This window comes from Sciurus vulgaris, assembly GCF_902686455.1.
Source record: "Sciurus vulgaris genome assembly, chromosome: 11".
Classification (NCBI taxonomy): domain Eukaryota; kingdom Metazoa; phylum Chordata; class Mammalia; order Rodentia; family Sciuridae; genus Sciurus; species Sciurus vulgaris.
In genome coordinates, this window is record NC_136472.1 from 15,056,654 (window position 1) to 15,178,549 (window position 121,896).

General features: G+C 38.8%; 3 protein-coding genes and 1 pseudogene across 14 annotated transcripts; 2 read left to right on the forward strand and 2 right to left on the reverse strand.

Moving 5' to 3' along the window:
- Positions 1–32,638: 32,638 nt before the first annotated feature.
- CNTF (ciliary neurotrophic factor) lies at positions 32,639–36,455 on the reverse strand. Its single transcript, XM_079102607.1, has 2 exons — positions 36,232–36,455; positions 32,639–35,058 (listed from the first exon to the last, which is right to left on the reverse strand). Exons 1-2 carry the CDS (start codon positions 36,343–36,345, stop codon positions 34,573–34,575), a joined length of 600 nt encoding a protein of 199 aa, XP_078958733.1. The 5' UTR covers positions 36,346–36,455; the 3' UTR covers positions 32,639–34,572.
- A 1,690-nt stretch (positions 36,456–38,145) lies between these two features.
- Positions 38,146–77,236, reverse strand: ZFP91 (ZFP91 zinc finger protein, atypical E3 ubiquitin ligase). Of its 2 annotated transcripts, none has more exons than XM_079102297.1 (11): positions 76,767–77,236; positions 70,806–70,834; positions 49,545–49,757; positions 49,290–49,326; positions 48,638–48,739; positions 47,882–48,016; positions 47,092–47,142; positions 46,766–46,844; positions 45,104–45,218; positions 42,163–42,262; positions 38,146–41,835 (listed from the first exon to the last, which is right to left on the reverse strand). In XM_079102297.1, exons 1-11 carry the CDS (start codon positions 77,111–77,113, stop codon positions 41,325–41,327), a joined length of 1,719 nt encoding a protein of 572 aa, XP_078958423.1. In that variant the 5' UTR covers positions 77,114–77,236; the 3' UTR covers positions 38,146–41,324. The 2 variants fall into 2 exon arrangements, with proteins under 2 accessions (XP_078958423.1, XP_078958422.1); XM_079102296.1 differs by having other exon boundaries at positions 48,638–48,742; positions 76,767–77,235.
- A 735-nt stretch (positions 77,237–77,971) lies between these two features.
- LPXN (leupaxin) lies at positions 77,972–121,529 on the forward strand. 10 transcript variants are annotated; one of them, XM_079102324.1, is made up of 10 exons: positions 77,972–78,063; positions 79,615–79,709; positions 84,813–84,958; positions 88,249–88,295; positions 97,114–97,213; positions 99,743–99,910; positions 100,801–100,974; positions 101,092–101,173; positions 120,292–120,440; positions 120,757–121,529. In XM_079102324.1, exons 1-10 carry the CDS (start codon positions 77,987–77,989, stop codon positions 121,024–121,026), a joined length of 1,308 nt encoding a protein of 435 aa, XP_078958450.1. In that variant the 5' UTR covers positions 77,972–77,986; the 3' UTR covers positions 121,027–121,529. The 10 variants fall into 10 exon arrangements, with proteins under 10 accessions (XP_078958450.1, XP_078958452.1, XP_078958456.1 ...); XM_079102326.1 differs by lacking the exons at positions 77,972–78,063; positions 79,615–79,709 and adding an exon at positions 78,239–78,344; XM_079102329.1 differs by lacking the exons at positions 77,972–78,063; positions 79,615–79,709; positions 88,249–88,295 and adding exons at positions 79,806–80,235; positions 81,356–81,507.
- On the forward strand, positions 92,382–93,561 carry LOC306639206 (CCR4-NOT transcription complex subunit 7-like; annotated as a pseudogene). The gene has a single exon. The product of its transcript is annotated as a CCR4-NOT transcription complex subunit 7-like (transcript).
- Positions 121,530–121,896: the final 367 nt, after the last annotated feature.

Consider the following 121,896-nt stretch of genomic DNA (forward strand, 5'->3'; position numbering starts at 1 on the left):
CTTTTCTCTGACATTAATTATCCTAGACATGGAACGTGAAGGTGTAGAGTGTTAAGGTGTGAAGCCGCACAGACCCAGAAGCGACCACGGTCCCATACTTTACTAACCGGTTCCTTGCTTCCTCTAAACCTCAGTGTCATTGACTCTAAAATGGGAACACCAGGACCTTTCTCACCAAAGATTAAATTAGATAATATCTTAAATGTCTAACAGTAGTTTATATATAGTAGGGACTGGTTAAATTATTATTATTATTAATAAGAGATTGATTATTCTTCAACCACTGGAAGCTTGGTGAGATGAAAATTAGAGGTAGAATTTTTCTGTGGTGCCAAATTCGATATGGAAACATGAAGTCAGCATGGAGACTGATTTCTACCAGCAGAATTGGGTTGTGTTCAAAGACGGTGATTTCCCTGCAACTCAAGCTATTCAAGCAGACACCACCTGGTGAATATGCTCTACATAGAATCCAATCCTGGCAGCCTCCGGAGCCTATGCACTTATTTCCAGAATGTTCTACTGCCCTGTCCCCATGTTCCGATGCTTCCCATCCTTTGGACTTCTACAAGGAGTGCCTTTTTTCATGTCAAAGGAACCCACTGAAGTGCTAGGTGCTGGTGAACAGGTGGCCTCGTTTTAATTGTCCTCATCTGGACCCAAAAGCAAGCAGGAGTGACCGTTCTCCAACTGGAACCTGAGATACTGGTGCCAAAGCTGAGTTGATAAGCTTTCTGCTGGCCTAGATTCTCCAGTGTTCAAAACCTATCTTTTCTTTTTCTCTTTATCAACCCATCCAGGGGATGACAGATGACCTTGTTCATTATAGTGACTCTTACCAAGCTTATTCTCAGAATCCAGGGGATTTACAAGAGGTGTTCAACATTTGCATATTCAGCCTGTAGGAACCTTTGGAGGCTATTCGTGGGAAAGATGGATCCCGTGGAATAATAACCCTGGGTAATTAAGCGAACTCTGCATCCAGGCTGGCTGGTGACGGGCACTGCTGTTGGAACTCTTTGACCTGTGCACTCATGTTTGAGCGAGTCCCCTTCATCCTCCAAGTTTATCTGAGAGCTCGCTCTTTCTTTTTTCCTAGTTGTAGGTGGACACAGCACCCTTATTTTTTAATCTTTATGTGGTGCTAGGATGGATCCAGGGTCGCATGCATGCTAAGTGAGTGCTCTACCACTGAGCCACAACCCCAGGGCCTAGAGCTCCTTCTAAGCAAGGTTTCTTCCAGTGTTCTAGAAGCAGCTTGGGGAGCAAATCCTGTGCAGGCAGATGCCAAAGGGACACAGTGATTCCTCCACTTGCAGATGCATCGGGAAAGCTCTGATCAAGAAAGAAGAGACTTGTTCCATGTGCATATTATGTTACAGCCAAAAAGAGTCATTCCGTCTCCAAAACGGCTGGCAAAGCCAGGTCCCTGTCTGTTTAAAACTTCCTGGAGGAAGAAGCATCTCAGGGAGGCAACTCTTGTGTCTACCCTGCCCTCTGCTGGTCATTGAGGAGAATGCAGTGTGGAGCTCCCAGTCTCCAGAATAAAATCAACTGCTCACTACCGGGGGAGCCTTTAACCTGATGGTCACTATTGTTTTTTTCAAAATAGGCAGAAGGAATGATGTTGGGTAACAATTTAGTCAAAAAGCTGCACCATAAACCAAGAAGGTTAGGTGGAGTCTCCTTCGCTTTTTTACCTTGCGGTCAGACCTCTACATTTTCTCAATCCATATGTGTTTCCACTAGGTAAACCATAACTCAAGCAGCCGTAATGATTAAAAGCTGTGATTCCCTTCCTGGGTGGTCAGGGTTTGTCTCTGCAGGCAACCCATTTGATATACTTTAGGTAACTCTACATCACAAATTCTTCTGATTCTTTATGGAAAGGAATTTATAAACTTCCAGTCCCTCTGACCATGAAACATTGAGTTGAAGGGATGCTGTTGAGGGGGAGGCCAGGATATGAAGGAAGGTTCCAAGAAGGAAGTCAAGTGTCTCTGTTTGACTTCAGCAGGGAACTAAGTGGTTCCCACCTCCAGCTGTGGAAGAGAAGATAAAGGGATAGTGTCACGAGCTTCCTAAGTAGCTTTTGAGGGAGGCTTTGAAAGTGGACATTTGGTAATCTATTGCTGTGTCGCAAACAATCCAAAAGTTTGGTGGTCTAGGGCTGGGCATGTAACTCACCAGTAGAGCACATGCTTAGCATGTGCAAGACCCTGAGTTCAATCCTTAGTACCAAAAAAAAAACAAACCAGCAAATTTTGACTGTCTTAAACAACAGTCTTTTATACCTCAATATTCTATGGTTTGAATGGACTCAGTGGGCTGCCATTTATAATCCATGGCATGTCCAGGAGCTCATCTGGTTCTGAATGTCCAAAATGCCTTCCTTACATTGTAGTCTTGACTTAGATGAGGTAAACGTGAGGGCTGAGGCAAGGCAAGATGAGGGCAGAGCAGGGCTCTTCTTATTCTCCTGTCCTTTGACCTCTCCTTCTCCAGCAGGGTGACTGAATAGCTCGGGTCCCCAGAAGGGTGAGCTTCCAGGTCTTCTTAGGAACAGAGACAGCTTTGAGCCTGCCTTATTAAATTGACGAAAGTGATTGACTGTGGTCCAGGCCTTCTCCCAGGATGGGTGGTTCTCTAAGGGCTATCTTGGACAGCAGACACAACACAGGTAACAAAAGGATGCTGAGATGTAGAAGAAAGAGCAGAGCCAAAGACATGAACAAAAGCCCAAAGCTGATAAGATACAAGCGAACAGGGTGGTGGATATGGTTGGTTACAGAGTAGATGAACAGTTGGCTTGGCGTTAAGAGTCAGATAGCTGGAGACCTTGAGAGTTAAGCTCAGCAATTTGAACCTAGTTTTATCCAAACCTAGCTGTGCCAGAAAATTTCCTAGGGACTATCAGATGCCATTTCCTGAACTATCACCAAGGCAAACTGTTGACAAGACAAAGAGAACATCATCTCAGCAGACACATGGCAGTGTCTTGGAGAGTCGGGTCAGAATTTATGGAAATGGAAATTTGGTCTAGGGCAGTTTCCTCTGTGGAGAGAGGGAAGGTCTTGATGTAGTTTGTGTAAAGACTGCAACATGACAGTCTAAGGCTGGTGAAAGAAGCAAGGTGAAGCAAGGTAAGGCAAGGAATTCACATAATCTTGGGGCAAAAACTGTCTTTGGGGGCTTTTCATTGAAGTGTTGATGGATATTCTGGAAATTTCTATGATGAAAATCAAGCCATTTGTCTACAAAGAGTCTCTTGGAATAGTAAAGTTCTGCTTTATTAAAAAAAAAAATTCTAAGATGTTCTCCATTGAATTACAAAAACCAGAACATGGAGGGGAGAAGAGATATGAGAAGTTAACCAGTGGCCACAGGAGGAAACTAACAAAACCTGTTCATGTTCCTAGATAGGTGTTGAAGCCACGACTCAATCTCCCAGCTGCAATCCCAGGCACCACTGTTTTCTTGATTGTTAACCCCAATGAAAACAGAAGCATCAGGCCTTCTTCCTGTGCATTATCCTCCTTTCCTGAAGCTTTCTCCATTATTCCTTAGCCTGCCCCTCTTTGGAATAACCAGTGCAGGTTCAATATAAATAATTTCTATTTTCATTCCCCAGATTTTTGTAATAAAAATGCTTTGGCTTCTTAGGTATAGGACTTATTTCCAACTGCCATCCAGCCTTGCCACTCCATGTACAGAGCTCATGCCTGGACCTGGTGTGTGGTGTGTGTGTGTGTGTGTGTGTGTGTGTGTGTTTGCTCGCACACATTCCTGGGGATTGAACTCAGGGGCACTGTACCACTGAGCCACATTCCCAGTCCTTTATATTTTGAGACAGCATCTTGCTAAGTTGCTTAGGGCCTCACTGAGTTGCCCAGGCTGGTCCTGAACTTGCAATCCTCCTGCTTCAGCCTCCTGAGTCGCTGGGATTTTGACTTTTTCTTGCTAGCATCTGTAATGGTTCACTAAATTCTTTAATGTCAGAGGTTCCTTCAATCTGGAGAGTTTTGTTTCACATGAAGACAATAGAGTACTAATGTCATGTGGATGTGACATAAGTTCTGTGGGTTGTAGGTGGTTGGGTTCTTAGAACTCATTTTCTAAAGCTCTGGTTCAATGAAACTCAAGAAACTCTATTTTTAACAGGCTTAACTGGAAATCCATGCCATAAGCAAAATGAGCCACTGTAATTTTTTTCCCCCCCCGGGGCTGCCAAGATCCCAGTTGTCTTTCAGGAGGTACAGTCACTTGCTGGAAGGTTACAGCAATCTTCCAGGGAAGATGAGATGGTATCAATTATGCATTTTGAGGACACAGACTAATTCAGTGATGAATATCAGGGCTGTTTTAGTCAATTATTTTGCCACTAGATTAATGCATTGGTTAGGTTTTAAGACTCTCATAACCCAATTATTTCACCTCTAAATTTCTTGCACAATAGCTTTCAAGGGCACCTCCCTCGTATCCACACCATAACAAGAGTTTTGTTTCTGTCTTTCCTTCCAAGCTTTCCTCAGTTTGGTTCTGGATCTTCTCAAAACCAAGGTATAGAGAATATATATGTCCATTATCAAGTGAGACAGACCCCTGATGAATTCTTAAGGAAAAGTATCGTAAAAAAGGCAGGGAGACTGCAGGAAGCAGGGACTCCCACGTGACTTTAGGTGGAAGAGCGAGGGACCTGGTAAGTTTTTAATTCTCCCTTAATATGTTTTTATTTTTAATTGACACATAGTAATTGTAACTATTTATGGGGTTGTAGTGTGACATTTCTATACACATATACAATGCGTAATAATCAGATAAGGGTATTTGGCATATCCATCACCTCAGACATATGTCATTTCTTTGTGTTGGGAACAGAGCTGTTTTTAAATAATCACTTAATTGTTTCAACCATAGTAGTTTCTTTAAGCTTGGTCAGGTGATGCATCCGGGTGGAGTGCACACAGAGGGAATAGGAGTTATTTAGCAGTTAACTGACAAACTCGTCAAGATATCCTCTTGGATTCAGGATGGGGGGGGGGGTACCTTTTTTTCTTCTCCAGCATTGGAGGGTGAACTTGAGCCTCAAGCATGCTAGGCAAGTGCTCTACCCCTGAGCTATATTCCTAGACCACCCTTCCTACTCCTCTGTTTTTTGTTTTTGTTTTTTTTTAATTATAATTTTGTGACAGGCTCTCACTAAATTACTAAGACTGACCTCTAACTTGCAGATCCTCCTTCCTCAATCTCCTGAGACGCTGGGAGGGGTTGCCTTTGACACTGACACTATTAGTTTACTAGACTAAAAATCCCTCAAAGTCCTCCGCCTACCTGAGTTTTAATGGGTATAATCCTGATTAAATTAATTCCAGTTAAATGGCTCTTCTCCTTCTCATATTCACAGGTACCTACAAATGAAAAGGTCAAGAAGATGAAAACTCTTGTCCAAGGTCACAGAGCCACTGAATGCAGAACTATATCCCAAACCCAGTTCTGCTGAACTCTCCCAAACTCCAGCTCTCTACTTCTTCCCTTTTCATTATTATTGCCTCTTCCCCTTTTATGGGATCCTGATTTTTAAAACATGTAAACAGATAATGTTGCAATTAGTAGCATTGTGCTCCTACCGAAAGAGGCCCTTCCTCTAAGTATGATTTAAGATCCCTTTTATTGTTACATTGTGTGCAGCTAGGAATGCATACCAACAAATTCCACAACGATGTACAACTATAATACACCAATAAAAATTACAGAAAAAAATAAAGGCTGAATTATTTTTTAAAAAGACCACTTTGAATCCTCATCTCGTCAATCACCTCTTCCTTCCCAAGCAGGCATAGAGAGACCTACAGAGTATGAAGGGAGGCCTCTCCGTGCAGGGCAAATATCTAGCCAGCAACCTCAGGAAGACCCCTGGCATACTTTGTTAGTTGTGATTGCTGACCCCACAACTCTTTCCCAGATCTGTCTGCCAGGATAATTGAATTTGTGTCCCCCAGGGTGCTCAGTTCCAATGAGCACAGCCCCTAGTGAGCGAGGCAGTGTACAAGAGACAGGACTCAGGTCCTTGCTACAGTCTATCCTGTGATTTTGTGCACATTATTTCCTTTCTCTGGGAATCAGTTTCTGTGTGGGTAAAAGTATGCAGGCCTGGTGTCATTGTGTGTACTAGTGCCTGGGTACATGCCTGCAACCCATGGAAGCATCTGGAAGAACATATACCCACCTGTTCCCAGAGGTTATCTCCGAGGAGCATAGCTGGCCGAAGGAGGTCTTTTCCACTTTATATAAACTCTTTACTCCTTTTAAAATGTTTTTGTGAGTGTGTTATAGCTAAAAGCAATAGTGGGGTTCGTTCTGACATAATCGCACATGCATAGAATATAATTTGCTCTACTTTCTGTCCCCAGTTCCACCCCCACTTCGCCTATCCCTGTTCCCTCTCCTCCACTCTGCTGGCTTTCCCCCATCTATTTATTATTGTTACAAATTGGAATTTCATAGGTACACTCAGAGGTGGAATTCACCGTGGTACCTTCACAAAAGCACACAAGCACACAGCACGATCTAGTTTTCCACAGCAAGCACTGGCTGTAATTTTTTAAAGGTAATAGCTAAAAGGTCCTGTGTGCCTTCTTGAGAGGAAGCCACCCTTCTCCGAGGTCGCCGGGGGCCGCAGCCTCTGATTCTGCAGGCTGTCCTGCCTGGTATTCGTTATGCTGCCTCAGAACAATTGGGGGATGTGAGTGCTGGGCACCGATTGACCCCTCCTAACCTCTCGGCCTCAGCAAGTGCCGCCCAGGGCTGGTAACAAAACATCCACACAGCTTCCTCGCCCTCCTCCTGCTAGCATCTGATCCAAGTCAGCAAATGTTTAGCCACCATTCAGCCAAAACATGTTTATTTGCTCTTTTATCTACAGCTAAGAAATGCCCACAAACCCACCCTGGGTGCTAGGAAAGAGATATAACCAAATATGATGAAATTCCAGACTCCTTTGGGTTTATAATGCTATGAGGTGCTTTTTCCTAGGGGCCTGGGCAAAATGTCAGGAAGCAGCATGACTACCTGTCCCTGCCATAGGAAGGAGCAGGAGAAGGAGAAAACCTTTGTTTTCCCAGATAACATTCTCTTCGGCAAATAACCATCCCAAGTTACCTTAGGATAGTTCAATAAAACTATTGAATAAAGGAATTAAAATATCTACTTTTGAATAAAAATAGAGATCAAAAGGAGCCTTTGGACTCAAAGAGCACCAGACTTGGGGTTCAGACAAACCTGAGTGCAAACCAAGTCTTTGAACAAGTCGCAGCCCACTTTACTGAAAGAACATCCGATCGTGTGCCGGGCACACCTCGGGGCATTTGACATCCAACAGGTTTGTATTATTCTCATCCTGTACCCCAGCGGGAGGAGGCACTTTGGTAAAAATTCATGAGAGTAGGAAGCTTTGCCGTTAAATGATAGAGCCCAGACTCTAATCCAGGCCTCCAAAAGACAAGGGCAGCACCCACAATTGGACAGATTGCCTCTCCCCAAACACGGTGGGGAGTGAAGACCTCTGCTCCCACACAGGCTGCAACTAGACCTAGCCAGGAGTTAACCCAGATGCCCTTTCCATGAGCCATTATCTGCCAAAGCCCTGGGAGGGATAAAAAGCAAGATCCTGATAAGGAAATGGGAAAGAGAAATACCAAGTACAGATCAGTGAATGGAAACTGCCCTTTGGCTTGATAACAGATGCTGGCTCTGTGGTGTCCAGTGACCTTGGGCACTTTATCTGTCTTCTCTGGGTCTTCATTTCTGAATGTGTAAAATGAGATGGTAAGGGGGTTAAAATGGCATGAAGGGCTGACACCAGGGGCTCGCTTAAGCAGTTGTTAGTCTCAGGGAAAGGAGTAGTTCCCAGAGAGCTCCAGGTGGAAGGAATAGGAGGGAAATCCTCAGACCCCACCCTGTAGGTTTTGTGAAGACCCCACTGAGATGCATACACTGTGGTGCCCCAGGACTCTGGAGCATTAGCTCTGCTGTCCTCACTTCCTAGAGCAGCCCTGAACTCCCTTCTGAAATATCTGCGGCAGGTCCACAAGGAAACCAAGAGTGAGGGTGACCTCCCAACCCCCATGCCTCCTAGTTTGTCCTATCAGGGAGGAGTGGAGCCCAGACTTCCAGGCCTGGGAGGTGAGCTTGTTCTCGGCCATTTCATGGCCTCGTCTTGAGCCTTACATTTGCTTGCAGGCAGTGGCAAGGGGCAAATGAGAGACTAAAATATTAAATGCTTCATAAATGCAAATGTTAGGTTGATTTTCTTCACAGAGCTGAGTTCAGAGGGCCTGTGGGCTGTATGCCTGTCAGCATCCCTCCTTGGTACAACCCAAAGACTAGACTCTGTCCCAGTTTCAATTCCCTGTGTGCTTCTGATAAGAGATGCCCTTGTTATTCTTTGCTCAGGAGAGCAGCCTGGGAGGGGGCTGCTCGCTGAGGAGGGCTGAGCCACCATCCTATGGCCAGGCATATTTCAGCTTCCAGGTCACAGATTTCAGCACCCCTGGCCATAGAGAAGCTGAGGGCAGCTGCCAAAGCAAACCTCTCCTCCAGCCATGTCCTTGTGCCTTACTCATTTATAGGTCCTGCTCTTCACTGGGAGCGACAAGATGAGGGATCTGGGCTCACCGGGCATCCAAGACTGAAAGCAGGCGTTGAACTTGAAGGTGCTGAGGGCCGTGCTAGGAGGCAGCAGGAACAACCTGCCCAATGTGAAGCTGGGCCATAGGATGGTGGGTACCTCATCACAAACCACAAACACGTGGCATTGCGGATGGAAGCCACAAATCATGGACACTGGTGCGGAGCTCACTGACCACTGACCGTTACACCGACACCTGGGCAGTCTCCACACATGCAGAATTCTTCCTCCCCAGCTTCAGTGATGAGTTCTCTGCTGGCTTCTGGAATGTTAAGGCAGACAAGCTGGAGGAGTAGGTGGTCACAGTCAGGGTGCAGATCCACCTCAGCATATGTTCTGTGACAGTCATGAGAACCCTGACTTCCAGTCTGCCTTCCAGCAGCGTGTGCTGATGCTTAGTGACCTCTGGAAGCCAGCCTGGCCCGCAAGGCTCTGTACCTGGCAGAGATGCTGTGCTCAGGCCTGGAACACACATCCACAGCCAGGTGGAGGCAGGACTACTGTGACATAGGAGGACCATGTGAGGTGGGAGCTGGTGGAGAGTCAGGCCAGAGAGAGGAGCAACCTCACAGTGGCCTCCTTGGCCATGGAAAAGAGGCTTCCTGGCAGGCAAAGAGCCAGTTCTTCCGGGACTACACACAGAACACAGGAAACTCCAAGACGCTCATCCAGAGAATCACTTTACAGAAGTAGCAAGATGGCGTCAGCAAACAGACTAGTGGCCACGGGCAGGCCAGAGCTGCTGGAGCCTGAGACTCTGCAGAGTGGGCAGTACTGACGACTTCCTGCATCTTCCAGGAGTATGAGACCATGTTCGGGCAGACACTAAGCATCCTATATCACCTGGAACCTGCTCTCAGGCAACACCTCTTGCCCCGACAGCTACACAGCCAGTGTTCTGCACAGCACGTTGAAGACTGTGAGCAAGCTCAGGCCTGAGTGCCAGGGCGGTGCTCAGTGCTGCCTCTCCCTGCACACCCCGTGTGCCACCCAGGAGCCGTACAGCAGGCGCATGGGACAGCAGGGCCCCCTAGGCCTCCCTGACTGCCACTTTGGCCTTCCTCCTTGAAGGATTCTCTTGCCCCTGTACCCTGAACCTGCTCACCGGGGCCTAGGATTGAATATCCCTCCTCCTTGTACCTACTAATGTTCTCTGGTGACCTCAAGGGTGTGACAGTGGTGGCCTAGAGCTAGGTGCAGTCCAGGGATCTCCCTTTGGGGATTTCTTCAACTGTTGGGTAGCCAATCTCTTGGTGGGTTTCACGAAGAACTGGAGCCCTAGGCTCCTGAAGAAGATATTCCATGAAGAAAGTCCCATGACACCCTATGATGTGCCCAGCCGGGTACAGCCAGTGTATCAGGCCTACCTCAGTAGTGGCTGTCAGTCTCTCTACGGCCTCAGGCGGGGTGCTCTTGAGCAGCCATGGTGGGAGTGTTCCTATCCTCCATCTTTTTCCTGGCCCACTCTGGCTCAGCAGCTTCTCTCACAGACTCTCTGTACTGGTGGACTACAGTGGCCAGTGAGTCTGGGTGAGGATGAACGGCTCTGACCATCAATATCAGGCTGACATCAATGGCCCAACCTCGCTGGCCATGTTCTTGAGCCAAGTTGGTTCAGGACTCAACAGTAGAGTCATTACTGACCTGGGTGGGCACCCGAGCAGCTGTGAGGGCTGATGCTCTGGGGATAAGCTATGGCTTCAGGTCCTTCTAGAAGGGCAACTTCAGAGGACAGGGGAACTACGAAGCCACCAAAATGGCCACTGAGCCCAGGTTGATCTGAGTGCATAATGACAAGAATTGTCCAAACCTTTAAAGTAACCAAACGTGACTAGTACATCATTACTGCACTAATTAAAGGTTTAGCCCACTCTCTTCCTCCTGCCATCTAGATAACAAGATACGCAACCACAGAATTAGCTCCACTTATTATGCTTCCTCAATCCCTCCTCCAAATCAGCCAATACGAGCTCGAGTCCTTAACAGTCCCCTTGCTAACACCTTCTGCTGAGAAGCCCCACAGTTCACAGGGTGCGTTCCCACACTGGCCTGCCACCTTTTGCCACAAAGATACCAATAAACACAACTTTGTTCAAATACAGATGTATCACCAGTGGTCTTGGCACGGGAGGATGGATCAGCAGAGAAAATTGAAGTGTCACTGACCCTGGGACATCTGATTTAACTTTGAACTTAGAAATATATATATATATTTGCAATTGTTCTATAACTCATGATATCATGGCCTTATACCCAAGGACCCAAAAGTTCTCTCATGCACAGTCTAGATCTGAGTTGTTTTTTAAACAAGTCTTGATCTATTTGTGGATCATGAAATACATTGGGTTGTGATCAACATTCTTTTAAAATGCTTCAGAAAAGAAAACAGTGCTTTGCATAAAATAAACTTAAGAATTATTTTGTGAAACTTTCAGTTAAATGTAAAGTTGATCATATAATATTGCCAATATCCAATCATTATTGATCCATGGCATTTTGCGTTGTTTAAATATATATATTTATATACATGTATATATGTATATATATATATGTGTGTGTCTATAATGTGTGTATATATGCATGCCAACATATTCACATATAATATATATGTGTGTATGTATATATGTATCTATATATACATGTATATCTCAGTGTTAAATATATTAAAGTGTATTTTTAAAAGATATATAAATATATATAAATATACTTAAAAGTGTGGTCATAGTTATTCATAAGCCACTGTTTTCAACGGATGCTTCATAATACTTAGCTTTGGAAAGCTTGGTTACTTATCCCCACTCCTGTCTCACCCCTTCCCATATACTCAGAAGATATTTCCCTCAGAAGTTCTGTTTAGCGGAAGTAAGCCAGAGTAAGTCACCTTCTCTGACCCCAGGCAGGAATCCTGGGGAGGCAGTTAGGTTTTGGAATGTTCTGGGAACATAGACCTCATCACAATTGGACTCCAGAGCAGAGGAACTTCGCCACAAGAATAAACTAAGGGTGTTCCATTTCACCCTAATCTTGGAACCACAAGGCCAGCAGTTACAATGGGGCCCTGGAAGGTGTGACGCTTAAGAGGCGATTCCAGGAGCACATGGAGATAGCCAGCAGGCTAGTGGTTGAGAAGAGTGGCTCCATAGGGTTGATGGGGCTTCCCTGACTCTCTGAGTGACCCCAAGCATAGCCAATGTTTCAACTACCTAGCAGCAAACTGGTGCTTCCTCAGGATACTGGTAATATCGTACTGGTACAAATTCTGAATTCTGAGAGGAAAAGGCAATTGAAATCCAAATAATTCTGGGACATCTAGGGCAATTTTATCTACTGGTCTGAATGATATAAGCAGGAGTTCTCCTGACTCTGGTCTTGGGGTTTAGAGGTTCCAGACCCTTACTGGTTGTCCCTGTCGTTTTGGGTGAGGAAGCATATCATGGTGAGTTCATGTGGTGATCATCACTTATAAATACTTTAATAAATTTTCACTTAACCTTCACCCATCCTAAGGTAGATTAGTACAGTAATTCTTATTTTAAGAATGGAAAAAAACAGGCTCAGAACATTTAATTGACCTGCCCAACATCATACAATAAACTGAAATTTGTCTAACTCAACTATTAAGAATAATAATGCCTAGTACTTACTAAGTATTTAGCATTTACCTTTGCAAAGATTATTTCATTTAACTCTTCGAAAAATCACTTTACCTGGGCACTGACAGTGTCGTTATTTTACCAAGGAGGAGGAAACTGAGGTTCAGAGAAGTTAAGGAGTTTTTACAGGATACTGTTGCTTAGCCTGGCGGTGAAATTGTGCGGAGTCTGGATGGCGTGCTGATAATTGATAATTGCTTGTACTTAGTTTGGGCCTCTAGGACATGGAGCTAAAATGTCAAGTTCCTAGGTTACATGAGAACATTAAAGAAGCTAATGAATGAAAAGTGCTTTGGTACAGTGCCAAGATTTTCTACATGTGAGCCTCCCAATCTACAATGCTCTGATCACTGAGCTAATTCAAGAATGGGACCACAGAGCCAAATCAGACAGATTTGGGCTCAAGGGTCAACACAGTGGCTTACTAGCTAGCTCTGTGACCATGAGCAAATTATCTCACCTCTCTAAGAGTTCATCTCATCTGTAAAGTGGACACCATAGTTTAGATCTGCATTGTCCTCTACTGGCCTGTGTGTTAAAGGCTTGATCCCCAGGGTGGTGTTATTGGGGTTGGAGGTGGAAACTTTCAGAGGTGGCGCCTAGTGAGAGTTATATAGGTCATGGGATATCTTGGCAAGGGATTGTGGGATCTTGTCCTTCTCTCTTTTGCTTCCTGGCCATGAGTGTGCAGTTTTGTTTCACCACATGAACTCACCATGATGTGCTTCCTCACCCAAAACAACAGGGACAACCAGTGAGGGTCTGGAACCTCTAAACCTGAGCCCAAAATAAATCTTTTCTCTTTACAAGTTGATACTCTCCAGTATTTGTTATAGTAACAGAAAGCTGACTAACACAGTGGAGCTAGTCATGAGACTGATGTCAGAAGGTCATTGCACCTCTTGGACAGGATACTGCAGGGAAATCCCTTTTGTAATGCCCGGCCTATCACTTAGAGCTGTCAGATCATTCTGAGGATGGTGTGTGGTATGTGGAGGTGAACAACGGAGCTCTAGGTACCTCCAAAGACACAAAGGTGTCTAATCCGGGCTTACAGTTGAGGAGAGCAGATACACACAAACTCTGCATGGCTCATGGTGAAGGTGTGATATAGCTTCCAACACCGCTTTATGGAAAAACAAATTCTGGGAGAGATCTTAGAAGGGATGGGAGGACCAAGGAGTGGGAAAAGAAGAAAGGGCAACAGGTTGTCATGAGGATTAAAGGAGCTGCTGTGTGCAAAGCAAGAAGTCCAGTGTCAGAGCTCAACAGTATCACTGTCAGCAGCCCAGGTGGTACCGCGGTCAGTGGCTGGAGCAGTTGTGATAACAGATGGTGGTGAGAAGCAGTTGCGGCCAAGAGGAGAGAGGAGTGAGATGGGGAAGTGATGAGGGATGGTGATGTGTGATCTGGATCTTGAGGTGTGAACAGAAGTTAGGCATTGGTAGAGTTTGGATCTCCGGCGTCCCCTGAAGGCCCATGTGTTAACAGCTTGGTTTCCTGAATGGCACTCTTGGAAGGAGGCGGTAGAACCTGGGGAGGTGGGGCCTGTTGGGATATCCTTAAGCCCCTGGGGGTGTGGCTTTGAAGGGGATAGTGGGGTCCTGCTGCTTCTTCTCTTTTGCTCCCTGGCCACGAGGCAAGGGGTTTTGCTTTGCCATGAGTACCTGTCACAATGCCACCAGAGTCCCAAAACAAAGGGTCCAGCTGATCATGAACTGAAACCTCTAAAACTGTGAGCCAGAACAGACCTCGTCTCTTTACAAGTTGATTTCCTAGGATATTTTATATTAATGGAAAGATAACTAAACAGATTCAGATGGAGGAGATGGGGACACCAAGAGTATAAAATGAATAAAATATCCCTCTCAGGAGATGCCAGTTTGTCCAAGATGGGAGATGAAAAGCGGGTGTTTTCCTGATACACTTTTGATGAACTGAAGCTCTGGTGTACCTCACAATCAGAGGCCTCTGCATTGGGTGTGGACAAGGGACCCTGTTAGGCTCCCTTAGGGCTAAGGCAGGAGAACTAACCTCACCCCCAGAGATTCTTCCATATTTTTCCTTTCTTCCCGTCTTATTCTCCTGAATGTTGACTCATAGTGGATCTATACCCACAGAATGGGTCTAAGTGTCTTAGCACGATGCTCAAGGCCCTTGAAAAAAGGATTAAGCTCCAATTTTCCAACCAGCCTCATCCTAGTAATTCATTCTCCACTCCTTTCCCTGCTTCCTGTTCTCCATATTCAACTCAGTCATTTTAAAAACCAGACTTATAGTCTTCCATGCTACACCCCAAATTTACTCCCTTTTCTTGCTTTGTGCCCAACGTACTCTCTGTCCTATTTGGAGGTGGGCCATCTTTGGTTCCTCCCTCTTTAAAACTCGCTATTCTTCTCCTTAATATTCCTTGCCAAATCCCCTGTCATATTTTCCAGGGCGATTCTCATTTCTCCTTGCCTACCTTCACTGTTTTATTTCATCATCTGGATTTCCTGCTTCCACACTTGCCCAAAGCAACTTGAGTGCTCATTTTAAAAATACAGTATGGACTCCATTAAGTTACTTTCCTGCTTAAAACTTTCCCGTGGTTTCTCTTGGCAGTGCCTTTTAGCCAGCGATCCACCAGGACAATGCCTGTTCTCAGACACAGTTAGGTTTATGGGCTTGTTGCAATGGGAGAGGCAGCAGATCATGGGGGGACTTTGGGGCATCTCCATAAAGAAATGTCAGGAGGAATTTATGATAGGGTCTGGGCTTGGGTTAGCTAATTTGGGGAAGGATTCAATGAAGCATGCTCGCTCTGCATTGGGTGCTACCAGAATGAATAGGCAATGTGGTAGCTAGATAGCTGTTGTTGTGATTGTTGTTGAGGTTGTTTTTATCTAGGAGGAATTGCTCTTGGTAATCCAATAACTTACTACACGTTAACTTCTGTCAAGAGTTGGCTGTGCATCTGTTGTTTGTGCTCCACAGTTAGGATAAAATCCAGATCTCTTTTTACTCATCATCATGCCACGAGTGGGGAAGAAAAGCGTAGCCCCTGACATCCAGAACGGATCTGATGTTGACAGCTGGACAGTGGTGTTATTACGAGCGGAGCTGAGGCTCACAGCTCAGTGAGCCGACACAATCCGAACATTCTCAGAGTGAGAACTTCAGACAGAGTTACTCTAAGGCCTTGATAGAATGGAACAAAACAGCCTGCTTTGTAATTCTGTCTAAACCCAGACACAAACAAAGTCACTTACCACCCACCAAATACCCAGTCATAGAACTGCTCCCACCTTTTCTTTTCTTTCTTTTTTTTTTTTTTTTTTTTTTTTGAACATGAGCCACATTTCTTTTGTTCTTATACGGCCTGGGGAGTCTCTGCCACACTATATGGAACTCTCCTCTTGGTCACGTTTTTTTTTTTTTTTTTCAGACTGCATTTTGATTCATTGTACGCAAATGGGGCACAACTTTCCATTTCTCTGGTTGTGCACCATGTAGATTCACACCATTCATGTAATCATACATGTCGCTGGCTCTTTGCGGTTCCAAAATCCGTGGATATTTGTCACCGCCTGCAGCAACAACTTGCACGGGTCTTATGGGTGGTGGAGTGGAAACTGAGGCACTTCTATCTTTCTCTTTGGTGCACTGCTTTCTTGCTTGTTTATAGAGGATAGAGGAAATGAGGTTTACTTGCTTTGAGAGGAGAGAGAGACCCCGCTTATCAGAGAGAGAGAGACTTTGCTTAAGAGAGAAACTTGCTACGCCTTAAAGTCCTGCATACGTCCACCTAAGGTGCCCTAGTGATGCGTCTCAGTTCTCCGTTCCGCGATCTGCCTTCCGCTGCTGCCCCTACTCACTGCTGTGTTCTTTCTTCTGGCTTTTTTGCTAATGGCTGCTGTGGCGTGTCTTCTCTGGCTACTGCCGAGCCGCGTGTCTTCTGCTACTGCTTTTCTGCTAATGGCTGCTGTAGCGTGTTTTTCCCTCTGGCTGCTTCTAATGGCTGCTGTGGCGTGTCTTCTTCTCTGGCTACTGCTGTACCACGTGTCTTCTGCTACTGCTTTTCTGCTGCTAATGGCTGCTGTCCATGTTTTTCCCTTTGGCTGCTTCTGTCTCGCTCCGCCTACGCTTGTATCACCTCCAGGACACAGAGAGCAGGACCACGCCTCTTACGCAAAGATTAGGCGAGACGCTCGGAGCAGGCAATTAGTGCTCGAGAACACATGTGCATACATTGTGTGCGTGGTCGAGAAAATCACCTGAGTGCGCTTATGTCAATTAACCTCCTCGCTGCCAATGTGATCAGGCGCCATCCCGGTGCTGCCAACATGGCACAGCCCCCAACACATACATGCACATAGGGTGATGATGTCTGTCTCATTCCACCATCTTTCATACCCCGCCCCCTCCTCCCTCTCGTTTCCCTCTACGTAATCTAAAGTTCCTCCATTCTTCTCTCACCCCCATTTACAGAGGCATGGCTGTGCCCCAAGTGTTTGTGTTGGCATCAACCTTAACGGGGTCGAACTGGTGTTCTTCACAAAGGGTCTCCAGGTGGACATACAGTTGCATGCAAGCACACAAAGATGGGTTTGTTGCCTGCTAGACATTTGGGCAGCTTTGTGAGCTCCGTGTGCTTGGCCATTCTGGACCAGGGCAGGCTTCAGCGCCTCTTGTGAAGCAGTGTTGATGTCCCTTCCACCGCCAACAGCAATGCCTGTCACAGTGTTGGGCTGCAGGTGAAGCCCAAACTTGAGGCAACTGAGCTTTTGCCTTCATGTGACTCAGTAGCAGCAGGCAAAGAGCTGCACCCACTTTCTCGCAGCATCTGATCTAGAGTAAAGCTCTGCTCCTATGACATTCCCCACATCACCCTGCCAAAGCCTAAACCCTATAAAAGGGTCTGAGCTGTCTCCCTGGGACACCCCACAGCTCCCCATGACTCGCAGTCTTACCCTCTAAAACAAGTAAGAACTCAGCTGCTTAAAAGCGGGTGTGTTTCTCCTGGTCTCTGGTTGAAGGGCATGGGCATTGGCCTTGCTACTCTGCTGGCCTGACTTCAGCCACTTCGAGCTTCCTTCATTTCCTTGAAGACCGGAAGCTTCTTCCTGCCCCTGGCCTCTGCACTTAATGGTTCCTTTCCTCTACCCAGGTCTACTTACGGCTGACTCAGCATCGTGCACATCTTAGGCGAAATGTAACCACCTGAGTTACATTAATTCACGAGTTTTCAATTCTGCAAATATTTCAGTGAAACTGGTGTGGGTGCATTAAAATAGGTTGGGAATAATAATCTAGAGCTTATGACTATATTAATTGCAACTAATATAGTATAATTATAATAATATATACTACCTTTAAGATTTTTTAGTTTTTCCCTTTTTATTGGTTCTTCTCAGTTATACATGACAATAGGATTCATTTTGACATGATTATAAAGGTATGGAATATAATTTACTCTAATTCAGTCTCCAGGACTTCCCCTTTCCCTTTTCTCCTCCCTCCCCTTGTCCCAAGGCATGGGGTGAACTTTGAAGCCAGTATTAGAACTTCACTCTGTCAAATGCTGGAGGAAAGCATTTGGGCAAATGGATGCTCATTGTCATTTCCCTCATCTGGGGGAGGTAGTATCTCAACTGATTACAAAGTCCCTCTATTCTGCTGGTCTTTCCACTGTTTCCTTTTTTTTAAAGTTACTGTCTTGTGAATGTCCATGATGGTGAGATTTACTGCAGGACTGAGATTCCCACATCTGGGATGATGGGATAAAAGTGGTGAAGGAGTTAAAATTTAAGTGCCCATAATTAAAGCACAGAATCTGTAGTCTAGCAAATGAACTTAGGAAAAGAAACAAAGAGGGACAGGCTTGAGGCCTGAACATACCTTAACAAGCCTAAAATAAGACTGCCAAAACATCAAAATCTAACTGGCCATGGAGGATAAACAATCTCCACAAGGCCGTGGACCATCTGGTGTCACCCACTTTCCCCCTTCTTCCCTTTTCTTTAAGGTTAACTTGACCGCCTGCTAACCAAAATAAACTGCCCTACCACATTGCTGGAATGTCAATTTGCACGTACTACTTGCTGATGTAATCAATGTAGTCATGTGCCCGCTTATGTTTGAATCAGCCAATTATGTGTACCCATGCTAAACTCCCTAAATTTTCCTATATAAACCCCTGATTTCTGAGCCTCGTGGTCAACTCCTCTATCTCCTGCGTGAGATACGTGTTGGCCCGGAGCTCCGTTATTAAAGTGCCTCGTGCTTTTGCATCAAGCCGGTCTCTCGTGCTTCCTGGAGCGCGCCATCCTGAGACTCGAGTAAGGGTCTTCCTTTTGGGGGGTCCTACATTTGGGGGCTCGTCCGGGATAAGATGGCCCCCCCTCATCCGCGGAGTCGACCTTGGAGGTAAGAAGGGGTACCCCGAAGTTGTCTGTCTTTGTCTTGTGTTTTGTTAGTTGGTCTGGTTCTGTGAGCGCGCTTTCGGTTTCGGTGGCAGCCGTTCGGTGACTCGTGAGAGTGGCCGAACAGTGGCCGGCAGACGTGCCTGGGGGGCCACAGGTTGCAGCCCTGGGGGACGCCCTAAGGGTGGAAGGAGAGCCAGGGACGCCTGGTAGTCTCCGTCGGTAAGGGCGCTGATGGGGTTCAATTGGTGGATCAGAGATTGGCGCCCGTCTGTATCTGGTTCTGTTGTGTGTTTGTGGCAGACAAGGTGGAGGAAGGGTTGGAACAACTGGGGGGTTCTCGGACCGGGCTACTCTCGGGTGGACCCCAAAGGTTCCTTCTCTGGACTCCCCCTCCCGACAGCCCTGAAGGGTAACTTAGCAAAGTAGCTTCAGTCTCAAAAGTAATGAAAAATAAGGTCTCATAATTTTAACATCCAACCTGTCTGGATGAGATGGCTAAAATGCCTTAGACACAGAGTTTCTGTTAAAACCTGTTAGATCCTTCCAGATCTCAGTCCAGGCTTACACTGAAATATAAATAAAAGAAGCCTAAAGGCTCAGTAGGAGACCGGTCTCAAACCCAGGGAAAGAAAGGTAAAAGAGTCTTTAAAACTCCAGCAAAGTAAATGCTATATTTTTAATTATATGTTTTTTTGAGCTCATGATTTTTTGATCAGTTCTATTTTTTATTCAACTAGAGTTTTTGAACATCTGTTACACTGCAATGGAGATTCACCTATAAAGTTACAAGGGCTTAATTTTGTGTTATTTGTATGTTGTGCTGTCTGATGTCATGTTTTGTCTGTATCAAAACTGAGCGCTCCTAAAATTAAGATTTAAAAATGGATCCAGATACTTTTAATTCACGTGATTTAAAAAAGGTTCAAATTGGGTAAACTAATAAAAGTAAAATGTCTTTGAAAATAACTTGCAAGTCTCTAGGTGGTCAAGCTAATAAAATATTGATGTTAATAAAATGTCTAATATCAATTGTTTCTAGGACTTTTCTTCAACAGGGAAGAGACAGCAAATACTGTTCAGGACACTTGTCTGATATCTTGGTTTTTTACAGAATAAGTGAATTAAAGTTAACATGTATGGGATTACTCTAATGTGTTTGCAGAGACATCTGATTAATTTACAAAGTTAAAATGCTAATTGTTAAATAACATCGAGTACTTTTAACTCCTTAAATTCCATGGGGTATCATACTTAAACATTATTGGTGTTTTCATAGGTTGGTAAATAAAAGGGTTTAAACTTGCTTTGTGTCATCACTAAACTAAAAACAAGGTTACTAAGAGTTATGTCCTAACAAGTGCACTTCTATATACAAAGGGTCCCAAAAGTTTCAACTGTGTTTCAATTAGAGTACTATAAATAACAGAATATTTAATCTTATTAAAATAGAGTAATTTATCTAAATTCAGAAATTTCATAAGAGTTGTTTCAGAATGTGAACAAAAAGGGGACAACGAATAGGAAAGAGAAAATAAAAGGTTCTGGGTATGGAAATATATTTAGTAAAAGGAAAAAGGAAATGTTTCTGGGTAAGAAAGTGCTTATGTGATGAAATACATGAGGGTCTAAGTAAGTGCTAAGAAAGTCTGTGTAAGTAAAGGGCAAATTTCAACAAGTTTGTGTGTAACTAAGTTGGTTATATGTATGTGAGACAGCTAAAACTATTGAAGGTTTTTCCTAAGGTGAAATACTAACGTTCTGATATAAACCAAAGTTTAATCTATATGGTAGAATGACATGGTAAAATGACAAGGATTTGAAACACTAATTTACTCTTAACTTTGTGTCTATTAAGTTTATTCTTTAGAACAATTAGTCTTAAAAATTGGGGTGTATACAATTATGGTTAAACAACTATTACAGAGTATTGTACTTTGTTACAGAGCCTACATTTCTCTTTAAAAACTCAATTTGGTAAGATAAAAGTGTCAAGGTATTTGTGAAATGGTCACTAGTTGTATATTAAATGTGTTCATATTTTTCAGGACCACAAGTTTTTAAAGCAAGGAATTTATTAAGCTCTGCTATCCTCCAGATTAAACTTGTCTGTAATGGTAATCTTAAACTTATAAAGAGTAAATTTTATTGGGGATTTATTTCTATCATTTAATGTTCTATTATAGGACCTGCTATCAATAGGGTATGTGTAAAATTTGTTACTTTTTACACTGAGATAAAGAATTTCAAGTGTAAATGTATTTCTAAACATTAGAGTCTGATTTGTTTAAAGGTTAATATTGTGAAATATGAAAGAAACATGAAAACATTTTGCCACTTAATCACACAAAAGGAAAGTTAAAAGCTCTCTCAGCCTTTCTTTGATTCATGTTTTAGATACTATGTTAAATTGTGTTAATTATAAAGTTTATATAAACTCAGGAAACAGTATATGTAAACTACTTAATGGTATTTAAGGAAAAGAAGCAAAGATCAACATCAGAATTAGAACACTTAAGATCTGTAAAGAGCCCTGCCTTACCTGAGATAAGGCTCTGCCTCCCATCTCACTGCATGTTAGAGTGACTCCAAAATAAGCCAGACTTCAGCTTATTTAAAGTTATAGTCAAAAGATTGGTTTTTGTTGTAAAAGTACTGTGATCTCAAATAGGGGATATGATGTGGTTCTCAGTCAAAATTCAAGATAGCTATTATACAAGCTGAATATATTTTTACTCTTGCTAATTTCATTTTGTAAAACTGTTACCTGTTAATGTTTTGCAGAAGTAGCTGCTCCAAGAACAAACAACCTAGGTAACTTGTGATAATAAGCCATCACCTATAGAACAGATAGTGGTAACTTCCAGTACTAATGCAGACTCCAGTTAGATAAAAGGGTAAATAACTGTAAAGTTATGGACATTAAAGTTAAAGCCCATTACTCTTAATTTATGACTGGTGAGACTGGCTTGCTGGATAATTAAGATCAAACTTAGAAATTGGAGTTAAATACAGAGGTCAAGAAAAGTCCATATTTGGGTCTTGCCCTCAATGTTAGCCTGAACCCAGGGAGTAAGAGAACTTCTCTAAGGAGCGTTGCAACTCTGGGTCACACAACCTCCTGATCAAGGAGATTGTTGAGACTAGAGGATGAAAAATTATCCAGTGCATCTGCTGCAGAGGAGGGTCATGGAAAAGGGGAAACATCCCTTGATGTTTCTAAAGGAAGTCACCTCATCAAGAGACCCTGCCTAATCAAAGTCACTGGTGGAGCTAAGGAGCCGCTCTTAAGTTCTGTACGAGTGACCCCTGTGGGAACTCAGCTGACTCTTTAACAAGACAGGAACCAGGTCAATTTGACCAACTTGATCTTAGATACCCAGCAAAACAGTTAAAACCAAAATATAGCCATTCTTGGGCATTTAAAGGAAATAATAATTAAATGTAACTTAAGATGTACACTTGTATTAGCCCACTAGAATAAAGGCTGGAAGCTACAAATGAAAGAAAGATTCTTCAGCAAATGTGCCTGATAACTATCAAGAGAAACTGCCAGAGTCAGAAGTTTTTAGTCAGTTTAAGACCTTCCTAAGCTACACAGGTAGACTTAATCTATGTTTGTTAGTATGATTATCTATTCCTAAGTAACAGAAGTATAGAGATCTCTACTAAACACAGGTTATACCAATAAAGGGATATTTTACAAAATCAGATGACATTAAGTAGCTTAACTATATTTTCTGGGGACATCTATGACAATGTTAAAGTCCCCAAATAAAGGCCTTGTTCTCTCCAGCCTTTGCTAGGCCTAGTTATGGGAACAATTTCTCAGTTCTTCCACATTCTGGTGAGAGATTAACTTCTGTCATTTTCATGATACTCAGTGGCATGTTTCAGATGCTGCAACATTTACTTTGTGCTAATCTCATTTCAGTACTCATGTCTTTTTGTTCTTCTATCATAGAAGCAGCCGCCCCCAGATGACTTTACAAACTGCTCTTCCCCAACCAGGCTTCTTCCTGGGACCCCTTGATTGACCCGATTTTTAAAAAGGAACTCCAAGCTGCTTGCCCCACGCCACCCACTTCCAGCTCGAAGAAGCTAGAGCGGTCATCGACCTCCTTCCCCAGCAGCATGGAGTTCCTGAGATTAGAGGGGAAAATAAAGCCAGAATTGGAAACAGGTAGTTAGTGTAGAAATAGGGGATCGGGTCAAATCAAGGAAATGGCCATAAAATCATCTGCCTCTGGAAGTTGGAGACTGCCCCTGGAAGAATGGAATGTCAAGGATCTCCGGAGCCCATTGATTACCAAATTTACCTGCCTTTATCAAGGACTGTTTACCAAGGACTGCAAACAAGGGGCTGCTAATTGGTGGCCCGCCCCCTCGGCTCTTGCCTGCCTGAAATCGCCTAGTTACCTTCATCAGGGAAAGAGTAAATGCTGTACAGGTGCTAATGCTCAGGCAACAATATCAGTCCCTCCGCCAAGGAAACAATTTGGGGGAAGAATATGTAGAGACAGAAGTTCCATGATTAGAACTTTCCGAAAAGAAAATGGGGAAATGAAAGAATGAACATTTTTTAAGCTGTTTTAAAGAGTGAACATTTTTAAGCTGTAAGCTGTTCTAAAGAATGAACATTTTTTTATCTCAACTCCCTAAGGTCTCCTGCCCATTGTCTTAACTCTCTGATGTCACCCTCCTGGTTATCTTAACTCCCTGAGGTCACCCTCCCAGTGATGGGAGCAAAAGCCCCTAAAAGCTGTTCCAGGAAATAGCCCCAAACAGAGGGTAAAAGAGTAAATTGGGCTAGATGACTAAATAGTGCTCAAACAGTAGGATTACCAGAAACTATTGACCAGAATCTACAGCCTGTTGTAAAACATTGTGAAACATGTTGTCAGCAAACCCAGACCCCCTTTGAAACTTCCTGGCAGCTTTGTCCCCCTTTTCCCTTTCATGTGTGACCCCTCCCGATGTGTGGTTTCTGCCTTTATAAACCTACAAGATTTTCTGCTAGGGACTCGACTCCTGGAGTTGGGTCCCAGCGCGCTGGAATAAACACCTCTTGCGGTTTGCATCAAGTGACGCCTCCTGCGGTTGATTGGGGTTGCCGTCCATCCATGGGACAGAGTTGGGGTTTCCTTTTTGGGGGCCTTACATTTGGGGGCTCGTCCGGGATAAGATGGCCCCCCCTCATCCGCGGAGTCGACCTTGGAGGTAAGAAGGGGTACCCCGAAGTTGTCTGTCTTTGTCTTGTGTTTTGTTAGTTGGTCTGGTTCTGTGAGCGCGCTTTCGGTTTCGGTGGCAGCCGTTCGGTGACTCGTGAGAGTGGCCGAACAGTGGCCGGCAGACGTGCCTGGGGGGCCACAGGTTGCAGCCCTGGGGGACGCCCTAAGGGTGGAAGGAGAGCCAGGGACGCCTGGTAGTCTCCGTCGGTAAGGGCGCTGATGGGGTTCAATTGGTGGATCAGAGATTGGCGCCCGTCTGTATCTGGTTCTGTTGTGTGTTTGTGGCAGACAAGGTGGAGGAAGGGTTGGAACACTGGGGGGTTCTCGGACCGGGCTACTCTCGGGTGGACCCCAAAGGTTCCTTCTCTGGACTCCCCCTCCCGACAGCCCTGAAGGGTAACTTAGCAAAGTAGCTTCAGTCTCAAAAGTAATGAAAAATAAGGTCTCATAATTTTAACATCCAACCTGTCTGGATGAGATGGCTAAAATGCCTTAGACACAGAGTTTCTGTTAAAACCTGTTAGATCCTTCCAGATCTCAGTCCAGGCTTACACTGAAATATAAATAAAAGAAGCCTAAAGGCTCAGTAGGAGACCGGTCTCAAACCCAGGGAAAGAAAAGGTAAAAAGAGTCTTTAAAACTCCAGCAAAGTAAATGCTATATTTTTAATTATATGTTTTTTTGAGCTCATGATTTTTTGATCAGTTCTATTTTTTATTCAACTAGAGTTTTTGAACATCTGTTACACTGCAATGGAGATTCACCTATAAAGTTACAAGGGCTTAATTTTGTGTTATTTGTATGTTGTGCTGTCTGATGTCATGTTTTGTCTGTATCAAAACTGAGCGCTCCTAAAATTAAGATTTAAAAATGGATCCAGATACTTTTAATTCACGTGATTTAAAAAAGGTTCAAATTGGGTAAACTAATAAAAGTAAAATGTCTTTGAAAATAACTTGCAAGTCTCTAGGTGGTCAAGCTAATAAAATATTGATGTTAATAAAATGTCTAATATCAATTGTTTCTAGGACTTTTCTTCAACAGGGAAGAGACAGCAAATACTGTTCAGGACACTTGTCTGATATCTTGGTTTTTTACAGAATAAGTGAATTAAAGTTAACATGTATGGGATTACTCTAATGTGTTTGCAGAGACATCTGATTAATTTACAAAGTTAAAATGCTAATTGTTAAATAACATCGAGTACTTTTAACTCCTTAAATTCCATGGGGTATCATACTTAAACATTATTGGTGTTTTCATAGGTTGGTAAATAAAAGGGTTTAAACTTGCTTTGTGTCATCACTAAACTAAAAACAAGGTTACTAAGAGTTATGTCCTAACAAGTGCACTTCTATATACAAAGGGTCCCAAAAGTTTCAACTGTGTTTCAATTAGAGTACTATAAATAACAGAATATTTAATCTTATTAAAATAGAGTAATTTATCTAAATTCAGAAATTTCATAAGAGTTGTTTCAGAATGTGAACAAAAAGGGGACAACGAATAGGAAAGAGAAAATAAAAGGTTCTGGGTATGGAAATATATTTAGTAAAAGGAAAAAGGAAATGTTTCTGGGTAAGAAAGTGCTTATGTGATGAAATACATGAGGGTCTAAGTAAGTGCTAAGAAAGTCTGTGTAAGTAAAGGGCAAATTTCAACAAGTTTGTGTGTAACTAAGTTGGTTATATGTATGTGAGACAGCTAAAACTATTGAAGGTTTTTCCTAAGGTGAAATACTAACGTTCTGATATAAACCAAAGTTTAATCTATATGGTAGAATGACATGGTAAAATGACAAGGATTTGAAACACTAATTTACTCTTAACTTTGTGTCTATTAAGTTTATTCTTTAGAACAATTAGTCTTAAAAATTGGGGTGTATACAATTATGGTTAAACAACTATTACAGAGTATTGTACTTTGTTACAGAGCCTACATTTCTCTTTAAAAACTCAATTTGGTAAGATAAAAGTGTCAAGGTATTTGTGAAATGGTCACTAGTTGTATATTAAATGTGTTCATATTTTTCAGGACCACAAGTTTTTAAAGCAAGGAATTTATTAAGCTCTGCTATCCTCCAGATTAAACTTGTCTGTAATGGTAATCTTAAACTTATAAAGAGTAAATTTTATTGGGGATTTATTTCTATCATTTAATGTTCTATTATAGGACCTGCTATCAATAGGGTATGTGTAAAATTTGTTACTTTTTACACTGAGATAAAGAATTTCAAGTGTAAATGTATTTCTAAACATTAGAGTCTGATTTGTTTAAAGGTTAATATTGTGAAATATGAAAGAAACATGAAAACATTTTGCCACTTAATCACACAAAAGGAAAGTTAAAAGCTCTCTCAGCCTTTCTTTGATTCATGTTTTAGATACTATGTTAAATTGTGTTAATTATAAAGTTTATATAAACTCAGGAAACAGTATATGTAAACTACTTAATGGTATTTAAGGAAAAGAAGCAAAGATCAACATCAGAATTAGAACACTTAAGATCTGTAAAGAGCCCTGCCTTACCTGAGATAAGGCTCTGCCTCCCATCTCACTGCATGTTAGAGTGACTCCAAAATAAGCCAGACTTCAGCTTATTTAAAGTTATAGTCAAAAGATTGGTTTTTGTTGTAAAAGTACTGTGATCTCAAATAGGGGATATGATGTGGTTCTCAGTCAAAATTCAAGATAGCTATTATACAAGCTGAATATATTTTTACTCTTGCTAATTTCATTTTGTAAAACTGTTGCTTGTTACTGTTTTGCAGAAGTAACTGCTTCCAGAACATACAACCTAGGTAACTTGTGATAATAAGCCATCACCTATAGAACAGATAGTGGTAACTTCCAGTACTAATACAGACTCCAGTTAGATAAAAGGGTAAATAACTGTAAAGTTATGGATATTAAAGTTAAAGCCCAGTACTGTTACTTTATGACTGGTGAGACTGGCTTGCTGGATGATTAAGATCAAACTTAGAAATTGGAATTAAATACAGAGGTCAAGAAAATTCCATATTTGGGTCTTGCCCTCAACGTCAGCCTGAACCCAGGGAATAAGAGGACTTCTCTAAGGAGCGTTGCAACTCTGGGTCACACAACCTCCTGATCAAGGAGATTGTTGAGACTAGAGGATGAAAAATCACTCAGTGCATCTGCTGCAGAGGAAAGTCATGGAAAAAGGGAGACATCCCTGACGCTTTCAAGGAAAGCCATGTCATCAGGAGACCCTGCCTAATCAAAGTCACTGGTGGAGCTAAGGAGCCGCTCTTAAGTTCTCTATGAGTAACCCCTGTGGGAACTCAGCTGACTCTTTAACAAGACAGGAACCAGGTCAATTTGACCAGCTTGATCTTAGACACCCAGCAAAACAGTTAAAACCAAAAACAGCCATTCTTGGGCATTTAAAAGAAATAATAGTTAAATGTAACTTAAGATGTACACTTGTATTAGCCCACTAGAATAAAGACTGGAAGCTACAAATGAAAAAGAGATTCTTCAGCAAGTGTGCCTGACAACTATTAAGAGAAACTGCCAGAGTCAGAAGTTTCTAGTCAGTTTAAGACCTTCTTAAGCTACACAGGTAGACTTAATCTATGTTTGCTAGTATGATTACCTAGCCCTAAGTAACAGAAGTATAGAGATCTCTACTAAACACAGGTTATATCAATAAAGGGATATTTTACAAAAATCAGATGACATTAAGTAGCTTAACTATATTTTCTGGGAACATCTATGACATTAAGAGTTAAATGTTGTGTTTAGATTCCTGGTAACCTGGACAATGTTAAAGTCCCCAAATGAAGGCCTTGTCCTCTCCAGCCTTTGTTAGGCCTAGTTATGGGAACAATTTCTCAGTTCTTCCACCTCCTGGTGAAAGATTGACTTCTGTCATTTTCATGATACTCAGTGGCATGTTTCAGATGCTGCAACATTTACTTTGTACTAATCTCCTTTCAGTACTCATGTCTTTTTGTTCTTCTCTCATAGAAGCACCCACCCCCAGATGACTTTACAACATGCTCTTCCCCAACCAGACTTCTACCTTGGACCCCTCAATTGACCCGATTTTTAAAAAGGAACTCCAAGCTGCTTGCCCCACGCCACCCACTTCCAGCTTGAAGAAGTCAGAGCGGTCATCGACCTTCTTCCCCAGCAGCATGGAGTTCCTAAGATTAGAGGGGGGAATAAAGCCAGAATTAAGAACAGGTAGTTAGTGTAGAAATAGGGGATCGGGTCAAATCGAGGAAATGAAGGCCATGAAATCGCCTAGTTACCTTCATCAGGGAAAGAGTAAGTGCTGTACAGGTATTAATGCTCAGGCAACAATATCAGTCCCTCCGCCAAGAAAATAACTTGGGAGAAGAGTTTATAGAAACAGAAGTTCCATAAGATACTGATTTATAAAATTCTAAGATTAGAATTAGTTAAAAGAAGAAGAGGGGAATGAAGGAGTTAAAATTTAAGTGCCCATAATTAAAGCACAGAATCTGTAGTCTAGCAAATGAACTTAGGAAAAGAAACAAAGAGGGACAGGCTTGAGGCCTGAACATACCTTAACAAGCCTAAAATAAGACTGCCAAAACATCAAAATCTAACTGGCCATGGAGGATAAACAATCTCCACAAGGCCGTGGACCATCTGGTGTCACCCACTTTCCCCCTTCTTCCCTTTTCTTTAAGGTTAACTTGACCGCCTGCTAACCAAAATAAACTGCCCTACCACATTGCTGGAATGTCAATTTCAATGTACTACTTGCTGATGTAATCAATGTAGTCATGTGCCCGCTTATGTTTGAATCAGCCAATTATGTGTACCCATGCTAAACTCCCTAAATTTTCCTATATAAACCCCTGATTTCTGAGCCTCGTGGTCAACTCCTCTATCTCCTGCGTGAGATACGTGTTGGCCCGGAGCTCCGTTATTAAAGTGCCTCGTGCTTTTGCATCAAGCCGGTCTCTCGTGCTTCCTGGAGCGCGCCATCCTGAGACTCGAGTAAGGGTCTTCCTTTTGGGGGGTCCTACAGTGGTTAGAGAAGGTAAAGGTGAAGTATTCTTGGAATCGGGGAGGAGTAATGAGTGCACGATGCTGAGTCAGCCGTAAGTAGACCCATGAACATGGCCATGAATCAGGGCCTAGTTGTGTCCAGTCTCCACTGGCTGCTCTGAGGCTCCATCAACCAGAACACTATGGGAAATGAGAGCTCCGAAGTTGGATTTCCCTTTCCTCTGGATCTTCATTGACCAGGATATTGCTGGAAAGTTCCTGAGCGGTTTGTGACTGCTGTGTGGAGAGACCAGGTCCCAGAAGGCTGTCCCTCTGGGCTTCCCACTCTGCCTTCCTGGCCACTACTCCCAGTCATTCTCCATCACACTCTTGACTTTCTATATCATTCTTTTCACTTTCCAAATGACACGATTGTGTGTGGCTTGTCTTTCTCCACCTGGATGCAAATTTCAAAAGGCCAAGGACCATGTTATGTCCATCTTCTGAATCCTGGTGCCTTCAACATTTCTACAAAAAACTAAACCATAGCATTACACAGCATCTTCTTAATGTTTTTTATCTTTTCTAGAAAGAGGGTTGATCCCAACACACACACACAGGCATTGGACACCAGACAACAAGGACACAAACAGAGATACAAGATGATTCCTGGTGCAGGCCGTTTAAAGAACAGGGACATGCGATGGGGGGACCACAGACTTAAGTCACAATTTTTCATTCTTCCACTTTCTAGCTGGAATACCTGGGCAGATTTCCAGCCTCTTTGGATTCCTCATGAGTTATTTATGAAGAAATTGAACTAAATGAAGTTTGTGTTCCTTCCTGTATTAAGTGGAGGGTGTGAGTACATGGCGGGATAATTCTAGGTCTAAACATATACTTTGTCTGAGTGGCACCTTGGTTTGCTTGTTTCCTTGGTCCCCTCTAGATCCTGCCAGGCTTCCCCAGGACTTGTCTGACCCCACCTCCTGTGAAAGCCATCTTCTGGGTGCAGTGAACAGCCTGGGTTTCAACTTTCCAAGGAGGGAGATATTCCTGGACACTGTGAGAGTGTGTCAGCCTTCCATGGCCGAAGGCCAAAAGGCCAAGTCTAGGCTATAGCCAGATCCATCCCGGGAAGCAAATGGCATTCTCTGAGAAATTTACAGAGCTCACTCCTCAATCCAGTCTAACGTGAATCCAAGTTACTTGAGGCATAAAATATACTTGATGTTTGTATGTCATTTACAAGTGGTTTCAGATACTCAATTTGAACTATTTAACAACTTGAGAAGCTAGTTGTCATTATTTCTATTTCATGAAGGAGGAAGCTCAGAAAGAGTGACCTGTCCCACTTTGGAAACCTACATAGGCTTTCTTACCGAGCGAGGTTTAACGCAAGTCTGTACTGTCTTTATCCAAGGAACAGTGAATTACTGAGATGGAGAATGGATTTTAGAATAAGATGATCTTGTTTACTAGGTGTCCCAAGGCATGGGGTGAACTTTGAAGCCAGTATTAGAACTTCACTCTGTCAAATGCTGGAGGAAAGCATTTGGGCAAATGGATGCTCAGTCATTTCCCTCATCTGGGGGAGGTAGTATCTCAAATGATTAAATGGCATATGTACCACCTGATATGGTAAATAAATGCAGAATCTCTCAGCAATTTTCCAAATTTTCCTCTATGTGGTTTTCCACAACTTACTTTCTATTTCTGAATTAAGAAGACATGGGCTATGCAGGGGCCTCCTTTTTCAGTCAAAGTTTGACTAGGGGTAAAATACTTGAAATTAAACTATGTACAAGGAAATCATCCTCATTTGCAGGCTAGCTGATAGGGCTACATACCCAGAAGGAAAAGCAGCATTGGCCTGGTGGCATAGGGGCAACAACCTTTTCTAGGTTGACTGGGCCTGGGAGTTTTGCCCAGTGGCCTGGCATCGTGGAGATTTACCCAGCACGCTTCACTGAGCCTGGCCCTGCCTGGGAGGATTACATTTCATCCAATGTTGAAATCACTTGAAATTCCCCTTGTTCATCCAAAGACACAGAAATAAAAGAAGCTACTCACGGTCTTGCTGAGAAGAGAACTTTATTGTTAGCCGTTCTTGTATCTTTTGTTTCCCATGTGCCAAAAATAGATTGACTCAAGATATATATTTTATGCTAAGAATTACAAGCCCGCAGGCTTTATCTCACACTTCACACACATTTCATCAAAAGGTCAAATTATCTTTTTGCTCTGTTTTTATCTGTAGTCCTCACAGTTCTGTTGAAGTTTTTGTGCTGAGAGCAATTTTTACCACTTTTCACTTTTTTAAGGCTCCAACATTCAGGGGTTCATTTTGGGGTCTGAGGCTTGAGGTGGAGGGTAGGATGAGGCAGGAGGCCAAATTGTTCCTTTAAAAAAATGCCCTGGACTAACCACCACAGTGGTATCATACAAACACAATAAACCAACTGAAGTCAAGTCCAAATTCTATTCCTGCCCCTTCCTCTTCACCAATCCCTTCCTACATCTTTGTGTTATCCCTTTATAGAGACAGACAATACTTAGGTACCCAACGAAGAGCTGGGGATTCACAAACAGAAGTCAGTCAGTCTAAGTCACTTTTCAGATATGCCTCCCTGAAATACGTGCTCCCTCCCTAGATGACCAGTGGCCACAATGAGTCATCCATTGGGCTTTCATCCATAGAAGCCCAAAATAACAGCAACACCAGGGCTGTGGTTTTCCACTTTCATTAAAACTCTCACTTCCCTTGAAACTTATTATCTTAAAACTAATGTTATTCAATGCTTGGCCTTCAAGTTTGTGCTCATTTTGCAAGCCTGTCTCAAATGACCCTTTGAAAGTAAGAAAAATTTATCAACTCTGATCCATGCAATTCCTCAATGGACTCAAAAGTATCATCTCTCCCTACAGAGATGACTTTTCTGGAAGTTGTGGGATTAGGGGCTTGGAGCTAAATTTAATGTATCTCAGAACTGTAACTCTATACAGTTATATGATTTTCCCAGATATTTTATCCACATATAATATCTAAAGAACAAAAATCTCTTTTGGGTTATGGATCCTTAAACCCATGTATTTCTGCAGTGTGGTCAAGATCTCTTACCAGCATCATGAAACACATGCTGAGAACCACCACCAATGGCCCATTGCCAGTGCCTTAATTCAATTTGACTTATCCATTTCAGGTAAACATGATGCAATGCTTACACGTTCAGATCTCATACATGTTTGTTTTTGTTACATGGCTAAGTACTCATTTTTCCTTTGTCTTTTTCTAAGGGGTTTTCTTTTTCTTTTCTTTTTTTTTTTTTTTTGTTGCTGACATTTTTTTTTATTGTAAACATATGGGATACATGTTTTCTCTATTCTGATGCTTCTCTTCAGGCATATAGACGTTTCTTGAAGGAGAAACTAACACCCAACTCTTAAGCACAGTGCTGGGAATGCACTTGGTAAAGATTTGCTGCTCCTGCGAGCTGAAGTATAGGCAGCCCACTGTGTTCTCAGATAGTTAGTTCGTATCTTCCCTGGACCCTCGGCCATTTCAAATCTGCCTCTTATACATAAATATTCCTCCACAGGCCACTGGGCAGAGCTTACGCTAACTCTGTTGATTTCTGACACTTCTGCAGATGTTCCACATCTGCTGAATATAAAAACACTTGGAGAAGGGTCACTCATTTTATATCCAGAAAGTTCACAATCAGTTATTCCCCCATAAAGAAAATTTGTCCGCACCTTTATTAAACAAATGGATCATCCAAATAAATCTAAGAGCTGTACATTAGTAAGCAGATATATTGCTAGTTGAAAATGCCATTTAAATAAGGAAAAGCTTGAATGAAATGAGTAGTGATTGGGAAACACTGTGTCTGTACCTAAATCACAAATTAAATAAAACCGAACACGCCTGCGCTGGCCGCCCGGCCCAGATGTAGACCGTTGCCCAGCCTTTTCTTCTAGCAGCCAACTCTTCTGTTTCCTTCTTCGTGATCCCCCTATTTTGTACTCTGCCAACCTCTGTGACACAACTCCTGTTTCCTCCTGGGAACAATTTCTGGCCTCCTTCACTGATTTCCCCAATATTTAAACCCAGGCCTTATAATTCCAACCTACCACTGATCTCTTACATATATACACACACCATATTTCCCTAAGTGCATTCAAGAAGGCAGAGCCTTACTTCCCTTGAACCTTCGCGACATTTACTTCGTGGAATTTGGACATGAACCCATGTGGGGAAGGATACAAGTTAAGTCACCCATCCTCATCTCAAGCGACCTATGGGAGTTGGACCCTTGAACTCATGGTTCACTTGAGAGTAAAGACACCTTAATTAAATTGAGGTCCCCAATCTAAGATCTCGGATTTTAATGACAGGGTAAGTATAAGGTAACACATGTGCACCACAGAATGTGGCCCTTTTCCGTCGGTGTCCATACGTCCTGGCTCTTCATACCCTGGAGGCTTTGTTGTATATTGTTGTAGACTGGCATTACTGGGGGGAAAGTGGGCCTCACCCTCTCCTCATGACTAAGTCCAGAGAATGTGAAGTGATGGTCCTGTGACTTTTTAACTTGGGTAGAATTCCACCCATCACCTACAAATGCTTGGGTCTCTGTCACTGGATTGTTGATTACAGTAAATGTAAGGCGACCTGGTGTAAGCTGTGCCCGACCCAATACCCAAGAATATTAGTAAACACTTTCAACCATGCTGTATTCTGCACATATCCAACTTTCAAGGTTCAGAAGTTTTGTGGGCCTCATCTTCTCTCAAATGGAATCCTAAGATCTTTAGCTGTTCCCTTCTTTGCCAAGTATGGGCAACAAATATTACCATTAACACTAAATTTTGATGCTGACTTATGATAATGTGTAAAGGCTTTCTGAGTGCAGAGGATAGACCATATAGATGATACGTCTTCCAACTCTCTGAGACTGAGGTGCAGTGCTAAGAGTTTCATACTCAGGACTCTAATGTGAAGAGTACGTGGGCTTTACAGTGAGGATCTGGGTTTGAGCTTAGCATGTCACTTGGCACTGCATGACCTTAACTGTCTCTGAGTTTGTTTTCTCATCTGCCAGAGAGGAATAACACCATCTTCCTCACAAGTTGCTGTACAGGTTATACATCACATAGATAAAACCTCTGGCACACTGCCTCAATACAGCTATTATTACTTTTATTATCTAAGAGTATCAATGACTATAGAGTCCATAATCCTCAATTCACTGGTTCAGTCTTCTCAGAAGTCATCCATAACTAGAGCTTAAGACACTTCTCTCTTCTGTCTGTAATGCTGTTAAATGATGGCAAAGGTTATTTAGTGGTAGAACGGTTAGAGCGCTAAGGTGGAAGGATGTTACCCCTGCTTCCACTGTCTCACACCCCCACCCACACAGAACACATGTGCACACCTCCACACCCTAAGCTAAATAAACCTCTATGCCCATCTGTCCGTGTCTCTGACTCTACCTCATGGAAATGCTTGTGGTCTTAAAGGTTTTCAAAAACTTAAGGTGGGAAAACGAGGCCCCAGAAAACTATGTACATTCCATCCAGACAGCAAGAGAGAGAGAAAGCTAATTGCTACATTTTCTTGTCCTTAGCAACATTTTGGCTCTCATGTGCTGGGATCCCCATCTGATGAGAAGAAATGACACGAAGGTCGTGGATGGACCTCACGGTCCATTGTGAAAGCTCCTGCAGCACCTTTAGGCCCCATAGCTTCTTCTCAAAGAGGCCACCATCTCCAACGACAGGCATCCTGTCAGACTCATTTGGGGGGATCTTGTGCTCCAGGAGCACCATCAACTCCTCCAGCTGGTAGGCGAAGGCAGAAACTTGAAGCAGAATGGTGTGTATGGCTTGATGGAAGTCACCTTGGGTTGGGGTAAAATGCACCTGCTGGTCTTCTAAAAGCCTGGCCAACATAACATGGAAGGTACGGTAAGCTTGGAGGTTCTCTTGGAGTCTCTCTGCCTCCGTCAGCTCGCTCCACTGATCAGTGCTTGCCACTGGCACACCATCCACAGAGTCCAGGTTGACATTCTTGCTCAGGCCCTGATGCTTCACCTGCCCAAGCACATAGGAAACATAACACTGTTCTGTGATCACCTCAACGTCATTACTTAAATCACATGTAAAATCTCATTCACCTTACTGGTCAAGGAACCAGGTTGTAAAGAAAATATAATGTCAAGAACAGAAACTCTACTTGGGATCTATGACTGGACTTTAGAAGATTCTATATGGAAAACCTGGAAAAGTTTTGTTTTCATTAAGTTCTAATGGGTGAAATACGCTAGAAAATTTTTTCTTTCCATTTCAGATTCTTTCCTGGAAACTGAAATATTTAATCATAGTGGAGTTTAATTATTCTAAACTTACATGAAGACACTGGCCAAATCTAAGAAATTCTAAAGTAGCTATTGTAGAATTTCTCTAACCTTTTTATCCTGTCCACTCTCAATGGCGAGATCAATTCTTCAAAAAAATCTAACAGGAATTAATTTTTCAAGACAAAAGGTAATCAGAGTATAATTTCTAACAGACAAGGTTGTTCAAAGATATACCAATTCTCAAAGAACAAAAATCCAGAACTTTTCACAGGGTTTGGGGTATTTCTATGGTATGCCTTAGGTGGAGACTGGTAATGATCCCCTCTATCAGAAAACCAGCCCAGAAGAAGTTAGCTCCTTTAGAATCCGACGATTCCACAAGTCTCCAAAGAGTCTTCCAGGGGTCTATTTTGATAGTTTAGGCTATTATTTTACTCAGATACAAAGACACTTTGGATGTGTAATACTAAAAAGCGGGTGGCTATTATGCTTGGATTTAAAAATTTCCCCCATATTCATAATGCTTTTTCACCAAATCATATGAACCTCTTTGACTTACACAGCTCAAAAATTTAGAACAATGCCTGTGAAGTACCCAAACTTAGATGGCCCATGGTTAATCTACTCTGGTAGAATTCAGAATACAGGAAAATCAGAAATAGCTTCCAAGATAGAGAGACAATCCTACCTACGTATTTTCTCATCCCAGGACCATGTTTCCTAAGCATCATGATGGGAGGAAGGCAGTAAGCTCACATGAGTTTCCTCCAGAGAAAGGGCCATGTCAAGTGACAAGCATGCGATACACGAGTATCGCTGTGACTCGGGCTCTCATACTTGGTTGTGGGCTGCAACGTGATGGTAAGAAGCCGGGTCAGAAGAGATGACAGGAAAATAGATGACTTACATAAGATTCCGTGAGAGCAGTCAGGTCTGAACGAATCTTCCTTGCTAGCCAGATGGAGCGGCTACAGAGGTCCCGGCGGCGAGGGGTCCGTGGTGAATGCTCTGCGAAAGCCATCCCCTAACTGTCCCAGTAAACAAGTGAACTGGGTTTGTTTCTGTCTACACTGGTCCAAATAAGAAATGTGACTCTCACAGACTAAATCCACTGGGCATTCTCTAATGGGATTGTACACCCCCACCCCCACCCCCACCCCCTGCCTGACTCAGAGGTGGCAGCAAATTCCTGGCTGTGGATTTTTGTGCCTGTGGAATCAAAGGGCCCTTTTAATCAGCTTTTTTTTTTTTTTTTCCTCCTGCAGCGTCTGCCTCCATCTCTCCTCCACTCAGTACTTAGCACACTTGTTTTTATGTCATTGTTTTGCTTATGTACTTAGCAACAAGGTCACTATCCCACTAATTCTCATGACATCCCTGCCTAATGTAATCTGTTTTATACATATAAAATCAGTTCACTATATCATCCTCCTCCCTTATGTTCCCCATGTCTTTTCTTGGACTGAAGAAGTGGTCAAAAATATTAGTATTGATGTAGATGCCATTTATTAAAAACCTACCATGGGTTAGACACTCTGCTAAAGGCTTTAACAACTTCATTGATCCTTAGAATAATTCTAGGGTAAATATTAGCTGTCCTATGAAACTTAAGCTTTAAAATAATGTGCACAAAATCCAATAAACTAGATTGAAATTTATGTAGAGGTCTTTGGTTCCACCAACTTTCCAATTCTTATATAGGCAGTCCACATTTTGTGCAAGGAAAGGTAATGTGAAACAGGTACTTAAAAAATACAGCATCTTTTCACTCTGATCTTTTTGGTTAATTTTTTTTAAAGTTAATTTAATTTATACTTGATTAAAAAATCAACCAAGGAAGTCTATCTAATCTCAAACATGGTTACTTCTTGATAGCTACAGATGTAGAAAGTACTGTTTAGGCCTGTTCTCTCTCAAAGGAAATACCCAACCCCAACTTGGTAACATTTCTTAGGCAGCCTCACTTAAGTGACAACACGCTCTTTCTATTTCTTCCCTGTCCCAGTCATACCACATGCTTAACAAAAAAAGAGAATGTGCTGGGCTTTGAAATGAGGACAAAAGATTCAAAAGGTGCTTCAAGAGTGGACATTCTATTGCATTTAAACTCGGGATGACGCCAACTGGACAGTCTGCAAGTTTCATTCCCAAGTGGATTGATTAGTTTCCACTATTTCATACCATAGACATTGCCAGTCAGTTAAAATGCACTCCATTTCAGGAGCAAATTTACATAGATTAACAATAAACAGGGATGTAAGGGGAAAAATATGAGGCCAAGCAAGCTGTTCTAGAGGCACTTTTAAGAAGGTAGAGATTATAATTTTGTGTCTGGTTAGTTAGGGCTCCATATGGATGTTTGGTTTTGTCAAGAAGCACTGATACAAAATGCTGTAAGGTTTTATCATTATCAGAGTGAAATCATCTCACAGCGCCCTTAATGTCCCCTCTATTAGATCAACAGGGCTACTTTTTCTAGTGGATAGTTATTCAAATATCAAAGAGGTTTCTAAATCTGCTGATCACAGAATCGCATGGCATTCCAGCATTAAAAATCAAGAGCTAAACTGAGTCAAATATTAAGTACCCGATTCTCAACAAGAGCAATCAGTTGGTACTAGCAAACAATGGCACGCTGCATATGAAATGTGCCGAGAGCACCCAGTTTTCTCATTTAACAGCAGTTGTTTCACCCATAGGATGACTGTTAACTCAGTACAACCAAGGAAGACAAGTTGCTTCCGGGAGGAGGACTTTTATTTTTCTTCTTTACATACTTGTTGTGGGTATGCCTTTCCGAGGTGAAGAGAAAACAAGAATCTGAAAAGCAAAGTATCCCTTTTATTATAATTTCTTTTTACACAACCTTTTCAACCTAGAGTCAGGTAACTTAACTACCCATCTCTCTCATCAAAGGAGAAGGGTCCTGCACATTACAATAGGCAAAAAAGGCTTTCAGGAAATAAAATATTTTCAATCGATCCATTACAATTTTTCAATTTTCTTGAGTACATTGGAAAGTGGGAAAGACAGGAGGAAAAAATGGTACTGCAAACAATGAGACTGTAATAACCTTATTTAGGATGGTAGTATATTTTACGATTTTTTTCCCTCCAAACAGGTACAAAGGAGGTTCAAGTGCTCTATGTGGACGCTTTCTATAACTAAACAATTTTCTTTATTCCCAGTATTCCCAGCCAGTGTCGCTCTACTGTCTGAAACATACTAAGAGTCTAATTTTTCAAAATAACCCTGGGCAATCACAAACAAGGGGGAAGTACATCTTCCAGAAATACTGAATAGTAACATCTCATTATCAGAATTTAGAAATGCCAGTTGAAACTGGAGAATATGATGTGGCAAATTATTAAAGAGGGAACAATCAGACTAATAAGAGTATGAAGTACAGATTTTCAAGATTAAAAGAGCTCCTTGGAAAGACAAAGAAACAAACAAAGGCAGGGGGAGCAGAACGTAAATGGGGCTTAGATAGTTTACTTATATAGACTCTCTACTATGCTAGCATTCCTTTCTCCAAAGGAAAAAATATAAACTTCATGAAAAATATTTTAAAATTTATTGCAAACTGCTACAATAATTTATGGTCAGCAAATAGTAGCTGTGAAAGAGGACCCCCACCCCCAACAAAGGGAAAGGACAGGAGTTTCTAATTCGAACTAGTTACTTTTTATGGGGAGGGGAGTGTGATACAAAGGAGAATGTATTCCCCATCCCAGAGAGGGGACTTTGCCCCCCTTGATGCAGTTTGCTTCTGTGTAGGTGCTAAAATATCTGATGACTAACCAGTGCAAGTGAAGTTTATGAAGACAAAGCCTAGGTGTGACCAAGACAAAAGGTAAGTGTAGGGCACAGATGCTAGTTAATAAGAGTACAAGACAGAACTTTGTTGTAGACCCATTCAATCCATCTCAGTATTTTCAAATCTACTCAACATACCAATTAAACTGCAAACCCCTCACTGTGGGCAGGGAAGCATATTCTGCATCCCTTATATCCTTATTCCATGTTCTATCCTCACATTGGCGAGATGGCAGATCTGCAACACTTTGAAAAGAAACAATAGTGCATTTAAGATTATTTACTGTAGGTGTCTCACTCCCTACTCCCTGGCATCCCAACCACTGACACTAGTGGGTGTACAGTAAGCCTCTTTCAGAGATGACATTGTTACCCCCTTTCTGAAAAAAAACAAATCAAAGAGAAAATCGAAAAACTTGGTAGTTTTAGTGTTTGTGAAAAACAAGCTGTTCCTTATTTTGTTCTCAGCAAAACTTCATTCTTTCCAACAGCCATCACACATTTCTGACAATAAACAAATAGGGTCAAGTCTTCAGTTCTGGCTTCTGAGGTACGCAGGATAGGAACTGCCCTTCTAATTGTCTAAAAATGAGTCAAAATAAGTTTTTAGTCTTATGAGAGTTACTGTTCAGTAACAAGCAATCCACACCCCATGAAAATCTACTCTCAAAGGGAAGAGGTGATTCCCAGACTTTCAGGTGAAAGCCAAAGCCATTATTACATAGCCTAACTTTGTCTACTGAAGTCTTTTCTGAGGTGTTACTAAAAGAGAAACAAATCAGCAGCTTTCTTTGACTTACTTAGGACTCTTAGACGTGGTTCTTTCACTAACAGTGTCCTTTGCTAATAGGGAGCTGCCATGAACCAATAATAAAAAGCAAAAAACAAAAAAGAAACCAAAACAACCAATAGGTAAGAAGGGTGATATATGTAAGGAAATGATGGGGACAAAAAGCAATTCACAAGAAAAAAAAAAAATCTCGTATCTCTAATTCAGACCTGAAGAACCCTCCTCATCCTCTCAAAATTTCTAAATCTCTATGCTCTTAAAAACTCAAAGAGCACACTGGTTACCACAAACCTATATCCTTCCCTAAGAAGGCTTTCAAAAAAAGCACTAGGCTATTGTAGTGATTTTGTTAGTGCTGAGGACCAGCTTTCTTTAAAGGCCACTGGAGAGCTATGATTTTAGAGGCTGGCTGTGCTTCTTCAACCCTATGCCTTGCCTTCAAAGTACCTCTTGTGGAAAGGATCCCATGTCAGAATAATCTAATCTCTCCCAGCCCCACAAAATATAGCAACGAAGACCCTCCCCCCCCACAAAAAAAATCAGACTTTCCATTAATAAATAAGGAATCTCAGGTTCCACAACACAAAAACACACATGTTCAAAGTGCAAATTTCTGCCATTAGCCTGGGACTTTTCTCACTGTCTCACTAATACACAGCCCTGTCTTACAGTCAAGAAGACTGTAAAGGGCAGCCCCCTCCCTCTTGGGAGCCTGCTTCCAAGCAAGTAAGCACCATTAAGAGCCATATGAAGGTTTGGGAGGAGGAATGAGGTGCTGGGATCAAAGAGGAGGGAGGTGGTCCACATGTATCCTTCCTTTCCAAAACCCAGTGGGGAATGGAGGAAGAGGGTGAGAAGCGTGCTGTTTTAACAGCACAGCCTGTTAAGGGGCCCTAAAGTGCCAAGTCAAGCTGCCAGCCTCCAGAGATTAGAATCATATAGTACTTGAGAATAAGTGTGCTGCAGTGGGCAGAAGCCAGAACCATAGAGCAGCAGTGGAGAAGAAAGGATTTAAAGACAGTAGTATACTATTGAGTCAAAAGCTGATCCAGAGCACATCAGAGTTACGGGTTGGAAGGGGGATCTGCCAATGAGCAGAAGCCTGCTGCTGGCTGGAACCGAGTATGAGGATAACCCTCACTTTAAGAACCGCTGCTGCTGCTTTTTTGTCTACCTTTCTGTTAAAGGCAACATCAATTTTATAAGAGGGAGATCAGAGGGAGTTCCTGGGATGGGGATGGGGTGTGTGTGCTGTGATCCACAATGGAAAGAGCAGGCCCTTCAGTTATTTTACTAGATTTTAAATGCTTTAAATTTTTTTTTTTTTTTGTTCTTTTTATCTTTTAAATACAAAGTCTGAACTGTCCCAGTGTCCAAAGTCTTCCTTTCCACTAAGGTCCAGTAGAGTCTGAATCTTCAATCAGAACCTCTGTGGTAGCACCGAGTATATCCGAGTTCATGACCAGCCCTTCAGTGCCCCCACTGCTGCCACTTCCCACAAAGATCTTCCCATCAGCCATCAGGCTCACCCGTTCTGTCCCACTGCAGTATGACTTTGACATCCCTTCAGCTTCTAGCAGCAGGCACTCTCCAGAAGTTGAATTTCCCAAGGGCTCAGGAAGAAGAGGAAGACCCTGACCATCTGCAGGTTGCGTCAGGGACTCTGGGTTAGTGCCCAAGATATCTGTGCTGGTGATGAGGGCGCCTGCATTGGCAGCCAGAGCTTCTGCAATCAGCACCTCAGGGTGGCTTTTTGCTTTGTGTGCCACTACGCTGTCCTTCTTCTCAAATTTTTTGCCACAGATATTGCAAGAAAACTGGTAGAAGGAGTCTGCATCATGCTTCTTCATGTGCCAATTAAGGGATGCCTTTTGTCGACAAGTAAATCCACAGATCTCACATCTAAGAGAGTGGAACAGGAAATGTGTGATTAAACAGAAACAAAGCTCTTATTCAAGGGTCAGGTGAGAATTCAGAGCATATATAAGATAATCAGTAATACATACTGCTAGTGAAGGATTTGGAAACTAGGTGAAAATTGAATATGATTTTTTTCTTCTGCTTACTTGAGAAATAAAGAAAAAGGTCATTAAGTAGCTGCACTAATCAATACCCATTCTTTAGTTTGATAAAAACTAATAAAAGCGGCAGGTGAGGTGTTTGTAAGAGGTAAACATTCATGTGGGGTGCACACACTTCTCATCCAGATGTTCACCAGTGTATACTCACTGTAATGGCTTCTCGCCAGTGTGAATCATCCGGTGCACTGCCAGATTGTGGGAACTCTTGAAGGCTCGAGCACAATACTCACAGATATAATCCCTTTGATCTAAGAAGAAAAAAATAAAATGTGGTTAGCTTTCCTTTAGACACGCGATTAGTATTTTCTGTAGTTCACAACAAATGCACAGGTGATTAAGTAGGTCAATTTAGAGTGAATTCAATGCTATTTTCAATATATAATACTTTGAGTAAATAAAGATTTAAAAAGAAATATACTATTTTGATCTTTTAGTCCATATATTCAGGGGTCTAAGGATCAAAAATAAATCACAGAAATATGAGAACTGAAATTCTAATCTCAACTTTATCAATACTTCAGATCTTAAACTGGTTAGAAAGTAAACAACTATATTTTCCATGTAAACTCTTTAAAAACATTTTTTAAAAAAATTGTGAAAGACAAAAAATTTTACTCCATGTATCTAAGACTCTGTCATTTGAAAACTAAAAATAGAAGCAAAAAAAGAATTTGCCACTCCACCTGCCCCACAAAAAAAGAAAAAATGATCCATATCTAAAATAATAATTATATCTGTTTCAGGTTAAAAAAAATGTTACCACAATTTAAATTTCTCTCAAACATATGTAAACAGTACTTGTATTTCTAGACCTTATTCTCCTACATCTTCTGCACCATTTAACTACCTCTGTTACTGCATAACTCCCCTTCCCCAACATTTTTGATGAATTTGGTAATATGGTGTGAAATTGATGTGGCAAAAGAACAATGCACTTATTTCACTACTACTTGATTAGGCACCCAATGGACAAACAGGTGCTAAAAATATATTTGTTGACTTAATGTTCACTACATTTTCTGCTCCACTTAAAATTACTGAATTCAGTCACCATAAAAATATGAATGTAAGTTAAATGGTGAATTATAGCCATTTAAATCCAATACTACTTCCCAAATAACTTTAAAACCAAGTATAGGAAAGGAGCCATATTCTTTTCTTAGGTTTGAACATTCATATGGAACACCAAGCAATCTTATTAAATGCACATGCTGATTCCCCATGTATGGAATATCCGAGTTCATGACCAGCCCTTCAGTGCCCCCACTGCTGCCACTTCCCACAAAGATCTTCCCATCAGCCATCAGGCTCACCCGTTCTGTCCCACTGCAGTATGACTTTGACATCCCTTTTGAATGAGTTTGAATCTCAGGTTCTGAGATTCTGTGTGGCTAACAAAAACCCAAGTAATGCCAATGTTGGTTGGTTTATGTTCCACCACTATACACAAGGTTTAAAAATGCAGAGTTCTAACACAGTGACAGGGCTGGGGTACAGGGCTGGGGTACAGCACAGTGGCAGAGAGCTTTCCTAGCAAATGCAAGGCTATGCAATACCCAGCACTGAAGGCAAAAACCAAAATAACAAAAAAACCCAAAACCCTAACACAGTGACAACTCTTAGCCTCAGTAAGGTCTCATCCAATCGTCCTGCTCCATAATGGCATGGCAAATCTGGGTAGGGCATCCATTTACTAATTTATATTTACAAAGGGAGTTCATATATACTAATTTGCAAAGGGAAAAGTGACACATTAAAATTAAACAATGTTTAAATATAAACATATGGAACAGAATGAATTAATAGGTTTTTTTCAGAATACACTTATGATAGCTAAAATATTCTAAACTGGCTGTCAGAAATGGGTTTCCTATTGGATATAACAATATTACCAGGGACAGCAGGAGCAGAAAAATCATATTTAAGATACAGAGTGAAGATATTTTCTCTCAAGAAATGTGGTATAAAGTCGTGCATGGTGGCACATGCCTGTAATTCCAGCAACTCACTGAAACACATCTTGAAATAAAATACAAAATAGGGCTGGGGATGTGGTTCATTGGTTGAGTGCCTCTGAGTTCAATCCCAGGTAAACTCTGCTACCTCCCAAAAAAGAAACAAGGTATAAAGTGAAGACTGTAGATTTTAGTGTAAGACCCAAATTCGATTTTAGTGTTTTGAAAAAGTCTATCATATGCTAGGTCTGTGCACTGAGCTCAACTTTATATGTGATCTCATGTCATCCTTGCAATAATTCTGTAATACTGGTATCTTAATTTAAAGTTAAGAGAAATTAAGGAGTAGTAGTATGTCTAAGTCATGTTTTATAGAAAACAGAAGAAAAAAATATGCAAATCGGTATAATCTTGGGGAGGGGACTTATTTCTACAATTCCTAGTCTTACCCTCCAAAACCATAATAAAGTATCTGAGAATACCTCATTAGTATTATAGGCCACTAATATCTGACCCAATTTGTCATTATAAGCTTCACTTCTTTGAGACTGTCAGTCTCAATAATAATATATATTAATATATTATTGTCTCAATAATAATATATAATATATATTACAGTCAGCTTCTGTTTTTGAGTTGACAGTTCCAATAAGAACTTGCATGCAAATCCAACAATCTAGCTTTTATGATTTCAGTAGCACAAGTCCCAGGAGCTAATTATGATTAATCATAAATTACAAGCCATCCTCTTACTGTTTAGGCTTCACTCCAATATTCTCCATTTTTACCCCCTGTAACAGTTACTACAAATATCTTTGAAAAATTTAAAAGTCCTAGTTCTGCTAAAAATAAGGTAGGTGGTCATAGGCAAATTCCTTAATGCTGTGAAACCTGTTTTCTTAGCTCTAAAAGTTCAAATTTAGTGGTGTTACATATATTAGCAATAATACACGTAAAGTGTTCAGTCGACAGTTGAAATAGAATACAAAAAAAATCATTATTCTAGTTCTGAAAAGAAGTCAAAGGGCTGCAGACTTTTTTAAGACTTGCTAGAGAAATTTTATCACTATGCATCTGTACACCTAAAGTACAATTCACCTAAATACTTGATAAAAATCTTTTTCTAAAAATTACCAGTATGATGTTTGGCATGTCGTAGAAGTTGTTTCTGGAGCCTGAAGAGTCGTCCACAGGAGGGATGGGGACATACATATTTCTTCTTCAGCAAATGCTGGTATTTAATGTGATGCTAAAACATTAAAAAAAAGTTAAAAGGTAATAAAAAAATTATTATTTCTTAAATATTCTTTTTTCCGTTAGAAATAAAGTGCTAAAGGAAAACCAAATATTTTATATATGGATGAGGAAATAGTACAGTAAGATGGTTAAAAACAGAGGCTATGAAATATACAGAACTGGGTTCCAATTTGGATCTGTCATTCACAAACAGTGTAATCTTAGGAGACATACTTATATATTTAAATTCCAGTTTTCATTTGTACAATGGAGACGATAATTATAGTTTTGTTGAGGATAATATGATAACATATTTTACACAATATAGTGTAGCAAATGATGTATAGTAGAAGAAACAATAGCTATCATTATTACAGAATAATACAAAATAGGGACTAGTCTCATGTTATACTTGCTGCTAAACATCAAATATGTATTCCCTAAGCAGTTTTTCACTTTCATGTTTTCTCTAGACCTAAATATAAGCTATACTACAACTCAATTTTAAAACAACTATTCAATGAAGAAAAACAAAAACTAAAATCTTATATTCATTCTCCACAGTCTCTAAGAAATCACTGGTTTGACATGCAATATTCACTTTTTTTCTGAAACACATTAAAATAAAATATGTTACTGTGTGTCTCGGTGTGCTGTTACAATCAACTTTTCTATCACAACTATTTATAACACTTTGGGAAATCTTGTAATATTTGAAGATTTCAAGAAAATCCCTCACTTGGGCTCAGGTTCTATGTTGCCTTTTTAAAAATAACACACACACACACACACACACACAATGGGTTGAAGGTTATTACATTTGCCTTATGTAGTTTAATTCTGAGGACCCATATTTGTCCTCTGCATCTATTCCCTTTATTGCCACTGTCTTGGCTTCTTGTTTGGATTTAAATTAGTGCTCTGAATTGAAGACTTTTCAAGATTAAAAAAAAAAAACAAAAAAACCAAAAAAACTTTATTTTATCTATTTATTATTTTGATGTGGTGTTGAGGATTCAACCCAGTGCCTCCCATGTGCTAGGCAAGCATTCTACCTCTGAGCTACAACCCCAGTCCCCTTTTCAAGATTTTGAGAGGGATCTCTCCAATCAAACTATCAACTGCATAAGGTCAACTGATGTGTCAGGAACATAATCATCAATGTATCAATGTATCAACGTTGGGAGGCAGGGCCCAATGGGAAGTGTTCAAGGGCCCTGCCTTCATAAATGGATTCAAGTTGTAAATGTGAAAAAAGGAATGTTTGCCTTTCTACCTTTTGCTATGGAATGATGCGAAAAGAAGGCCATACTCTTAAGACTTCTCAGCCTCTAGAACTGTGAGCCAATAGTTTTTGTTCATTATAAATGACCCAGTCTCAGGGTATTCCACTAAGTACTAATGGACTAAGAATAATTAAATAATTTTATACTTATGGAAAAAATTTTTCCACATTATATGTCAATGATAAAGTCTGCAATTCCAAAAAATTTTATGAGGTATGAAGACAAGTAATACAACATTACCCAAAAGGCTGTCTTTTATAACAACTTCACTGACCTGCAAATAGCGAGGGTGAGCAAGAACGGTTCCACATCCTTCCATCTCACAACGGACATACTGGATTGGGGGTTTTTTCCTATTATCACAGTACAAGAGAAAGATCAACCATAGAAGTCATAATGTACTATAAGAAATAGCTATTTTACAGAATGAAGGATCACAATCTCTTTAGGTATCTACGTCATGGATGTTAATGAAACTACTTCAGTGAAAATTTTAAGCAACTCATCCCTGCAGGATTATTATGAGAGCTAAGTAAGTGATTAGTAAAGTGCCTAGCACTAGAAACAAGGTGCACAGGAACAGGTATAGAAATTCCTCACCTTCTTTTGGGTAAACGTGGACTTTTGTCGTCTTTTCGCCTTCTTCCTCTCCTATAATTAAAGAAAGAGTAACTGACTACATATTCTAGATTGAAGTTCCGAGGCTGAAGGCATACGCCTCAGTCTATGACCTGAGGCCAAAGAACAAGTGGCCAACACAAAGGATAAGCCAGAATACTTAAAATCAAAGATGTATCTGATAAATCAAGCAAAATTTTACTCTGAAGTGATTTCATTTTCAAATCAATCTTCATCACAGATATATATCTTCCATAAACTATGCATTACTATAGAAGATATGGATGAATCTCAATGTTATGTTAGAATAAAATTTTATCACTTAATCAAATTTAAAAATAGATTTACAAAGTCTATTATGTTAAAGTCCTAAAAATGGAAACTATATTCTCCTTGCAATAGAAAAAAAAAAAAGTGGGTGTTACAAAGGAAGTTTTCATACCATCAAGCTTATTACACTTGGCTTATTTGCTCTACTTCTGAGGACCCACGTTTTCCCTGTTTTCTTCCGTTTCTACTCCCTCTGCATTAATAAAGTCGGTGTCTCGGTTTCTTATATTTAGACTTAAATTATTGCTTTGAATTTAAGTGAAGATTTTTCAAATTTTTGGGAGGGGTCTCTCCAATAAAACTATCACCTGAGGCCAGATATTCTTAAATTAAAAAATATATATATTTTGAGGTATATACATGTCAACATCCCTCATGTGCCCATGCTTTATTCTATCAGTGGCTTAAAAATCTCCATTTTTAATAAAAATTACCAACTCACTTCCTAGGAGGTTCCTCATCTTCCCTAATTTCATTCTCCTCTTCTTTCACCTCTACTTCTACTTCCACTTTAATTTCCTTCTTTTCTTTCTCTTCTTTCACCTTCCCTGATTTTCTCCGTGGCTTTGGGGTTTCCCTGAAAATACAAATGCATTTCAACACTGGTATTTTGCAAAAGACCTTTTCAAAGACTATCACAATAGGTTAAGGTTTAGAATCACTGTTGATTTAAGGACCTCAGCTAATAACTGTGATTTCCTATGAAATCCAATGGTTCCTCACATGCACAGTAATGATGTACATGTTTGAAGCCCATGGGATAAATCCCCAGGCTAAAGAAGCCTAAAATCTAATCTCCTTTTAGTTGTATAGACAGATAAAACAAGAGACAAAAAAAAGAACCCAAGTATCCATGCAAACCATCATATCTTGGTAAGATAAAACATACATACACACAATAATTTGGATATGATCAAATTAAAATTCTGTAAATGAAAGTCAGAACTGTATGAATGAAAAAAAAAAACCATGAGAGACTTACAAAACAAGTTCATAACCAATTACTCAGTTAAAATTATGTCTATCCTATTTAGTTAGGCGACAAGACAAAATAAAAAATTGTAACAGTATTTTCTCATTCATTCAATTGAACCTAGGGCCTCACACTTACAAGGCAAGAACTCTACCACTGCACTATATCCCCCTCCTGACCCTCCTGTTTTTCACTGACATATCTAGAATAAAATGTGAGACATGCCTTTCTAAGTGAGGTTTGTAGGTCTCATCTCTTGGGTCATCTTTGAATGGTATTTCCTCTTCACTGATTAGCATCTCTTCTTCCTCCTCCTCTTCCTCATCACTACTAAAAATAAGCAAACAAATAATTCTGGTTATAATGATTATGGCTAACTAGACTGTATTTGGTTATTTTAGAGGTAAACAAAAATTCACACTAAGTTATCTAAAATTTTGTTCCTTAAAATTTAGTTGGACTGTAATCTAGCACTGTATCCTAAATAATTAGAACTCAAACCATACAAATCCTAGATATACTATCACTTTATTAAATAAAGACAGGGTGATAATTGTTCAATGGCACTAAGAATTTTTTTAAAAACTGACTATGTACTAGTATATTTTCAAGAGTGGTCAAAACACCCACATTTCACATTAGGGTCTAGCATGGATTAAGCCTAATCAAAGAAGGAACGTAAGACACTGGTTCTGAACTGCACAACTAAAAATTACAAGGTTTAAGCTCTAATTAAGATCAACATGAAATCTAAACATGATATCAAAACAAGTTAATTTCTTACAGCTCAATATCCTTTCAAGGAAAAAAGTTCCACATCATTTACTGTGCTCTATGTATCCACACGTTTAAATAAGAAATATAATTTTTTTTTTACCTAATTCCACCAGGAGACTGATGTTCTTCTGCAACTTCTAGAAAAATTAAAAAATAAAACTTAGTGTATTAATAAAATATTTTCTCTATGCAGACAAGAGATTCAAGTCAAATTACTGTTAAAGGTAATTAGACTATCTGCTGATTATCTAGAAGAAACCCTCCTTATACTTTATGATTTTTAGATAAATGTTCAACATTACATTTAAAATTTTAAAAACTTGGGTATTAAGTATCTATACTATTTGCACTGTACCATAATCAAGCTGATCTGTAATTGGTTCTGACTTGCAGATGAGCTGCAATGACCCAGTCTTGGAGCGAGAGCTTCGTGTGTTTTCTGTATCTCGAAGGCGAGAGATAGATGTCCGGCTACTACTGCGCCAGCCCCGGCTAGGTCTAGATGCAGCAATGGAAACTTCCTGAGGAAGGGCAGACTCGTCTTCCTCCTCTTTCTCTTCCTTGGGATCTAGAACCAAAGGTGAGCCATTCTTTTTAAGTTTACGGTTAACCAACAATCATCCCTAATGTATCTACTAATTGTAAATACAGTAATTAAAATGAGGATAAATTAAATGTTTTCTAAAGGAAAAAACCAAAATACCCAGGGTATTACTGAAATATCAGAAACAAGATGAGGACACTAGATAATACCTATCCTCAAAGCCATTACCATGTTGCAAAGTAGCAATTTTATATGTTAAGATGTAAGTAAAATACTCTGAAGTAATTTGATTCATGGAATTCTAACCATTTGTTCTAAGTTAAGAGAAATTAAGATAGTGGTCCCAGAAAGAGAAACAGAACTAGAGACACCAAAAAGAAAGAACCATAGTTCTAGATGTTTTAATAACCAAACAATGTTGTAAGGAATTTCATAATCAAGAGTTTTACTTAGAATTGCACCATGAATCTGAATTGACGTATAGAGCAATACCATAGCAAAGTCCAGCTTCAGTGTCGTTTTATTTCAGATGTCTTGTGAGATACTGCACACAGGCACACACAATGTTATTGTTTGTCTACATTTCATCACATTTTAAGGGTAAATGAAGTGATACTCTCCTGAACAACAAATAATAAGTTAACATTAGAAATTGATTTTCGTATTTGGGAGTGCCTAGACTTAGATAAAGGCATACATATTGAGGTCACAGGATGATACATGTCAACTAGAAGCAAAATCTAATAGCCCAATAGAAAAATGACACCTCAAAAAAGCTCAAACCACTCTCAATAAGAAGACACAAATGAAGACAATAAGGTGATACCCATTTTTCAAACATCATGTTCATTATGATCAAAACGTCTGACAACACAATGTCCTGGTAAGGCTGTGAAAACACTCTAATACATAGATATTAGTGTGAGTATTAGCAAGGCAAATTCCATTTGATTTTAAAGTCTAAGAATCATCCTTTGTACATTAGTACTTTGTACCCTGGCCCACGGAGGCAACTTCATTTCACCCTGTTTTTGTCCCTTTCAGTCTATTCTGTTTCTGCTAGTAAAAAATTCTCAAAATTCTTTTCAGTCTATCATGCGTAATTCATGGGGTTCCAGACATCAAACCAGAGGGTTCTCCACAGATCTGTTCTTGATTACATCTCTTATTCTGGGAACTGCTGAGATGGCAGGTTGGATTCATAAGTAATCTACATGGATAGACTAAAACCCAAAGTATCGAGTGGCTGGTTTTTTGGTTTTTTTGTTTTGTTTTTTTTTTTTGGTGCTGGTTCCCTTTTTCCTAAACAATTCATTCTTCTACTTCCCTTTTCATATTTTGGTATAAGCAGCAAGAAATCAGGTTGCACGTACACTTTGCTTGGAAAACTCAAGGTAAACACCCAAGCTCATTCCTTACAAGTTCTACTTGCATCAATGAAAGAACACAATTCAGCCAAGTTCTCTGCAACTTTATAACAAAGATCACCTCTTCTCCACTGCCCAAGATGTTCATCATTTCCTTCTAAGGCTAGATTGCCTGCAATGCTCCTATTTTTGTCAACTACCTCTTCAAGGCAATCAAACACCTCAGAACACTACCAGTTGCTATACATTACCTAATTTCTATGCTACATTATATTTTTGGGTATTTTGTTACACCATATTTGCAGTATGTTAATATCCCTACTGTTGCCTTAACAAGTTACCACAAAGATCCCATTTCCAAATAACCTGACATTGACAATTACCTGAATTAGGACTTTAGGGGGAGGTAATTTAATCCATAAATGTGTTCTACTACTATTAGACAAAATAAACTTTAATTTAAAAACTGCTATACGAAACAAAGATACTATGTATTGATAAGAGGTTTAATCATCCAAGAAGATAAGAACAAAGGGAAAAACATGATACTGAGAGTTCTCAAATTAAGATGCTACAATTTCCAATTTTTTTTACTTATTATGGTACAAAAGTGATAAGACATTCAGTTTTAAATTTTGATCTTTCCTGGGCTAACAGTACAGTATTTTCTTTCAATGATGGGAAGCAACGGTAAGCCCAAGCAGCAGTAAGCTTTGGGAGGGCAAATAACCACTATTCTATAGAGTTTTCTAGGTTGCTACCTATGATGTTTGGTATGTTGGACAGTATTAAACACATTTTTAAATTACACTATTTTCAACTTGCAATGGGTTTCCTGAGGTGGAAGCCAATTCCAAGTCCAGGTGTTTATGTACTGAAGTATGAAGTAGGTGAAGACCTCAATACTCCATTTTAAGTAAGTAGACTAAACAACAGCAACAACAAACCAGAGTACTATAATGAATTACAGGACTTAGGCAACATCATATATTAAAATAAATAAATAAGAAGAAATTAAACACAAGCTTAAACGATCAATGGATCAATGAAATAAAATCACAAGGAAAATTGCAAAATACCAATGAATGAGAATGAACACAAAACACATCAAAATTAAGGGTTGCAGAGAAAGCAGTGCTAAGGGGTAAATTTACAGATGTACATTAAAACAAAAAAAGCACATGCTTAATCAATAAGCTAACATTACGCCTTAGGGAACTAGGGCAAAAAAGAGCCAAGTAAAGTAAATTATAAGAAAACACAATGAACAGCTACCTGTATGCAAACATATTAGAAAACTAGGATAAAATAACAAATTTCCTAGACATGTATAAAACTATCAAAACTAATTCAAAAACAGAAATTCCGAACACACTTTTAGAAAGATAATCAGTAAACAAAAAACTTCCAGTGTAAAAGCCCATATAATTTCACTGAATTCTAACTAAATGCTTAAAGCATTAAGTCCAGTCTTTCCCCAACTTTTTGCAGAAATGTTAAATAGAACACTTCCCAATCCATCCTATGCCAGCCTTACTCTCAGACCATACATAGCCAAAGAAATCACATTGAAATCTATAAACCAATATCCCTTGCCTACCAAAGGTAGCAGTACATTAAGATCAAATAGTCTGATCAAGTGGCACATATTCCAGGATTGAGTACGGTTCAAACAACAACAAAAACAATATAATGCATTAACAGAATGAAGATCCCCCATCACCTCAACTGAAAAAGCATTTAATAAAATCCAATGTTCATAATATGAACATACTATAAACTAGGAATAAAGTGTAACTTCTGCAACCTAATAAAGGGCATTTATGAAAATTCCAGAGCTTACATCATACCTAGTGAAGAGATTCAAGTGCCCCAAATTAAAAACAAGACAAGGATTACCTGTTCTTCACAGCTATTTTATGCTGTACTGTGTTCTAGCTAGAACATTAGGCATGGGGGTAAAAGAGACACTAACTGGAAGGGAGGAGGTCAAACTGTGTATCAATTTGCAGATGGAAATGACTGTACATACAGATAATTCTAAAGAATCTGCACTAACACAAAAATTAAAGGTAGTACACAAATTCAAAGTGGCAAAATAAAAGATCAACACATACAATACTGTCTTCAATATAAGAAAATTATACCTTTTAAAATAGAATCAGAAAGAATAAAAAACTGAAATATTGCTAGGAGGCCAGTACTCCCAAACAGATCTAAACACTAAATGTAATTCCTAACAAAATCTAGCTTCATTTTTTGTAAAAACAATCTGATCCTAAAACTCACACGAAAACTAGTCAAAGTATCATGGGAAAAAAAGAGGACTCTGTTCTTCCCAATGTCAAAACCTACTACACAAAGCTACTGAAACAATACAGTTTGGTATTGGCAAAATTTAGATAAACATAATAAGACCAATAAACTGAACTGAGAGTCCAGAAATAAATTCACAGATGTATTGTTAACAGCTCTGCAATAAGATTACCAGATCATTCAATGGGGGAAAGACTAGTCTCCTCAACAACTGGTGGGGGTTAGGGGGACTAGATATCCTGTTACGAAGAATGAAGTTGGACTCTGATTTTATACCATATATAAAAATTAACTGAAAACCAAATACCTAAATGTAAGAGCTAATGCAAAAAAACTGAAGACAACCTACAGAATGGGAGAAAATACATGCAAATCGTATGTCTGATAAAAGACTGAACATGCAAAGAAATCTTTTAATTTAACAACAAAACACAATTCAATTAAAACATGGACAAAGGACTTGAATAGACATTTCTCTAAATAATACACAGTCGCCAAAAAGCACACAAAAAGATGATCGAGGGGCTGGGGAGATAGCTCAATTGGTAGAATGCTTGCCTGGCAAGCACAGGGCCCTGGGTTTAATTCCCGGTACTGCAAAAAAAAAAAAAAAAAAGATAGACATCAGTGAATAGTGAAAGACAAAGCTAAATGATGGATGGGACTGCTGCTTCACACCAACTAGGATGGGTATTAAAAAAAAGAATAAGAAAAAGGAAGACAAGTTTTGGGCCGTGTTTGTGGAAAAGCTGAAACCCCTGAACAATGCTAGTGGGTATGTAAAATGAGGCAAGAAAAGAATCCTCAAAAACTTAAAACAGAATTATATGATTCAACAATTCTTAGGCTCACATGCCAGAAATTGAAGAGGTACTCAAACAAATATATGTATATAAATGGAACGTAGCAGCACAATTCATAATAACCAAAATGTGGAAACAAACCAAATGACCATCAATCAATAAATGGATCAATGAGATATGTCTATATAATGAAACATTTTTTTGCTCGTTTCTTATTTCTATGCACTGGTGCTTGAACCCAGGGTCTAGCACATGATAGGTAAGCACCATTGAACTACATCTCCAGCACTATTTTTAATTTTAGTTTGAGACAGGGTCTCATAGATTGCCCAGACCTGGACTCAAACTTGGGACCCTCTTGCCTCAGCCTTCAGAGTAGCGAGGATTACAGGTAAGTGTCACTATGCCTGGCTACAATGTACTTTTTCACTAATACATGCTACAACATGGATGAATCTTAAAACCAAAAGTCACATATTTTATGATATAATTTATATGAAATATAATCTACAGAGACAGAAAAGAGGAACTACTGCTTCTCAAAGGGTTATCAGTCTTCTTTGTTGGTAATAAAAATGCTTAGAACAGGATAGATGGTTGTACACTATAAATGTGTTAAGTGTCACTAAATTGCATGCTTTAAAATTATTAATTTTTAAGTTTTTGTTAAGTGATTTCCTTCTCAATACATATACAAAGAGTTAGCTTTGACAATATATTAGCATAAACAATCATGACCAAACAGGAAAAGAGCTAAGAACAAATCTATTATTATTCAAAGATGATTTCTAGCAGTTTCTCAAAATAAGCAGTTAACCTTGAGGAGGTTCCATGATATATAAATAGTAAGAAAGAAGAGAAAAAAGTCATAGTAGTTGAGGTGAAGAAAGACATCAGTCCAGTCAATCCATAAGCAATATGTAGTAACACTGAATACTATTTACATTCTTAAAAAAGACCAAGTAAGAGTAGGTAATACTATGAACTGAGACAATGAGACATTGATACTACTGGAAGGAACGTTTTTTTATTCTTCAAGGTAGTAAAAAGTGAAATACAAGAGATTCTGTTTTTAAGCCAAAGGTTACACTAAACAAGCTAATGCATCAAATTTTAAGTGTTGCTAGCTATCTGGTTATGACAAAATACCTCAAATTAGAAGGACCATCTTAATATGATCTGGTCCTTTGAGTTGCAGGTTGCCATCTTTTTTTAACTGCAGTTTACAAAAGTTAAATAAAGCTAATATTTAATTGTTGGGTGGAACAGGGTGTGGTTGGTTGACAGACTGGGTAATAAACTAAAGTTCTTCTCATCTCTATTTAAATATTTAAGAGTCTTTTGGGAAACTAGCAAACCATAGGTACTTGGTAAAGCCAGAAGTATTTTTTTCAATTTCTCTAAATTTAGTTACCATAAGCTGTCAACTAATTATTAAAAATCTTAATCTTTACAGATGAGGAAAGCAAGTAACTGACTTCCTTGAGCTCACATAGTAAATTGTCAAACTTGGACTTGAACCCAGGTATAATCTCAGTTCAAAGTCTATTCTCTTTCTACTATGCCACACCTTAGCACATAAAAGAATGGGAGAACATCAGTGCAAGGGCTCAAGTTAGATCTGGCTCATTTCCATCCAGTCTTGGGTACGAGTGCCAAGAGAGGAACCCATTTATAAAATATACTGACTTAAAAGACCCATAAAAATTATTCCATCAGAATAATTTTAAAATTAAATTTAAATTTAAAATTTTAAATCAAAAACTGCAAGTAGTAATTTGTTGTTTCAAAACAGAGAATTGGAGAAATTTTTTATGTGATTAACAATAAAAAAGCTGGCAGATCTAAATTACAGAAAATAATTTTTACATCCCAACCCAATTGACTCATTTATAAATCAACAAGAGTGTTTATACATATGCATGTATGTTAATACATAAATTAGATTTTTCTTTCTTATTCTAATCATCTCTCATTGTTTACTATTTGAGGCAGACATCAGACCCTGGAACACTGATAGAAAAGGAAGTAATGGGTAACATATTATTGAACTTTCACAAAATTTCTAGGTGATATTAAGAATTTAGAGCCCACCCTAAAATCACAAAGTAATGCTGACTTTCAAAGTACAGGCATTAAGGTGAATTTAGTTTTGTCTCCTAAAAACATTCAAAAACTGCTTACATCTGAGAAAGTGAACAGATGCTTTCTCTGAACCCACAGCTCTTAAAACCAGTGTTTATTAACTTAAAGGACTCCTTAGCTAACAATTAGCTCAACACTTAAGTCTAAAAACACATCTGGACACTCTAAGAGATAAAGGATAAAGAATTACTTAGCTGGATAATAGAAGCACAAAGGAAAAAGAATGCATACAACACACTGATTGAGAAATCAAAGAAAGACCTGAATGTTTGGAGCAGGGAAAACATGGTACAAACTGTCATTAGTTTTAATGTTGTTCAGAAAAAGTCTAATTAAGAAGGTTTTTGCGTTTTATGCTAATAGCAGTGGAAAGAGTTTAAGGGAGTTAGGAGGTGGCATGATCGGATTTGAATTTTTAATGTTTAGTCTGACTGAAGACTAGACAACGAAGAGAATAGATACCCTAACAATAGTTAAAAGCCTACTGCAGTAGAAGAGGCCACAAATAAAAGCTCTGGGAACTTCAGTAATATTGGTGACGGTAAGAATTAGAGACATGAGAAATAGGTGATACCAGAAAGGTCTAGGAATGACCAGTAAGTTGAGGAGCACTGGATAAAGATAATGATGGCTAACAGTACTCCTCAAGCACTGTACAAGGACTACATTTTAATAATTAAAACTGTGAATCAATACATAATGAAAATACAGTACATAAGCAAAGTCACTTAAAAATGGATCTAGCACTTGGACTAGTTGTTAGTTAACCATAAACAGTCCTTAATATTACCATGTGATCATCAGAATAGTAGTCTTACCACACACTAAATTCTCAAAACACCTCTTGAGGTACTTATTACTTCTTTTCTCATTATAGAAAAGCAAAATGAGACACTGCAAAGTTAAATTTTCCCAAGATCACTGATGTCCTTTCTAATGCCATGTTTACTAATCAACTTTCTAATCAATTTCATGGCAAAGCATGGGACTTTTAGTGATAATAAAATTTCATGCAGAACTGCATGTGAAGTTAGAGAATTTTAGTGATGAAATGTAAAATTCAAGGTGACATAAGCAGAGGATGAAGTCATTTTTACAGTGGTGCTTGCCCTTTCATAAAGGTACCCCAAGAACGGCATGTTACAAGGAAGCTAGTCTAGCCTACTAAAAGATGAGGCCATGCTGGCAGAGAACTCACAACTAGCAACAACTGCTATACATGTAGCAAGCCTATTCAGCTGCTGAATATACAAGTGCCCTATTAGCCCATAAAAGTAGAAAACCATCCAGCCATCCCAAAAAGTCACAAGAAATAGTGTTTTATGACATTAAATTTAGGATGTTTGTTTTGTAGCAAAATTTAACTGACACACCAAATCTTTTTTTTCCTCAATGCCTTCATGTATAAAATGAAAGTTTATAGGAAATGATCTCTAAAATCATATCCAATTCATACACTACTTCACTCTCCAAATTTCAAGATATAAAAAAACCAAAGAACAAAAATAGATTTAATGAGAATGAATACTATTCATATAGGTTTGATGATGAATAAAATGAATATCAGAATTAAGGTTTTAAAGGGCATTTAGGGGACTTTCACTTAAACAGAACAAACTGATTACACAGTTTTTCTTGTTTCTGCTTTCTACTAAAACAACACTAAAATGACAGAAAAGGAATCATGACTAAAACTCACAAAGGAACACAAAAGGAGACAATATCAGTGGTATGATTTCAGCAAAATTTTAGAAGATAGTGGGTAAGGATTTTTAAGATCAAATTTAAGTGATTTAAAAAAAAAAAACAAACGTAAGAAACAAGCATATACATTTTAAACAATCCCAGAAAGGTTCAGGAATTGTTGAGTCACAAGATATCTCTATCTTAAATATGGGGAAGAATCAAGAAGCAGAACAGTTAGAAAAAAATTTTAAAGTAGTTTTAATATCCAAATCTCTTCATCCCATGCTGCCTTTTGGGTGGAGTTGTACCATTTAGGAGGGCTCTGGCATTAACAGTTCCAGTTGAGGGCAGAAGCAAAGTAGCATCAGAGAAAAAGGGGAGTTAAATGGAAGCAAATGCACTCATTCCACCAACCCTATCTAGCAAGAGATGTATGACTCTAAAGAAAATGGACCACTCCACAGAGAAGTTATTCCCAAATTATCCCTGAAGGGGTTGGTGGGGGGGGGGGGGGGGGGGGGGGGGAGTCTAACACCTTCCAATTAGCATTTTAGCACTCTACTTCAAATACCAAAACAACATCAGGGAACACCAGCAAAACACATGCCACTGTAAAATACATGCCACATTGGTCTTCATCCTTGCTTCCTTGCATACAACTCCTAAATCCTTGGAATGTCTGGAGTGGTCTCTCTATATACACTAATAAACTGACTGGTACTTAGCCCATAAGTAGCTTCAGAATGAGGTTGGTCACAGGAAAGAATAGGGTATGATGAGTTTGGGACTTTTCAGCCTCATCCCACCAACCTCCCAGGAGGGAATAGGGGCTGAAGTTAAAGTTGATCATCAAAGGCCAATGGCTTAATCAGCCAAACTTACATAATAAAACTTCCATAAAAACCTGAAAGAACTGAGTTCAAGGGGCTTCCAGATAGCCGAATACATGGAGGGCCTGGAGTATTGCACCCAAAGGGCATGGAAGCTCCCCACTCCTTTCAACATTCCTTGTCCTATGCATCTCTTCATTTGCATCCTGTCATTTGCTTTAGAACTGAAGTGCTTCCCTGAGTTCTGCAAGGTGTTCTAGCAATTCAGTTTAACCCAAGGAAGGGGATGTGGAAACTCCATTTCACAGTGGTCAGAAGCACAGGTAAAATAACCTGAGGTTTGATAATAGCATCAGAAGTTAGGGGCAGTTTTGTGGAGCTGTGGGATCTAATGCTATCTTCAGGCAGTTAATATTAGAGTTAAACTGAATGTCAGAACTGAATTAAGTGATCTGTGCTGTAGAGTACAGAAGAAAAACAGTTTGTTATCTCTATTAACCTCAGAACCAGAAGCTTGAGGAACATCTGTAATAAGAAAGACTAAACAGGGACTGAAGACTAGCTCAGTGGTAGAGCCCTTGCCTAGCATATGCAAGGCCCTGGGTTCAATTTCCAGCACAGCACCATACACACATACAAGACAAGAGTAAATAAATGGGAGAAAAAAAAAAAAAAAAACTCAGAAGAAAGTCAGGGAACAAATAAATGTATAAATGCATCCTTTGATGGGAGGTTAAGACATCATTAGAAAATGTCTTAAGATTATTTCATATTGTTGTAATGAAATGCCACAGACGGGTCATTATTAAATTACTTTTATTTTTCACAGTTCTGGAGGTTGGGAAGTCCAATACGAGGATGACAGACCTTGCATCCTTTTTCCTGCATAACATACTGAAGGACATAACATGGTGACAGCAAGAGGAGAATAAGAGAGAGCAGAGGAAGGCAAACTTGCTTTTATAACAAAGCCACTCAGAGTGGTAAAGGCTCTGATAAATTCAGAAGGGCACTGCCCTCATGACCTAATCACCTCCTACCTGACTCTTTCCAATATAAAGGTTATTGGTAATGAAATTTCAACATGAGTCTTGGAGGAGATATTCAAACCATATCAGAAGAGTATACTACTTAACAAAGCACACTAAAAAGCCAAAATCAAACAAAACAAAACAAAACTCTTTTGGACATCTAAAAATATATAAGAGCAAAAATTAAAACTTGGAAGATGTGAAAATAAGCTGAAAAAATCTCTTGAGAAAGTAGGACAAAACAAAGGGATAAGAAATATCAAACATAAAATTAAGGGATATGGAAAGCAAAAGTACCAAATTTATCAAAAAGATAAAATTTGTCAAAAATTTAAGAATATGAATTTTAATAGTAAGCATGTTAATATGGCTAGGCTCCAGTGCCCAGCTGTTTGGTCAAATACTAATATCAATCAGTCAAAGGCCTTAAAAACAGAGACTGAGATTTCATGAAGAAATTCAAGACTGCAACAGAAACCATTTCCAACCCTCTGGATTCTATACTCAAAGCTGCAATGCCAACTATTACCCGATCCATGTCTACTTACAGGCGAGGTGACTATCTATGACCTTGTGTCGCCTCAGCATCCACTCTGCAGATTCAGCTTCCTTGTACCGAGGCAGGGTTTTCACTCCTGACAGGTTCCAGTTTTAAACCACACCCAAATGGCCTGAGTGAACAGGCGGGGATAGGAACTTAAAGAGGCATCTCTCCTGCCTAGCAGTCTGGGCTCCGCACTTTCAGGCATTCACCCATGAAATTAAAGTGACTCACACTCCATTCCCTAATATCTACTGCTGACTGTCCGTTCTTTCTTTCTCCCTGACTGTGCTACCTTCTCTGTGTGACAGGTATGCCGCCTCTCCGGACGTGGTCTCAAACTTTTTCGCTTTGCAGTTGTGTCACTGAAGTCATGCCTGCCATCAGATCTGTGAAAAGGCAAAGCCACCGAGGTCTCTGATGTCAATAGATCCTATGCTGGTGCTGTTTTGTCCTGGCCTTCAGTGGCTAGCTGATAAAGTGATGGAGAAACTAGAAGAGTTTCATTCAAAACAGGTACAATATGATGTCTGGATTGTGTATATACTAAAAAGATTCACCCAAACTAACACATCTGTCACCTCATCAACTTGTCATTTCTTTGTGTGTTTTAAGACTATTAAAATCAATTTCAGAAATTCTCAAATATTAAAGTCTTTATTATTTACTGTGGTCACTGTGTACAGAATTTATCATTAAAATGTCTTCTTTCTAGTCTGAAACTATGAACCCTTTGACTAACATCTCACTTTCTTCATTCTTCTCCTTCCTAGCCTCCAGTAACTTCCCTAGCCTGTTTCTATGAAATGAACTTAGAATCCACATTTAAAGTGAGTTCATATGGTACACCTTTCTGCATCTGGCTTATTTCACTTAACATAACTTTCAGTTCTATTCACATTGTCAAATGAGCATTTCTTCTTTTAAAGGCTGTATAGTATTCCACTGAATACACACATGTACACACACACTTTAAGAAACAACGGTTAAGTGACCCTAAACATCAAGGAAATATAAATCAAACTCAGGAGGTATCGCTTCACACTATTAGGATAATTACTGTCAAACAAGAGTATTAGTGAGGATATGGAGAAAAGGGAACCTGTACACTAATGTGGAAATGTAAATTCGTACAGCTATTTTGAAAAAACAGTATGGAGATTCTTCAAAAAAAAAACCAAAATTACAATATGATCTAACAATCTCACTTCTGGGTATATGTCCAAAGGAATTAAAATAGGTAGGCATAAGTAATATTTTTTCACTCCCATGTTCATTTCAGTATTACTCAAAACTAAAACACAGAAGAAACATTCCCTATAAATTTTTAACTTGACGGTCCCTATAAATGTCTGAGCCAACTCCTTAAAAGGCATCTTCTATATCCTATTATTGGTTGCTTCTCAGGAGAACCTGAGAAATACTGAGAGTGGTTCTAGATGAAGAGAATTTAAGGATGAGTTTTCCTGAAGGGATCATGGGGTTTTTAGAATTAGTTCTCTAATCTGATTTAGATTTAAAGACACTAATAATTCCATTTCCAAGAATAAAGGGAACACGGATAGTTCACAGAATGATGTGACAAAAAGACAGACAAAGTTATCACCAAAGGAGCCTCCTTATCAAATACTTCTAACAGGTAAGGTTTTGGTAATCATGATTTTTGATACCTTAGAACACTGTGGTCAAACTAATGATTATAATGAGACTGGTTGTTTACTCTTAACTAAGAAACACAAAGTAGGGAAAGAAAATAATGTGCTCAGGGACTAAAATTCCCAGTCCAGCACCACCTGAATAACCGGAAAGTTGCTCTATCTGCTCTGAAAGAAATACTTAGTTCTTATAGCTACAGAGCTGAGACTGCTGAAAACCAAATCCATAGTGAATCACACCACAGCTGACCTGGCTACAGTCACTGTCAAGCCAACTGACAGCAAAAGAAACCAATACTGAGTCCTTAGTAAGGCACCATCACCTGGTTAATCAAGTCAGCCAACTCTTGGCAGGTTCACTACATACGGACCACATACACCATAGAGGCTATCTGATTTGTCCTTACTCCAACAGACCATGGTATAAATGAGTCCTGCACTTAATGCTTTACATAAGCAATATAAAACATTGTTAAGCACAAGTACAGTGCCCAGAAAAACAAATCAATATAGAAAGTAGACTAATGGTTGTCTGGGAACAATGTTGAAAATAGGCAAGAGGACACTAATCAGGTGAAGAAACGTTCTAAAATGTGATTGTGATTATACTCAACTCAGAAAATTTAAAAGAATCATTAAATTGTATATTTGAAATGAGTGGTTTATATGTTCTTTATCTCAGAAGTTGCATTAAAATGGTCTAATTATAAAGACTAAATGAAAACTATCCAAATGCCCATTTATGATAAAATGGATTAATAAACTGATACAGTCCCATAATGAAAAGCCATATAGCAACAACAAAAACATCTATAACACAGTACAAGACAAAAAAGTACATAGTACTTTATTTACATAAAATTCGAAAACTGGGAAAACTAATTTGTGCTGTTCAAAGTTGGAATGGTGGTTATACTTGGTGGTGGTTAACTTGAAAGGGGCACAATGGAAATTCTAGGATGCTGATCACATTCTATGTCCTAAGCTGGGTGATGGTTACATGACTGCGCTCACTCTGTGAATACCCACAAGGCTAACAACTTTTGTACATTTTTGAATATGTAGGTTATATTTTAACAGTTTCTTTAATCTGATACCCTCAGGAAATAAAAATGTCAATTCAGTAATGGTTAAACAAATTATAGATAAAATATATGCATAATAGCTATGCCTGGATACTCACCAAATATCTATTCACCTCTTCCTCTTTATCAATCCCACTATTAAAAAACATAGTGGGAATAGTTATTTAGTTTAAGCTCATGGTTTTCAAAACTTAGTTCATTAAACTCATGAAAGTCTCCAAAATCCTTTCGAGTTTTTCAAGTCAAAACTGCACAAAAAAGGTCTACTGGAATTCTGCTTAGAATTATTATTATACTTATAAACCAATCTAAGGAGAAATGACATCTAAACAATTGTTTTCAAACTAATCAATGAGACACTATGCTCCATTTACTTAGGTCTTTAATTTCACTCAGCAATATTATGTATTCTTTGTGAACATGTCTTCCAATTTTTTAATCCCTAAGTATTTCATAAACCTTTTTTCATTGACAAGAGTTCACATTTCAAAAAAAAAAGAGTTCACATTTCATTCATTCAGAATTCCTTACTTTCCAAAATTTAACTTGCACATAAAATACTGAAATTATATATTTTAATGGGATACCATGTGATGTTTCAATATACACATATACTGTATAATGTTGAATTAGGTTAAACATATCTACTCGGACATATTTCTGTATGACAAAAATAACCCAAATTCTTCCTTCCACCTTTTTTTGAATACACAGTTATGTAACTGTTATCTTTTGTTCCTTTACTGTGCAACAGCATGCCAGAACTTCTTACATCTAACTAACTTAGAAGCCACTGATTAACTTTTTCCCATCCTTCATACTCCCTAGCCTCTGTTCGACCATCCCGTTCTCATCTTTCATGGTATCAACTTCAGAATCCACATGTGCAAGATCATGTGGTACTCGTCCTTCCATGCTGCAACATGCAGTTCCATTCATGTTGTCACAACAACAGGATTTCATACTTTATAGCTGAACAGTATTCCATCGTATCTATGTACATTTTGTCTACCCACTCATCAGCTGAGAAGACACTCAGGTTCCTTTTCTTGGCTATTTTAATAGTACTGTTAGTTTTCTTACTTGTCCTTTTCCTGTTCCAGAATCTCACCCAAAAGAGCACATTAATTTTGTCTTCATAGTTCCTCACAGGACTTTTGGTAGTATTGTTTACACTTCCCTGGTTTTCAAAGACCTTGACTATTTTGTAGAATACTGGTCAAATAATTTATACAGGATCCCGTAACTGAAATTTGTCTGTTTTTCTTATGACTGGATTGTGGTTATCAATTTTTATGAGGAAGAACCTAGAGGGAAAGTAGAATTCTCATATCATCAAAGGTATATGCTATAACACACTGTTTATGCTCAATGGACAAGGTGACACTCATGAGCAACTGTCCACTACACAGTTTTTCTTAGTTTGCTTCTTTCCATACTGAACTCTGGAAGGAGTCAAGTATGGAGGGACTTATGTTTCACCTCCTTGAAGGCAAAAAATCTACACCAATTATCTAAATTTCTTCTTCCTGGGAGATTTTTCTTTTCTTACCACACTTGTGTATTTGTTCAATTTCTATCAATATAGAATGAGATATTTAATCTTTGTATCGTAGTCCATTATTATTATTAATTATAATTATTATTATTACCTACAGTGTTCTGGGCATTAGCATTTGAGAGCTCTTTCAGTTGGCTCCTGGGTTAGCTGATACATCCTCATTGTTGCGGCTTAGTGGCTTACTTGCTTGAGCCACATATTTACTTTCTGGCCACTACATGATATTATTATTATTTTTAGTTTTTTGAGAAATCATCATACTATTTTTCCATAATAGCTATATATTTACATTCTCACCAACAGTAGGCATTGGTTCTCTGTTCTCCACATCCTTGCCATCCTTTGTCATTTCTTTGATAACTGCCAGGGAACTGTAGTTTGATTTGCATTTCCCTCATGGCAATGATAGTATTCGTTTTACGTATTTCTTTGCCATTTGCATTTTTCTTTTGATTTATTCAGATTATTTACCTATTTTTAATTGGATTACTTGTGTGGTTTTTATTAAAATTTTTTAACTCAGGACAACCCTTTATCAAAAGAATTTTCCAATTCTGTAGGTTATCTCTTCATTCTGTTTTTTTAATTTTCTTTGTTGTATAGAAAAATTTCAGTTTGATAAAATTCCATTTTTCTATTTTTGCTTCTGTTTTCTGTCCTTTGGGGGGGGGCGGGTCTTGTCCACAAAATCCTGGGCCATTCAAATGTTCTGAAATGCTGCCCCTTCATTTCCTTTTAATAGTTTCAGGTCTTATTTAAGTGTCTCTAATCCACATTTGAGTTAATTTTTATAACTGATGAGAAAGTGGTCTAGTTTGTTTCTTCTGCATGTGGATGCATAATTTTCCCAGCATAATCTACTGAAGATATTGTCCTTTCTCCAAGGTGTATTCTTAACAGCATTTCATATTGGTTATGCTATTGTAAATACCACTGTAAACTGTATTATTTTTTTTTTAATTCTGTAACCCCAATTTTCTAATTTTTGTTGCAAATAAAAAAAATTGATTAAAAAAAAACATGTTTATCTTACATCCTGTGGGGTGGCAAAAGCCTTGTAGCAATTGCCTGCTGCATTTTGGAATACTGTCCCAAGACCTCCATAACATGAAAAAGTCTAGTCTGAAAGATCAATGAGGAGAAGAAACAGTGCAATTAAGATAGTAAACTTTCTAATTTAAGTCACTAAATTTTTAGATTTTTTTTAAAAATACAGCAATAGATAATACTGAAATTTAGCAAAGATTATAGTAAAGAAAACAGTAGGACTTATAAATTGCCAAAGAAGCAAAGTTAACAAACAAATCAACAAACAGGTTACGAGCTGGGAGTTCAGAATCAAAGAAGCTAGTCAGGTTTAATGAAACAGGGAGGCAGAAGATAGACAGTTTTGCTCTAAGAGAATTAACTGCACTGATGCTGAAGGGGCCTTTGCCTGAATGTAGTTAGACTAACCTGGCTAGTTTTAATTCAGAGGAGTTTGATGACTCTTGGATATAAAAGATCAGGGGGTATTAAATCAGTTGATTCCTTTTTGTGAGAAGGTCTTGTCCATTCAGATCATCTTAGTATGAGGATAATGTTTTGTCTTCATGTGCAGATAAGTCTTTCTTAGGGGTTTTGCATTCTTATGGGTTGAATATGAATTTCTCCACCTAGGACGTTAGGTTTCCCTTGCTTCTGTTTTCTTCCTTCAAGGCATGCTGCTGTAACTCTCAAGGGGTGTTTACTAGAAAAGGCATCTTAATATAATTACCATGTGTAGCAGAATAAAGATAACTGTGTCAGAGATGACTCCTATAAAAGTTGAACTGTAATGGGCAACTTGTTATACTTTTGTGAAAGACCCATTTATCTGACTGACAAAATGTTCCATAATTGAAATAAGCTAAAAAAGCTTTCTACCATAATCCACATGAATATGTGTCTTTATATCTAAGGATTTACAAGAGTAAGAAATACAGGAGATTTGGAAGTTTGAACTAGAAAGCAGACTAAATGACTGTGCCATTCCCTAGGCAAAGAGTAAGCTGTCTAAGCTCATTCTCATCCTGAGAAATAACATGATTCCTGCTTAAGATAAAGGGCTCATAAGGAAGGACGAACCCAACACCTATCTCGTGTACTGTCAGAGCTCTGAGTTTATAAAATCTGGTTAAACTACTCTGTATATGTCTAACATTACGCCCACTTTGCTTTTGTTTTCTATAATAAGAAACTCCATTTTTAATTATTAATACTGATGCATTAAGCAGTATTAAAAGAAACCAGGAGGAGAGTTTTTTTTTTTTTTTTTTTTTTCCTTTTAAGCTCACTTTAGAAGAGTGTAATTTAATATGTAAAAGAGATGTGACAATTAAAACAAACAGCACATTTAAGGGTTGGGACTGGATTTATATATACCCTTTCTCACAAAAAGGCTCCTTTCACAGTTCCTTTATATTCAAAATTGACAGCATTTTATTTTAACTAGAAAAACAAGGTCATTAAGGAGATTCAAAATTACTCAAGAATTGTGAAGACCATGTCCTGAGTATATCTGCACATCTTATTTTGTACAAAAAACCAAGAGGTAAAAGTGCAAAAGTGAGATTTTCTCACTGGAATGAGATAAAAAAATACTGGAGTGGCTGTTCTATGAATTTAGGAATAATACAATATTGTTTAACAATACTGGAAATGAGATATACCTTTATAGGATAGAAGAAACAATGCTATGTTGTGAAGTTTCAAGTCAACCAGAGAACCATGTGATACAGGAGACTGATCTTAAAGGACAAGAAACAGTAAAATGCATTCAAAGAGTAAAAATGAAGTACTCTACTGAAATTACAATTACAAAAAGGCTGAATAACAACTGATGCTAATTTTAAAAAACCGAGTAGCCAGGCATACCGGTGAATCCCTAAGATCCTAGCTATTCAGGAAGCTAAGGCGGGAGGATCCCAAGTTCGAGGCTTGGCTTTGTCAACTTATGGAGACTGATCAAAATAAAAAATGAAAAGGGATGGGGATGTAGCTCAGTGGTAAAGCACCTCTGTACTTCAAACCCCAGAACGAGGAAGGGTGGTGATGGTCATAATGGCAGGGAATGAAGAGATGATAATCTATAAATTAAACTAAATTAATGTAAAACAAATATATGAGAATGTGATCTGGGGCAGAAGGACAAGAATCAAAACAAGCTAATATTTTGGCAATAATTACATATATTTTGCCAATTATAATAAATGAGGTAACATAGTTAAGAGTTAAATTGTTCTAATAAATCTCGTATCCAGATGTTATGGATTCATCCGATGACTAAATAATTTTTTGTCAAGGGTCACCTCTCTGTAACAAGAGTAACTGAAAACAGAAGAAGTATTCTGAATAAAAGGTGAGTCCTGAAGTTTAAAACAGTACAATTTTCAAGCAACAAGTACTCCAAAGTATGCTTTCCATAAACTGGTTTTATGAGATATTCTTTAGACAGGGTTCATAATAAATTGGGTAATTGCTGTATATTTTGGTATTTACACTGCAGAGTACTTAAAAAAAAAAAATTCCTGAGAAAACCTACAGTATATTCTATCTAACATTAATGACTCAAACACTGCCCACATTTACTTAACTCTGCAGTATTGACAATTATTCCATGAAACAACTAAAACATCAATTAGTAAACATTAAAGTATTATAGCCTACAATTTTTACGTTGGCTCTAAAGCAATTTTAACTATTATTCACTAAGAATCCAACAGGAGAGAAAAACAATCAGGCTTTATGTCTAGTAAAAGGAATTAAAATTATGAGTAATGCAGGGATGCTAATAAGCGACATTTAGATAAACCATCCTTTTACTTTATTATTGTAAGTACAGTATTGGTTCAAAACAGAGAAAAGAAATGAAAACATAAAACCAAATTACAAACAAACTAGGCCTCTACCTCCTGAGATTTCTGCTAATATTCTTGGAAGTTCCACCAACACAGATAATCCTGACAAAGTTAACTAAGCTTTCAAGTTTTAATCCTTTTCCTTTTGTATTTCCTCTGTGTGGAATATTCTCATCCACTTATCTATCTATATATACTTAGGTGTGAACTCAAATGACATCTCCTCAAAGAAGTCTTCCTTTACCATCTTATCTAAACTAAGCCTCTTAACTCCAATTCTGAATATTTTATTATACTGTTTTGCAGTATAATAAACAGTATAATATTTTATTGTACTGTTTTATTATAATGTTTTATTATACTGTTTTTTTTTTTGTTGTTTTTTTTTTTTTTGCGGTGCTGGGGATCGAACCCAGGGCCTTGTGCTTCTAAGGCAAGTACTCTACCAACTGAGCTATCTCCCCAGCCCTTCCCTTATACTTTTAAAAATAAATTTAATAACCACTACTTAGCAAAATACCTATATATTTGTTTTATACACACCTAACAAAGTTAAATACCTGTTTTAGGAACAGAAACTAATGATAATGGTTCTTTATTATTTCTTCAGTTTTAAAACTGAATGTAGCACTTTGCAACATGGAAAGTCGCTTTCTTTGTATATGCAATATTGTTTACTTGTTGAAACACGTCAAAGGTTCTTCTCTTCAACTCAAGGAAAGCATCTCTTTCTGGTTGTGTGGAGCAAATAAGAGTAAAAACAATCCTTAAAATATCTTTTCAAAATTAATAAGAGTCATAACCTCTAGGAAATAACAAAACCTGTTCAAGGTTTTCAAAATTTCAGTCTTTGAAATGTAAATGAATAAAAAATTGAGCGGACTGAATAGGAAGACTCTGCCAGGGTCAACAGGTAACACTTTGAGAATCTAAATGACATACAGGACTTGAGGTGAACTGTAAGTATCAAATAGTACAGGCAAGAGTGAGTGCTAGAGCCTTACTGACTTTCCACTCATCTCTACTGTGCTGTTAAGATACAAGTCTCAGGCACCTATCTATTGTCTGCAGGGTCGAGCAGCTGCTCTTCACAAGTGAACCAATGAAGATATGGAGATGGGAGCTGAACAGTACACAGAACCAGAGCACTTAGCTAGCAGATCAAAGTGAGATAAGATTCTGAGACTCAATTACCCAGAATAAAGTTTTAATCTTTCCACAGAGGCACAACCAAACGCATGCCAATTTCTGGTTTAATATTATATACACAAAGATCATTTATCTCCAAAAAGGGGTTCAAAATTTCTACCACATGCTCCAAGTTTTCCTCAGGTCAACCTAGAGTAATTTCTTTAGACATGCTCTTTAGACAAAAACTAATTTTAGCTCTGATAAAGGCAGGTTGTTTTTTAAAAAAAACTGCTCTGGTACTTGACTATGAACTGCCCCTTCATTTTATTCATATCATAAAAATCTATAAAATGAACTCTGAACATAAGACCTTCTAGGCAGACATAACAGCTATGTTCCAAGAAATAGCAATAGTAACAACAACAACAAAAACTTGGTAGACAAAACAATCATGCAAAGCTTTCTACATAAAACTTTGTCTAGTATGTAATATTTCTGCCTGAATACATATGCCTATGTATGTGTGTGCAAGGAAGCAAATAAAAATAAACATCAGCTTCCCTTCATAAATCAGATAAACAGAAAACTACATTCAATAAACATATCTCACTGGCTAAAGCACTATACAGAAATGACCTAATAACTTTACTTAATTATTCACCAGGTTGAAATCTTAAAACATTTTCCTTCTGCATTTTTCAAACAGCAATTACAATTTGAGTCTCCACCAGGATAGACTTTGCCTAAGCTTTATTCTGTATACTGTGTATCATTTCCCTCTTTTATTTAAAATGGCTCAATAGCTTTAAAAATCATAAAAAAACTGCCATCAAATTGATTCCTCATGGCTGAGTTTCTAAATACTGTCAAGATATTTTACTATCTAAATCTGGTTGATGTGATCTGAATAGGCTCAATCAACTCCATTATTATTTTACTGAATAAATATTTTGAGTCAGGCTGGAGCTTATTCTACTTTCTAACAGATTATAATGCAGTCAGTGTCATCTATACATATACAAGAATGAATGACCAAGCCTTACCTTTATCAGTTGTTATTTTTTCTACACATCTGAAAGAAATAAGAATCACACATTAAATGAGTAATCTTGCACATTTCCTGAGAACACACATATTTATCTCTTTTAGGTTTATCTCCAGAGTGATACAGAAAGCATCTAAAGCAGTTCTGCACAACAGTGAAATCTAACTTTCAGCAGTGATGGAAATATTCTGCATCTGCACTGTCCAACATGTCAGTTGTACAGGTCTACTGAACACTTAAAACAGCTAGTGTGATTAAGGAACTGAATTTTTAATTTTGACTAATGTAAACAGTAATAAGTGGCTATCATACCTGACAGCACAGAACTAAAGTATTACTCAAAATATATTTTAGTTTTTAATTATAAACAGATTAATATGAAGAAAATACTGGTAATTTTGTTCTGTTAAGTGGTTATAGAAAGCAACGAATGTCCTCATTTTATACAAATGCAGTAACTAGGGATGAAATGACATAACATTTGGAGAAAGGCTCTAAAATACTTTTGCCAAAAAAGGTAAGGTGGGGGTAGGTATAGCACGCTTGGCAAAAATCTTAACTGCTGGATCTAGGTGCTAAATACTGGCATTCTATTTTCTCTGCTTTGTGTATATTTGACAACTTTTATAATAAAAGGTCACAGACCTTAAAAGATCCTAAAATAATTTGTTAAATCAAAATCTAATTTCAAAGGCAATAAAAGAACCTTAAAAATTAGGTTTACAAATTAGATGCCGTATTATAAAGTTTAAAGTGTTATAAGCCAATAGATTTAAAAAAAAAAAAAATTACCACGTTTTTAAGTTGGGAAAATTTGTCATTTATGCAACTAGTAGATATAGTGTAGTGAACTCCTCCATACCCATTACCCAAATCCAAAAGTAAAGAGGCTCTGGATCTTTACAATAAAGGTGCCACATAGTATCTCTCAGCAGTACAAAGGTTTTTCATTTTTCTTTTTTCTCAAGTAAACCTAATACACAACTGAAGATCCTTTTATGTTACAAAAGAATATCTAGATAACATAGAAGCTATAGCATAATATATAAAAATTGTCCTCTTTAGAAAGAATAGTTATCATATTTTATTCCATATATTTTTTGAAGGAGTGTAACTTTATATTAAATTACATTACAAATGTCCAATTAATACAAGATAACTGCCAATCTTCCTAACTTTAAATGATAATAACAACAAAAAGCTAACTTTCTGAAAAATTTTTGAAATGGTTCAATGTTTTTACCACCATACTGATTGCCCTAGGATCCCGGATCACTAAAGATTCCAGTCTTGTACAACTGAACACTTCTGGAAACAATGGGCTATAAATTTTTTTCAATTCAGGATATTACTGACTCTTCTTTCTCATATTCGTAGCCCTCAAAAGAGAAATAGCAAAAATATAAGAAAAAAATGCCACCTAAAAGTTTATTACCATTTTACTTTCATCAACTCCTCCCTTAAAAAAACAACAAACAAAATGGAACTCTATACACCAGAAATTAAAAGCAGTACTTTCATCTGTCATTCATCTGAACCTGAAAGATGACCACTAAAAATACTCATTTTAGTTGAACTTTAATTTTAAGTTTTAAAATGTTAATAAAGCTTTAAAATCTGAATTGCATGGGATATGCCGAATGTACAGCAGAATAAAAAGTCACTTTACATTTTAACATAATCTCACTGTTTTCACATTAGCAGAAAGCAAGGATGTTTCTAACTTTCAAGCAGGAAAAAAAAAAATCACATCCAAAAATTACTATAATGATGCTATCATGTTTCTTGTATAATTATTTAAAAGTTTAAATGAGACTATATAAACTGAGAATCTTAAGCATATAATTTACTGGCTAAACTACAGCAAATTATAAGCCTAATTATTAAATAATAAGAAGGCATAAACTTTGCTAAAATTTGGTGTATCTTTCCTTACAATTAGCTGTTTAGGCTTTACTTTGTAATAACTAGCATTTAAATTTCATGCCTTTATCTTGAACAAATTCACTGAAAAAATTTTTATTCCCCTTCATTTATAAATATTTCCTATTCTTCCTGTTAACTCCCAAACACTTCAATGTGAATAAACAAATTATAAATTCAGACAGGCATGGTTATGCATGACTATAATTCCAGAGGCCCAGGAGGCTGAGGCAGGAGGATCATAAGTTCAAGGTCAGTCTCAGGAACTTGGCGAGGTCCTAAGCTGCTTAGCAAAATCCTATCTCAAAATAAAAATTAAAAAGGGCTGAGGATATGGCTCAGTGGTTAAGCGCCCCTGGGTTCAATCCCCAGTACCAAAAACATATATATAAAGTATTTATATGTATAACATAAATATCAAAATGTAGCATATTATATATAAAGTATAAATTCAAGTCTATGAAACTATAACAATTATTATCCCACTGTAAAATTTGTTTCCTAAGTTCATAAAATATCAATTACAGATGGAGCAGATCAAGTGCAATCATGACTTGCCCATGACCACTTAGCAGTACAAAGCTGGGACTTGAACTTTTTCTGACTTAAGTAGAGTTTGTTTTTTTAACCACTAAATAATTTACCTCCTGATAGGAATAGAAGTTTCAGTCAATCCACATTTATTGAGCTTTTAAACTATGGTACACTCTGCTATCACTTTATTCAAGAAAAATAAATGGAGGTTAAACAGTTAACTCAGAATTTTGCACATTAAAAAGCCGGGATATGGAAAAAAGGACTAGAATGGAATATGTAATTAATAGATATTATTATCACGGGGGGGGGGAGGGGGTAGTACAGGGGATTGAACTCGGGGGTACTGTACCACTAAGCCACATTCCCAGTCCTATTTTGTATTCTATTTAGAGATGGTCTCACTCAGTTGCTTAATGCCTTGTGATCCTCCTGCCTCAGCCTCCTGAGACGCTGGGATTACAGGTATGCGCCACTGCGCTTGGCCTGGAGATTAAATTTTTGACCTCTCATTTAAAAACTGTCATAATGTCATTTGGAAAACAGATGAATCAAGGTTAGAATTTAGTAAGCAGATACTCAATACTCAAAAGGACTAAGAAGAAAAAATAGTTTAAAAATGTGTTTTGTGAAATTCTATAAAGCACACATTTAACAAATCTCCACTGATCAATGCTTCGTTCCCTTTCCTTCCAAATTCCTTGAAAACAAAGATTATGTCTAATTTATCTTTTTGCTACCTAACTTGGCATACTACCAGGGCCAGTTACTGCCCGAAGGAGGAGTGACAAGCTGAAATCCTTTGGCATTCCTTTGATTTCCAGGCACCAAGGAATAAACAGAAGGCGTAAATGCTATCGTTAAAGCTTTTTATCTCAACAATCTAATCAAAATTGTATTATTTTAAATACAGTGTCAAAAAGATAATTCTGATGCTGAAAGGAAAAGAATACCATCATTTCTACTATCTTTTACAATATTGGAAGAGAGGGAGGGACACTGACAATTAATACTATTCCTTTCTTTTCACGAGGAAATATTATGGAGAAAAACTAAAGGGATTTGTTAAATTCTCCTCAACAAAGTTCAATCGCTTTAACATTTATACTGTGGAAATTAGTACTTTTTCGCCAAGTTAGGGAAAATAAAAATCACAACAGCTTGTATAACTACTAATGTAGATAAAATTATCTTTAAGATAAAGGTGTATTTAACACCAATGTGGTAGGTGAAAATAAAAGCAAATTTTAAAAAGTATTTCAAGTACCTCCTTTATGTATAATGTATTTTGTAGAACTGACATGAAAAACACCACCATGAAACCACTCATACCTATACCAGGCCACCAGTACTCAAAACATCAAGTTTTACTTAGTACTTACTATATGCTAGGCACCTTATGAAGTGCTTCACATGCTATATTTAATTTTCATACCTCACATTATAGGAATATCCCCCATACCATATTTCACTATATAATCATTGCCCTGATTTTTCTGTACAAAATTGGTTTGTAGCTTTCACACGTAATCATCACATGGTATAATTCTGTTGCTCATGCTGCTTAAAATGTAAGCAGAACAATGCATGAGCCAGTGGCATATGGATGTGCATTTGTCTTCTGGTGCAAGTTGTGAGCCTAGAATTCTCAACACACGTGAACTGTCAGCATATTTCTGAAAGTGGATGGACTTGGCCTGGTTTGTTTAGAACAACACTGTAGTACCATCAGTAAGCACATCTTACATGAGTGGCACTGAGGACTTCATATCAGGTAAGGAAACCAATAACTGAACAAGATATTCAAATACAAAAGATTAAATTTCCTAAGTTCACATTTTGCAACACTGTAGTAAGTTTTCTCAAGCATAATGTTTCATAACTCTAATGCATGAATCAAAAACAACTAATGTGTTAACTTTTTTTAGATAAGAAAAATGTTCTCTAAGCTGTCAAAGAAATGATATGTGTGGATTTGGGCTACTTAATTTTAACATATGTTCACAGGTATTCTGTGTATCCTAATCTTGAACCAAAGATAATGTGGTAATAAATGATTTTTAAGTAATACAGCACTTAAAAAATTTTGTCACATAATGGTCACACCCCTCCTTTTTGCAAAAAAATTTGGCATAAAATCTGCAACGATTATATAGTGAAATATGGTATGGAATTCCCCATAAATAAGGAACAGATAAAGAAAGCTGTCCAAGGCATATACATCAAAATAAGGTCAATGATATATATCTCTTTAAACTTACAAGACATTAAATATAGAACTTTAAAATTTTTGTGAACATTAATTATAGTAATTAGAATTCCAACTGCAGTTGAAAAATTTCTAGATACAAATTTTTAAGGGCAACAGAACTGCAGTTTATAAAGTTAAATTCTCTACATAAATGGCATTGAGAACTCTGAAAGCATGTCTATACCACAAGGATACCTCTGGATTCTATTCCTTTTCCTGAGCAGTTTCTAACACAAGTATGCCAAGTCACAGTTGTTTTCTTTTAGCTTTAAATGTACTGGGTCTAGTGTAAGCCAAATCGTGCCACTCTCTACAGGAGGAATGGAAACTTAAAACTGACACTCCTTTTCAATTTTCCCTGCTTTTACTAATTTTTTTCACTTGGAAGTCTAAGGACAAAAATGATATTCTCAGCAGTGAACTCAATAGCTAATGTGGTTAGCTTCATTAATTTATAAATTTGTGCTCCAGTGTTCTTAATATGTAAGCATTATTTTAACTGTTTAAAATATTTATGCTTCTGGCCATCTGCGGTTCCTCTATTATCTCTAGGTTAATTATTTCTTTCAGACTCTCTTAAGAATGAAGCCTATATTACTATTAAAATATATACAAAAGGAAAGAAAACAACATGCTGTTTGGTAAAAACAAAACAAAAATCAAGCATTCATCTCGTTTAGTTATATAAAATACTCTAAATAAACATTGTCAGGACTACATTTTTATCCTAAGCATAAAGTATCACATTTTTACGAAGAACGACAAGTGAATTTGGCAATTTAGGAGAGCAAAAAGAAAGCAACAGAAACATACATACTATTATAATTGGCTCTTGAGCTAATTAATGGGGGGGCGCATAGTTGAAGGCAGGGAACCTGCTGTGGATTTCCTAATGGGGATGTGATGTAATACTGGAAAGCCGCCGAAGGGAAAGCGGTAGGAGGACAAAAGGGGGTGCAGATGCCAGAGGGACAAGCCTGCGGGCGGCAGGGAAGAGGGGGGGGGGTCACCAGGGCGCAGAAGAGCACCCTACAAAGGGTGATTTCAGGGAACGGGAAAGTGGCCAGAGGACACCAGGGTGCAGAGGAGCGACAGACCGCAAACCGGGAAACGGCGTGACATCTGGCGTGCGGAGCCGGCAGGGGGCAGAGCAGGCAGGGAGTCACGTGGAGTGGGCGCTACGGGAGCCGAGAGGGCTGCGTGCAGACAGAGGGGGGTCTTTCCCACCGCCTGAAACGCTGCGTTACTCACAGGAGTCGCGGACTCTTCTTGCCCTGAACTGGAGACGGGGCTTTCGCGGCCTGGGACTGCTGCCCGGGGGCGTCGGGAGGCCTGGCGCTGGGGCTGCTCCTCCGCCGGCGGGGATACTCGGCCTTCCTCCGGCGGGACACAGCGGCGGCGGCGGCGGCCGCAGCGGCTCGGCCTCGGTCCCGACCTCCCCTCAGCACCCGGCTGCTCGTGGTCCCCGCAGGCGCCGCCGCCGCCGTCTCAAGGGGCCGTTGTTGGGGCTCCTCTGGAGCCGCCTTGGCCGCCGCCGCCTCTCCCCCTTCCTGGTCCTGCTGCTCCGGGGGTCTCGGCTCTTCCGTCTCCCCCGGCATCGGGCTCGTCCGTCCCCCACCCCCTAGTTCCAGGCGGTGGAGGCGGAGGCGGCGGCGGCCGCGACGCTGCTCCCCCCGCCCCCCTCGCCTCCCGGAGCGTCCGGCTCACTCTCACCCTGTGCTCCTCTTTCCCCCCCTCCCCTCCGCCCGCTCCGAGGGAGCCCCCCCCGCCCCCTGCCACTCAAGGCCCTCTACCGCTGACGGCGCGCGCGCGCCCGCCACAAACGCTCAGCGGACCAATCGGAGCGGAGGATCGGCCTCCTTGCCCAGCCCCCCGCGGTCTCACACGCAGCGACGTATTAAGTTCCCGCCCCCGCCCCGTCCCTCAGCCAATCAGGGAACGGCTCCGAGGGAGCGCGCGAGGTTTCCTTCCCCGCGCACCCGTTCTCACCGTTAAACGGCTGCGTCTCGCGACAATCACAAAGTGACCTTTTCCCCCCTCCGGAGTTCAACGCGCGCTAGGGACAGTGGGAGGGGCAGGTCTAGGGAGGGAGGCGGGTGGTTAGAAAAAGTACCTCTTTGCCCGCTTTGCGCGCTCCCTGGACTAGCTGCGCGCGCACCTGCCTCCCTAAGGAGCCGCTATTGCCACAAGGGCTGTTTCTAAGCTTCCTTAAGCCACAGAATTAGCCTGAGCGTTCTTCCGCCTCCACCCCTACCCCACTTCCCTGTCTCTGTCCTTTCTGTCCCCAGCGCCGCCAGGTCTTGCGGGGAGAAGTGGGGAATTTTTTGAGCTGTCGCTTCTCCTTTAAGAAAAAAAGCCCCGTCGGCTGCCGGATGAAAGTCTCCGAAAAAAATGGCGGCGGTAGCTCGGAGGTGGGGTAACGTGGACCCGCCTCTTGCGCATGGATAACTTAGCCGAGGGCATCCTGGGAAATGAAGTCGTGGAAAATGATAGGAAACCAGAGGCGGAGAGGATACTGGGAGTTTTTGACCGAGTCACGACGGGAAAGGTAGTTCGCTTTTCCCGGAGGCAGCGTTTCCGGGTTGGGCCGTGACGCCTGCCTACATCCGGGCTCAGCTGCTGAGCCACTTGCGGGTAGGCGTGCCTGGAAGGCTTTCCCACTACTGGGTCCTTCTTGGCGTTAGCGTAGCTCTTCCGGAGTGGCCACATCATGGTCCTGATTGCCTTGGTTTGTTCAGATGACGCTTCCCCTGGGGCTGGCTAGCGTCCACGTTAGGTTATTCGTCTCGTCCTCCTGTGTCCGACCCGCCCTCCTGCGAGCCCCTGCAGGTCAGGGACCGAATCGGCGTCCGTGGGTCTGCAGGGGCCTCGCCGTGACCACCACTCAGTTCGGTTTTAATAAAACGTGTGGAATTCCTTGTAAAGTGGCCCTGCTGCCAGCCGTTGCGGCATCCAGGAGCTGGCGTCGCGGCCTGGCTTGGCTGTGGTCCCTGGGCTGCAGGGAGGGGCGAAGGGCCGTTAGCGTGACTTTCGTGACTTCCTCGGAGGAGCGGGGTCCGCCTCAAGCTCCCCACCGGGAAGCTTGAGGTTTTAAAGTCTCTGCTGCGCCGGAAGCACAGTCGGAACTGCGGCTTCGTCAGAAGCTATTTTTCGGCCCGCTCGCCTGTGCAAGCAAATTGTTTTCCTGATGCGTCAAAAGGGAGTTTCCATTGCTCATCTTCAAGTCGTAGTCAGTGATGCCGTGGTCCTCCCCATTCCCTCCCTTATTCCCCGATAGTCAGGGAACGGTTTGCATGATCAGTTATTTACCCCTGGAAAATAAAGCGGCGCGCGTTAAAATCCTCGGAAGAAACAAGAGCTGGGGATCCAACTCCAGTTGCTCATTAATCATTAAGTTGAACTGTAGACATCTGCCGAAGTACATTTTTTTTTTTCTTTGCAGTATTCTGACTTAGTTACCACTTCAGATTAGGCAAATGTTTAATATTCTCTCCTGGGTGTTTTGCACTTTGGTAACGCTATTGTCATTTCCAGTTGTAAAAACTGTTGGGCATGGTATCAATGGGGAATTTTTCACTATTTGCAGTGAGCAGACTTTTAAAACAGCACTGACATCCAAAGGCTGCATAAAGTAATACAGAGAAATCTCTTTTCAAAAAAAATAAATAAATAAAACGGAGAGAAAAGAAAAGACAGTGGAATGATTCCTTAAACAAGCAGAAGACCGTTTTCTAGAGGAAAGATCATGGGCTTTGAGATAAAATATAGATTATTATAAGTAGAAAAGCTACCTGGGCTGTTATTTTAGCAAATAACTATTCTTTGAGTCTACTTCACCGCTGCTAAAAGTGGGGTAAGATGTATTGTGAGGGGCAATTATTATAGTTTCTTACTGCCTTATGGTAGGCCTTTGGTAAATGTTTTATTTCACTGAAGATGAGTAAAATAACTGATAAAAAATTAATCTCAGTATCACTTAAAAAAAAAAAAAACCGCTGCAAGGCACTATCACTGGGCAGAAATTGAGCTTGATTCAAATGTCCACAGTTTAGTACCTTGTATCTTAAACTTTCCAACTTCATTCTTTGTTACCCCATAGATGTTTGCATTTTGGATCTCTGAATAAGCCAGTGGCGGAGAATCCAACTTCTGCCCTGCTCTTAAAGGACTTGCAATATATATATAGGAAAGCAAGTAAGTTTAATTTATGAATAATTTAGTAAAGACAGCAAAATGAACTTGGTGTTGATGAACTGTGATGGAAAGTTTAAGGAGACTCTGCTTTCATGGTCCCTCAACTTCACAGAAAAAAAAAAAAGCACATACTCAGTCACCACGAGTTTTCTGCTCTTGGAAAAAACCACGAGTGTACATCTGCCATTCCCATTAATTCAAGATAAATCTTGGCACATAGTAGGTGTTCAAAATTAGTTTTGAATCTTTATCACCCTAGCCAATGAACTACCAAAACTCAAATCTTCCAATCTGCTTTCTATGTCAGTCCTGTTTTAAAAACTGTGACCTACAGAAAAAAGAAGAAATTTACCAAATCAAAAGAGAGGAAGTGTTAAGCAAATGCAGGAACCAAAAAGAGTTCTAGAGGCTGCTTTACGCGTCTCACTCAGTTCCTTTGTGGTCCTCTTCTTTACCACACACCAAAGCCGTTCTTAACGACCTGTGAGACCAGAGCATCTTGGGTGTGGAACAATGGAAGAGTTGGGTGAGTGAGGAGTCTCTTGGAGGGAGAAACTGAGGGAATGAGGACGTGGCCTCCATCTCCATGTGTAGTGGGGTGTACTTACAGTCAGACTGGGGATAGTGCTGGAAGATCTTTTCACATCTATCCTCAACCCAGACAAGAGTGAGGCATGCGGAACTGTGAGCGGGGAACCGTGGGTTCACTCTTTGCCTTGGCACAATATGCAGTTTGGTGCTAACCACAGTGTAAACTCTGGGACAAGTACTTCTGGACTGATTTGTGATTGAAATTGTCATTTTTATCGTGGGCATTTTCGCCTTTGGGGACTGCTGGAGATCACAGGGTGGCTACACAACTAGACAGCTGCAGAGGGGTGATTTGGGGTAGAAAACATATGAAAGAAAGAAAATAGGGCAGGGAGGGTGTCATGAGGAAGACAAATGAAGTATAAGTAGGAGAATAAAGGATCCGCAGAGGCTGGAGAAAGGCCAGAGTGGTTTTATGTTTTCTATGGTGTAGTACTAAATCAAGAGGACATAGTACTGGAACTACAGTGATTTTGTTGGTGAGCTTTTTATTCAGAGGACTCCTGGAGTAGTAGATTACTGTGGCCTGAAAATATAACACCACCTCCTTCCACTTCAAGACAAGTAAAATGGGCAGTGGAACTCATTTCAAACTTTGGAGTAAAGTTTGTCATTCTTGGGACTCATTCAATTGGCTTTGCCAGCTTTTTGGGGGGGGGGGCGGGGTGTCTCCTAATATTGAGCCACTAACTTGTACCAGGTTTTTGAGCTATTAATTCTACAGTGTCCAGGGTTTGTGTGTTCACAAATACATCAGAACTGCAAACAACAACCATAAACGAGGTATCTTGTACATTGTCTTTAAGAAAAAGTTGTTTGGAGTATAATTTCAAAGTTGGAGAAAGAGGAAGGAAGAAGGGCAAATAATGGGAGGGGAGAAATGTTAATGAAAAGAAAAAAGCTGATTGTTTAATAAATAATGAACTGTTTTGAAGTAAAGTCTATTTTGATACTGGAGATGGGCTTTTTAAAAAATTTTTCTAGTACTGGGGATTTAAGCTGGCGCTCTCTACCATTGAGCTACAGCCTCAGCCTTTAATTTTTTTTTTTTTTAGGCAGGGTCTTGCTAAGTTGCTAAGGCTGTCCTCAAACTTAGGATCCTCCTGGCCTCAGCTTCCCAGGCCATTGGGACTAAGGCCTGTACCACCACACCTGACAGGAAAGAGGCTATTTTGAACTTGGGGTAGAATCCAAATTCTTACACTGTGTAAGTGCTGGGAGAATTTGCATTTCTGCCTGAGTCCCATCAGGTTCTTTTTTTTTTTTTAAACAGTACCAAATTTCACTAAAAGAATTGAAACTAGTACTTATTCAGAGACATAGGTTTACATTAGACATATATACATATACATGTATGTGGATATATATATATATATATATATATATATATATATATATATAGGATCTTGGAGTTTGCAACAATCCTCTAAAATAGATCCTCTAAAATAGATATTATCTATTTTTTTTTTAGGTGAAAATACTAACTTTTTCAGTGTTACTTCTAGGAGCACCTGGCACTAAAACCAATTAAACTACAAGGTGTTCTCCTATACTAAAATTGTGTTAGTTCCAGTATTCTGGTCAATGAAATAACCCCATCACAAATTGTGTAGTTTTGCATTTACTGAACTGGATGGATGTTAAATCTTTTTGCGAAATGTAGAAAGTACCAAGTAGCCTGGAAGCCAACATGTAGATTATCCAGTGGACTGTTGATGGCTGTACCCTGTCAGTTTCTTCAAACTGTTATCTGCTCCATAGTTACCCCTAAGACTGGTTTTTTTTTTTTTTTCTTTCCCCCTCCAGCAAAGAAATACCATTGAGAACAGGGTGGTGAGCTAATCTTTCCTTGCAGTACTGCCTTGGAGGTTAGGCGCCTGTAGCCCCACAGGTTTTACCTAAATCCTCATTACATAAAACTGGTAGATAAAAAGAATCAGGAGTAGAATGGATCATTCCAACATTGGGAGACCCCCAGGGGCCCTCACCGTTCTCCTTTCGTGTTAGTGTGGATATTGATTTCCATGGTGAAGGACTAGGGAGAAGAACTAAAGGGTTTTCAGTCTAGTACCTCCCCACACCCAGTAATCTCATTTTTGTCATACTGCAATTAGTCATCTTCAAATTACAGAATCTGGCAAAAGGCAGAACCTCCTCAGAGTGTTGGTGATACTTGCTCTTACAGGAAACAGGAAGAGAAAACTCTGTTAACTTATGATCCAGAAAAGAGAGTTTTTATGATTTTTGTTAGCTGTTGCTTCAGTGCACTTTACAGTATGGTCTCCCTGTTCTTGCAGTTTTTATTGTAAATGACCTGTTAGTAATCCAGGAAGAACTTTGACTTCTGGTTGGAGCAAAGCTTAGTAGAAAAAATTTAAGAAGAGGCTCTATTTTAATAGAATGGACATTTGGAATTCCGAAATTTAGAATTGAGTCTGGCTAATGAAATTCTAAGACAAAAGTTTTACTTCTCTTTCTTAGTTTTCTTTAAAACCTTCCAGTATAGGCTGGGCACAGTGGTGCCTGCCTGTAATTCCAGCTATTCAGGGTACTGAGGCAGGAGGATGGCAAGTTGGAGGTCAACCTAAGCAACTTAGCAAGATCCTGTCTTAAAATAAAAAACGAAAAGGACTGGGAGATGAGCTCAATGATGAAGTACCCCTGGGTTCAATCTTCAGTCCCAGACACACATACACACAAAACCTTTCATCATAGGAAATTTTTAAATATGTAAAAGTATAACATGTATAATCATCAGTTCTTCACCAATCTTATTTTATACACACACACACACAGACACACACACACGCATATACCTATTCCCCCATCCCTGTATCATTTTAAAAGCTACTTTTAAGATTTTAGCTATAAATACTTCCACATTAATTGCTAACATATGTATTTATACCATAACAGTATTACACCCACAACAGACTTAATAGTAATTTCTTAATATCATGAAATATCATAATCACACCTAAAATTAACAGAAATCACTTAATATTTTCAAATCCTACTATCACACCCAGAATAAATTGTACTTATTATTGACCAGTGTTCAAAATGTATAAAAGTTTAGTGTTTTAAAATATATTTAATGATCTGAATAAGTATCATACTTATTTAATTCTTAGTCCCTTAGGTCTTTTTTTAATCTCTAGGTAACCCCTCTATTTTTTCCCATTACCATTTATTCATTGAAGGATAATTTGACAAGAAGTGCTGATCTCAGTTTGCTTATCTATAAAATGGTGCATGAAAGTCACATTTTTGTGATATAGATGATTGTGAAAGTTCTACAGAAGGTACTATTTTTTAAAATATAATTAGCTCTTTCCTTATGCCTTTGAGAAATATCCATCCTCCCCAAATCTGACATAAATGAAAATCAGCGTTCATTGTTTTTGAATGAACTGTAAAGTTCATTTTCCTTGAGAACTTCAGCCTAGGCAGGTTCTTAGAAATAATATCATCCTGTGTTTTACAAACTTTAAAAACACTATAACCTGTGGTTTAAAAATCCACTAGAATTCCACTGATGAATCTTGATGCACAATTTGAAAAATACTGTTCTATCCAACTGCTTCATTGTGTAGATGAGGAAACAGCTTCAGAGACGATGTCTTTCTCCAGAAGACCTGGAGAACCCCTATCAGAAGGGGGACTATGACCTCCAACTTTCTGTTAGTTCAGGGGCTGGGGATCAGATAGCCCAGATTCAAGTCCTGGTTCTGCACCAACGTTGGTTATTTTTGTCTCTTTCTCAGTCTTCAAAATAAGGACAATAATATCATATGCCTCAAAGTGTTAGGACAATTAAATGTGTAAAACTTCTGAGCACTGTGACTAGTGTGTGTTAATTTTTATTAATTGTTAATTTCATTACAACAGAATGGTACTAGGATGATTATAAAGTCTATTGGCTTTTCCCAAGAAAACTGCAGGAGAAACAAGTCCCAACTATTTGAATTGCAACATTTTGATTTTGCAATATCTGTTTTCTTTCCAACTTCTTTTTTTCTCCACACCCTAAAAAACAGAATGCTTACACTTGGTTTTGAGAATTTTCTTATGTGCTTGGAATCATTCTTAAAATTAAAAAAAAAAAATAACCAGGGTTAAGAATGAGTTACTTCCCTTTTAAATGGTAATATAATTGCTTATATTTTTCTGATAGGAACTATATTTAGGATTATCTTTTTCTAATTGAGGATTTTTGTGGGTGATCTGCCCTATGTGAGTGAATAAAATGAGTACCTGCAATATAAGTAGTCAAATTATAGAGCGAGACTATGAAATTGAATGCAACCTTAGGAAATAAGAAGCCAGAATGTAAGGAGGCATTAACTATCTCTTGGTATAACATGTCACACTGTAAGAGAAATAAGGAGGAAGGCAAGGTGTTTGAAAATATCCTTAAGCCAAGAGAAGAAGATGAATGGGGGGCACTAGATACGGAGAAAATAATTCTGGAGACTATTTGATATTATGATTTTCTTATTTCTTATGTAGACGCCTTATTGGAGGAATTGGAACGCTCCACCCTCCAGGACAGTGATGATTATTCTACCCCAGCTCCTCCTTCCCTGGATCAGCATTCCAAGTCTGCAGAGACTTCAAGGATCCTGCCCCATCAGGGAAACACAAGTTCCTCCTCGGTAACTTTTCATTTTTTGTAGTATCTCAAATATACAAGATGGTGGCTCTTAAAGCTAAGAACTCAAGTGCAAGCAGTTAGGGACAACTGACTCCTCTGAGCTTAGGTGGTAGCAGGAAAATTTGAGAGGCCTTTCTCCCTGCTGGCCACTTTGTGTATCCGCTTATGCGCTGCCATGGTCCATGTGGTGATAAGTGTCCTGTAGACAGCCTCCTCAGGGTCAGTGAGAAATATCGGGAATTGTGTCTTAATGTCATACAAATGATGTTTAGGAAATAGAGGTGAAGCATTCTTGTCATAGAGTATAGTATAATCTGAATATCCTTGCTAATGCAGATTTTTTATTTGCTTCTGTAAAGCTCTAAGGATTTGCTTTATTATTTGGCAACACTTTTACAGTAAGTTCTTTCAGAAGTTAGCTTAATATGAAGCCAAAACTTAAGATTTTGTTTTCTCAAAGAAGCTGATAACAACTGTGTAGCTTACACAAAATAATTGCCAACAATTACCAAATCCATTGTGGGGGCAAGTAGAGATATCCTTGTCCTTTCGAAGACTAGAAGGCACAAGTATGTTGAAGAAGAATTGGCATCTACTTCAGAAGTTGACCCTTAAACAAGTAAACCTGTGCAGCTGCAGGAGGTGCTTACATGCCAGTGAAGCACCCCTTTCCCTTTGTATCGGATGACTCCTCCAAATTAGGTTTGCCCACTTTCCATTCCACATTTTCTTGTGCTTATAAGTGAAGTGGTGATGATGAAAGAGTCGGTTTCCTTTAAAAACTACCAAATAATCTCAGTTTTATATTAGTATTATCAGATGTCTCCACTAGAAAATTTGTTAATTCAGATAATGTGGAAGTTCATTCTGTAGTTAAAAAAAAAAAAGGAACATCTGATGTAGCTAAGGTTATCATAAATTTAATTGAAACATTTGACATTGAAGATTAAATATTGTTTTTTGTGATGATAATATAAATACAAATGTTGGTGAAGCACAGCTTTGTGGTCAAAATAATGTTCTTACCAACTCAAGAACTGTGGAGCAGAAATGTACTCAGAATTACTTTTGATGTGTGCAAAATTCGTGACTGAATCCAAACAAGATTCAGTGGTCTACCAATCAATACAGAAATCAAAATTTTCCAAATTCCAAATTTACAAAATATTACATAGTATGTATATACATAAGTAACTAGTGTACAAGTCATGTGTGACAGAAGCTGATATTGAATACAAGACATAATTTTGCATGGCTGTGTATTTTTCCTGTCTTGCCTATCATCCTTAGATTTTGGAAATGCCTCAGCCTTTGAAATATCACTTCATGAAGCAACCCAGATTTAGCCTGCTTTATGTGCAGAATAAGTTGGAAGCTGGGTGCAGCGGTGCTCGCCTATAATCCCAGTGGCTTGGGAGGCTGAGGCAGGAGGATTGTTCAAAACCAGCTTCAGCAACTTAGCAAGACCCTATCTCAAAATGGATTAAAAAAAATGCGGCTTAGTATTTAAGTACCTCTGAACTCAATCCCTGGTCCAAAAAAAAAAAAAAAATGGTTCAAGATCTTAAACTGCTCAATGAATAGAGCATAAAAATTCTGCTTTTGAAGCGTTTAGTAACAATTTTGAAGAAGATGCAGCTCAGATTTCTCTCTACAAAAGCTGAGAATTGAACAAATCTAAAGATGAGAGGTCAGTGGTTTACTTACTAATTTGAAAATTGTGCTTCTGCAAGCTCTTGACTGACAGATTTTGACCTCTACTTTAATTGAATAAATTTATATTCTCCACCAGAATGGAATAAAGTGGTCAAAGTATATCAAAGTTTTGGCTTACAAGAATATTATTGAAGAAAGGTGCTCTGAAAAGAAGCAGAAAGGCAGCTCCTGTGAAAATATTGTCCCAAAATATTTATGTATTTCAGTATAAAAAATAGATTTGAGAATATTTTTCACTTTAGCAGAATTTGTTCTGGATGTATAAATTCATATTAAAGTTTTTTTCTAAACCAGTTAAAAGCATTATAATCTACAGACAGATATAGGTTAAAACTATCAACAATTCAAATATATTAAACATAAAATTCACCTTTGAAGGAGAGTGCAATTTTGTGAAAATGATAGTGCCATACTGAAAATAATAAATTTTCCAGAAAAATTTCCACATCACAATGTCACAGACCACAATGCTCAGAAACCAATTAAGGTTTGTGACTATATATCAAGAATAATTAATTGTGCTATTTAAATGTTCAGGTGAGTTTTTAAAATTTGCCTTATGTTTGTAAATATGTGTCATTTAAAATATTTTAGAAAATTTTATTTAGAAAATGAGTATTGAGTAGAATTATTTTATAGGTCCACCAATATAATAAAAATCAAATTTTTGATAAAAAAATACATATTTCAAAAATTACAAGTGAATTGTTTTTAGCACTCCCTTTTGCCCTCAAAAGTGTCCCCGTTTGAACAGTAGATTAAATAGTCACTCCGTATGCATGATCTTGCTCTTTTCTCCCTGGTGCCCACTCCTCTGGCCACAAGATGCTCCAGAGTGTTTTCTAGTCAGTTCTTCCACATGGGTGATGTTACCCCCTGATATATGTATATTTTCCTCATTTTCTCTAAGGTCTTGCTCAAGCACCTTCTACTCAGCGAGTGATTCCCTGATTAATATAATGATAACTGCCATCTCTTCCCTACTTTGCCTCTTCCACCCCCTGATTAGCTTTACTTATTAATTTGTTATCAGTGTCTTATCACCAGAAGCAGGGTATTCTGTCTTATGTGATTGTTAGATTTTGTTTTTTGATCTTCTATTTCCTCTGTCCTGCTACATGACAGACACTCAGTCATTATTTATTCAAAAAATAAATGACTCACCATGGATACACCTGTTATTTCTTTCCCAATGTCAAGTTTGACTGTGTGGTAGCCTTACCCTAGTCACTATCGTGTGTGGTAAAGGAAGGGGCTTTACTCTGGCCATTCTGTTTGTTTTATGGTTCCTACGTGAGGAGGGTGTGCTTCTCTATTTCACTCTTTTCAGGCAGGGAGGGACTGCTTGTAGTTGTTTGAATGCCAACTACTCTTTAAAATTCGGCCTTTCTCTACAGGATCTTTGGTGATTCCTCTGCTTTAGGAAAGGAGATCTCAGAGATCCACTCTGATATCTCAGAGCTGTCAGTCTCCTTTAGAAGCAAAAAACATCCTCTAACTCCTGTTGTTGGTAAGCACCAGTAGTCTAACAACAGAAATCATTTTTTGCTTTTCTCTGTCATGTATGTGTTTTAGGTGCAGCTTGTGTACACTACAGGTATCCAGGAGCCCAATGTCTATAGGTAGGTTTTTGTTTTTACTAACTATTTTAAAAATTAAAGTTATAGATAATAAATTTGATTTGTCAGCCTTTGGGCAATTGGTTTATGAGTGTCAGTGGCTACACTACCCTCCTCTGCTTTCTTTGAGCAGATGTGGAATTCTGCTCATCTGACTTGGCAACTTCTCCAGGTGCCTGGCTTTCAGACGGCTGGTGGGCTCTGGTATTTTCTTTACCATTTGAAAAAGTGTAAATAGTCCCAGAGGCACCACAGATATTTTGGCCCATCTATTTCAGATACATGCTGTAGTTCACATGAGAGAAAACACACCCAAGGAACTTAAGGAAGATTCCAACATCAGACAGTGAGTCTCCATGGCAGAGCAACATCATGTCTGTTGATAGCACACCAATACTGACTTATCGACACCCCTTCCCCTGCGCTATGAGTATATACTTCTTCCTTGAATGTTTCTTCAAATTTTATTTAGCTGGCAAGGAGTTTCCTTTAGTAAAAGTTACATACTGAAACAGATTCACTTACTAAAGCCTTTTTCCTGACCCAAGCAGAATTGATAGTCTGAAAAACTTAAAAGGCCACTTTTTTTGTTCTCTCTTCAGTCATAGCTTGCAGTTTTTAACATCAGACAACTTTCTAGGAAGCACGTCAAAGGCTTCACAATATTAGATAGTAAAGACTTGCATGTTCTATCACAGAATCACGAGGCTTCCACACAAGGCAGAGAGAGCAGAAGGACTCAGGCTGTAAGAAGTTCTTATAAAACTCCTTACTTGAGAGCGTTTTCTGCTGGTGAGGGTGAGGACAGTTTATTCATACATATGTTGCCAGTTAGTTCTAGCTCCAGAAAATTGTGGGGTGAGCTGTTCCCCCCGGCCTCTCCCTCCCTGCCCCAGGAGAAAACCCAAACAAAGCAAAACAGGAAGAAGTAGTGCCTGACTCACGAAAGATTCTTAGTAAAATACTTGGTTTCTTAATTCCATGATGGCAGGAAGGAAGGGAGAAATATAACTGAACAAGTACATGACATGAAAACCAGCCCCAGCAATACCGTGTCTGTTGATAGCACAGAGTACTAGTCAACACCCCTTCCCCTGCAATGTGAGTCTCTGGCCTGCTCCCCCTCACTTCTTCCCCCTTCTCTTCTGTGTTCTAGGGAGCTGACCCTGCAGTTTAGGTTTTCCTGTAAGCTCTTGCTGACTATGACCGATATGAGGCACTGTGGAGAGACTTGAGGGCGCAGAGGAGGGAAATCCAAGGCATTTCTCCCAGCTGCTGTCTTTCCACAGTAGATCTGTCATCAGCTGCGTCTTCTTTATGGCTTCAGCTGGAGCGTGACAGATCTGCTGTGGTTCCAGCTCATTGACCCAGGCCCTTGGATTCTGGCAGCTTTGCCTCTTTTCTTTATCCTTTTGGTTTAAGGCAGTGAGAATTCCTGCTGTGGCTAATCTCTGAGTGACCTCATTGTCTTCTTTTTGCTTCTTGGCTGCCCCATCACCTGTGTAATCAAGTTCTGGATTAAATTCCTTTTGTTTACTCAAGTGGCTTCTGTTTTCCTGACTGGACTTTGATACATTCCCAGTTACTGAATGATACCTGCTATGTAGGCTTGTGTGCGAGAGTTATATAAAATCCACTTGTAAATATGTTATAGACTTTTATAAATTCCAGAGGCAGTATAATTCAGAGCCAGAAATGCTAGCATGTGCAGATGGAATCTGAAACTCAGAACCTTGATCCCTGCATGTTTCCACCATTTACTCTGGCTGGCTTCAGTGAACTGAACCTTGCTTTCAATGTACCTGGAGAAAATGTTCAATACCAGCTGTGAATATAATAATGGAATAATATTTCTACCAGTTATACATCAATAGTAATATGAGCAATAATTTAGAATTTTATGTTTTACATGAATAAAAAATAATTTTGATAATAAAAGGTAGCAGCAATTCATAAATGTAGAGCAGAGGAATAAATGGGGAAAACTGCAGCACAAAGAAGCCCCTTACTTAAGAAGTCCAAATTCTTGTAAACGTATGTCTTGTGATTTATGTTATTATAATCTCTGAGCAAAGAGTAAGTCATTTCTGGTGACATAGCAAAGCACTTTCACTATCTTTAAAAAATTCAGGGGACAAATCAAAGACCTCTGATTTGAGGTTCCTTTTTTCCAGTAACATTTCCCTCAGTGGGCACTTTAAAAGTTGATAATTACAACTCTTCAAGATCTCATTTCTTATTTAGAATATTATGTGGTTGATTCAGCTGTTTAGTTAGAGTATTATGACAATGATCTATTTCTTTGTGTATGCTGTAGTAGGACTCTAGTTAAAAACCAGTAGGAATTCTTTGAGTAAGTACAAGGGGGAGGTTTTATGAAGGGGGAGGTTTTATGAATAGGCAGGTCCTGATAAGAAACTGCATTTGTTCTGTGCTTGAGCACCGAGCAGCGGGATGTGCTTGCAGGGCTGCCCAGGAGCATGCCTGTGGCGGCAAGCACTAAGGGATCATGACTGAAAGACATGGAGGGAGAGCCGAATCAGTCACCGGCATGCCTGACCATTCCTTCCCAAATATAAAAAGAAAAATGAACCGTTAGCATCTGGCAGAGGGCCATGCAGTACTTAAAAGATAAAATCTTTTGTGTTTAGAGAGGAAGATATTAATTTTCCTTCCATGTTTTCCTTGTTAAATACTGAAAAATAACCAAGTCAGCTTTGGAACTTGAACCCAAATAAGTTCTTTTTTCTTAAAAGAGAAAGGTAACATTATCCTTCTACATTTTTCTTGGCTGGCACATACATATAAAAAGTAAAGCAGTAAGGCTATGTTTTCATTCTTGAAATAGTTTTAGTGAAAGAATATTTTCTCTTCTTTATGGCTTTACTCCTCTTTCTCTCTCTCTCTCTTTCTCTCATTAGTGTTGATTTGGTGAGTTATTAGTTAAGTTTTCTTGGTTAAGGTTTATTACAAACATTATTCCAGAGTCAGTCACCTGTCATATCTTTTGACCTAGTGATTCCACTTCTTAAAACTAACTCTATGAAAATAGTTGCATATGGGTGTAAATATTTATTTAACAGTATTGATTATATTAGCAAAAATGAAAAAATCTATGTGCCCAGCAATAAATTTGGTTTGATAAATTATAGCACATTATATATTTGGAAGCCATATAGCCTTTAAGCATTATTTTGGAAGATATTGAACACAAACTTTGTAGCCTACAGTCCCATACTCTGTTATTTGCCACCTGTATTATGCTGAGAAAACACTTTAACTTCTCCTGAGTCCCAGTTTTCTTATCTGGGATGACAGTGCCTAGCTCTTAAGGTTGTTTTAAAGACTTACAGAGGACAAATGTTCTCTTTATTAAGGGTCAGTTATACCATAAGTGCTCAGTAAATGCTAACTGTTATAGTTACCAAACATGGATAAATACATGTATAACATGAATAAAATACCATTTAAATTTTCTAAAATTATAATCATAAAAGCATGTAATGATAGCAGCCAAAATGTACAAAATAATTGTCTCCTCAAAGGGGAATTATGTATGCTTTAAATTTTTTTTATATTTCTTTTCAAGTTTTCTACATTTAACATGTGTTACTTTCAGTTTAAAAAAAAAAAAATTTAAATAAGGACTTCCATACTGTGACTGTATTTATTTTACTGAAGGTTGTTTATATAGTTATTATATCATTATATATGGGTGTGGGTGTGTGTGTGTGTGGCTAGGTAACAACTGAGATACGCCTGTGAGTTACACTACGCCGGTTCCATCTGCCACTTCCACCACTTCATCAGTTGGCCATGCACTTGAACTGTTTTTCTAGTATAGATGACCCTTGTTTTGTTTTGAAAATACAACTTAAGGTACAAAAATATTTCAGAAACTTGTGTATAAAAAGTCAGTGAGGTTTCCCTTTCCCAGTTGCTGGGCAAGTGGTGTCTATGGGGCACCTGCTGCCACTGCCAATACCAACACCACCACCTGCTGGGTGCTGCCTCTGTGGTGGGGAGGAGGAGGGGGAGGAGGGGCAGAGGGAGGAGGAGGAGAAGGAAGAGGAGGAGGTTGTTGAGCTCAGAGACTCAAGTACACAAATAAAGGACAAAGTATTTTATTAAACAGATCTTCAATTAAATATGACATTTTGATGCTTGACCTTTAGACTCCCTTGTGCCCTCACTATGCCAGCAGCAACTATAGATCATAGCCAAAGAATTTATGAAATTTGGGCTTGTACCCTGAATGAACAGATGAAGAAAATTCATCATCTGAAAACATAATTAGGTTGCTATGGATGCCCAAGTTTCCAGGTGTGATTGCAAGACCCATTGGAGAATTCAGTACCAACTATTGTGATAGAATGTAGACTTGTTAAAGATAATTCAGCTAGGACTTACATTTATGAATGAACAAGGAGAATACCCTCCAGGAACTTCAACCTGGCAGTTGAATTTTAAATTTAATTTGATGGAGGACAGGTATGCCCAGGATTCTATATAGATACAACATTTGGTATCCAGTTTAAAAAAAACATGAGGAGGAAGGAATTGAAATCCAATACTTTGCAGAACTTCTTATGACTTTAGGAGGGTCCTCTGTGAAGGGATTAAATGGTTATCATTTCGCAGTGGTTATGACTTTGGCTATTTAATTAAAATCCTGACCAATTCTAATTTGCCCAAAAAAACACTTGACTTCTTTGAGATCCTTGTTTTTTCCTGTCATTGATGATGTGAAGTACCTCATAAATAGCTGTAACTTCATCAACTCTAAATTGCAAAAACTATTCTCCATTTTATGCTGGTAGTTTTATGCTTAGAAATACTTGTATCTTGCTAGGCGTGGTGGCACACACCTGAAATCCCAATGATTTGGGAGGCTGAGGCAGGATGATTGCAAGTTCAAAGCCAGTCTCAGCAACTTAGGCCCTAAGCTACTTAGCAAGACCTGACTTAAAATAAAAAATAAGAAAGGCTGGGGATGTGGCTCAGTGACTGAGTGCTCATGGGTTCAATCTCCAGTCCAAAAAAAAAAAAAAAATTGTATCTTCAATTTGTCTCATTTACTTAGTTATATGGTGTATTAGGGTTCTAAATTTATTGTGCTCCAAATAGCTTGTTATTCCTTGAGTCTAATAGCCTGTTTCTGATTATTTGAAATGCCACATTTATCATATAGGTGTAGGATACTGTTTTTGGGTTTTATAGTCTACACCTTCATTTTTATGTTTCTTAATAAATATCACACATATTTAATTACTGGCACTTTATAAGATGTTACATTTATTGGAACAAATTTTCCTTCTACAACTTTTTTTTTTTAACTTTTCTGGGGTGTTCTAGTCCATGAGTTTTAGCATTAGCTAAATAGCTTGAATAATTCTATTGGAATTTTATTTGAATTAAACTGAATTTAAAGTTTAATTGGAGGAAAGTAACATTATAGCATGCATCTTTGCTTGTGTGGTCTTTTTTTAAGAAAAATTCAATGTTATGGTGAATATTTAAGGCTCATGTATATTGATGTTGTGGGTAAATATAGATAGTAAAATGGTTACTTTAATGAAGCTAATTAACATATTCATCATCTTAGTTATTCTTTTAAAAATTGTGTGTGTGGCAAGAACAGGTAAAATTTACTCATTTAGGAGGAACCCCAAATGCAGTATGTTTCGTTAGCTATAGCACTCATGTTTGTCTGTTAGATCACTATACTTGAGTTATATATCTATTCTGTAATCTCTGATGTACATTTCTTCATTTCCTGTCTCCTGCCTCACTCCTGACAGCACTTGTTTTATTTTGTTTCTATATATTTGGTTTTTTTTTTTTTTTTTTTAGTTTCTACATATGAGTGAGATCATGAAATATTTTCTTTCTGTATCTGTCTTATTTCACTTAGTATAATGTTCTCCAGATTCATCCATTTTCTGGCAAGTGGCAGGAGCTCCATCTAAGGCTGAATTATATTCCAGTACATATCTGTATGTATGTATGTATCTGCCTACCTATCTACCTACCTATTTCATTTTAAGTGTTTATCAACAAATGCTTTAGTTTCCATATCTTGGTATTGTGAATAATGCTATAAAGAACATAGGTGGTAAAGAACATAGGTGTGCAGATATCTTTATCAGGTGATGATTTCATTTTCATAGTGTATCTGCTTAGAAGAGGGGGATTACTGGATCATATGCAAGCGTTTTTTTTTTTTTTTTTTTTTTTTTTTTGCCATGCTGGGGATTGAACCCAGGGCCTCATGCTTGCAAGGCGAGCACTCTACCAACTCAGCTATATCCCCAGCCCAGCCAGCAATTTTTAATTGTTCTATTTTAAATTTCTTTGGAAGCCTACACACTCTTTTTCTCCATGACTGCACCAGTCTATACCCTCACCAACAAGGTTTCCTTTCTCCACATCTTCTCCAAATATTTGTCTTTGATGTTTTGATAATAGCCATCCTCCAGGCATGAGATAGCATTTCATGGTAATTTGAATTTGCATTTTCCTGATGATTAATGATGTTGTATACCTTTTCACTTACCTTTCGGTAATTTTTTTGTTTTTTTTTTTTGAGAAATGTCTATTCAGATACTTTGCCCATTTTTAATCACGTATATGGATCTTCTTTTATGACTACTAGGGTTTTTTCTTCATAGAAATCTTGTATTTTTGTTAGATTTATTTTTTGATATTTTATAATTTTTTTTGGTATTATGGATTCCATTGAATTTTCTATTGCTTCATGTTGGTTGATAGGAAATACATTTTTTTTATTCTTGCATATAGTTATTTTCCTGGTGTTTTGTCTTCATTCTAATAGTTATTCAGTCACTTGTTTTACATTTTCCGGGTCATTGATCATATTACCTATCTTTAAAGACAAAAAAAGTGAGGGTGCTTTGCCTTTTTTCTTCAAATAGACTTTTTTATTTTTACATGTATTTGATAATGCAGTCTGGAATAATATTGAAAAATTAGCAATAATAGTAATATATGCTTTCTGCTTATCTCCTAATTAAACTTTTATATTGATTAGTAAATATGGGGGCTAGTATAGATTTCTTCTAGATAGATTTGATTGGGTTAAGGACTTTCTCTTTTTTTCCTTAATCTTCAACAAAAGGAATGATCATTAAATTTGATTTCCACTACTTTTCAGGCATCTATCCACATGTTTAGAAAGCTTTCCTCTTATTTGTTAGCATAATGAATTATATTGTTCCTTTTTCTAATCTTGAACCCTTCAGGATGATTGACATAAACACTACTTAACCATGATTGTTTAAAAATATATTTCTGGGTTTTTTTTTTTGTTTGTTTATTTGTTTTTTGTACTAGGTATTGAACCCAGTGGGGCTTAACCACTGAGCCAAACCCCCAGCCCTTTTATTTTTTATTTTGAGACAGGGTCTCAATAAGTTGCATAAATTGTGGAGGCTGGCTTTAAACTTGTGATCTTTGTGTCTCAGCCTCCTGAACGGTAGGGCTAACAGCAAACCAGGTCTGCTATTCTCTTTAAGATTCTACTCTCACACACAATGTTCTTTCTTTGTCTAATTTTGGTATCAAATTTCTGTAATATTCATCGAATTAATTGGGTCATTTTCCATATTTTTCTTTATACTTGGAAATTTTATTCAGTACTCCCCAAAAGCTGTCATATTTTTTTCTTGTTTGTTTTGGCTTCATTAATTTAGGCTTTAACTCCTGCTTAAGTATTTTAGGGATCTTTTTTGGAGTCTTGAGTTAAAAGTTTTGTTTATCTGTGATCTCTTTTATTTTTCAGTATTTCACTCAACTACATTTATGTATTTTCCTTTTAGTGACACTTTGTTTTAACTCCAAGAGTATGTGTGTGTGTGTGTTTTCTCATTGCTATTTATAAATTATTTGAAAATTCAGTTTAATTATTTGTTAATCCTAATAATTATATAGAAATGCTTTCTTTTTTTCTTAAGTAGATCGTTTTGGGGGGTTAATTTGTAATTTTACTTACTGCAATATAAAATGTAGTCTCTTTGGTTTGCTTTTAGATTTATTGAACTTTATTTTGATTCTTCATACTTGGTTAATTTTACTAATGATTATGAAGTTACTTAAATAGCTCCTATATTCTATTTTTAGGCCCAATGTTTTATTTATTTGTAATTATATAAATATGAAATCACCATGATACACATTATCTCGATTTTCCATACCAAAAAGGTTTACAGAGTTTTTCTGCAAAGAAAATTTGATTATTGATTATTAGATGATTATTGTGTGAGGTTTTATGGACTAAAGGTCCCTGAGGCAACTACTCAGCCCTGCAGAGAACATCTGTAGGCAGCACCTAAATGAATGAACATGGTCAGAATTAGCCCATGGACCTTAGCTTGTTGATGCCTGCTTTATGTTCTTATTTATTTTATTTTATTTTTTTATTGGACAGTACCTGAGTGGAGATATAGTACCTTATAATTTAAAAAAAGAATATGATTAAAATTAAAAATGTAGGGCTGTAGTTTATTCAATGGCTGCTTGGTACCTGGTACTTGGGAAAAAATGCCCTCTCAGTTACATATTAAGCATTTTCCTTCATACATTTGAAAACATTATTTTTTGAGATGATCAGGGAAAAATAGGGACAAAAAGCAAAGAGACCTTGTTAAGATTTTTAATCTAGGAGTTCTTTTTGGATTATTCTGTCTCTGATTTTAGATTCACACCTAAGGGGTTAATAGTTAAAATCGCATTTTATGTGTGACGTAACATTTATTTGAATTTTGATATATTTATATGATTTTTCTCTCTCTCTTTTTAATAGTGAGATTCTAGAGCCAAAGGAATCACCACCACTTCCTAAAACCTCAGCAGCTGCTCAGCTGGATGAACTCATGACCCTTCTGAATGAAATGCAGTCCAAGGTGGGTGCAGTCTGGATGAGCTAAGTCCCTCAGAGATTAAACTGGCCCCTCCAGGGCCCAGAGAAGCACTGTTTATCTTGGAGGAATTTAGCTCTGCCTTCCTCTGCTTAGAAATTTACCTAGACTAAATTCAATTCATGGAGAAACTCAACTTTGTACCATGTTTTGCTTTGACACAAAAGGTAATATGATGCAAATTTGGAACTTGGATGCTTAGTAAAATGAGGCATAAGCCTCTTCAACACTAGAGTAAAAGGCAGGTGGTTTGTCGAAATATGTGGAGCAACCTTTAGGGATTTGGTGAGGTTACACGGATTTTACTGGAGAGGTGGGGATAGGAGTTGGGCTGGAATCTGAATAGGGGGTGGGGTTTGGGCATAGAGAGATGAGATGAGCAGTTCTTTTATTTGCAGCAAACCCAGAGGGCATATGTACCTAAGGACTTTTAGAGAAACCTGACTGAGCAGGGTGTGGGCAAGCTGAGACAAGGCAGGAGAGATCAGAGTAGGAAGATGAAGAATCCCAAGCCCGAGATCAAACCTGCCTCCTTGTTATTGCCTATAGAACATAAGCAACAAGCTCCCGTGTCCTGGCAGGGAATGGAAATCCAATAAATGGACTCAAGAGTATATCGAGGTAGTATAATCTAGAATTCTTAAGGTAGAGAATTCAACCACTCTAAATTTGGTTGGAGGATTTAATATACATCTATAACATAACTGTGAAATAATTTTAAGGTTGAATATTACCAATGCGTGTGATTGGGGAGGTCAGGGACCTTGTCTCTGTGACTCACCTTGGGCCTCACAGTGCCCAGCACATTGCTATGCCAGGCACATAGTGAGTAACATATCTGTTAGAGAGACAAATGAATAAACATTCCAAGCAAATCTTCTTTAATAAGTTAATGTTCTTTGATTAGATAATATCTACAATCAATCTGGGTGAACTGGCTCATTATGCTATATATCTGAAAATGCTCAAAAAATTATATTAGGATATTTAAATTGTGTTTTGTGATTTATTTGGCATATACCTTGTTATATTTAAATTTTAATTTAAAGTATCTGGTTTTCATTCAACCATACATTAACTGTACCAAAATCAAAAGTATGAACAAGTTTACACTAAACTATTTTCCTATTACCTTTGATTCTTTCACTCTCATACTTATAATCCTTCAGTGGCTCCTTGGAATAAAACCTAAATTTTTACCATGAAGGCCCATGTGATCTTAGCCTTTCTCTCCATCATCTTCTCCTGTCATGCTCAATCTCAGTCCCTCAGCTCTAGGCCCCTCTGGCCTTTTGTCTTCTAATGTAGCAGCAGCTAAGGATGTAACTCAGTGGTAAAGCACTTGCCTAGCATGTACTAGGCCCTGGATTCTAGCCCAGCACCACAAAGTCTGCTAATATGCCAAACTGTTTCTTTCCTCAGTGCCTTCTTTCCCTCTGGAATGCTTTCCCCAGTCTATATTTCTGGATCCCTAAGTGCCACACAAATACCTGTTTAAACATCATTTCTTCAGAGGGGACTTCTCTGATTACCCCATCTAAATTAATTCTTTCTCACCATCTCACCCTCCATCTATAGCTTTGCCTGACATTGCAGCATATTGACTTGTTGTTTACCGTGTACTTCAGAATGAATTCTGTGAGGCTGGAAACTTGGTTTGTCTGATACATTGCTTTATTCCAAGTGCCCAGAGCAGTGATTGGCCCAAACTAGGTATTCAACAAATATTGTCAAATAGATGAATAAAAGGAAGACATGATTAATTGTCACCTTGGGTCATTATAAGAGTTAGAAAGGATACCATATTCATGTACTCAATTTTCTACAGTCAGAATAGATTTACAAATAGAAGAAGGTTGGTCAATTTTCATTTGGCCTGAGAAATTTAGAATGAAAGGGAAGTGAAAACATTTCTATAGGTGTTAAAATGTTGGATTCCTCCAGATCTTGAAGGAAGGTTAAGGGAAGACCAAGAGATTAATCAGTAGAGGTGAGCTTCCTGGCTTGTGTAGAAAAAAGACCAAGAAAGTTGTTTTAGTCAACTTTTTCTCTGCTGAGACTAAAGACCTGACAAGAATAATTTTCGAGGAGAAAAAGTTTATTTGCAAACTTTCAGAGGGTTCCAGAGGTATCAGTCTATAGACTGGCCAACTCCATTCCCTGGGGCTCCAACTGAGGCAGAACATCATGGTAGAAGAGTGTGGCAGAGGGAAGGAGCTCACATGATGATCAGGAAGCAGATAGAGACCCTACTTGCCAGATACGCAATATATATTCCAAAAGCACACCCCTCCCCATGACCCACCTCCTCCAGCCGCACCCTACCCACCTTCAGTCACCACTCAGTTAATCCGAAAGGGGATTCATTCACTGGTTGGGTTAAGCCTCTCATGCTTAGTCATTTCTCTACACCTTTTGCACTGTGTCACACATGAGCTTTTGGGGGATACCTCATATCCAAACGATAACAAAAGTACTCGAAGGTTAACTCTCTTCATGGTTTCCTTGTACTAGGTTGTGGTGAAAGCAGATGCCAGCAAGAAACAGTTACCAGACAAGCAAGATCATAAGGCCTCCCTGGACTCCATGCTTGGGGGTTTGGAGCAGGAATTGCAGGACCTTGGGATTGCCACAGTACCCAAGGGCCACTGTTCTTCCTGCCGGAAGCCAATTGCTGGGAAGGTAAGATGGGTCAATTCTGGTCCTAGAGCATCTACACCTGTGTGTTTATCTCTCTGCCCTGCTAAGGAAAGCGCTTTCTACTTATATCCTAAGACATTTAAGTAATCATTAATAATTACTGATCACTTAGAGTGCTCCAGACATGGGGCTAAGTGCTGTATAAGTATTTCTTTATTTAATGGTCCTACCAGCCATTGCTCTTCCCTTTGTAAAAACAAAGAAGTTGAGAGCTGAAAGGCATTAACTGACCTGCCTACAGTCTAGTAAGAGACAGAGGTAAGGTTTGAAACCAGGAGAATCTGAAGCCTGAGTTTGAGTTTTCTACTGCCTTTACTGATATGACCTTTCTCACTGCTTCTTTTGCTCAAACATTTCTGCTCTAAATTGATTGATCAGTTTTCAGCTGAGTGTAGCTTCAAATCGTAGCCTAAAAGTCCTTCTCTGAATCATCCTTCACCAAATCCATGTAGAGGGTCTTCAGACCAGACTCTGTGTAGGGCATGAGTTGGAGTGCTCAGAGCAGAGGAGTTAAAACTCACTTGGCCTTTCCTTCTTCCAAGGATTCCTTTCATGTGAAGGCTGGAGTTATCTCTTGTCTATCACCTGTGTGCTATGTGTTTTTATTTTTTTACTGTTTTCTGGGGCAGTAGAATGGTAAGGAACATGTACCCATTTTTACCAGAGTGATCAGTCAGGAAAGTGGACATTCTTTTGCTATCCATTAAGCATGATAACAGACCATCTCAGATGGAACCTAGATCTAGACCTCAGTGTGGTATAAGTCCAGGGGTGGTGTCTACGTGGAATGCAGTGCCCTATAGGGTTGTGCAAACTTGGACCTTAAAAGTACTCAGCTGGGCCCTCGTTTCTGGCTGTATGTCATCCCCTAGGTGATCCATGCCCTAGGGCAATCCTGGCATCCAGAGCACTTTGTCTGTACTCACTGCAAAGAAGAGATTGGCTCCAGTCCCTTCTTCGAGCGGAGTGGCTTGGCCTACTGCCCCAAAGACTACCACCACCTTTTTTCTCCACGCTGTGCCTACTGTGCTGCTCCTATTGTGGATGTAAGTAAATCTCTCTCCTCTTGGGTTTCATGTAGCTTTTAATCACTCATTTAGAACCCAGATCACATTTGACAGTTCTGCAGTCTTCTAATATCTCTCTGTGTGTTCCTTTTTTAGAAAGTGTTGACAGCAATGAACCAGACGTGGCACCCAGAGCACTTCTTCTGCTCTCACTGTGGAGAGGTGTTTGGTGCAGAAGGTAGGACTGGGAGGCAGCATCTTAAACCCCAAGGGCTGGTGATGATGAGGAGGCCCGCAGTGGTGCTTCTTGGAACCTGTTGTTCATTGCTGTATGAGTCCTAGTTTCTACCAGTTCCATCTAAGTGCCCTTTGTTAGCTTCTCATTGCTGTGACAAAATCCTGAGAAAAATCACCTTAAAGGAGAAAAGGTTTATTTTACCTCATCAATTCCATGGAGAAAAGGTTTATTTTACCTCATCAATTCCATGGTCACTTGGCTCCATTGTTGTGGGGCTTGCGATGAGGCAGAATATGATCACAGGGAGCACATGATAGAGCAAAGCTGTTCACCCTGTGGTGACCAGGAAGCAGAACGAGAGAGAAAGAGAGGAACAAAATGTACTTTTTAAGAGCACACCTCCAACGACCTACTTCCTGCACATAGGCCCCACATCCTAAAGTTTCCACTGTTATGGGGTGCAGCTTAAGGACAGACTGATCACCACTGCGAAGTCCAAATTTGAGAGTCTTTATTAGCCAGCAGGCTGACTGTCTCACACAATGCCCCAAAAATGGCTATTGGGAGAACAGCCCTGACTGTTGGGTTGTAGGTGTTTTTATACCATAAATCAGTCATCAATCATAAGTGTCTGTTGTTATGATTTAAAATTACAAACTAACATCATGAGATCTAAAATCATTAGCAGAGGGGGGAAGTGGGTCAAAATGACCTTACTTAGGTACAAATTAAAGACTAGTTACTAACATCTAGACAATCACTGTTGACATGGTACATCATTTAGGAAAAATAAGAATCAAAAAGAAAACAATTTTTTATTATGTAAGAATTGCCATTTTATGTTGTCAAACATGTCATGCTAAGCAACTCTTGATGGGTACAGAGGTGGGGTGTTTCCACGGGAGAAGTATTTCCTACATAACATGGAGTCTCAAAGTAAAATGGAGTCTGTTTAGTCATTGCCTGTATAGCCTGGCCTATAACATTTCCATGGAGTCAAATATGTCAGCCCTTCACACCACCACCTCCCAAAAGCCCATTAAGTTATGAACCCATAAATGGATTAATCCATTCATGAGTTCAGAGCCCTCATAATCCAATCACTTCTCAAAGGCCCCACCTCTGAACACTGCTGCATGGTGTGGGGCAACCAAGCCTTTAGCATGAACTTCTGGGTACATTTCAAATCCAAACCAAAACATGCTCATTTCAGTACTAGATGCCATCCCCAACACTTACAATTTTTGTTTAAATTAATTTTTTAATCAAAGTGATACAAATGCATAGTTTATTAAAAAGTCAAATATTACTTCATGCATCTATGGCTTAACTCTTCAAGGTACTCCACAGGCTCATTTTTAAATTTATTTGAAAACTATGACTCTTGCATAGAATTTGAAAATTTTCTAATTTGTCTTTTCCCATCCTTTTAGAATTAACTCAGTGGGGAAAGTTTTTATCTCCTCCTAAATAAAAACTTGGGCAGTGTCTTTTCTGATTACCTTAATAAACAGTTCTTTTTTTTTTTTTTTTTGCAGTGCTGGGGATTTGAACCCAGGGCCTTATGCTTGCAAGGCAAGCACTCTATCAACTGAGCTATCTCCCCAGCCCAATAAACAGTTCTAAGTATAACATCAGTTTAAGACACAAAACACAAAACCTTAAGTCCTTAGGTGATTGAGTCTCACAGTGTCTGATTTAGTAGTAAATCAGCAGTAGTCAAGCTTCCTGCTTTTTTAAAGTCGAAAAGTTGCTCTTTTTCCTAGAAGGCCCTTAAACCTGTAGGATGCCAGCACAAGGGGATGGCCTTTCACCTCTCCTGACCTGCCTTTGGTGCTGCCATGCTCACCCTAATTGCAGGCCATTTCAGGGTCGGAAGATGAGAATGGAGGGCGGGGATGCTCTGCCTCATACGGTATTGCTGTTGGTGTGTGCGCGCTGGGCCTGTGCAGTGTTTAACTCTCCTTCTGTGGATCAAGTACAGGTCCCAGAGTGGATTCTTGATTGTCCTCTGTATGTCTTGCTGGCTATTCTGTCCTTGTCATATTTCTTTGAGAACTGTTTTTTCCTCAGAGATTCTTTTCTCATTGTATTTTCATTGTTCCCTCCTGGCGTTTCCTTAGAAATTATTAAAGTGGTTCCATATCTTCTCTTTCACTCAATTTTTGATATAAGGACCTTGGGAAACCTGCACTTCTCTCCATCAGTCCATGGAATTGCAGTTCATTAACAGCTGCTTCTCTATATTCGGCTTCCATAGGCCCATTCAGCCGGGCTCTCCTCTACGGATGTTTTCCAGGGGAGAGTCAGATACTATCAGCTGTATCCCACTAACAACAGGACACACATATTTAGCTCTCTGAGTAGTCCTATTGAAGTCCCCCTTTCTTTCTCTTTTTCTCCCAGTACTGGGGGTTGAACCCAGGGACCCTTAACCACTGAGCCACATCCCAAATCCTTTTAACTTTTTATTTTGAGACAGGGTCTCACTAAATTGCTTTGGGCCTCACTAAGTTACTGAGGCTGGCCTTGACCTCTCAATCCTCTTGCCTCAGCCTCCTGAGCCACTGGGATTACAGATTGCATCACTATGCCTGGTTTGAGAACAGTGTTATTCCATTTTTTACCCAGTCCTAGATGAAAGCACTGAACTTCAGGGAAGTAATTATTTTCCTAAAGTCATGGTTGAGGAAATAGATCTCAAACTCAGGTCTCATTTCTGCAGATTCCATGTTTTCTCTACAACATAACTTCCCCTTGTCTGTGAAGTTATTGGATCCCTTTACTTCTTAGTAGCAATGCAATATGCTTTATTTGACAGTAGACCCAGATATAGTGGCACTGACATAATCCACTAACATAGCACTTTGTGGTAATCTGGAGTTTGCTTAGTGCATTTCACAAACCATTACCTATTTCGTTTCTAGATTGCCCTTTAGTTAAGCAGCATTTTTCCATTGAGACTTGTCACAGTAAATTTACATTGTAGTGGTAGCCATCGCAGTTAAGAGTTAGTTGAGTAGGATAGTCAGTAAATGAATACTGCCTGTGGATGATTGTGGTATAGAAGTTTCCTGGAAGCTGAGCAGCAGAATATAGACACATTTAGGTAGAGACATAAGTTAGTTACTGAAGAAAAATACGCAATACATAGGATGACCAGAAAGCATAATAGAGGTGGCTAGTTTCATTGTTCTTGACTTGGGCCTCTCGTAAACACAAGACTGATTGAGTCATTTATGATTTTATATAAGCATAAAACTATACTTAAAACATTTATTAACAAAGACACTTGTCAAAAAGGACCATTTATTAATCAGAAGCTCCTGTTAAGTTGTATTTACATTTCTATGCCTGACTTTCTTGTAAATGGGTCTCCTACCATGTGGTCACTCCATTAATTAGGTGACATCCTGCCTTTTACCCCAAGTCACATAGTCACACATAGAGTTTCAATAATGAAAGTTTAACCACAGAGTCTCTTGGGAAATTAAATTCGTCTGCATTTTTTTCTTCAGTTCAGAGAATTCCTCTTTAAGGCTCAAGTTTCTAAGCACATTGGGCCTCAGTATCCTCAGCATCCTCCTTTGGGGACAAGGTCCTCAGTGCCTCCCTGTCTTCTTTTTAGTTGTTCATTATCCAGACCATGCAGGTGCTCCCTAATTTCCCCTGTGGCTAAAGTCTCACCAGAGAATACACACCCTCCCTCTCTCTGTCGCACTTTTAATTGTCAGTGTTTCACATTCATCTCCAGAGGTAATTGGCCCCAAAGAGAGCTTGTGGGAAAGTAAGTGCTGAAACTTTCCCAGTTTATTGGATTACTAAATGTAGGAGCATCACAGCAAGTTTGCTGATTGTTTTTGATTCCTGTCCCAAGAGCCACCCAAGTTGAAACAGTGGCTGTTACTTCCATGCTGTCTCACTCTTGAGACCAACTGCCCTGCAGATGCCTAGATGAGGGTCATTCCTAGGTTAAGCTGGCATGTCTTACAGTTTTCTCATGTAATACCTACTTATAGGCAAGCTCAATTTTGTGTCTTTTGCTTCATGCAACATTAGCATGACCTAGGAACTTATTAAAAATACAAAATCTGGGGCCCCATTCCATACCTATTGAACAAGAACTTAGGAGGCAGGGGCAAGAACCCAGTAATCTAATTTAGCAAGTTCTTAGGTGAGTGGTGCATGCCAAAGTTTAAGAAATACTCTGCCACACAAAAGCAAAGAAGATGGCTGTGGGTGGGTATTTTTCTTATATAGTAGGACTTCCTATATTCATTTTCTCTTGAACAGATTCTAGAAATCTTTTGGGGGATGGGAGGAAGAAAATAAAGTGAGCTCTTCTGTGTCTCAGGCATTTACAGGAATGAACACAGAGTAGCTTATAAAATTACTAGTTTGGATTCTTGGATCTGTAGGCCTCAGAGTTCTGCTAAATTGTCTGGTTTTCAAAAAAAGCAGTTATGACTTTAACAGAGCAAGCCATGTCAAAAAGTGACAAGAAGTGAGGAACACCAGTTACATGATTTGGGTCCCAAACCCTGGCTGTACCTATTGCAATTTAGTGACCTGGCCACTACCATCCTAGTAGAATATTCTAGAAATATTTCTGGGGTAGGATGCTATGTGGTCCAATGTGTATACTTTGCTTGCCTGTGACTGGTGAGATACAAATGGAGTACTTCTAAAACTAGTGGGTGCTGGGCACAGTGACACACGCCTGCAATCCCAGTGACTCGGGAGGCTGAGGCAGAAGGATCTCAAGTTCGAAGCAGCCTCAGTTCAGCAACTCAGTGAGACCCTGTCTCTAAATAAAATACAAAATAGGACTGGGGATGTGGCTCAGGGGTTAAGTGCCCCTGAGTTCAATCCCCGGTACCAACGCCCATCCCAAGAAAAGAAAAATTTATGGGATATGATATTTGGGCTCAGCTGATACTGTCAGTTCCCGTGGAGAAGTCAATGTCAGGATGCATTCAAGTTAGGAGTATGACATTGAAGTTGGGCCTAGATTTGAATCTCAGCTTCTCCACTGACTAGTTATGAGTAACTTCTTTAAACTTCCTTTTTCTTTTTTTATTTGTAAAATGGGGTTAAAACTCACTTCAAAGGATTGCTGGAAAGGCTCTAATTTCAATTTAGTACTGTAGGTACTGAGTCCTCAGTAGAAACAGATTTCTGATAATTTTATTTTTATTTTAGGTGTTCTCCCCCAGTAAGTACTAAGGAGAATTCCTTACAGAAAAGTTCCCCTATTTATACACTTCTAGTCAGTGCTGAACTAAAACTCTCAAACTACAATAATAAAGCTGATGATCTCAATTTTGCTCTTCTATTATTGATCTCATGTCTGTCATTCAAAATATTAAGTAACTACTATGTATGTGTCAGGTACTATGTAGGTACTAGGGATAAGTAACAAAAAAGAAAGTTCCTGCTGTCAAGGTAGATACATTCCAGTGAAAGAGATGGATAACATTCAAAATAACCAACCAATTAGGTAGGATTTGCAGTAGGGTGGTTAGGTCAATTGCTCTCTGAAGCAGAATTCTGAGTTAAGTGAAGGACTAAGTCACTTGGTTCTCTCAGAGAAGTGAGTTTTAAAGCTAAGAGAATGTTGCCTGGGGGTGTAACTCAGTGGTAGAGCATTTGGTTAGCGTTCATGAGGTTCTGAGTTCATATTCTCAGTACTCCCCCCATACACACAAGTAGAGGGAATGTATTACTTGAACAGGTGCTTGGAGATCAAGTGTTTGAAGATGGATTAGTTTATTCTGTAATTATTATTTTAAATGTAAAGACAATATAAAGACTTCACAGAAAATTTCATGTGTAACTTATTCTGTTAACCTAAAGCAATGTAATTTTTTTCTAACAATTTTTTTACATTTATTCACATTATGGACACTTAAGTTATAATTAAGTTAAAATTCTTTTTTTCCACTTAATCACCTCTCCATATTGTTTCATAATTTTATAGTAATTTTAGCCAGGTGCAGTGGCACACACCTGTAATCTCAACAGCTCAGGAGACTGGGGCAGGAGGATCTCAAGTTCAAAGCCAGCCTCACTAAAAGTGAGGTGCTAAGCAACTCAGAAAAACCTGTTTCTAAATAAAATACAAAATAGGGCTGGGGATGTGGCTCAGTGGCCAAGTGCCCCTGAGTTCAATCCCCTGTAATTAAAAAACAAATTATAATAATTTTAACAGTGTCAACCATTCTTTAGGGTTTTATGTAAATAAATTATAAAAAGATAAAAGCTGTGTGCCTGAAGATGTCCACTGAACCATTATTTATGATTCCAAATATTGGAAAGAGTTAAATATATTCACAATACCATATTTAAATTGCTTGTTTTATTGTAATAGTGTCACAATGACTATCTTTAAATATTTTTTCTTCTTTTGATTATTGGCATAGGTTGATTCCAAGGATTAATATATCTAAAACTGATTTTTTTAAATTTATTTTTATTGTAAACAAATGGGATACATCTTGTTTGTATGTGAAATAGAGGCATACCATTTGTGTAATCATACATTTACATAGGGTAATAGTTTTTGATTCATTCTGTTATTTTTTTCCTTCCCCCCACCTCTCCCACCCCTCTTTTCCCTCTATACAATCCCTCCCTTCCTCCATTCTTGCCCCCCTCCCATACCCCATTATGTGTCGTCATTCACTTATCAGCGAGATCATTCATCTTTTGGTTTTTCGTGATTGGCTTATCTCACTTAGCATGATATTCTCCAGTTTCATCCATTTTCCTGCAAATGCCATAATTTTATAATTTTTTATGGCTGAGTAATATTCCATTGTGTATGTGTATATATACATATATATATATATATATATATATATATATATACCACAGTTTCTTTATCCATTAATCAATTATTGAAGGGCATCTAGGTTGGTTCCACAATCTGGCTATTGTGAATTGAGCAGCTATGAACATTGATGTGGCTGTATCTCTGTAGTATGCTGATTTTAAGTCATCTGGATATAGGCCAAGGAATGGGATAGCTGGGTCAAATGGTGGGTCTATTCCAAGTTTTCTAAGGAATCTCCACACTGCTTTCCAGAGTGGCTGCACTAATTTGCAACCCCACCAGCAATGTATGAATGTACCTTTTTCCCCACGTCCTCACCAATACCTATTGTTGCTTGTATTCTTGATAATCGCCATTCTAATTGGGGTGAGATGGAATCTTAGGGTAGTTTTGCTTTGCATTTCTCTTATTACTAGAGATGTTGAACATTTTTTCATATATCTGTTGATTGCTTGTACATCTTCTTCTGTGAAGTGTCTGTTCATTTCCTTAGTCCATTTGTTGATTGGGTTATTTGTATTCTTCATGTAGAGTTTTTTGAGTTCTAATAGATTCTGGTAATTAGTGCTCTATCTGAAGTATGCGTGGCAAAGATTTTCTCCCACTCTGTAGGCTCTCTCTTCACATTGCTGATAGTTTCCTTTGCTGAGAGAAAACTTTTTAGTTTGAATCTATCCCAGTTATTAATTCTTTCATTTATTTCTTGTGTTATGGGAGTCCTGTGAAGGAAATCTGATCCTACGCAGACATGTTGAAGATTTGGACCTACTTTTTCTTCTATAAGATGCAGGGTCTCTGGTCTGATTCCAAGGTCCTTGATCCATTTTGAGTTGAGTTTTGTGCAGGGTGAGAGATAGGGGTTAATTTCATTCTGTTGCATATGGATTTCCAGTTTTCCCAGCACCATTTGTTGAAGAGGCTATCTTTTCTCCATTGCATATTTTTAGCACTTTTGTCTAGTATGAGAAAATTATATTTATTTGGGTTTGTGTCCATGTCCTCTATTCTGTACCATTGATCTACCTATGTTGGTGCCAATACCATGCCGTTTTTGTTACTGTTGCTTTGTAGTAGAGTTGAAGATCTGGTATTGCAATACCCCCTGTTTCATTCTTCCTGCTAAGGATTGCTTTAGCTATTCTGGGTTTCTTATTCTTCCAGATGAATTTCATAATTGCTTGCTCTTATTTCTGTAAGGTACATCATTGGGATTTTAATTGGAATTGCATTGAATCTGTATAGCACTTTTGGTAGTATGACCATTTTGTCAATATTAATTCTGCCTATCCAAGAACATGGGAGATCTTTCCGTCTTCTAAGGTTTTCTTTAATTGTTTTCTTTAGTGTTCTGTAGTTCTCATTGTAGAGGTCTTTCACCTCTTTTGTTAGATCGATTCCCAAGTATTTTATTTTTTTTCAAGGCTATTGTGAATGGGGTAGTTTTCCTAACTTCTCTTTCTGAAGATTCATCACTTATGTATAAAAATGCATTAGATATATGAGCATTGATCTTATATCCTGCTACTTTACTGAATTCACTTATGAGTTCTAAAAGTTTTCTGGTGGAATTTTCTGGTTCCTCTAAATATTTAATCATATCATCAGCAAATAGTGATAGTTTGAGTTCTTCTTTTCCTATTCATATGCCTTTAATTTCCTAGGTCTGTCTAATTGCTCTGTCTAGAGTTTTGAGGACAATGTTGAATAGAAGTGGTGAAAGAGGGCATCCCTGCCTTGTTCCAGTTTTTAGGGGGAATGCTTTCAGTGTTTCACCATTTAGAATGATATTGGCCATGGGCTTAGCATAAATGGCCTTTACAATGTTAAGGAATGTTCCCACTCTCCCTGTTTTTTCAGCATGAAGGGATGCTGTATTTTATCGAATGCTTTTTCTGCATCTATCACAATAATCATATTATTCTTGACTTTAAGTCTGCGGATATGGTGAATTACATTTATTGATTTCTGAATGTTGAACCAACCTTGTATCCCTGGGATAAAACCCACTTGATCATGGTGCACTATCTTTTTAATATATTTTTGTATGTGATTTGCTACGATTTTGTTGAGAATTTTTGCATCAATGTTCATTAAAGATAGTGGTCTGAAATTTTCTTTCCTTGATGTGTCTCTGTCTGGTTTAGTTATCAGGGTGATAGTGGCTTCATAGAATGAGTTTGGGAGGGTTCCCACCTCTTCTATTTCATGAAATACTTTGAGAAGTATTGGAATGAGCTCTTCTTTAAAGGTTTTGTAGAACTTGGCTGAGAACCCATCTGGTCCCAGACTTTTCTTTGTTGGTAAGCTTTGGATGACTTCTTCTATTTCATTACTTGAAATTGATCTATTTAAATTGTGTATGTCCTCTTCGTTCAGTTTAGGTAATTCATATGTCTCTAGAAACCTGTTGATGTCTTTGAGATTTTCTATTTTGTTGGAATATAGATTTTCAAAATAGCTTCTAATTATGATTTGTATTTCACTTGTGTCTGTCACAATATTTCCTTGTTCTTCTGAATTTTAATAATTTGAGTTTTCTTTCTCCTCTTTGTTAGTGTGGCTAAGGGTTTATCAATTTTATTTATTTTTTCAAAGAACCAACTATTTATTTCGTCAATGTTTTTGATTGTTTCTTTTGTTTCAATTTTGTTGATTTCAGCTCTGATTTTAACTATTTCCTGTCTTCTACTACTTTTGGTGTTGCTCTGTTCTTTTTGTAGGGCTTTGAGCTTTAGTGTTAGGTCGTTTATTTGTTGATTTTTTTCTTCTTTTATTGAATGTGCTCTATGAAATAAATTTTCTTCTAAGTCCTGCTTTCATAGTATCACATAGATTTTGATATGATGTATCTTTGTTCTCGTTTAGCTCTAAGAATTTTTTAAAATTTCCCTCCTGATGTCTTCTGTTATCCATTCATCATACAATAGCATATTACATAATTTCCATGTGTGGGAGTAGTTACTGTTTTTTACTCTTGTCATTTATTTCTAATTTCAATGCATTATGATCTGATAGAATACAAGGTAGTATCTCTATCTTCTTGTATTTGCTAACATTAGCTTTGTGGCATAAAATATGGTCTATTTTAGAGAAGGATCCATGTCCTCCTGAGAAGAAAGTGTATTCGCTCTTTGTTGGATGGTATTTTCTGTATATGTCCGTTAAGTCTAAATTGTTGATTGTGTTATTGAGATCTGTGGTTTATTTGTTCAATTTTTGTTTGGAGGATCTGTCAAGTGGGGTGAGAGGTGTGTTAAAATTACCTAGTATTATTGTGTTGTGGTCTATTTGATTTCTGGCATTAAGAACGTTTTGTTTGACGTATATGGATGAGCCACTGTTTGGGGCATAGATATTCATGATTGTTATGTCTTGCTGATTTATGCTTCCCATAAGCAGTATGAAATGTCCTTCTTTATCCCTTCTGACTAACTTTGGCTTGAAGTCCACATTATCTGATATGAGGATGGATACTCCAGCTTTTTTGCTGAGTCCATGTGCATGGTATGTTTTTTCCCATCCTTTCACCTTTAGTCTGTGGGTATCTCTTTCTGTGAGATGAGTCTCTTGCAGGCAGCAAATTGTTGGATCTTTCTTTTTAATCCAATCTGCCAGTCTGTGTTTTTTGATTGATGAGTTCAGACCTTTAACATTCAGGGTTATTATTGAGATATGATTTGTATTCCTGATCATTTGGCTCATTTTTTTTTTTCTGACACCACTTGGTTTCTCCTTTATTTGGCTGTTCCTTTAGGGTAGTTCCTCCCGTTGCTGATTTGCATCTTTTTTTTTCATCTCTTCCTCATGGAATGTTTTGCTGAGAATGTTCTGTAGTGCCGGCTTTCTTTTTGTGAATTCTTTTAGCTTTTGTTTATCATGGAAGGATTTTATTTTGTTATCAAATCTGAAGGTAAGTTTTGCCGGCTATAAGATTCTTGGTTGGCACCCATTTTCTTTCAGAGCTTGAAAATATTGTTCCAGGTCCTTCTAGCTCTTAGGGTCTGGGTTGAAAAATCTGCTGATATCCATATTGGTTTCTCCCTGAATATAATTTGATTGTTTTCCTCTCACAGCCTTTAAAATTCTGTCTTTATTTTGTTCGTTAGATATTTTCATTATAATGTGCCTTGGTGTGAGTCTATTGTAATTTTGTATATTTGGAGTCCTATAAGCCTCTTTTACTTGATTTTCCATTTCATTCTTCAGATTTGGGAAATTTTCTGATATTATTTCATTGAATAGAGTATTCATTCCTTTGGTTTGTTTCTCTGTGCCTTCCTCTATCCCAGTAATTTTTAAATTTGGCCTTTTCATGATATCCCATAATTCTTATAGATTCTGTTCATGATTTCTTACCATCTTTTCTGTTTGGTCAACTTTGTTTTCAAGATTAAATATTTTGTCTTCAGTGTCTGAGGTTCTGTCTTCCAGGTGTTCTAGCCTATTGGTTATGGTTTTTATGGAGTTCTTACTTTAGTTTATTGTTTCCTTCATTTCAAGGATTTCTGTTTTGTTTTTTTTTTTCAGTATCTCTAACTCTTTATTGAAATGAACTTTTGCTTCCCGTATTACGGAAAACCGCCGCTTCTTTGCCCGGCTGCTCCAAGCTGCTCCGCAGCCGCTTCTCTTACGAAAAACTCGGCTTCTTTGCCTGGCTTCCTGCAAGCGGCTTGCGCCGCTCTTCTTACGGCCCGACCAGCGGGACAAAAGACACGTACACTTCAGAGGTTCATGAAGCAACTTCCCCTTTATTCAAATAACACCCTCAATATATAAGCAGTCTCATACATAAGCAATTGTAACCAGATATGTCCACCCAATCCTGTTAAAGGTCAAGCGATCACTCGCTGGAGCATACATGTAAAGTATATCTGTCCACGCGCTAGGCGGCTGAACTGATTATCATACAGCCAGTGGTAAATGCTTTATGCCCTTCTCCAGGCATACTCAGGACACGTTTGCTCTCTGCCAGTCTCCATCTTTAGATGCACGTGGCGTAACCCTGGGCCCCGGGTTTCGCCCGCCACACCGTATTTCCTCTTTTAACTGTTGGGTGGTGAGATCATTCAAAGCCTGCATTTGCTCTTGTATCTCCTCATTTGCTTCTCTGATCATTCTAATTATGTACATTCTGAACTCCTTCCTGACATTTCTTCTGCCATGCTGTCATTGGATTTTATTGATGTACCATCTAGGTTTGTTTGGGACATTTTCTTCCCTTGTTTTCTCGTATTGCTCTGGTATCTACCCCTCTAGTAGTGAAACTCTGAGATATTGCAGTTTTCCCACTATTGACTTGTAGTGTCCCTGTAGATTTCCAATAACTCACCTCCTAGCATTCAGTAGCCTTCAGTAGCCTGAAGTCTTGGAGGAACTTGATAATGCGGTGCTCCACAAGGAAGCCGCCCCTCTAGGGGTGGTGGCCTTCAGGTGGGGTATATTCCCTGTCAGTGGGCAGAGGTGCCTCCACTTGTTGACTGGTGGTCAGCCAAAGGGGTCTAGACTGCAGACTGGGGCACATCTGATCTGGGTCTGTGTCTCTGGTTCTACTGCCCTGGTGGGAAATCCTTGCCCAGCAGGGAATATTCACCCACTGGGGAAGTTTCACTGGGCAGCTCTCCTCTGAGAAGTTCCCTTCGGTCCAGAACTACCATCTGGACTGGTAAGCCCTCCTCTGCAATGTTTCCAGGGGTCCTGACCTATCGCTTGGGCTAGGGAGCCTGGCCCTGTGAGGGATTCCCGTGCTGAGCTGCCCTCCTCTTCTATGTTCCCTGAGGACCGGAGCTACCACCTGGGCCTTGGACCCTCATTCTGTGTCGAAGCCTCTCGCTGTGCGGCCTTCCTCTGCAATGTTCCTGGTTGACTGTGTTCACGGCTCCAGCGGGGGAGTCTCTCTGGGCCACTCTACTCCACGAATTTCCCTGTGTTTTGGGACTACTGCCCCATCTGGGGAGCCCGCCCAGTGGGAGAGACTCACCCGGTGGCTCTGAGTTGGTCCTGAGTCTCTCAATACCTCCTCTTCTTGGCTCCTGGGTCCTGTCAAAGGTCCTCCAGCCTCCTATAGGTGTCTCAAGAAGGGAGCTGCCCTTCCACTGATAATGGCCACACCCTCAGGAATAATTCAAAATGCCTGCACCAGCCTATAAAGAAGCCTCAGGCTAGCTCCACGATGCAGGCGGGCTGGCTCGTCTGCTGAATTGCTCCGTGATGGTGACCAACCTTGGCGTGGTGGTCGGGCAGGGTCTCTCAGTGATGGTGCCCGATTTCTGCCTGGTGGTTGGGCGACCTGGCTGCCCACTGGTTAGTTACGCGATGCAGGCGGGTTGGGTGCCTGCCGGCAAGCTCCGCAATGCAGGCAGCCTGACTCACCCACTGGCTCGCTCCGGGACCTATATCTTGCTTTTTAATTCTTCATACACATTATCAAATAACTTTCTAAAGATCTGGTGACAGTTTATTACTAAGCATATATGAATATGTGAATTATTCCATATATTTTCCAGCATTGGGTATATTTATTTAACAGTTTTTACTACTTAAAATTAGAAGTTGAACTGTTAATTAGTAAAAATTAGAACTTAGTTGTTTTCTCTTAAGTTTCATGGCTTATTCATAATGGCTTATAAATTATAACTAAAAGTAGTTCTCTCTGGGCTACTTGTGAAGTGTACTTAAATCACATCATGAGGTACTTAATTAATTTATTGGCCACTTTTATGGATGCTAATTTGGACTACTGACTTCAAGCTGTGTTAGCTTGACCCCTTCGTTTTATTTATTTATTTATTTACTTACTGTGCTGGGGTTGAATCCTGTCTTTTTAAAGTTCCCCATTGATTGTTGTCTAGGTCCAATGGTCTATGTAACAGAATGCTGATATTTCTTTCATTCTTTATATGTTTATTAGCTAGGATTCTATAAAAACTAACTTTCTATCATCAGTTATGTGATTATCTTGAAATAAATTTAATAAAAAATCAATTTCTTATTTAATAAATAAATTTTATTAATAAATTTAATAAATTTAAATTTATTTATTAAAATAAATTTAATACTTTTCCCTTTTTAAGAGTAATTATAAGACTAATGAATATATTAATTAACAATACCTAAGAGACTAATTAGTTTTTTTTTTTTTAATTGTGATTGGGCTGGGGATATAGCTCAGTTAGTAGAGTACTTGCCTCACATGCACAAGGCTCTGGGTTCAATCCCCAACACCACACACACACACACAAAATCATTGTGCACTTACAGAACTATATATACTTAAGTGATCCAATCAATTGCAGTTTTTCAAATGTTCAAATTATTTTATCTGAGGGCTGGGGATGTGGCACTTGCCTAATATGTTTGAGGCTCTAATTTAGTCCTCTGTATTGCAAAAAAAAAAAAATTATCTGAGGCTAGACATAACCCCCTCAAGTTGGTTACTGTAATCTTTTGACATGCCCCATAATTTATGACACCTTCCTATTTCCTTGGCACATTAAGGTTTATCACATTATGTTGTCAACTCTGCCTCATCTTGGAATTATCCATTTTTCCAAGGAGATTTCTTCAGTGTGGATACTTGGAAACCACAGTCTGGGTTCAAGGAATGTCCATTACTTCTAGAATGTCATTTCTTCTAGGTTTTTCAGAGGACAGGCTTAGAATCCATTTTTTAAAAAGAGAAAACAAATCATGAGTTCATACCTATATGTATGATTTTAATGAAAGATTGCAAGGTTTTTCTTCTTTTTTTTTTAACTGGTTTGATATTTACACTTGTATCTTTTTTGGCATTGGAAATATTGCTTTGCAAAGGCAATAATTTGCTTCAAGAGAAAATTACCTATATTTATTCCAGAAAAGAAATATAAACATTTCAAATAAGATTATTTAATCATTATATATCTAGGAGGTACAATACAATGTGTTTTTTTAATTATTAGTTCTTTCTAGTTTTATATAACATTAGGATTTATTTTGACATAATTATAAAAACGTGGAATATAATTTGCTCTAATTCAGTTACCAGTGTTTCCCCTTTCCCTCCCCTCCTCCAGTTCCCTTCCCTCACTCTACTGATCTTTCTGCTATTTACTTTTAGGTTTTCTTTCTTTTCTTTTTTTAAAACTAGTGTCTTGTGCATACATATAATGGTGAAATTTACTGTGGTATATTCATATGTTATGGTTTGGACGTAAGTTGTCCCCCAAAAGCTCATGTGTGAGACAGTGAGAGATGTTTCAGAGGGAAAGTGATTGGGTTGCCGAGCATTAACCTAATCAGTGAATTAATCCCTGGTGGAATTAACTGAGTGGTGACTGCAGGCCGGTGGGGTGTGGCTGGAGGAGGAGGTTGGTCATTGGGGTCTGGCTTTCAAGTACAAGTGGAGATCTCTCTCTCTGCTTCCTGACCATCATGAAAGCTGCTTCTCTCTGCCGCACTCTTCCACCATGATGATAACCTCACCTTGAACTTGGAGAAATGAAGCCTGCTGTCTATGGACTGAGACCTCTGAAACTGTGAGCCCCTAAATAAACTTGTCTTCCTCTACAATTGTTCTGGTTGGGTCCTTTAGTCACAGCAGCAAAAAAGCTAACTTAAAACATCACATATGTACCTAGGAAAGTTATTTTGGGTTCATTCTCCTGTTCTTTTCTTATCCCATCCCTTTTTCCTCCCCCTTCATCTATCCCAGCAGTCTTTCTTCCATTTTGATGGAATTTCCCCTCCCATGTTTTTCCCCTTTCTCTTTCCCCCACCCATTATTTTGGACTAGCTTCCACATATCAGAGAAAACATTTGACCTTTGGCTTTCTGAGGCTGGCTTATATCACTTAGCATGATGCTCTCCAGTTCCATCCACTTGCCATCAAATACCATAATTTCATTCTTTATGCCTGAGTAACACTCCATTGTGTATATATACCATATTTCTTTATCCAATCATCTGTGGATGGGCACCTTGGTTGGTTCCAAGGCTATTGTGAATTGTGTCAACATTGACGTGACTATATCCCTAGATTTTGGTTCTTTTGGATATATACCAAGGAGTGGAATAACTGGATCATTTGGTGGTTCCATTCCTAGTTTTTTGAGAAATTTCCATACTGCTTTCCAGAGTGGTTACACTAATTTGCAGTCCCACCAACAAAGTATGAGGGTATCTTTTTCCCCACATCCTTGCCAACACATTATTTGTATTCTTGGTAATTGCCATTCTGAGGTGAGATGAAATCTCAATGTTATTTTGATTTACATTTTTCTGATTGCTAGAGATGTTTAACATTTTTTTTCATTTATTTGTTGGCCAGTTGCATTTCTTCTTTTGATAAATGTTTGTTTAGTTCTTTTGCCCATTTATATTTGGGCTTTTTTTTTTTTTTTTTTGGTGCTTTTTGAGTTCTTTATACATTCTGGATATTAATGCCCTATCTGAGGAGCAGAGGGCAAAGGTCTTCTCCCTCGTAGTCTTGTTAAGGAAGTTGATTCCTGTTCCCACGTGTTGGCGTGGTGGGCCTACATTTTCTTCTAGGAGTTGCAGGGTTTCTGGTCTAATTCGTAGGTCTTTGATTCACTTTGAGTTGACTTTTGTGCAGGGTGAGAGATAGAGGTTAAGTTTCATCCTTCTACATACAGATTTCCAGTTTTCTAAGCACCATTTGTTGAAAAGGCTATCTTTTCTCCAACAAATGTTTTTGGCACCTTTACCTGATATAATAATAATATTGTATGTGTGTGGGTTTATCTGTGTCTTCTATTCTATTCCATTGGTCTTCATGTCTGGTGCCTGTACCGTGCTGTTTTTGTTACTACAGCTCTGCAGTATATTTTGAGGTCTGGTTTGGTGATGCTTCCAGCATCACTGTTTTTGCTCAGAATTATGTTGGCTTTTCTGGGATTCTTATTTTTCCAAATGAGTTTTAGAATTGCTTTTTCTAGTTCTGTGAAGAATGTCATTGGTATTTTGATGGAAATTGCATTGAATCTCTATAGTGCTTTTGATAGTATAGTCATTAACAATATTTATATTTTAATAATATTTATTCTGCCTACCCAAGAACATGGGAAGCCTTTCTGTCTTCTAAGGTCTTCTTCAATTTCTTTCTTCAGTGTTCTATAGTTTTCATCGTAGAGGTCCTTGACATCCTTCCTTAGATTAATTCTCAAGTATTTTATTTTTATTTTTTTAAGTCATTGTGAATAGAATAGTTTTCCTAACATTTTTTTTTCCAATAGGTTCATTATTGGAGTATAGGAAAGTGATTGATTTATGTGTGTTGATTTTGTATACTGGCACTTTACTAAATTTGTTTATCGGCTCTAGAAATCTGTATAGTATTTTGAGTGTTCTAAATTAGGATCATGTCACCAGCAAACAGAAATAATTTGAACTCTTCTTTTCCTATTTGTATTCCTTTAATTTTCTTCTCTCACCTGATTGCTCTGGCTAGAGTTTCAAGGACTGCGTTAACTAGAAGTGAAAGTGGGTATTCTTTTCTTGTTCTTGCTTTAAGAGGAAATGCTTTTAGTTTCTCTATTTAGTATGATATTGGCTTTGGATTTATCACTTACAGCCTTTACAATATTGAGGTAAGTTCCTTTTATCCCTAGTTTCTCTAGTATTTTAAACGTGAATGAGGTTTCACTTTGCCAAAGGCATTTTTTGCATCTGTTGAGATGGTCATGTGATTATTGTCCTTAAGTGTGTTTATGTGGTTAATTTCATTTATTGTTTTGTGTATGTTGAGCGAGCCTTGCATCCCTGTAATGAAACCCACTTGATTGTGGTGCACTATCTTTTTAATGCAGCATGATGTTTGATATACATAGTATAATACTATAACCAGGCAAGTTAACATATTTATCCTCTTGCATAGTTACTCCTTTTTTTGTATGTGTGGTAAAAACATAAAAAATATACTCAACAAAACTTCAGTGTGCATACTAGCAATTTAATATTTCTTTGTAGTTCTTTTTTGCAAAAAAGTATGTACATTCATTAGGACTACATGGTCAAACTAGTTTTGAAGTCATTCGAATGAATCATTTTCTTTCTTTGGTCATGTCATCTGCTTTGTATACATTTAATTTATTTCAACTTGACTCACTTTTTTTCTATTTAATTTTTTTTCACTTTTTAAATTTTTTCACAGCAATGCTTTTTTTTTGTTGCAGGGTATTAAACCTAGGGGTGCTCTACCCCTGAACTACATTCTCAGCCCTTTTAATTTTTTGAGACAGGGTGTCACTATATTACTGAGGGTGGCTTCAAACTTGTAATGCTCCAGACTCATATTCCATAGTCTCTGACATTGTGGGTCTGTGCCACTATACCTGACAGTTTTTTCACTTTTCAATTTGATACAATAAATCAAATCATACACACATTTAGGAGCTTGTTTTTCTGGGATATAATTACTAAATATTTCTTTTCACATTTGCTTTGTCTTAGACATTGGGTGTTTTTTCAACATTCATAAGTCATTCATTCATGTATTTGTATGTTATTAAATATATTAATCTTTAGATTGCTTTTTTTTTTTTTTTAATAGTGCTTGGGATTGAACCCAGTGCAAGGCAAGTACTCTACCAACTGAGCTACATCTCCAGCCTTAACTTGCTTTTGATATATTTGAGCCCTATTTATGGCTTCCTTTTCCAGATTAGAGAGGAACTGATCCATTTTACTTTTAAGTATTTGTGTGGTTTGAATTATTATATTGAGATCTTGCATCCATTTAAGAATCATTATTCAGTAGTATTTTATCTTAAAATATTAAGCACTTTTTTGAGATGCCATTTTATATATTGGGGATGTGATGGTGACAAAGACTTAAAATATCTTGTTTTTCTCAGAGGTAATAATGTTCAGTGAGGGAAGACAGACCCATAAAGATGCTTTCAGATAATGGTAAATGCTTTAAGGACAATGAAAAAAGATGAAGTGATAAATAGGAGTTGAAAGCCTTCCTGATAAGATGACATTTGAGCTGATTCCTGAGTGGCAAGAAAGGTCAGCTGTGTCCAGTCTGGGGCAGAACTGTAGCAGTGAGGAGGAACAGCCCTTAACACTTGTTAAATGCTTCCAGTGATCCAGGCACAACTCTGAAACACTTTCACCTGCATTGTCTCATTTATTTTTTTCAGGAGCCCTTTGTAGAATTTGTAATTATCCTGTTTGATATAAGGACACTGGGTTTGGGAGAGGTTGGGTCATGGACTTCTCTGCCTGTGACTTAGCTTTCAGGGCTCAAATTACAACTGTGAATCCTTGATTTTATTTCTGCAGGCTTTCATGAGAAGGACAAGAAGCCATATTGCCGAAAAGATTTCTTAGCCATGTTTTCACCCAAGTGTGGTGGTTGCAACCGCCCAGTGTTGGAAAACTACCTTTCAGCTATGGACAACGTTTGGCATCCAGAGTGCTTTGTGTGTGGGGTCTGTATTTTCCATTGTTTTTTGACTTTAGGGAAAATCTAGGGTTCTTCTAAGAAGAGCTGTAACTTGTAAAAGGGTTCATGGTCCTGTGTGAAGAATTCATGTGGGCTTCCTAAAGGAGAAATAAGTCAGAGCACCCCCTGTGAGCAAGTCTGTTTTGCAAGTGGGAAATCTAGCCTCCATTTGTCAATGAGCTGGAGTTAAATTCCTACAACTTGGAGATAGCTGACAGGAATTTCAAGTCTGAATATTTTGCTTTGCTGACATTTTACCTCTTGACACATGCATTCCTTTTCTGCCTTTTCTCCACCCCCAGGACTGCTTCAGCAGTTTTTCTACTGGCTCCTTCTATGAACTGGATGGACGTCCATTCTGTGAGCTCCACTACCATCAACGCCGCGGAACCCTCTGCCATGGATGTGGGCAGCCCATCACTGGTCGCTGCATCAGTGCCATGGGGCACAAGTTCCACCCTGAGCACTTCGTGTGTGCTTTCTGTCTGACACAGTTGTCAAAGGGCATCTTCAGGGAGCAGAATGACAAGACCTATTGTCAGTCTTGCTTCAGCAAGCTTTTCTCATTGTGATCTCAACCTACAACTTCATCAAATGGTCTAGACATTTAAACCAAGAGAGGAGAAGTGTATGTTTGCTGTTACTGACCTTCTGCTTAATAGACTTGTAGAGAATATAAGGTGATGAGCAAATAAGGGAACTTGTAGACATTACATGATCAGGCTTGGGATATTTTATGTCAGGAGTCTAGTTTTATTTTTTTTTAATCAGGAACTTGGATTTAGATCTAGGTCTTACTATTAAGTCCCTCTGCAGAAGTATTTCCTGCATGCACCTTTCATTCTACCTCTGGTTTTCTCTCTCATTTCCACCTCTACTGATGGCCCTGCTCTCCTGTGGCCCTCAGACTTGTCCTGCTCCGAGCTTCCCTGTTTCCCTGTATGATCACCACTGTGTCATTGTCTTTACTGTCCCACTCTTGGTTCTTTGCATCTCCCTTCAGTGTATTCCTCTTTTTCATGGACATAGATTTTTAAGTGACATCCTTGATAAATAAAATGGCTTGCGGTTTTGATGACTCATTGTCTTATTTGGTAGATAAACTTTCAGCTTCCTATTTTATATCTGAGGCCTCATTTAGCATGCACCATCCTGCCCAGCACTTTTTAGATTTGTAAAAAATCTGACTTTCTTCCATCCTATCCATTTGCTTATAAAAGCCTCTCAAGGAATCATCCTTCTTTAAAACAGACACTGAATAAGGGCTGTTCTGTAGCTTAACATATTCTTAAAAGTAATTGTGTAATTGTTTGTTATGACAGAAAAATCATTTTTAGAATCCCAGATTTTAAAATAGGTTACTAATGAAGACTTCTTCACTGAAGGTATTTAAAAAATATAGGGACGAATTTGTCACCTCTAGATTGGTATGGGAATAGCAC

Coding starts and splice junctions, on each gene's coding strand:
- CNTF (XM_079102607.1), bottom strand. CDS start 36,345: ATGGCTTTCGCAGAGCATTCACCACGGACCCCTCGCCGCCGGGACCTC. Junction 35,059..36,231: donor CTGCTCTCACGGAATCTTAT/GTAAGTCATCTA, acceptor GTGCTTGGGCAG/GTGAAGCATCAGGGCCTGAG.
- ZFP91 (XM_079102296.1), bottom strand. CDS start 77,113: ATGCCGGGGGAGACGGAAGAGCCGAGACCCCCGGAGCAGCAGGACCAG. Junction 48,743..49,289: donor CAGTCTCCTGGTGGAATTAG/GTAAAAAAAAAA, acceptor GCTTATTTTTAG/TAGTGATGAGGAAGAGGAGG. Junction 45,219..46,765: donor CTCACCCTCGCTATTTGCAG/GTCAGTGAAGTT, acceptor TTAATGTTTTAG/CATCACATTAAATACCAGCA.
- LPXN (XM_079102324.1), top strand. CDS start 77,987: ATGAAGTCGTGGAAAATGATAGGAAACCAGAGGCGGAGAGGATACTGG. Junction 79,710..84,812: donor ATATATATATAGGAAAGCAA/GTAAGTTTAATT, acceptor TTTCTTATGTAG/ACGCCTTATTGGAGGAATTG. Junction 99,911..100,800: donor GGAAGCCAATTGCTGGGAAG/GTAAGATGGGTC, acceptor GTCATCCCCTAG/GTGATCCATGCCCTAGGGCA.